General features: G+C 38.4%; 1 pseudogene; it reads right to left on the minus strand.

Annotated features, from left to right (window-relative positions):
• Positions 1-87,328: 87,328 nt before the first annotated feature.
• Positions 87,329-88,382, minus strand: LOC110541589 (heterogeneous nuclear ribonucleoprotein D-like; annotated as a pseudogene).
• Between the last annotated feature and the right edge of the window lie 55,797 nt (positions 88,383-144,179).

Below are 144,179 nucleotides of genomic sequence, written 5' to 3' on the forward strand. Positions count from 1 at the left end.
AAATCTTACATCTCTTTGGCATGAGGTAACCTTGTCTTTCATCATGTGAAGAAACATAGAACAGGCTAGTTCTGTGCATATTAAGACAAACTCACAGGCACCACTGGGTCAGTATTCTTTCTCACTGTCCATTCATTTCCATTTTCCAACATCTACCCCCATTATTAGTGGACAGGATTGTAATGACCCTACATGAGAGGTGCCCTTTGCTTACATTTGCCAGTAAACTGCATGCAAAAAGGCTACTCATCTCTAAAAAAATCAAAGTACAAATAACAGTATATCCACTCAAATCATTTGATGTTGGTCCTTCTGCCACAGTCTTATGTCTCTTCTAGCATGTAACTGAAACTCCTGCTTCAGCAATTATTTAAAATTTATTTTGGTGATTATAAAGACCAATTCTTTTATATGTACATGACTGTATGTAAAAAAAATGTCTTCACAGAGTGATTGTGCCATCAAGACAGAAAACTTTGACTTTCAGAGCTCTGCAGTCTAGACAGAGTCAGGATATTGATGCTCGCTCACATGGAGAGTGGAGGCTGCCAAGGTCTCCAACCCTGTAGACAGGAGCACAAATCGTAAGACACATAGGCTGCCGAAGACAATGAGCAGGCCGGACACATGAGGGAAGGCTACCTAGAACAAAGGTACCTTTACAAATAAAAAGGAGAATTTGATTACATCAAGAAGGCTAAAGAGACTGAAGGAGGTCAGAGAGTAGGGATAGGAACACGGTAGCTCTACTCTTCTTGAAGCCATCTTCTCTCCTGACTGAATTAAGGTAGCCAAACTGCACATTAAACTGTCTTTCTCCATACCTCAATTCCACCTGCAAAGAAGAGGCAGACTTCCCACCTTATAGTGGAGACAGATTCCAGGACAAAAATTTCACACCTAGATTCCTTTGTTCTACCACTAAGAACTCAGCATAAGAACCCCCAAACTAGGTATGTCAAGGTTTCCTGACTACATAGTCTTTCCAGTTTCTTTTGGTGTTTGATCTCTAATCTATCTGTGACTACTTATCCATTTTAAAACAGAGAACACAAAAGTCAAAACCAAAAATATTTGCCTTTTCCAATTCTGTTGCTTGGCTTGGTGCCAAGTGTGAATGCTCTTTCTCCTGCTGCGTGACTGCCTTTCATTTCCTTTGACTCCTTTACAATAAGCACTCGTTAAATTAGCGAGCGCAAGCAAGCCCATACGTGCACATGCGCAGGCTCGCACATGGACCCGCACATACGCACACACTGAAAATTCGGATTCTGCCCGTTCTAATTACAAATCACCACCTGTGGTAAAATTATTGAAAAACAGATGAGCTTTTCATTCCAGCAATAGCCTTAAAACAAGCAGCAGTTTCAACTGCCAGTGTGATGTATAGACACCACAGAGGGCAGATGAGGGATTAATTAGGTCTGTCCTTGCACATTGCCAGGGGAGCACTTCTGTAGAGGTGATTGAAAACTAGAGAGAGTGGCATTAGTCTTCATTGTTGGTTAAAGGCAACAAAAATAAAGATGCAATTGAGTTGACAAAGCTCCAAGGTATGTGGCTGAATCATTTGGAGGTGTCAAAACGATCAAACTATAATTAATTAGCTAAAGTGTTATATTTAATCCCTCAACTTTAATGAAGAATTTTACATCCATGAACAAATAGCACAAGAGACGCCATCGGTTTCTGATATTTGCTAGGTTTGGGGGGAGGGGCGGTCATTAGGAGAAACTCAGGTTTTTTTCGCAGGCTGTAATGATCCACACCCTCTGCTTTTAATCTTACTGTCACTCTCCCTTTCCTCGGAGAGCAGTGGTGCTCTCCTCTGCATTTCTATGAGGACACCAACTGCAGGCACGCAGCCCCTCACTGCCACTGTGTGAGGTCTTCTTATGGGAGCAGAACAGCTTGGCTAGGATGGCAGTCTATGAGTACTTGCAGATTCTTTGGGCTATGTTTTGTAGCATTTTACCAAGTACTGGCTCTACTTTAGACCAGCATTGTAGCTGTTGATCATGAAATAATAAAAGACACAATTAACACATGTTAATTATGGTGAGGAAATAGTCATTGAATGTCTGGTAGGAAAACATATGTGATTGTGTTTTTTCCTGCTGTCTGTAAAGTTATTTTTGGTTGTTTTCTTTTTCTTTCTTTCTTCGTTTTGTTTGTCATTGTTGCTTTTCTTTTTCTTTTAATATAGGGCTTTTCTGTGTAGCCTTGACTGACGTGGACTCACTTTGTAGGTCTGTAAGTTTTACCCACTTGTTATTTTTATAAACTTGTTCTGAGTCCCCCAGGAAACTGGGGTGTTACACGCTTTCTGTGGGCCTAACTTAGGCACTTATAATGCTTGATTTCATGGTTTGTGTGATTCAGCTGGTTCTAAATAAAGGAAGAACTGAAATCTATTAATACTTAGCCTTTTAGGTTATCAGCTATTTATTAGCAGATTTTCTTCCTATCTTTATGTACAGTGTGTATTTATTATTTCATATGCATCTGATTTTCTTAAAATTGTATAGACTGTTACTTTCCTTGTTATAAAATTGTTGTTACAAAGATTCAGGATGGGTGGAATTAAACACACTTTGTTATAAATCAAAAGAAACAAGATAACTAGTATTCCAAAACTAAATGTTTCATAGCTTTGCTACAAAGGTCTGCCAATTTATTAAAAGGCGTAAAAGAAATAATTTTAAGAGGATTCTTTCAAAGGTTAGCTAATAAAAAGTTTATGTCAAAATAGTATATGTTACGCCTTTAAATATTTATTTATCTTAAAATATTTGTTTTAGTGACCCGTTATATGTAAACAAGTATTCAGAAATCAATTAGAGGTTGAGGGGATAACTGCACATTAGGGTTTGAGCTGATGACAGCCCAGCTGAGGCCCAAAGTTCAGATCACTAGCATCAGTGTAGATGCCAGGAGAACATTTGGCCCACCTGTAATCCTAGCTTTGCAGAGGCAGAAAGACAAGGGATCCCCACGAAAATCTGAACAGCTAGACTATAAGCCAAGTTATAAGCTTTGAATTCAAGAGACTACCTCCATATATAAAGTGGAGAGTGATTCAGAAAAATGTCCAGGGTCAACTTCACATATTTGCATGCGTGTCTACAAAACATGTGCACCTCCACACAGAGCATACACATTCACACACATACACACATAGAATACACATTCATACACACACATCATACACATTCACACACACATACACACACACACATGAATTAAAATGCATCTATATTAATTCCTGAGACAAGGATTAGGTTTAATATATGAACTGGTCAAAAAGGAGCAAAGATACATAACTATGTAATTTCTATATGTGTAGTGTAGAAGATAGCTTGTTAATCCCAGTATTCATTCTCAAGCTGGAAACAACTCAAAAGTTCTCAACACATTAATGAATCCCATTGTACTGACATACAATGGAATAGGACTCAGCATTCATTGAAGAAGAAATAAAATAAGCATGAGACACATTCAAGAAAATATTGTACCAAGCTGGTAAGTCCAGGCAACAAATATATATATAACAATTAACTTTTATTCTCACTAATAGGAAACTAACATATGGTGATAGAATTCTATGAATATATAGGGATGTTAGAGTGAGGAGGTAGGGGTAAGGACAAAAGTTTTCAGTGGAAATGTTCTTCAAAGTTTGTTTTATTAATTCTCCTATTGTCCTCCCCACCCCAACCTCCAGATCCCTCTCAAATATTTAAAGACCCAGAAGTTTTCTTTCTACTTTCATCATGTCTCCTATTTCCCTTACCTCTTTCCTCAACTCTGCTTTTTCTTCTCTGTGGTCTCCTTTCTCTTTTCATAGCATATGAAACCATGACCACTTAGATAAATGATAGACAGAGTGAAAGAGATGGAGATTAAAAGTACAAATATGCATGTGAAATAGAACATATGATATATGCTATTCTGTGTTTGAATTGCCTCATGTGTTTTAATACCTTAAAGATCCATTCAGTTTCCTGCAAATTCTGTAATTTCATGGGTTCCTTACAGGTGAAAAAAAAAAAAAAACTTGGTTGTGTATATATGCAGCACATTTCCATTACCGATTCATCTGTTCATGGCCACCTAAGCTATTTCCACTTGCTTACTATTGTGAATAATAAACATGGATTGTACAAATATCTCTTCAGTAAAACTTATAGTGCATAAATAGGATCACACAGAAGTACTGGGTTAAAATATTTGGAGAAACCCCCATAATAATCTCCATTATTGATATGCTAGTTTCCACTCCCATCAGGAATGAATATAGGTTCTTTCTTCCCTCCATCCTGACTGGCACAAGACTAAACCAAATCAGGACAAAACAATTGTCAAAGTGATAACTAATAAGTGCTAATAAAATGAATAGGCAGTTCTCAAAAGAAAAAAAAAACATAAGTGATAAATACATTTTTCAAGTGTTTGATATCTTTAGCCATTAAGTAAATTAAAGCTAATTGGATATTCCATCTCACTACAGTCACAATAGTTATCTATTTCTCTCCTTTTTTCCTATTTAAAAATAATTTAATTTAATTTTTGGTTTTTCAAACTTTATTTTTTATTAATTACAGATTATACACTTTGTATCCCAACTGTAGCCCTCTCCCTCATATCCTCCCTATCCCATCCTCCCTCCCTCTTTTCCACCCATGCCTCTTCCCCAATCCACTGATAGGGGAGGTCCTCCTCCTCTTCCTTCTGGTCCTACTCTATCAGGTCTCATCAGAAGTGGCTGCATTGTCCACCTCTGTGGCCTGGTAAGGCTGCTCCCCCCTGAGGGGGAGGTGATCAAAGAGCAGGCCACTGAATTTATGTCAGAGACAGTTCCTGTTCCCATAACTAGGGTACCCACTTGGATACTGAGCTGCCATGGGCTACTTCTGTGCAGGGGTTCTAGGTTATCTCCATGAATGGTCCTTGGTTGGATTATCAGTCTCAGAAAAGATCCCTGTGCACATTTTTTTCTCTCCTGTGGAGCTCCTGTCCCCTCCTGGTCTTTCTATCTCCCCCTTCTTTCATAAGATTCCCCGCACTCTGCCCAAAGTTTGGCTATTAGACACAGCCTCTGCTTTGATACCCTGCTGGGTAGAGTCTTTCAGAGTTCCTCTGTGGTAGGCTCCTGTCCTGTTCCCTGTTTTCTCCCTCTTCTGAGGTCTATCCTGTTTGCCTTTCTGAATGAGGACTGATCATTTTACTCTCGGTCCTCCTTGTTGATTAACTTCTTTATGTGTACAGATTTTAGTACAATTATCCTATATTATATATTTAATGTCCACTTATAAGTGAGTATATACCATGTGTATCTTTCTGCTTCTGGGATACCTCACTCAGGATGATCTTTTCTAGTTCCCACCATTTGCATGCAAATTTCATTATTTCTTTTTATTTTTCTTACTTAGAATAATAAAAGAGTAGTGTAATCAGAAAGCATTAACGTCTTTCCTTACCTTAGTAAGATAAATACAGGAATTATATACTTTTGACCTGAAAGGTGGAAAGTTTCTTAGAAAACAGATTATCAGGGAAATGTCCTCACTGATGAAGGAGCAGAAAGTGTTTTCAAAGAAAAAACAACTTTCTCATTTCTTTACTTTCCTTCCCCATTTAACCCATAAATCTTGTTCTAGTTCCCAAGTGATTTAAAGTTTGTGCCCTGTCATAAAATTGAGTTAACTCAACTTACACATTAAAACTGTTCTTGTCCACACAAATATTATCTATAGTCAATATTAGGTTCCTTGAACTAAGATGGTAGTCACAAAAATTGTCAACTTGGGTTGTCTCAAACCAATATAAAGTTATAATGAAGATGTAAACACAAGTGATACTTTGTTATCAATTCATACACTTTGAAATCTCTTCATCAGTTTCTTTTGCTTACAGAACAAAACAAAGCTAGGGTTTGGGGTAACCTTAAGCATCTGACACAGAAAGTAGTGATGGAGGCTTTTTAAATGCAGAATGCAATTCATATATCACCATCTCCTTAGCTTCTTTTCCTAGTTGCTGTGGATAAAAAACCTGATCAGAGGAACTTTAAAAAAGCAGGGTTTATTTTGCAATACAATTCAAAGAATAGTCCATTCTGGTGAGGAAGTTAAGGCAGCAAAAGCTTGAAGCAGCTGGTCATACTGCATTTGAAATGAGGAAGTGCACAAGGGAAAATTGCATGCTGCTCTTAAGTTCCTTTTGTTCAGTTATACACCTCAAGCAGAGAATGACACCGTCCAGAGTTTGCCTATCTTCCCATCCTAATCAACTTAATCAAGGTAATCTTCAACAGGGATGCTCAGAAGCCCATCCCACAGTTGATTCTAGATCCTTTCAAGTTCAAGTTGACAACACTAACCATTCCAAGCCCCAGATCTTCACCCAACTTAATTTTTATCCCCCAACCTGCCAAACCATTTTACAGACACTGACGTGCTATTTAAACAAATAGTCACGCTGTTAATAACATTTGACATTTAAATGTCTCTTCATATTTTTCGAACTGCTTTCAATACTATCTCATTTGATCTGCGAAACAACAGGGTAAGGTGATTGATAGCCCTCCATTTTACTGATCACTTGGAATCAAAGACTACAAGGTCTCCCAGAATACCACAGGAACAGAAGACATAGCTTGGTGTTGTATAAAAAAAAAAAAAAAAAAAGTCAATCGGAAGAAAGTATGGGGCTAAATATCCTGCCTCATTTGAATGCAGACACAATTTCCAATTACAATGACTGTTAGAACTATTGGGGAAGTTGGACAGCACATTGTTAGGCTTTAAGATGCTTACAATATATCTACCGCTTCCTTTATTTTCAAAGCATATGACGGTGTCTACCACTTACTTGTGGCTGAAAATATAAACATAGCATTTTCTTTTGCGTAGAGAGCACTCACTGTCTTTCACGGACATGTGTGCCTACTCTGGATGACAGTCTTTGTTTTGAGAAGGATCTTGAGCTATTTTTTTTTTTTTACTCTCCAACAGCAAAAAGTACATACACCACTGCATGTGTTTGGAAAGGGAAGCCAGTAGAGAAAGTGGATTGTGCTAGATGTGTAAGAATCAAGGAGAGGGCACCATGGAGAAACAGCTCATCAAACAGCTCCCGATAGGAGCTTATACTCAGGCAACATTATGGGAACTGGTGAGCTGCTGTTTCATTATAATGCTGATTTAGTGAGCATACCGTATAGTCTTGCAAGAATTTAGTTACTGGCAAATGAGGAAGGGGGAAAGCTTGGGACGACCTTTCAGCAAAGGAGTAGAAAAAAAATTTGAATCCCACTCATCTTCCATTTCTGTTTTAACTTCTCCCAGATCCCGAGCACATGCAGAGTGCAGTGTAGGGCAATCTAAACATATCCATTTCCAAATATCTCATATCTAAAAAAAAAAAAAAAAAGTAAGCCAGTATTGACAACTGTAGGAGCTGTATTTCCAGCCACAGGATGCAAGGAAAATGAGAGTGTCACATTTCTGCAGTGGACATGTAACATCACACACTGATGAAGTGGGATCACACTGCCACAGTATACTCTGCAGACATCAGTTACGTTTATGTTAGAAATGGTTGCAGTCAGTGTCCACACTTGGAAACTGTTGGATGCCAGGCAATTCTCCAGGCCTATGTAGCCTGTTCCATACTTTTGCAAATCACATGGTGCTGAGTCCACTGCCATTTATTTTTCTGTCCCCAAGAAAGGTGTTTGTTGTTGTTCAATAGTTTACTTTTCACATTTGCATAACTTCTCCGTTATCTCAACACACTCATAGTAACATCTAAATGCAAAAATAATCTTTTAGATTATTTCAGTCTTCTTGTATCTGTTGAGGCTTACTTTTTGACCAACTATATGCTTTATTTTGGAGAAGGTTCCAGAGGTGTTGATGTACCAACAGAGGACTATGCTTGGAGAGGACCTAGGCCCCCTGCTCAGATGTGGCTGATTGGCAGCTCAGTCTCCATGTGGATCTCTGAGTGAGGGGAGCAGGGGCTGCCTCTATTATGAAATCAGTTGACTGCTCTCTGATCACTCTCCCCTGATGATGCAGCCTTGCCAGGCCATGGAGGAAGAGGATCAAAACAGTCCTGATGAGACTTAACAAGCTATGGGCACATGGCAATAGTGGAGAATTCCCCCTTTCAGTGGACTAGGGGAAGGGGATGGGGGTAAGATGGAAGGAGGGTGGGACTGGGGAAGTTGAGGTAGGGTGCTTCAATCGGGATATATAATGAATAAATTGTGAAGAAAAATAAATGCTGGAAAAAAACTTTTGAGAAAGCTGAATGTGTCATAGTTTTCTGAAAGCAAATGGGCACGGATTGTGGTATGGACAGGCTTCATTGTTTTGACTTTGTTAAAGCTTGAAGGCCCCAGCTCTGTTAATCTGCCCTACCGAGTTCCTAGTTCCTCCTGCAATACTGTTCTATTGTAGACACTACTGTGTTTTCCAGAGTTTTCTTGGCAATTGTAGTGTGGTTCTTTTAATCAACAACTGGGCTGTATGTTATTGCATGTTCCATCTGGAAGACATCAAAGATCAATAGCTACAGAATTTCAAAACCTGTCAAATAAAAACTAGCTTCAGTTCTCTAGTTCCTGTTTCCAAATATTGAGGTATCTTTAAAGCCAAACACATCTGCCCAATATGGGATTCTCAGGACCAGAGAGGCTTCAGGTAACTTGGAAGTGGGGTAAAGGACACACACTGAAGAGGCCCTTTGTTCTCTGGCAGAATGCTAGCTATTTATTTACATTTCCTTGGTGTCGTTTTTTTCCCCCCAGATGGCTGGCAGAAGCCAGCCGAGCCTCTAGATCTGTACTTCTCAATTGGAAGACTTTGCCACCCTAAGGATATGTGACAATAACCAGACATATGATAAGTCACAGCATGGGAGGTGTTGAAGACTGGAAATACTGACATTAGGTCGCATGGAACAGCCATCAAAACTAAGAATTATCCTCACCACACTTGGATCGTTAAGTGTGAACACAAGAATTTTAGTAACAAAAAGGGAAATCATAGACATTTTTTTTACTTATGAAATGCCAATAAAGGAGTCATAATTATCAATTTAGCCATATTTAGGTAGGTGAGAGGATGTGGGCTTATGAGGATATGAAGGGGAACATACAGAGTCCAGAATAACCTGAATGTGAGGTGTAAAGTATTCACTCAAAGCTCATCCCTCCCCTGCTAGGCTTACTTAGGGATATTAAATATGTCTGTCTGTTAATTTCCTCCTTTGTCCTAATTGAAGGTTTGGCCAAGCAGGGTTTTTTTTTTTTTTTTTTTAATCGAGCTTTCTGGTTGCTCCTCTAAAGGACGATGCTCCTCTCCACTTTACTCAAAAAGGCAAGGCTGTGATCATAACAGTGCGTACTAGGTAGTTCAGCTTTACTGATTATATAACGGACATCTGACTAAATGAAAGTCCGAATTTCAGAAATTTTTCGGAGTGAGGAAATCAACAATAATGAATCATTTGAAAAGTGGAGACGAAGGACACCGTTATTAATAAAAACTCCTTGTTGTATGTGTACTGTGTCCTGGGTGCTTACTTACCATGTCTTTTATTTGCTCTCTCTGACTCTACACACTGAGGTAGGGCAGTGTATTTCCCTTGTCATATTGAAGTTTCCGAAGATCTCAGAAGGATTAGTTTTCTGGATGCACACACACACACCTGGAAAAATTAGTCAAGAGTTCATATATTGTTTGGTGATGCAGCGGATTCATGTACAAAACATCTAACACAAGCATCTATAATATATATAATATAATATAATATAATATAATATAATATAATATAATATAATATAATATAATATGTGACATATATAATATTCTATATGTAATATATGTTATATATGTCACATTATATAATATATACATGTGTCATCCATACATATCCTCAGGGATGTGAAGGCTATTATAATACTATTGCTCATACAAGAATCTCTGAATCAGTAGGGGCCTTGAAAAGGTTTTCCTAAGCCCCTTATCTGACCCATAAGTAAATCATACCCAGACAGTAACTGTGGTATGTGTCATGCCCAACCTTGTATCCTTTTTTTAAAGGTTTGTGACACTGATTTTACCTGAAAATATATATATGAGATGACACCGGATACAGTTGCCCCAAGTCTATTACTGAAGCAGAAAAACATACCTCCCCTCACTGGTCTCCCTGGTTCAAACTTCGGGAAGTAGAGAATTTGCTCTGAAATTCCCTTGCTCCATGCCTAAACAAAGCTTCAGTTTATTTACTTCCAGGCCATGGTAGAGAAAAGGAAGTTTTGTATGAAAACATATGCTTTATAAACTTCCTGTCCTTCCTTCCTTTTCTTGGCTTAGCTAGGCAAAACTCACTAAATGTTAAATCATAATGTCAGTGGGCTGAGATTAATGGTGATGTTTATTTTGCTATATTTGCTTTAGGATCCATTTCATGTTTTCACAAATTTAACAAATAATTGTACCTAGAACAACCAGACACTCCATAGCTTCCATTAGCCACGGTTGGATTTGAACTGGTGACCTTAAGGGGCAAGGCTACACATCACATTATGGATGCCCCAGGCCAGGAGGTTCACTCACTGGCTGTTGCTTTAATGTAATGCCGACAGCAAGATCAGCCCTGGGAATTCTCCCCAGTATGTGGATCCTGAGGTCTTAGAAATTCTGCCTTCGAGAGTTCTTCCCTTTGAGCGGAGTTTGGATCTATTAACTAGCAACATTTTTAGAGAAACTGCAGAGGGATAAAGGATGGTGTGTAATCGGACAGTTCTGCTGGAGAAAAAGTAGAATATCAGGTTATAGCTGTCTGATTTCCCATCAGGCTGGTTGATAGCTCAAGTCACCAGTGCCCATGTTAGAGGAAATAGTCGAGAGCATTAATGATTTGCTGGTACCCAGGGACACGATGAACAGTTTAAAAATACTGCCCCTCAATGGGAGAGAATGTATTTCTATTAAGGGACCAGAATTGTGCTACGCTTGTTGGAATTTTTGCTTGTGCACAGGAATTTAGCTCGAGGTCTATGTCTGTCACTAAAATTGACAACTGCCTATGGCTCTGCACAATTGAAACGTAGATCTTAAATTTCACATCATTATCCAAATAAAATATATCTGCCAAGGGGGACTGGTATTACACAGTTAGAGGACTATGATACCAGTCGTCTGATTAACATATTGAGAGGAATATAAGAATTTCTCACCTCTTTTTTCCAGAGAGAACTGGCTGGGGAGCTCTTGCTAAATGGACTAATTGATCGGCCTCCCTGTACTAAGCAGAAAGATGCTCAGCAACTGCCTGGCCTGTGGAGGCAGGGCTTTCCTGTAATATATGTCAGTGCAAGAAGGGACAGGGTTCAAAGAAGAGGTTTCCCTAATCCCATCTTCTAAAAGGAACCATTAACCCCCGATTATCTAATCCAGAGCAATCGCTCCTGGGCTACAGACTGAAGGGGAAGGAGGAGGGAGGTCTCACAAGTGCATTTTTCTTCTCAGTCTTGACACCATGATTTAGATTAGTCATAAAATTGCCAAAGCCAAAATCAAGAAAAAAATATCTCCAATATGTATGTATGTATCTAAGAATTTTTATAATGGAATAGAAGTTTACTATAAAAACACATTGGCAGTTTTTAACATAAACTATGTGGTTTTTATTGTATATTAGTCACTTGTTTTATGGTGTAGGGAGCAATTCTACATTGTGCTATACAGGTTAAGAGAAAATGTATATAGACAGTTATCATATGTAACTCACAAGTTTAGACCACAATGATTTAAGTAATCATAGGCACATATGTTTATTCAAATTGCAAGAAAAGTTTGACATAAAAACCATTGCAAATTTTATTATTCCAAGTGAAAGTAGAGATGACTTTTTACTTAACACACCAGTGACATTTAGAGTGCCTTTAAGAACTGACAACCAGCTAACAATTGCAATCATTCTGTGGCATCATGGGAATTCAATTAGCCTTAATTTCCAGAAGTGTCATTCCATAGTAATTTCCATCAGACTACAATCACATTCTTCACTGATAGGTATATTGATAGCATTTTATTCAAAACAGACCAATGCCTTTGTCATATAGTGGGTTAACTCATGTCTCATCCTTCTGCCATTAAAAAAAAAAACTCTGAAATATGGTTTATACCTTCAAATTCTGCATACTGTTGTGTTCAGACATGGCTTTAAAATGAAGATTACTGATGGTTTCTTCACTCAAAGATTTCTAAAGTTAACATCATTTTCCTTTTTAAAAATTCCAGATGCATATTATAAAGTCAGTAAAAATGAACTGCCTGATACGAACTGCTGCTATCAGGATATTGTATGTTTCATGAGGTGAGAATGCTCAACTTACTCTAACGGAGCAACCGCATGGTCTCTTAGAAGCAAAACAAGGAGCTCTATGATGTCACTGTTCACTCTGAGAACAGAGTCAAATCACTGCAGTTCCTTCACCTTTGCCTACCGACAGGAAGTGGGAAGAGGAAGTTTTCCCTTCTCTTGCACATACATTCCTTCTATACTAATATTATGATCTTAAGGGAAAGGGGAAAAAACAGTAAAGAATATGCCAGATGCAGCTCTCCATTCTGTATCTTGATTTCCTACTCTAAAACCACGTCTCAAATTAATCTAGAGGATTCAGTGATTAATTAGTACATGAAATCAAAGGAATTTGTCCACTGACCAGGCCTACCTTTGTTGTCTGAGACCAGGTGCCTAAATTGTATTGGGACAAATGTGATGTTATTTTATATTATGCTAGAGTACCTTACTCACATGAAGGGGAAAAAATTTTGGAGATAATTTGATTTCTTTCCTGACTTACTAAACCACTCTATACTGTTTCAATTTGTGGCAATATATTATGCTGTTTTTCATAGGCATATCTTGCTCTGTAGTTCTTATGGTTGATCTGTTCTTAAATTCTCTGGTACCTGAACTGACATATGTGAATTTTTACCCTTACACCACTTTACTAATGGATGGAAAGACAGATGTGACATAATGGACAGTATTTAATCAGCAGGAACATTAGAATGAACTGTATGGCTCTCCTTTACATTATTTGGTTTGTGAGCCTATGCTGATATCCCTCTGTGTTTGTGGTAAACACCAACCAAGGAACTATCTATTTCCTGCCACATGGGCCATGGGGTTGAGAAACTGCGATCTACGAACTTAAGTTTTACTGGGACAAAGTGCCAGGCTATCCTGTACTATACTAGAGTTCCTTACTGCCATGCAGGAGAATAACATAAAAAAATGAAGACTCATTCATTCTGACTCTCTAGCATCACATGCAAGTAAGGTGAGATTATGTTGATCACTTTGTGCTTTGAAGGTGACTGTAAGATAAACTCTACACATTCCATAATGTACTGAAATTTATTGCAAGAAAAAAATGTTGGCTTTTAAATAACTGGTAGATGTGCAAAGTATGACAGAACTTGCTTGATTTGGAGACATCCACAAATCACTTTGTGTGTTTACATCTATGTCCTTTTTTCTTTTTTTTTCTAACCAAATCTCTTACAGTTATATGGTGCTGCCAAGTCTATATAATGGACAAGCTTAGGTAAAAGGGAGGGGTCGGATGGTCTTCACCCCCAGTATTCTGTAAGGCAGTCTTGGATTCCAGGAGCTGTTTGTACTATTCACAAGGCTATGTGGAAAGAGTGTTCTAAATTGGGACAATAAAACAGATTCTGTACACAAGCACAGCCTTTGTTTACTCTGAATGCACACTGAGTGTCATTCTTGCTTTTTTATCACCTTGGGGATTGTGTATCTCCCTAGAGAAATGTTGGAAAGGTAGGTGCTATTAAGAGTTAAGAGAGAACATAGAAATAAGAGAGAAATAAAGTCCCTGGGGCTCTCTGTTTACTTTGCTTTAAAATTTCTTTTACCTGGTCTTTACTGAGATTTATCAGTCCTTTCTGAAATCACAAAGTGTGTTACCTGTTCGGGACCCAAAGTATTTTATAGTACACATGACTGATTTCCCTGTGGTTCTTACATTTAGTCTGATCAGTATTCATCATCCCTGTGAAGAACAAACAAAAATATATTCCCACTGGGAAGACAGAGACTCTCAAGCATGGATGGGTCTCCTTTTGTACTTTTAGTTTATCCTTCCCTTGAATCCATAACCCACTATTGTCAAAGCAAAATAACTAGAGGGTTACATGAGACAGAAAAGCAAGAGCCATATGAAAGTTCTCTATGAAAAGAAAAGTTGTAAGGTTGGGGAGGATATAAAATTACTTTCCAGAAACCTTAGAAAAGGGTTTTCTAGTTTAAGTACTTCATTTTTTCCTATTAATGTATATTCATTGTACAAAGTGGGAGATTTGATTATACCACTTCCACAGGTACTTTTATAACACTCAATCCCCACAATGCTTTTCCTGCTTTGTTCTTTCCACATCCCAAATAATTTTCCTCTCACTTTCAAGTCATCTTTGCAACAGATTTCATATCCAGCAATGAACGTGTGAGGCTGGCTATGTGAGGCTTGCTTATTTCACTTAGCATGATTATCTCTAGGTTGATCCATTTCCCCGTAGTGAATAAATCTCACACTGTGTACAGAGCTAAGTTTCCTTACCCATTTAGCTATGTGGTGCCTGAATGGATTCCCCAACTTGTTTATTGAATATTGTACAATGATTCAGTATTCAGTTAGCTGTAATAAGGGATTTTGGTATATGAGCTATATTCCCAGAGTGCTTTAGCTGGATTATAGGCAGTCCTACATTTAAGGTATTATGGAATATTCGTAGCAGTCTATATTGGTCAGACTACATTTTTTTTCAAGCCATGTCACTAGGAGAGATCAGAACAAAAGGACAAGAAAGACTGTAAACAATGATCAAACAAACCAAGGATTTAAAATAAGTATAGATTTATCAGTAAATTGTTAATATAGATAATGATGTTGTATACTTTTCCTTGATGATCCATAAAAGATGAGAAAGAGAGGGAGAGAGCAATGATTGACCAAAATGGAACATAGCAACATGGCAGTTACCTCGCCAGGAAATCCAATTTTCTTCCTCCCTGTTTTAGTAATCCTTCATCTAGATTTCTAGATGGTAAACATCTAATAACATGTTCCAAGTGCCTTGCTCTCACTGCAAATCCATAGTTGGGTGAGAGACAAGTTTAGAAGTTTGTGTTCAAAGATGTTAGAGAATGCAGCTCTTCATCAGCCATGCCAAGGACACATTAGTCTACCATCTTTGCTTTAGAATAATTTTTCTTTTTTTCACTTTTTAAAATGTATTACAATTTATTCACTTTGTATCTCAACTGTAGCCCCCTGTCTCACCCTCTCCCAATTCCTTCTTCCCTCCCTTTTCTCATCATATGTCCCTCCCCAATTTCATTGATAGAGGAGGTCCTCCTCCCCTTCCATCTGACCCTAGCCTATCAGGTCTCATCAGGACTGGCTGCATTGTCTTCCTCCGTGGCCTGGTAAGGCTGATCCACCCTCAGGGGGAGGTGGACAAAGAGCCAGCCACTGAGTTCGTGTCAGAGACAGCCCTTGTTCTCCTTACTAGGGAACCCACTTGGACACTCAGCTGCCATGAGCTACATTTATTCAGAGGTTCTAGGTTGTTTTCATGCATGGTCCTTGGTTACAGTTTCACTCTCAGAAAAGACCCGTGGGCTCAGATTTTTTTGGTTCTATTGCTCTCCTTATAGAGCTCCTGTTCCCTCCAGGTCTTTCTGTCTTCCCCTTCTTTCATAAGATTCTCTGCACTCTGCTCAAGGTTTGGTTATGAGTCTCAGCATTGGCTTTGATACCCTGCAGGGTAGAGTCTTTCAGAGGCCCTCTGTGGTAGCCATCTGTCCTGTTCCCTGTTTTCTCCATCTTCTGATGTCTATGCCATTTGCCTTTCTCCTCATTTTCCTCCTTCTCCTCCTCCTCTTCCCTAGCCATTCTTTTCCTCTTTCTTGATAGGATTTTACCCACCATATAGTCCTAGCATGGGTAGAATTCACTATATAGATTAAGCTTTCCTGACATTCTCTCTTTGTCTCCGTGCTGGGATTAAAGACATGAGCTACCATACCTGACTTCTTCAAAGCCTATGAATTACTTTAGTTTTTAAGATATCTTGTGCAAAATTCTCTGCCTTTACTTTCTTAGATAAAGTAAATAATAAGCTGTTTGTTTACAAATTTAGCTTTGTTTCAGTTAATATTTTAATATTCCACTGACAGTGCTTTGTGACCTTTTTTTCTTCATAGATAACAAAAAACTGGAAAGGTCTATGAGACAAATTCAATTTAGTCTGGTATGAAGTGAGGTATTTTTTTTTTTTGAAGAAATCTTTATATTTCTAAGAGTGCAGGATAAATATTCAAAAGTACACCAGAAACACATGTACCTGTTAATTAATAATGGCATTTCTGTCATAACTTTTTCGCCACTATGGAGTCTGGTTGATTCCCTTTAATGTGATAATGTACCATGATGCAGATTAAATTGATGGAAGGTAATATCTGATAGCAACTTGGGACTGAATCCTGTAATTTTGATGTTGTAGGATGGTGGACCTCATTTGGCTTTTCTAAAATTCAACTTTCTATCTGGAAATAAGGAGAGAGGTCACTTTTCTCATTGTAACTATTGCATAAAATGAGTACATGCATACTATGATGAAAAGAAAATAAAGGCTCTTTGTAAACTGGAGGTGAGGCAGCATATGAAAACAAGGGTGAGTTCATTCCATCACATAAAGCAGCATGCAAACTGAAAGAGGGAATGGGAAGAGTGAGTCATGGCTGTTATGTGGGGCCATTACTTTCACACAGGAGTCAACAGGCATAGATTCTTCTCAGTGTTGACACTGATTTTTTTTTTTGAGACAAATGTGGATGGAAGACAGACTTTGAAAAGGTAAAATCAAGGCCTTTGCTGATATTGCCTATCCTAATGTACCAAAAAGTGAGGTGTTTGCACTCATTAGGAAAAACAAAAGATTGGTGTCAATTGTGTCTCAGAGGATCTTACCTTACTTAGATCATGCCTGGCATGCTCCAAATGTGTTCACAAGGGGTAGTACGCATTACTCTACTGTGACCACAGTGTGTTTAAGTGCAATATTTTCCACATAGAAGAACTTTATATGTAACCCATAAATATAAAACTTATATAAACTATAAAGGCCAGAGATAAAATTAAAAAGAAGACCTTTGAAGAACTAGGGATGAACTGAGACACAAAATAAATATTCACGGAGACTTGTTGACTAAGTAAAATAGCATCTGTGTTCAGAAAGACTGGGTTTCAGCATCTCCTATTTATCCCAAAATAAATACTATAGAAGAGAATTGTTCCCTCTGTGTTTCTCAGTCCTGGTCTTTGCTACAAATCCTGAAATGAACCACCATTCTTTTGAGCTTTGAATGGGTCCATCTTGATAGCAAAGCTATATTGAATGTTGAACTTTGAGGCAAACTTGAGGTGGCCTATAGGAGAGCAACAAGGTCTCCCCCCTTCCTATGTCATCTGAGTTAAAAAGAAAATCTTTGAATAGATAATAAAACCACACACACACACACACACACACACACACACAAATTGAGACAAGCTAGGCAAATTGTGCCACATAGGTTGTGGCTTTATTTGTTCTGGAAATTTTTGAAAAAAAATTAAAGATCAGCATAGAAATCAGACAACTAAAAAAAGAATCTTGAACTGCTACATTTTCTGAAAAGAGACCACCAGGACCATATTCACGTAACCCCAGACTTCCTCACATCTTGAGTCTTGCTACTAATCTGATTCCATTGTATTCTACCACCAATTTAAGACTCAATTTACAAAACCATGAATCTAGTGGAAAGACTGCCTAGTGTCCAAATGAAAGCCCAGAGCCTGTCTTTGCTGAGGTGAGGTGCTCATAAGCTTAGAAGTATGTGGACTCTTCCTGGAATCACCAGACAAGCCCCAGAATGTCCATAACACAATTAGAACAGTTTATCCTAACTGGGTTTCATTTCGAATTGATTTCAGATAACAAATAAGCAACATTAAGTCTAATTTTTTGAAGCACGAGGGAGTTTGCAGAAGACCTCAGCAGGCTCCATAGCATATTGAGGTGAGAATTAATCTTAGATTCACATCACTTAATTGAGTGAATGGAGTTCAACATTTATAATTAATCTCACACGTAAAATTGCCAATAAATTATGATCTCAGTGAAACAAAACACATAATTGCACGCACGGGAGCAAACCCAAAGAATCAGCATAGCTATTTTTTTTTTCTTTTTTGGAGTGAACATCTTAAGAAACCAGAACTATTATGGTAAGTTTTTAATTCATGCAGCATCAGCAAGCAAGAAGCACAGTGTAAGCTTATAGTCATAAGATGAATCCCTACCCACGATCCTGTAAGGGATAGTCCACATTCATCAAAATACATTACTCCGAGAAGCAGAACTCTTATTTATACCTTAAAAATGAAGAAAGAAAACATTGGTGAGATCAAACAATATGTTCAAGCGTTCCAGGTTTGTTTTCTTAATTAAGGATTAAAATAAGGATAAACATACTAAAATCTATAGTTCTAAAGAAGCTAAATAACAAGAAGAACCCCAGGGAAGAGGCTTAATCCTCATTCATCAGGGCAAACAGGATAGAAAGTAGGGTGTCCTGCAGAGGTTAATGAATCAATCAAGAACCATGCATGGAGAGGACCTAAACCCCTGACTCAGATGAAGTCCATAGGCTGCTCAGTTTCCAAGTGGGTTCCCTAGTAAGGGAAGCAGGGGCTGTCTCTGACATGGACTCAGTGGCTGGCTTTTTGATCACCTTGGCCACAGAGAAAGAGGATCCATACCGTACTGATGAGACCTGATAGGCTAGGGACAGATAGTAGGGGAGAAGGGCCTCCTCTCAGTGGACTATGGGAGGGACACAGGGGAGAAGAGGAAGGAGGATGAGAACAGGAGGAGATAAGGAAAGGGGCTACAGCTGAGATACAAATTGAATAAATTGTAAGAAGAAATAATAATTTTAAAAAATTAAAAAATAAAATAAGGAACAAAAGAATCAAATGAACAATGAATCAATGCAAACTAACTTAAAGATAAATTAAAAATTATGACACTGCTCACTTCATATTATTTTCTCTTTGTCAACTTCTATTGTCTTATTCCTCAGTAAACTTCCAATTTCACCCTCTACTGCACTATAAGAAAACAATTAACTGCTAAGAAATTAAGAGTGTATTGAGCAAACATGTAACTTACTGGTAACAGGTGGAACTGTTTATCTTTCTAAACAGGCCAAATTCTCCCATGTGCCAAGAAAATAAGGACCCATTGAAGGATGCCTCTTCTACCCTATGCAAGAAATAGCTTCAACATGACACCAGGTAGATATGATCAGAGACTTTCTAAGATTTATGAGATCAGTTCTTCTAACCCCAGCAGAAATATTCAGACTCATCACAGGTAAGAGAATTAAGCTATGTTTTCTTCATGTCTTTGAACCAGACTCCATGTGCCTTCGTGATAATCCTTGCCATGCATGGAGTCATCCCTTAAAAATTTGTCACTTTCTGTATTAGTGGAGATATCTGTATTAGTGGAGATAAAGAGAAAAACTGTTCAGAGCAGTGGTTCTCAACCTGTGGGTAGTGACCACTTTGGAGGCCAGAGGACCTTTCCACAGGGATCAACTAAAAACATCCACAGAGCAGATGTTTACATTACAATTCATAGCAGTAGCAAAATTACAGTTATGAAGTAGCAATGAAAATAATTTATGGTTGGAGGTAACCACAACATGAGGAACTGTATTAAAGGGTTTCAGCACAGGGAGGTTGAGGACCCCTAGAGTATGTGAATAGATATCAGCATCACCAACAAGCTTTGTAAAGAAACCTCCAAATTGCTTTTGTTCCTACCATATCTTTAACACTGGACACAACCTCTGACCAATGGCAGACACACAATATACATTACAAAGATAAAAAGTAATTTAATGAAATGCAAAGTTTCTTCTCAGTTTGACATAGCAAACAAACAAACAACAACAACAAAATAAAACAAAACAAAACAAAACAACAATATGACTATTATGACTATTGCATTCTGACTGGAAGGCAGAAATCCTTTTAGACAGGCAGGAAACCGATGTTTATAAATTGGAAAATAGAGGTAAGGCATTATTAAGAAAATAATTGTCTCTAAAACAAACTCCCCTGAAAATCTTCCAATTCTACCTACATTCCAAATATTTACCACAATTCAACACGAAATAAATCTCTTAAAACGTCATCTTTTTCTGGGGACTTGAACTCAGGTTTATTTTGAGTGTAATTACAAGTAAGATTTCACTTTGGTTTATGTCAAAATCATTACACTGGAAAATAGCTACAACATTGCCCTTCACAGACTAGTGGCGTGAGGGTTATTATTTATTTTGATTGGACTGGCTTTGTTATTAGAGACATTTTTCTCTCTAGTTCCATGTAACAACTCCCTTTCAGATGGCAGGGGAAGCTGCTATCAGGAGGACCCAGGAATTCTAATTTTCCTCTCCTCCATCAACTTCAGATGGAGCTGGCTTTCTTTATTCTACTGAGCCTTATCTTATCAACCACAACAATCAACAAAAGATACCCAAACACCCACAACCTTGCTTCTTACCCACTGAAACCCAATAGTTTACTTGTGCTACCTGCCAGTTTAAAAAACACACAGTAGTACTCTCGTCCCTGTAAAACCATAGCAACATTTTTACCAAGGGGTGAAATCCTGGAACATTTAAGTATCTTGAAAGCAAATGGTAATTAAACACTTTTCCGAACACTGGGACGCTGGAGTGGTGAAGGGGAGAAAGCTAGGGATTGGAATCTATTATGTGGTGGAGGCTTCTGTCTGGTCGATTTAAGCAGATTGAAGCTGAGGCAGTCGCACAGAACTGCCTCAGGTAAGGGAGCGCAGTGTTCCTTTGGGGTTATCAAACCGGCCAGGCCTTGAAGGCAGAGCAAAACCCTTCCAGTGGGAAGTTCTTCCTAAGTGCTTGCATGGCATTCGCGGGATTATCCCACCCCGCTCACCCATCATCTGGCTTTAAACTTCAGGCCCTCTGGCAAAGAGGAGACGAACATTCTATTCGTTCCCTCCTCCCTCCTATCCCTTGGTTCTGCTTTTCCCATCCTGTTTCCTAGCAGCCGCTGGCTGAGGCCTGCCCTTCTCTGCCAAGCACCAGGCTGGATTAGCTGCAAGCCAATAGCTGGGGGTCAGGATTAAGAGGCCAGCGTGCACTTTAATACAAGCTGCCTATAATTAATGGCATTATTAATAGCTTGACTGAAAAATTCATTAAAAAATCCATTAAAAATAAATACCCTTTTACAAAAGGCATTGCCTTGGGTGAGAACAACAGAAAAAAAGATAAAGGAAAATTGATTGGTGGCTTTCAGTTCACAGAAAGACAGACCATAGTTCAAACTGATTAAAATTGAACATTTTAGATTAAGCACCCTTGCCAAAATATTCTCTGTAGTTACCCAACATGAAAATACTATGATAAGTCACATATTTATATTCTTATGCATCAGGGGCTAGGACAGAGCACACACAAGGAACTGCCTTATATAACTTTCTGTGAGTGAACAGTCTTGACTATTTGCAGCTGCAGGATGCCCAGTGAAATGCTGGGTAAATGAACGTGCTTAATTCATAACATGAACTGCAACAGATCTGTCAGAATGTATGTGGGGCAGATCATCACTCCACAAACCCTTAACTTTTCCCCAACTCTGTAGCAACTTGAAAACTGCCTACACCTCCACGAATCTAGCCGCATTTCCTTTTCCTTTCTGTTTCTTCTCTCTCTCTCCTATTCCTACTTTAGCTCTGGTCCATCTATCTGGCCCTGTGACTTGGAATCGATCCTATTGAGTTTTGCCTCAGCCCAAGTAAACAATGTCGATGGTGATTGGGATGTCTGCTTTAAATGCTTGCTCAGAGAGAGAAGTGGTGATAGAAAGGGATAGCCATGGGCTGGATAGACAGCCTCCTTGGATTTCTAAAGGGTTTGTTTGTGTTGATACTAAGTCTGATCTTTTGGGTCAACTTTGCCCTGGGTTTAATCTGCTCACTGGTGTGAGATGAACATTGTCCTCCCGAGGTACAGGCGATCACATTTTCGCTCAATCAAAAGACCCTATTCATGAGAGCATTTGCTGGGAAAGCGCTTTTATTCACTTCACCTGTTAGGTTGTGTCTATAGAACACAAAGCCAAGTGGAGATTAGGCAATTATCTGGTTAATAGGATCAACACAGACAAGAAGTTCATTCAGTGGGCATTTCTGACTGCGTACCATGCACAGCTCAGCCTTCCGTGGCTGAGAGGCAGAGGGCAACAAGAGAACGCAATGCTGCTGAGTTCGTGATGGAATAGAGGAAATGAGACAATCACACACTGCCAGCAACTGCCAGGCAGTTCGCAAGTGAGGGCAGAACCATACAGGATCTAATGTGTTGCCGTGTGCACAGCAGCAGGGGTAACACAGTACATGTTACAAGATGTGGTTACAACAGTCTAAAATTCCTGGAAAGGCAGGTAATTCCGATATCTCAGATTTGCCCCCCACATCTGGTAATTTTGAACAGCATGTACTTTTCTTACCTTTCAAAATGCATTCAGTCTCCTCTGTTGCTGTTACACCTAAGTTCTCAGAATTTATTCTGAACATAGTCTTCGGTTTCTGGAAAATATTGAGAAACTTGTCTTTATCTGGAATCACAAAGACACCCACAGATACTGTGTTAAAACCCTGGCATTGATTCAGCTCTCTCCTTTCCACCCTTAATTACTACGTGGTACAGAGGTCTTCAAAGTTATCAGCACGTCATGATCGATACTGAGAAGTGAGCTTTGCAGTCAAAAGCTCCTGATAAAAATGCCCTTGCCCTGTTGATTTGCCCTTTTGTTGCAAATAAAACAAGGGCTACAATCAGCAACATTCTGGGCAACTTCTCCGACAAGACAAGAAGAGGTCTAGCGGCTTTCATTCTCCTCCATTTCCTCTTTTCCCCAATGTGAAACACTTGTCTTTTTGTAAGATTGGGAAACTTAAAAATAGATATTTGGGTATAAAACACTTTCTCCTACTCCCACTGAGCATGCTATCCTCAGGGATTTTATTTTTATGTCATTATGAAAGTGAATGCCATTGTTTGGAATTCTAAAACTTATTTCAGTTAGCCGTTTGTCCATGTGGGCCAAAACATTTAATTATTGTGTTTATGAAATATTTACTGATGAAATCAGCTGCTATCTGGGCATGTGCTAGAGACAGAGAGACAGGAGCCAGCTAGGCAGAAGGATCAGTGAGACACTGGGTATCCAAAAGGAGGAAGAATGAAAATGAGGGGTGCTCAAGGAGATAACATCACTGTCTGTATCAATCCACAAAGCACCTGGTGGGTCCTCCATTGGGTAAATGGATCAATATCAGTTTTGGGAAGAAAGACCTTGGCCATTAGAAAAATGACATTCTGCAAAGGCTCAATTCTGCTCTCTGTATTTGTTTTTCAAATCCTGTTATTATGTATCTTTGAGTCTACGGGGAAATTTACCACATTTCAAGCACTCAGGGATCCACTTTCGCAAAAAAGAATTGAGTGGTTACAGACATGGTTTAGGAGGAATTTGTGCAGAATGAGGAGGAAAGGTTTTAAGGATCAGGGATCAAAAGAAGATCAGGGATCAAAAAAAGACATGTAAGTGATACAGTCTCCACTGACTCCCATCACCACACACTCATCCAGATAGACCTCAGTGCAGATTCTGAGTCATTCATTTCATCATTCATGAAATTATATTTGAGCACTTAGTAGCTGTTGGTTACATCCCCCAGTAACTTTCATCCTGAAGGTAATAGCCAATGAAAGCATAAAGGATGAAAAAGGAATATATATATATATATATATTATATATATGTATGTATATATATGTAATATACTGCATATATAAATATATGTAATATGTATAATAGTATATAAATATATGTAACATTTTAGACATAATTATGGATGAGATTTAATAAATTAGTGGAATACCACAAGGAAATGCCAGAGAAAAACCTTCTGACCTTCTAACAGTTTGATATTTGTGGAAAGATTTAAAGGAGAAGAAGGATGTAGAAATTTACAGAAACATTCTAAGGAAAGCGAACTGCTGACTCAGTTTCTAGAGGATGTAGTATAAAAATGAAGGAATTATTTTCTCCATTTTAAATGTACTTTTGGTCACAGGATGCTAACAAATAAAGAGGTTTAAGCTGTTTCAGATGGTTAAATGGATGTCAATAATGAAAGCATGTTAAGATTTCAAACAGTTATTAAAGGCTATTGATTTGATTTTGGTGTTATTGGGGATTTCAATTGTTCTAAAAAACTGTCTTGGATTTATTATGATAAATCAAATAGATTTTGAGAATGCTTAGTTGGTCCAAAACCTAGTCAATTTCATTGAAATTATTGACAAATAACTTATGCAAAACCACACATATAAAACGAGGTTATCCTTCTCAACATAGTTTGAGTCATAATTGCTGTTATGGCTCCCTCCACCCCTCCCAGGAAGAATTTATTCTTCCTGAATATATAATGCTAAGAAATCACTATTATATCCTGTGTCAGCAATCTACTCTTTACAACGCTGAGAATACACAGATGAAAGCTGCCCTTAGAGGATCATTACACTTTAATTAGGACATGGAAAAAGTAGTTGATCATGGATGGTGCAGCAGAGTGAAATTTGCAACCCACGTGATCCAAGAGAATTCTAGAAAGAGATAGCCAGAATCTCTGCCCAGAATGAAGTCAGATAAGTTTATCCAGTGAACATTTGTAAATGACTTCTTAAAGAAGGGAGAGAAACTAGACAATGGCTGAAGGAGAGAAGAGAATTTATTTTAATAAGTGGGAAATGCAGAAATGAAGAGGTAGTCCAAGCAACAAAGAGTGACTTAAAATGACAAAATTATGAAAGATGAGAGTAGAAAGAGGCCAGGGTAGAAAAATTCTGGCTAATGTAACCTTGAAGAGAAAATACTAATAAATTCATCATCCAGTGATCTGATTAACCCTCCCTTCTGGAAGGATCACTCTGCCAGCGGTGTCAAGAGCGTGAATGGTGTTAGGGAGCCATTGGGACTGGCCAGTGGCTCATTGAACTAATTCACACAAATCATTAATAAATGAGTTTGAAGCATGGGATGACATGAAGCATATGAATGACACTATTAATAAAAGTAATTATTAAAAATAGTAGGGGGGTGACATAATTGTAAACAGCATTTAACAGAGAGAGGAGGAAGCAGAGAAGTCAAGAATAACCCCCAAAACCGGCTCAGCCAAAATAAAGGATTCACCAAAGTAAGAAAGAATCAGATTTTGGGTAAATGATAATACTGACTCCGAATAGCTAGATTCTGACATATCCATGTGACAGTCCTCATGGAAATAATCATTGCACAGCATATGCACATGTGGATCTTGATACGCAAACTGTGAATACGGGGACCACTAAGCCTATGGCATATTTTTATTGATAGCTGACACAGTTACTTAACATTTCCAATTGTATGCCCATCTCACCAAACAGAAAAATGCTTGATGGTAGCAAGCATATCATTTACAGTTAATGTTTGTCTTGAACAAACTGCAAATCATTTTCTACCATCACTAGTGATGGTTTATAACTCTTCCATTAAACATGTTTGCACAGAAGAACATAATGAAAATAACAAAACTTTTCTTCTCAGAAACAAATAGGGGGTATATTGCAATGCTTATCAGTTAAGGTATTCTCACATTGTTGCATTAAAAAGTGTGACAGAAACAGTTGGACATTCTCTTTAGGTTATTTTTTTTATGATAAAAGTTCTCTCTTTAAAACAGCCATCTTCGGAGTAGCCTCCGATGACATTAAGTATTAGCTCTTCTTTCTCAGATTTTCACAAAGTGTAGGCCACTGTGTTTAACTGGGAATTCCTTTCATTTTTAAAATTTAAATTGCATTTTCTTTTAGGTGTATGGGTGTTTTGACTGCATTTATGTCTCTGTACCATAAGTCTGCCTGGTTTCCGTAGAAGCCAGAAGAGAGAGTCAGATCTGCTGGAATGAGAGTTACTGATAGTTGTGAACAGCCATATATGTGGTTTGTAAACTGAAAGTAGGATTTCAGGAAAAGCAACCAGTGCTCTTAGCCACTGAGTCAGCTCTGCAGGTCCTCTTTGTTAGAAAACGAAAATCTCTGGGACTTGGAGCATAACTCAGTAGTAAGGACTGACCAAGCTAGATTTGATTCCTGGTGCCACAAAATGAATTAAGACATAATTGCAAAACATTTTCTGTGTGTGTGTGTGTGTGTGTGTTTGTGTGTGTGTATGTGTGTGTGTGTGGTCATTTTGTCATTATGACTACTATATGCATGGTGCTTGAAACACTGATTGGCATTACGTGGCTGTGAATAGATATTTACTGAATATATGAAATAACATTGTTATGTGGAAGAAATCTCCCTTTAAAACCACATGCCAATCTAATAAAAAGCTTTCAATGTCCTCATAAAATGAGTGAGTCATGACTGTAGATAAGATGTATGCTCCTGTATGGTTAATGAATCACACAGTCTGAATTCTGTTATGAAAATCAAGCTGTTTACATGAAGATGCCACCTGTGTGATTATCAGAGCATACAATGGCTCTTTGGATCACACCATTCTGTTAGGATGTTTTGACTTTCGTTGGGTTTAAGAATAGAGATGCAAGGCATCTTCACAAGAAAGCACCTCAAAGTTGTACCAACTTCACTGAGAGGCTGTAGGCTCTAAGTACTACCCGGCACAGGTTAAAGATTTTGACTAAATTCTGTTTGTCTTCCTAACTTGAATTCCCTACCTGAATTCTTAGACCATAATAGCAGTTTCCATTTGTTTCGCATTTTAGAATATATATGCAACTTACTATACACACATATAGAGATCAGTCGGTGCTTCTTATTATTAATAATAGTGAACAATAAAACATTTTTATGTGACTAGAGGAAATAAAACAATAATACATAGAAAGCATGGAGGCACACACAACCAGAGAGAACACCACTGAAATGAGAGGGAGAACTGGAAAGACAGAACTCTGAGTCCCCAAAGTTTCCCTCTAGTACAGTAGAAGTAAAAAGCAGTTGGGTACACCAAGGAATAAAATCCAAGTCTTTCAGCACCATGTACCACCCCAACTTTGGATTTCAGGGTTTTTCATTTTACCGCTTTTAAAAAAAAATGCTCCAATGACGTGTCTCATAGCTTTGTTGTTATTGTTATTTTTAGAAGTTGCTTTGTATTGATTAAATCATCCTTTAGACAAATTCATACATGTATATAATGTATTCTGGTCACTGCCGCCCCTACTCTCTCTTATCTCTCTCCCACCCTACCAGTTCACGTCTTCATGACTTTGGGTTTTGTTTTGTTACCCATTTAGTTTAACAAGGACTATCTGTATGAGCATTAGATTGGAAATGTCCACAGGCAACAAGTGGAGTCCAGGTGGGTGCCCGACTGAAGGCAGCCACTCCTTTTCTCTGTCAGTCAATCAGTAGCAAAGAGTTCATCATTGAGGATCAAAGCCCTCTATTGAAAGATGTTGGTCTCAGGTGCCACCGTAAAGAGAGATGCTCAGCAAGATGCTAAGTCTTATTTCCTGAAGGAGCAGAGTGGTTCAGCCTCTCTGTGAAAGACTGACATCTTTTCATAAGTGGCGCCCAGCGTGTGGCAGGATGGAGGTGAGTCTGGACACACCAGGACAGGAAGTTGTGTTTACAAAGAGGTAAGTGCATCTCCTAGGATTTTGGCAGAGGTCACGGGACCAAGGTCTGTGCAGCTGCAAGCTCTCATGTAACACCAAGTACAGATTCTCTAGAGACAACATTTCTTCAAGGTTAACTCTCAAAAACATTTCTCAGCCTCCAGTGATTAATCCAAAGACAGCAAAAGCCCTGCTGAAACATTTCACTTTGAGCTAGACATAAAAGTATTTACTATGCATTCCTCTGCCATCATCTGAGTCTCTCCTGCATCCATGCCTGACTGTCAACAGGCCCATTTTTGTGCAGACCAAGAGCTGCTGTGATTTCAGGATTCCGATAGCCCAGAGAATGGCATTTCACAGTCCTTGTTCTGATATTCCAATTTTTTTCCCCATCCTTGCTTGAGCCTTAGAGTGTGTGACTTTCTAGTGGCTTCTGGTGAAATTTCTAAATCTCCTTTGTGGAACACACCATGTGGGCCCTTCAATTTACTGAATCTCATGTAGTGAAAGAATCAGGTTGATCAGGAATGTGTGGAGTGGTATGGCCATAGAGAACAGTCTTGCATGTAATAGACATACCATATAAAAAGAAAAAGAAGGAAAAAAAAGAAAAACACACCAATGATGTGGCAACAGACACTGGTTCTCAAAAAACTAAAGCTAAGTGTATTGAGAGGTGGTGTAAGGGAGTGATGGGCAGCAAATTAAATCTAGGACAATTCTGTCTGTCTGTCTGTCTCTCTCTTGGGTTTTTGGAGACAAGGTTTCCCTGTGTAGCCTTGGCTGTCCAGCACTCACTTTGTAGACCACCAGGCAGGCCTCAAATGCACAGAGATCCACCTGCCTTTGCCTCCCTGGATGCTGGGATTAAAGGTGTGCACCACTACCCCCAGCATTAGAACTATTCTCCTAATAGCTTGGCTAAATAAAGAAAAATGAAACTTATGTAAGAATCATAATAATATATCCTATGTCACAGTTTATTTCAAGAAACTCTTAGGAGCTATTCATTTTTCTTTGTTAGTTGATAATTGAGTTGTGAAAATACTTTGCTTAAAGTCAGTTGATCAAAAGTAAGCGTGTATATGTCAAGTTCTGTTGAAACATGCAATGATGTGGAGGTGAAAAAATAGGACCATGCCAATATAGAGAGCTGGGAATAAGAAAAGGATTAAAACATTTTTATTTTGTACATTACTGGGTATTGAAGAGAGGGCCCCACATATGCTTAAACAAATCCTGATCTACACTAACCCTTGAGGATGTTTTTTAACTGGGAGGTTCAGGTTGTATATTCTGAAAGATGCTTCCAAAAGATCAAGGAAAAAAAAGCATGCCTAGTAGCTTGGCAAGGGCTTTTAAAGAAGCAAGAAAGAGTGATATCATCAACTCAAACTTGCTGAGACAGGAGCAAGAGACAGAGAACGCTGACTTTCAAGTGAAAACAAGGAAGAAGAAAGCTTCAGAAATATGAATGAAATAAACACTGACTTGTAGAAACCAAAGAAGGAAAAAGAAAACATTTTCTAATTATTTCAAAACTGAGAGCATAGAGGAGAAATTCTTTTAACATGTTAACTTCCCAGCTGGCATTTGAGGAAATGAACCTGGGATACAGACACTCAGATGGTCAAATTATGAACACTGTAGCTCAATTTCCCATAGGCAGCACATGCTGCTCAGCTGTTCTCCTCTTTATTAATAGAGACCACTCCACTCTGCACTTGCTAGACAAACACATCAGTTGCAGCAGCATGTGTCCTGTTCTGTATGCAAAAGATATCCATGAGTATTAACTAAGTTTGCAGGAGGAATCAGGTTCCAGAATAAATGCCCAAGCAACGAGGCTCTTGGCAATGAAAACGTGTCTTCAGGCAAAGTTCTCATAAACTAGACATCATCTTTGATTTACAATTTATGGTATTTTCTTCACTGTATTCAATACCCTCAGCTTGATATGGCATGATTGACTGTCCATGGTGGGAAGACTGTTTTATACACTGAAGCCAAGTCAATGGAATTAGAAATTGAGGGAAACACACAACAAGCTGAAGGTACCTGTTTTGTTTCTTTTTGTTGTTGTTGTTTGTTTGTTTGTTAATGGTAGCTAAAGTGTTTGTGTATGACTCAATTCACCCAGAAGGCTTGTTTGCTCTTTTCACTATCTGGTACTCCAATCTGCTTTGATAATATTGATAGAATAAAGTCACAGATGGGAAGGTGTGCTATTCTGCTTCGCACTAGAGAGTATCAAAGAACACCGGAGGCTTTCAAATATTGGAAAATATTGGGAATGAGGAGATGGCTCAGTGCTTAAAAACATTGGCTACTCTTGTAAAGAACCTAGGTTCAATTCCAAGTGCCTACATGGTCGCTCAGAGCTATCTCTAACTCCAATTCCACAGACCCTTCAACTTCTTACATTCCTAGGCATCAGACATGAACAGGACACACATGCAAACATGCAGACAAAACTTATACACATAAAATAAAAAATAACTTTTTCAAAAACATTGACAAAACTACATAAGTTTCCCATCAGATCTGAAGAGTAAACAAAGAAGAGAAGAAAATGAGACAGTATTCAACAAATTTGATTTTGTCAAGACACTGTTCAGAGAATGTTGAATGTTATATAAAGTGTAGTATGTAAAAGAAACTGATGTCATAAAGAATAAATCATGAAAAGAAGACTAAAATAGTTAATTTATACATGGAAATGAATAATAAACACTTTCTAGAAAATTCTGTCATATTTGAATCATGTTGATATTCAGCATATCATCGGAATGATTACTTAAAAGAAATATGACTGTCATACAAAAATGTATTAGTGTATATATAAATAGCTAGACCATGTATTTAGAGTTACTGATAAATGGGTACATAGATATGCTTAATTCCTTATTGATCATTCATTTTTTTAAAAAAAATCTAGTTGCTGAAAGATACCTCTTTAATACTAGGAATGTTAAAAATTGAATGTTTTGGTATGAGACAATTGAAAACAAAAATTAGTTATGAATGTCTTTCAAAATAGTGACTTTTTCCTACCTCAAAGGTTCTTTGTAATTGGTTAAAAGCCATGTGAATTTGTTGGTCTCCTTGTGGAGTTCCTTTCCCCTCCAGGTCTTTCTATCTCCCTCTTCTTTCTTTTTTTTTTTTACTTTTTTCATTTTTTAAAATTTTTATTAATTACACTTTATTCACTTTGTATCTCCCCCTGTAGCTCCCTGCCTCCTCCCCTCCCAATCCCACCCTCCCTCCCTCTTCACAGGAGCTCCACAAGGAGAGCAACAGAACCAAAAATCTGGGCACAGGGGTCTTTTCTGAGACTGATACTCCAACCAATGACCATTAGTGGAGATAACCTAGAATCCCTCTTCTTTCTTAAGATTCCCTTCACTCTGCCCAAAGTTTGGCTGTAAATCTCTGCATCTGCTTTAATCCCCTGCTGGGTAGAGTCTTTCTGAGGAAGGGGGCTACAAACAGGGTACAAAGTGAATAAATTGTAAAAATAATTATAACAAAGTAAATAATTAATTTTTAAAAAGCCAGGAGAAACCTCATGATTATTTCTACTAAGATATTTTCAATGTATGTAAGCAATATAGGAAAAAGAAAAGTTATACATGTGGTTTAAAAAATAGTATCTTGATAAGATAAAGATTCTTCCGAGATGCTAATGAATGGTGGAAGGAAATATCATAGGTCTTAGAAATTTGAGACCTAGGCTCCAATTGCATGAGTGAATGCAGACTAGCAGAACAAAATATTTCCATAAGCAAATGTGTTAAGCCACACCCACAAATACGCACCAAAGGCTGAGAAAGTTTTTATGGTGGCTCTGCATGATGTTTAGAAGAGACTTATGTGACTACAGTGTGTGTATTGGTTCCAGATTACAGATGCATCTCTGGGGTTGAATTTAGTCATCTACAAAAAAGAAAAAAAAAGTATCTGAATTCCTGGGAAAATCCCTGCTCTTGTGAAATATGGATTTTAAAAACAGCAAACACACTATTACTCTGACAGAACCTAATCTATGTTTCTTCAGAAGATTTTTCCTGGACATAAGCTATTTTTAACATTTTTCCCCTCTAACTTTACTTAAATCAAATAAGTATAAGATGTTTTCACAATTCCCAAAACTGGCAACTTCATATGCTTCTATTGTTGCTCAGCTGCATTATGTCTTTTGCCTCAAAGAATCACAGATATCCTCTATTTTGGCAAAAAATCTCAATAGAAACATAACAACCAATTTGTGAAACATCTGAGCAAATTAAATGTCATTCAGCATAAACCCAACCACCTAAAACACTTTGCTTAAATTAACCGAAGTAGGAATAAAATATGTGTTATACAAGGAACAAGACAAAATATCTTGACCTTTATATTTGTCTGTTTGGTTTCTGCATCCTGAATCACCACCGCCAATGTGTGCTCTCTTGGCACTGATTCATTTTGACATGAAACTGGAGATGGAACGTGTTGGAAATAAGGATTGCAGCCTGGGGACTGAGTCCGTCTCACAATGGATGGCTGGATTTGCTCTGTGTTAGAGTACAGGAGACCTTAGGAAAAAACCCACATATGCAATGAGTCCCTAAGTTAAGTTCTAAGCAACGAATTTCTTCTTCTTCTTTTTTTTTTTTTTTGTTGATGGTGTGGATGGAACAGGATACACAGCCATGCTGGGCATACTGAGCAAGGGCCACAAAGTGAAATGATACCTTTAGCTCTCAAATTGATTTCTAGTTCCATTGTTCTTCATTAAAGTTTAGAAAAATGATCAAGAAGCTTTGCTAGATCATGTGTATGTTTTACCCATTCATGTTTTCCTTATAATAGAAATATGGGGCTCCTTCCTTCCTACAGTGAACACATGGTTTAAAAAAGAAAATGACTGTCGAGGTCAGCTTCTTTCCACTTCCTCCTGTGCAATTCCTTATAGACTTAGCAGAATAAAGAAGGGTGAAAAATATTAGAAATACTAAGAAGAGTTTATGTAGAAAGTAGAAAGCCCTGCAATGTTTCTGCTTTTATGTAAGTGAATTGTGTTCTCCTAAAGTTTTGTCAATTTCTCCTGTCCACAAATGACCTCTAATGAATGCCACAATTTGGAAAGAAACAAAACCAAACTGTTTGCACAGATCATACAACATACTTAGATGATGATTTGCCAGGGGAAAAAAAATCCTTTAGTTAAAGCAAAGCGGTAAAGCAAGACATTAATCAATCTCAATCTTTGGGATTTTAGAATATTTTAAAAGTTACACAACTTTCACCTCTCAGAGTCCCAGTTGAGCCCTAAAATAAAGACAGTGTCAAGGGAGCAGTTCTGTTCTTTCCAAGCTGGCTTTGGGCCTACTGTGCAGCAGCTGATTCTGCAAACTCAGTATCAATAAAGGGGGTGCTGTCCCTGTGTGTATTGTGTGGGTGTGTTAATCTACCACCCATGTCAAATTGCCTAAGCACTAAGTGAAGTGGATGAGGATTTGGGGGAAGGGTGGAAAAGGCTTGGCTTTTCTTATCTCATTCAAATTGGTTTGTCCATTTCAGTTCTCATGTGTCTTATAAAAATCAAGATGGGTGAGCTCCTGGGGGACCCCAAGTATATTCCCCTCTGTCAGCTAAGGATTATATCCTATAATCTGTCCCCTGGTGCTTTATACACACCCACTTAAAATAACTCCAGTAACAGGATCTTTAATTGACTTGGGGATGATGGGGGCCTCCCCACTATGATTGCAGTTTTGGTTCAAAGGAGAAGAATGAAGTTGATTCTCTGCCTTGTGTCTAAGTAACAATATGTGAAAAGATTCATTTAGTTTTTAATCCTTATGGAGGAACTGAAAGGAGCTGGCCATTTAGCAGCATACAGTGTTCTTTTGAGCTGTTTTTCTTATTTATGTCTTGGTTGTTAAAGCTCTAACTCTTCCCCTCATTGTTTGCGGAGAGAAGAGGAAAGAGAGAAAGAAAGAGAGACAAATTGGTATTAGTAACTTATAAAGCAATGAACTGAACTTAAAAATGAAATCTACCCAAGTCTCCCTGTAGGAGGTTAAAATTTCATTTGGAATATTCTATTAGCCATTGTGTCAGGGAGATAAAACAATAAAAGTAGACAAAGAAAAACACCATTTAGGAAAAAGATCCATATAAAGAAAATCTTCGATTTTGACTAACTGAATCCCTCTCATTGTGCTGCTATAAGTGAGCTCAAGAGATCTTTGAAGGGAACAAAGAGGTATACAATTATGTTGATCTAGGGATTTTTGGCAACAATATTTCATAGTTTTAATTGCACAGGCATTTTTAGGGAACACATATAAATATTTATTCTCAACTCCAATTTTTTTTCTACCACATTTCCGGCAATATATAAAACTGAGAAGATTGGAGGAATGAGACAAAAGTATTGTATGAGATATTTACTTTAAGAATCAAAACTACCACCATCCCTCAATAGCTGCATATCTGTTTCTGTTTTCATTAGCTCTTATTGCTTTTTATATCACCAAGAAAACTGAGAGAACAACCAAGGTCAAAGCTTCTACATTGCCATTGATAGCTAAATGTGAAGGCTGGGTGAAAGTAATCAATAGATATTACAGTCCCTGATTTCCTCTAGAGTACTGAATGGCTTGCACACTTATATCAATGTGACCTCAGAGGTTTGAGAAGAAAGAACTCAGACTGAGAAACAGAGTTTGACTGAGGCGCATATTCTTCTTGCTTACAGGATCACGATCCCAGATATGTGCAAAATGGTACAGCTGGATGCAGATGAGAGGAGGAGGATAAACATAGGAATAAAATCACAGGAAACAGAGGGGAGCACAGGCTTCAGTGAGGCAACAGTCATGTACAAGATGCACTTCTGCTTTCCAACAAACACTTGACCCATTGAAGGAAAGAATATGTAAAGGTTGTTAGTAGCCAATAAAAATCCCAACTAGGAGATTGGGCTCTACTTTTTTGCTGTTTTAAACATTTTTGAAGGAATTAACATACATTTAGTATGTTATCATTATTAATAATAAAGGCTTATTTATTTTATCTTATTTTATGCAAAAGGGTTTTATGCCTGCCTGTATTAGCACCGCATGTATGCAATTCTAATAGTGGTCAAACTATTACTGGAACCGGATAAGAGTGTAAGCTACCACACGGGTGTAAGAAATCAAACCTGAGTCATTTAGAAGTGAAACCCATGCTGTTTTCCAGGAGTCCCTATTCCAGCCCCTAGTAAACAGTTTTGAAAAAAGATCATTCTGAGTGAGGTATCCCAGAAGGAGAAAGACACATATGGTATATACTCACTTATTTAGACCTATAAGATATGATAAACATAATGAAATCTATACACCTAAAGAAGATAAACAAAAAAGAAGACTCGGGATAAGATGATCAGTCCTCACTTAGAAAGACAAATGGGATGGACATTGGATGTAGGAGAAAACAAGTAACAGGACAGGAGCCTACCACAGAGGGCCTCTGAAAGACTTTACCTAGCAGTGTATCAAAGCAGATCCTAAGACTCATAACCAAACCTTCAGCAGAGTGCAGGGAATCATATGAAAGAAGGGGGAGTTAATATGAGGGAAAGGATAGGAGCTCCACAAGGACCAAATATATCTGGGCACAGGGGTCTTATATGAGACTGTTTCTCCAACCAAGGACCATGTATGGATACAACCTGGAACCTCTGCTCGGATGTAGCCCATGGTAGCTCAGTAACCAAGTGGCTTACCCTAGTAAGGGGAACAGAGACTATTTTTTACATGAACTCAATGGCCGGCTCTTTGACCTCCCCACACCCCAAGGGAGGAGCAGCCCTGCTAGGCCACAGAGGAGGACATTGCAGCCAGTCCTGAAGATACCTGATAAACCAGGGTCAGATGAAAGGGGAAGAGATCCTCCCCTATCCGTGGACTTGGAAAGGGGCAGGGAGGAGATGAGGGAATGAGGGTGGGATTGGGAGGGAATGAGGGAGTGGGATACAGCTGGGATACAGAGTTATTAGTTAAAATGTAACTAATAATAATAAAAAGAAAAAAAAACTGACCTGTTTAAAAAAAATCTCTTGAGGAAATTCTGAGTCATGATTGAACTAATTTCTGTAGAGGCAGTTTTGAAATGAGTCCACACTGAGATTTGTTTTGCTTGTTTTGGAATCGACAGTTGGCCTTGTGACTAAAGCTGTAGACAAGAATAGCATGTGAACAACTAAATGATTATTTCAGTTGTTTCCCATAGTGAGACTGATGCAATTCAATCATTACTAGAAAGTTAACAAAGCATTTGTGATAATAATAAGTACTACTATGGCAGAAGAAGAAGGAGGTGGAGGAAGAGGAAGAGGAGAAAAAAAGAAGTTCTGTAGAACCATTGTTCACTTTCCATAATGAATGCAAACAGTATTTACCTGTTTTCCTTCCATGTCTAACAAGAGTATGCTGGAAACACTGGTTTTATAGAGATCATCTTTAAAATTAGTAGGTATCAATTTTTTCATCTACCATCTTTGTAAAAAAGAAAGATGAGGAAATCTTAAAAGGCAGAGTTCAAGCTTTCCTCTACTTCACTACTGTTGCCTTTCATTTCCTATTAGGTATTTTCATTGACCAAAAGGATTTAGGTGGGATCTCTCAAAAGGTCTAGCTAACATTTGATTTGCTTAAATGATTTTCATATGTGTAACCTAGTATTGTTGAGCATTAAGGATTTACTAGAGGCAGCACCTCAGATGCATATATCACTTTGACAAACACTTCCTTAGCTTTCTTTTTAGACACACACAGCATAAATGAGCAAATGTGTATCCAGGGCCGGAGCAAAAGCTCGGTAAGTACTTTCCTTGAAAGCATAAAGATGTGAGTTCCATTCTCAGAATCCACGCAAAAGAATAAACAAGACAAACAAACAAAAGACAGCCGGGAATAACAGTATTCACTGTAAAGTAGCAGAAAGACTAAGGTAAGCAGAATCTGGGGATGCAGGCCAAACAGCCTAAGCTACTTGGCCAGTTACAGGCCAATGGGATGCCTTGTCTCAACAGAAAAGTGAATAGTACCCAGAAAGGACATTTGAGGTTGTTTTGGCACACACACACACACACACACACACACACACGTACTCATATCTACAAAATAGTCTTTAAAGCAACAACCTTGAACCCAGGCTTACATTTCTGTCTATTCACACATGTTCTAGACTCACCAAACATTTCTTAAAATTTTCAAAAGCTCAGAATTTGATAGCCACTTAAAATTAACTTAAAAATAATCGAATGGTCCTCCCCAAATAGAATACCATTGGCTTTGGTTCAGGGGGTTCTTCCTCTCAGAGCTGAAGTCCTTAACCCCATACCTTTCTGAATCTCATCACCGTGGTGGGATTTCTCAGCAAGTTTTTCACATTAGCAAATGATTAAACAATGTTTTTGAATTCTCTGAAGGTCAATCCTTGTCCTATATCTCTTTGTGACTTTGAATGTCGATTTTTCCCATTTATGACACATGGTGAGTGTTGGTGTATTTTCTGATCTGTGGATTGCATGTAACTAAGTGTTATAAAAATAAGAATACACTCTGAAGGAGGAAATTTTTCTTTCTGGTTCTGACTAAAACTTTCCCATTTTCTTTGAGTTAGTTACTGTCATTTGTGAAACAGCTGAAGGGGTAAGACAAGACTTAGAAAGAAGGATCCTTGAGTGCCGTAACCCATGGCTCTCTTTCAGCAAAAATACCTGATCTCCACCATCTCTTTACTTGTTAATAAAGTTTCCTCATAATTTCACACTTACACATACACACACACACACCACAGTTACAAAAGTGAATGGCAGTTTCTTTTATTACCTTTTGAATTTCCAAAGGCTGTCTCGACATAATGTTCTGAATAACAGTCATCAACTCGCAGGCAAAGCAGCTTCAAAGAAGTGAAAGGAATGAGTCACTGAAGTTTCAAAACACAGGTAGCTACAGGCAATGGCTTTCAGAGAGGTTAGGTTGGCCTGTCTTCCAACTGAGCGTATGTCCTAGAATAGACTTTGAGCCATTACTGCTCTGTCTTCTTTTGCAAGGCTGTTTTTGACTTGGTTGCCACAGCAAGGCACTGCGCTACTGCCAACATGAGTCACCTGAGCAGGTAGGTGCGACAATTACAGCCAGTTGGGCTATTTAGATAAAGGCATAAAGGCAACTGGCTTCGTGCTTTGACTAAGTTACAAGGACAAATGAATTAGCTAACTGACTGAAAGAGAACACTTCGCGTTGGAGCAGCATCACGAAGGATCTGAGCGTGTGTTGGAAAAGTTCGGTATTGATCTGCCCATCGTGTTACCTGCTAGATGGTGCTGCTTGTTACCATAGGCGAGTTGAACACATGGCAGAAGACCTTGAGGTTCCCAGAGTAGTGTTCTGAAGAGTCAAGAGCTGGTGAGACATGGACGGCTTCTATCTCAGATCTAGAGTTAGTACCAGTCACTGAAGTCGACTCAGGCCTTGAGTGAGAAGACTTTTAGTGTACTGATTTTTTTCTCACCTCTGATTCATTTTAATCTCAGCAAAGCTTAATATATGAAATTTCATTTGGGATTACTTCAACCAGTAAACATTTTTTTTTTAATCCTTTGAAAAGCTGTGATGAATCATATGCTTGAGGTGTGCACTGTTCCTCAGAACAATAATTAAGGGCTTGTTTATTTTCCTTTTTACATAGAAAAATAAACTTACATACGTCTTCCAAAGAAATTATAAATTATCAGGACCTAAAGCACATTTTAGCAGCATTAGTCTTAAATAGCTAAAACAAATTAACAAAATAAATAACAAAAAAGTCAGAAAAATATCACTGCTTACATTAAACTGTTAAAGAGAGATAAATCATGAGAAATGTATTTGAATTACCTTAACCCTTGCTATAATTACACAGGAAGACTATTAAACTTATTTTCAGTTATTAAATGCTAAAGAATTAGCTATATTAACTGCAGTATTTGGAGCATAAGGGTGGTCCCAAACACAGTAGGGCTGCAGGTGTCAGTAAGATGCCTATGTTCCTCTCTATTAGTCCAGACTTCTTCCATAGGGTCCCCAGGTGCTCTATATCCTAAATCCAAAAACCCATGGATATGTGGATACATGACTCCATGAATTACGGTTATATATGAAATCAATGCTGCCAATCAGGTGACTACATTTAATATCTCTTTCTGGATTGTCTACTTAAGCTCTGCATATGATAAGTGTCTTAAAGGTAGAAGATGGATCTGTAACCACAGCAGAATTCTTGGAGAGATACAGCCTGGCTTGACTCAGAAGATAAGAGGGCACTGAGCCCGGGAGTGTGGACAGTACGTAGAGGGTAAAATACACAGGAAAATGCTTTCCCATGGTATTTGGAGGTTTGCATCTCATGAACATCTGGATTTTCAGCTCAGTGAAGTCCTATTTTTTTTTCTGCTTCTGACTTTCCAAACTGTATACTAATAAATGAATGTTGCTTAAGGTTATAAGCTGTGGGTAAAGCATTGGAATACCCAAGAGCACTCATCCACAGCCATGCACAGCCCCTCTTTATCCATCTCTCTGGACCTTGTGGTCAGGTCCTTCTCATTTACAATTTGGTCTCATGCTAGGATCATCCTCAGGACCTGAATTTGCTGAACACTGAGGACCGTCCCCCTTTCTTTATTCCAGTGACAGCAACGGAGACTCTCACCTGGCAGTCTTGGGGCCTGTGTTCCTTCCTGGGCTCTAATGTTGTACACCTGGATCCTAAGGAGTCATATCCATGTACAGTTCCATTGCTCTAGAGAATCGAAATGTAAGACGAGTAAAATAAAGATTGAATGAGCGGCTCTCAAACCTTTATGGCCTTAAGGCTAGAAAGGCTTTCTTGTGCCACCTACTCTGGCATTCCCATTTACGGTTTTCATCTTTCAGATGGAGAAACTGTGGCTATGAGAGGCTAAATGACTTGGCAAAGGTTGCCTTCCTGCTTAGATACACACCAAGTCATGACAGGTTTTTGTCTGCCCATGAATGCATGCGCTTTTCTCATCTGCATTCAGCCCAAGTTTGATCCTGCAGGTGAAGTCTCAGAAAACTGTTGTAATAAAATGCCCATTCCCCTCAGAATTCTAAGGAAAACCTAGTTTCCTTAAGGCTGAAGGTTCAGCCCCAGTATCCCTTCTTCTCACCTGTCACCATTGACCAGCTTTTCTTTATTCCTGCTCCCTCCCTTTCCATCACATGGAAAGTCTGATTTGCATTTCACCAGGAAGCAGCCAAAATATATTCCTCAAGTGTTCAACACGGTATGCTGCAGGCAATATCAATAACGAAGAGCTAAACAATCATATATTATATTTATTATTATGGGAGTATGCATATTTACTTTACCACAGAGTCCTAATATGTTCCCAATGGTTAGCAAAATTCACCGGAATTCTTTGATGAAAATATTTTCAATTTTATAACACTCCCCTTATCTCTGAGGCTCATAAAATACAACTGTCTCTTGAATTTTAACTGTGTTCTCTGAGAGAAGCTATAGCATGTGACTACACTGTAATAATAATAATAATAATAATAATAATAATAATAATAATAAACCAAAGGTGTCCCTTCTTAAATAGTCATTAGTTTTAACTAAGTTTTGATTTCTATATATACACACAGACACACAAACAGACACCACACACACACACACACACACACACACACACACCATCTCAACACCACAAGCTCACAAGTGAATGCATTCATTAGAAACAAAAGTGTTAAGTATAATTTTTTTTTTATTTGCAAGGTCAATTTTATTATACTTTAAAGGGAAGCTCTATCAGTCTCAGTGAACACCCATGTGCCCAGATTTTTGGATCTGTTGCTATCCTTGTGGAGCTCCTGTCCCCTCCAGCTCTTAATAACTCCCACTTCTTTTATAAGATTCCCTGCAATCACCTCAAAGGTTGGCCATAAGTCTCAGCATCTGCTTTGATAGTCTGCAGGGCAGAACCTTTCAGAGGCCCTCTGTGGCAGGCTCCTAAATTGTTCCCCATTTTCTCCTTCTTCTGATGTCCACCCTCTTTGCCTTTCTGGATGGGGATTGAGCATTTTAGTCAGGGTCCTCCCTCTTGATTACTGATAATCCAACCAAGTAGCATACATGGAGATAACCCAGAACCCCTGCACAGATATAGCCCATGACAGTTCAGTCTCCTTGTGGGCTCCATAGTAATGGGAACAGGGACTGTCTCTGACATGAACTGATTGGCCTGATCTTTGATCACCTCCTCCTGAGGGAGGAGCAGCCTTACCAGGTCGCAGAGGAAGGCAGTGCAGCCACTCCTAATGAAACCTAAAAGACTAGGATCAGAAGGAAGGAATAGAAGACCTCCCCTATCAGTGGACTTGGGGAGGGGTATGTGTGGAGAAGGAGGAGGAAGGGAGGGGTTGGGAGGGGAGGATGAAGGGAACTACAAAGCAAATAAAGTGTAATTAATAAATAAATTTTAAAAAATGGACACATTAAAAAAAAGGTGTGAGCTGGTTTCCGCCTTCCACCTTCCCGATGGTGAGTGCTCTCTGTCACAAACAACTCCACATTTGGCTAAGGCCGAGGATCTGGCTTGCTTCCATGTAGGTGGACCTATCTGCATTGCCCCCGTGGCACGCCTGGGTTGGCTACCCAGAGGCTATTTAAGCTGTGGGCTGGCTTTCCCCGGGGTCTGAGGATTGTTCAATGTTCCTGAATAAACTGCATTGAAAAAAAAAAAAAAGAATAACTTAAAAAAAAAAAGGTGTGGACAAGTTACAACTCTAAAATATGTTAGTTATCTGTAATTATTTAGAGGTGGTGCCTGAAAACACTGAATAAATCAACCAACCATTCCAGTTTCAAAAAAAAAAAAAAAAAAAAGGGAAGCTGTTGGTAGGCAAGCTGAAAATCTCAGCATCTGCGTAGAGGAGAAAGATAGAAAGATAGAGAGGAGGGGGAAAAACGGCACGTCATTTGAGGTAAGCCATCATGAAGGTCTCATGGAAGGAAACCAGCCACTGCATGATGGGGAGAAGAGCCTTAGAAAAAAAGATAGCTCAAAGAAACATAATCAGATTATTTCCAACATACCTAAAGAAAAAGGAGACAAAAATAAAAAGAATAGAAAAAACTGCAAAACTTCTTGGTGGCTCACAGGAACTATGCTAGTTGGGGGATGTGGTGTGATTATAGAACTGGTAGTCTTAGCCTAAAAACTAAGACGCACAGCCAAACATTGTATGAAGCATAGGGAGTCTACTGAAAGAGAGGGGAGAAGGGTAAATGGACCTAGAGGTGACAAAAGCTCCACAAAGCAGATCCTCAGAGCCAATCAACCACAGTCCAGATGGTCCTGTGGAGTCTGAGACACCAACCAAGGACAATGCATGATATGGACTTAGGTCCTCTACTTATAAGAAGCCGATGGGCATCTTTTTTATTTTAATTTTTATTAATTACAGCTTATTCACTTTGTATCCCCCCTGTAGCTCCTTCCCTCCTTCCCTCCCAATCCTACCCTCCCTTCCCCTTCTCCACGCATGCCCCTCCCCAAGTCCACTGATAGGGGAGGGCCTCCTCTCATTCCTTTTGGTCCTAGTCTATGAGGTCTCATCAGGACTGGATGTATTGTTTTCCTCTGTAGACTGGTAAGGCTGCTCCACCCTCAGGGTGAGGTGATCAAAGAGCAGTCCAATCAGTTCATGTCAGAGACAGTCCCTCTTCCAATTACTAGGGGACCCATTTGGACACTGAACTGCCATGGGCTACATCTGTACAGGGGTTCTAGGTTATCTCCATCAATGGTCGTTGGTTGGAATATCAGTCTCAGAAAAGACCCCTGTCCCCAGATTTTTTGTTCTGTTGCTGTCCTTGTGGAGCTCCTGTCCTCTCCAGGTCTTATTATTTCCCACTTCTTTCATAAGATTCCCTGCACTCTGCCCAAAGGTTGGCCAAAAGTCTCAGCATCTGCTTTGATACCCTGCAGAGTAGAGCCTTTCAGAGGCTCTCTGTGAGCCTGCCCTGTTCCCTGTTTTCTCGTTCTTCTGATGTCCATCCTCTTTGCCTTTCTGAATTGGGATTGAACATTTTAGCCAGAGTCCTCCTTCTTGATTAGTTTCTTTAGGTGTACAGATTTTATAGGTTTATCCTATATTATATGTCTAATATCCACTTATGAGTGAGTAGATAGCCTGTGTGTCTTTCTGTTTCTGGGATATCTCACTCAGGATGATCTTTTCAAATTCCCACCATCTACCTGTAAATTTCATGATTTCCTTGTTTTTTTGTTTTTGTTTTTTGTTTGTTTGTTTTTTTTATTGCTGAGTAATATTCTGTTGTGTAGATGTACCACAATTTCTGTATCCATTCCTCAGTTTAGGGGCATCTGGGTTGTTTCCAGATTCTGGCTATTACAAATAAAGCTGCTATGAACATGGTTGTACAAATGTCCTTATTGTGTACTTGAGCATCTTTCGGGTATATACCTTGGAGTGGTATAGCTGGGTCTTGAGGAAGTGCTATTCCTAGTTGTCTGAGAAAGCTCCAGATTGATTTCCAGAGTGGTTGTACAAGTTTACATTCCCACCAGCAGTGGAATAGGATTTCCCTTTCTCCACAACCTCTTCAGCATGTGTTGAAAATGCATGGTACTGGCATAGAAACTGACTGGTGAATCAATGAAACAGTACAGAAGACCCTGAAATAAATCTACACACTTGTGGACACCTGATTTTTTACAAAGATGCTAAAATCATTCAATAGAAAAAAAGATAGCATCTTCAACAAATTGTGCTGGTTTAACTGGATGTCTACATGTAGAAAAAAATGCAAATAGATCCATACTTACTACATCGCACAAAACTAAAATCCAAGTGGATCAAAGACCTCTGGATATAAAACCAGACACACTAAACTTGTTAAAAGAAAAAGTGGGAAGAACCTTGACCTCATTGGCACAGGAGACAACTTCCTGAACAGAACACCAACAGCACAGGCTCTAAGAGCAACAATCAATAAATGGGACCTCATGAAACTGAAAAGCTTCTATAAAGCAAAGGACACTGTTGTTAGAACAAAACGACTGCATACAGATTGGGAAACGATCTTCACCAACCCTATAACTGACAGAGGGCTAATATCCAGTATATATTAAGAACTCAAGTAGTTAAACAGCAACAAATTGAGTAATACATTTTAAAAATGGGGTACAGAGCTAAACAGAGAATTCTCATTAGAGGAATATCAAATGGCAGAAAAAACACTTAAAGAAATACTCAGTGTCCTTAGTCATCAGGGAAATGTAAATCAAAACGACCCTGAGATTTCACCTTACACCCATCAGAACGGCTAAGGCAAATGGACATCTTAAGCCTCCTGTGAGCCCACTAGTTAAAAGAGTGGAGGATATCTCTGACATGGATTGTGTTGTCTGCTTTTTGATGACTTCTCCCTGATGGGACTTCCCTACCAGGCCACAGGGGAAGAAGATGAACTCAGTCCTCACATGAATCAATGAGCTGGGGTGCATGAGTAGGAGACTCCCCTGTTCTGAGGAATATGGGAAAGGGGATGCAGGATGGAGGGTAGAACTGGGAGGAGAGGACGGAGGGATCTATGACTGAGATGTATCTTGAATTAATTAATTAGAAAAATAAAGAGAGAGAGAGAGAGAAAGCATTTCTGAAACCATGGCACTGGGTGCCCCAGTAGTGAGTGGCTTCCCAGTTTCTACTTTCTGTCCTCATTATTCTATCCTCTGAAGAGGTATTCCTGACTACCACTAAGGAATTGGACAATGGCAGATCTGGCTTCTTTGAGCTAATGCGGTTACTGAGTGTGGCAATAAGGGTTCTCTTCCAGTGGGCCTATCTTAAAGACCCCCAAAGTGCATTATTTTTTCCATTTATATGAGATCCGAGGGACGTCTTTGAATGGTGCTTGGAGAGAGACATGAGAGATAAGTAAGGACAAGAGTTAGTATCACTAAGATCCTTAGGCAGTGATATAGGAGAAGTCACATCAGCAAGTCCTCTGGTTCATTCTCCAAAGATGAAACATCTCATAAAGAGAAGGGGTATTGGTTTCTCCCAATCTTTGTAGCCTGAAAGACAAGATATTTTACTGGCCTTATTAATTTATTTTTTAAAAAAATTTTTCATATAATGTATTTTGAATATATTCTTTCCCTGCCCATAGAATTTTTTTTCAGGTGTTATTTTTGTTCACCTGCATGGTCTTAAATACCAAAAAGAAAAGAATTACCAAAGATTAAAATAATTGTTATGTTTATCATACCAGTGTGTTACAGTCTACAGACCCTAGTATTATATACAATACTTTATTTATACATCTATTTCTCACTAATAATTTTCTTAGGGATAAGAAAGAAAAGATACCAAGATGTAAGAAATGGATTTTGAATCCATTTCAACATGGCAGCACATACCTGCAACCAAGAGAAAATGGTCTAGTTCTCTTTTAACTTGAACATTAGTTGGTTAAGTTTCTCTTCTGTAGAGATTCCCTAGAAATCATCTGGAAGAGACCTAACAATGAGGTTCTAACTACTCCAGCAGCTACCAAAGTGCTTTCAAGGCCAGCCTCAGAGGCCTGAGGAAAACATAAGGAGCCCACAGGATGAAGGCTCTTATGAGTTCATCAAGACATTTTAATTTATTTTTCAGTAAAATTAAGTAGAATCACACAAATGACACACTAACTATAATCATACATAAAGACAAATGCTCCTCAATCTGGGTTTATATCTTGATAAACCATAAGTCAAAAAATACCTTGACAAATGTGCTGAACACACTGCAGTAAAACACATAGCAATAAAGAAGTCAGTGGCTTATAGTCATAATCTTGAATCTGACCAGAAGACGTGGCTATCTGCAATGGCACAGCATTATAAGAGTATCCTATGACATCAAAGATGGCTGGTTAGTGAAAAAAACCAAAACACAATTGAATAAATGGTTTCCTCTTCTGGTGAGCACATGTAAGAGCATATTTTGTGGAGGGATTCTGTTTGAGTAGGAAGCCATGGCTTACCTATTAATGTAGAGCCTACCAGTGATTAATATAAAATACTCAATAAACATTGACAGAATTAATGAGCACAGTCTGTGATGAAACACCTCCCGAGGGAGTTCCTATGATTGCCATACGTCCAGGTGAATCTGCACCATAAACATTTATTATCTGCCTAGATAGAGGCAATCGAAGAGTGGGAGAAATTAAATGGATGTTTCACTTTTATAAACTTAAAGCAACTGAGTTATTTTTCCCATCGATGTATCTTTATTGTGTACTATAAAGTTGTCAGTAAATTTGAGCCTTCAGAGGTAAGTAAAGCTTTGCAGGTTAAATATTCCACATGTTTATCTTGAGTCTGTCCTTGATGAGCATGTTAGAGACACCATTTAAACGCTGTAAGCCCCATTTGTTAAATGACTCTCACAGCAACTGGAGAAAGAGCCCAGTGATGAATAATGGTCGCTCTTCCAGAGGGCTGGAATCTCACATCGTACCTTGCAACCTTTGGTGATGCCAGATCTAAGGGATCCAATGTTCTTTTCTAAGCTCCATGGCACCAGTCACAAAAGTTGTGCCCAGACAAACATGCGGGAAAAACACTTATATGCATAAAATGAAAATTAAAATCTTTCAAAGCATTGTCTGCTATGTAACAAACAGTCAATAAATGTTCATTTCCATTGCACCCTGGCACTCAATCCTTTGATATTATATGTTTAGCAGAAAATCTTGAATTATCTCAAAGTAGATGTGCAGATAATTTGATTTGCATTCATATTTCCCCACAGTGATCACATAGTACTATATCTAGTCAGAAACTATATTCAGACACCAGGAGAAGAGAATCAAGAAGGAGACCAGTGGTGAGTAAATGTTCTTCCTGCTCCTTAAGACAGTCCTGATCTCAACTGTACAACAGAAAGAAATAAATGCAGGAGAAAGACACTCACTCCCCCTGCCTTATTCTATCTCTATTTGTAATGGATTATTTCTATAGCACTCCTGGATTTTAACAGTTACATCTGTCCCAGAACCAACAGAGTAATTGCATTTGAAAATCAATTAAAGGAGAAGCTGGTGATGTAGTCATAAGAATCCTAGCTCATTGTCAAACCAATCTCCCTTTCTTCCTGGGAGAACATATGTCAGGTGCCGCTTACATATGAGGACTGAGTTCTGGTCAATGGGATGTGGGTGCCTGTGGCATATACTGCTTCTTGAGCGGGGCCCTAAACTGCTCTCCTAAACATGACTGGGCATCTTTCAGCTGACTGGGGAGGATATGAGCCCTCTGGTGATCTTGAGAAACTGTGTGAACACAGAAGAGACTGAGTCTGAGTTTCTGAGGTTCTCATGGGAAGCTACCTCACAGGGATATTTCTTTGGATTACAGAGGGAAAAATAATTTTTAGTATGCAAAAAAGTTACTGACATTTGTAAAAAGCTGCTTTTTTTTTTTACAGCAGCCATCATTACTCCTTTGCAAAATATGACTAATGAGACAAAAGTCACAGATGTGTTCTAGAATTCTTTTTACAAGTAGTTGGCCCCATTTTAAGTAATTGATTTCTTTTGTCAAAACTTTTGATAGATTGTTTGAGCGGAGAGATCACTTCTTAGTTTTCAACTCATAACATACCACCCAGAAAATAACAGCTGAGTAATAAAAAAAAATGCTCAATAGAATCATCCCACTCAACAAGCAATTATGGGGTGTTTGGGGGTGGGTGGGTATGTGTTGTGTGTGTGCTGTGAAAACGTGTGCCTATATGGAGACCAGAGGAGGGTCTTCCTTTGTTTCTTCTTCCTTGTTCCCTTGAGATACAGTCTCTCTTTACCATGTTGGCTGTATTGACTGACTAGAAAGCTCCGTGAGGTCACCTCTCTCTGGAGTTACAGGCGTCTACAATCATACCTGGCTCCACATGGACCTGAGGAGTCAAACTTAGGTTGTGATGCTTGAATGCAGAGCTCTATGACCCACAGCTCCACAGCAACAAGCAATTGTTTTGAGACTGGCCAGAGCCCATAAAAATCAGTATATATAAACTTTTCATAAGGCATCCTGTATATAAATGATGACTAGAATACTTATTAACTAATTCATACCTAGGTTATTTAGTCTCCCTGCATCTTGGTTCTATCATATGAAAACAGGGATTAAAAATAGAAACTTGCCTCTCTGTGCTTGGTTGGGTTAGGAAGGTAACAAATTTCAACCACTTTGTACAGGATTTAAGATGTGAGATGTTCATGATAAATCCCATATTATGTCCATGTACCAGCTGGTGTTCTTGGGTCATTATTCATCATATAAAATATGAGCTTCTTAAAGTCTGAACCCATGCTATTTCACTAACTTATGTAATGTAACGACTTTTGCTCCAGTGGCAACCTTGACCTGAAAACATGAAGGGCAGCAAGCAAGAACAGAAAAGTTCCTGTCATGTAAATTTTAGCTTGCTTCAATTCCATCAGAGAAGAGTGGCATCCACAGAATATATATGTAAGGAATAAGTGTAAGAGAGAGAAAAAAAAAACTGTTTATACTCAGAGGGAATTCCTGAAAGTGGTTTTAGGTAGTAGAATGTGAAGGTCTTTTCAAAACCCTCTGAAGCTTGCAAAAAATAAAGAAAGCCAAAAACTGCAAAGAGAGAAATTGAAGAATTGCCACTGTGGGGATTTGGTAGACAGAAGTCATTTCCGCTGAGTCCTGGGAAGTAGTTTTCAATCATCTGTCCAGCTCTCTTGCACGCATTGCCACAATGCAGATCTGGCACATAAAGGAAGCTCAAGTTCTAGACTGATGACAGGATCAACAATGTGAATAAGCACAACCTTGGCTAATAGACTGACAGATCAGAAGTTATGAAGAAAACTCTGGACTAGGAAGTAATGGCTCTTGTGAGATGGTCCTCTGCCTGGCTCAGTTGTGTTCTGTCAGCCTTGATATGATGCAAAAAAAAGTCCATCCTGGAAGTCAGGAGATATGCCTTTGACATCCTAGAAAGCCTGGCACATATTTAAGGGAAGTCATGGAGAAAAAAGAGGCTTAGGTTACACTCCTGTTTTCAGAGTGAAAAATCTACGGTCCTCTAAAATACTCATGGTAAATAAACTCTGCAGTAAACGTATGTCTGTATGGGTTTCTCCATTCATACTCACATCCTGGCAAAGACCTGTGTTGATGCTGGCATCCTTAATACAAGAGAAGTAAAAGTTGTTTATGGTATCTTCCTCTAGTGGCTGAACTGTATACTGCATCTACAAAGGTGTCCCTCTTGGTTAGCAGGCAATATTTAGCTGACTTGGACTCAGTGAATCCTGAAGGCTGATACTATTACAAGTCAAGGTACCTTGGCTGTGAACATAACCCTGTAGAAATATTGGTAATGGTTCCAAATTAAATACCTTGACACACCAATGAAGCTATTAACTACCTAGAGGGTTGGGTTTGTAATAAAATCCCAGGGTGAGTTAATACCAGACTCAAAGAAAGTCCCTGCTACAAAATGGTGAAATTTAATTTGGAACCATCTACTTTCCTGAGTGACCATAACAAAAGAACTTTCCCTGCCATTACTTATTCAATACACTCATAGAAATGGATAAGAGGATTGTAGACTCTTGCAATGACAAAGGAAATTAGATTTATTTAATCTTAAAAATTTTAATATAATTGAAAATAAATATTGTGCTGTAGATACTCTCAAAATTACAGTAGTTAGAAAGCTCTCCCAAGATCTAGTTAGTCAGCCATACAACATGTCAATTTTGAACTATTTTCTGTTGGGGGTGTATACATGTGAGTGTGTGTGCACATACGTGTTTTAATGATGCCTCCCTTTGTATCATTCTTATGCTATTTTATGAATTGTACCCAAAGCTTTATTTTAAAAAAGAAATATTGGTAATGATCATATCTTTTTATACCCTGTAAATGAATGGTAAGATTTGGTGGGGGGGACAATAAAGTAATTAAAATATTCAGTTATGCTTTTATAATTAATCATAATGCCATCTGAACCACTACTTCTTATTATCACATTTTTTTTCTTTGAGTTGAGATGTATCTTGGGAGTCTCTACCTCACTCTAGAATTTGAATCTGATCCTCCCATATCCTGAAGCTGGCCAAGCCAATGCATTTAAGTATTTACCAGCTAGGAAAGCTGGTGAGATCATCAGCTATTCTTATTGGTAGTTTATCAAGTAGAAAAAAGCTGATTAAAAGCAAAGAAAGGAGGCTTGATCTCAGAGACACGTGCGTACATAAATGCCTCTGCCACCCCGCCCCATTCTGCAGGCCCAACTGTGCAAGCCCCTGAGCACATTAGCATTGAGCAGGACAAATGGCTTATTTTCAATCAGCTGGAGTCAGCTGCCTCCCACTTGTCACAGCCTCTCTGCCTCATCATTGTTCTTCAGGCCCCAGCAGCAGGAGGTAGGGGACACGTGGAGCCACTCTCACCCTCTGGCCCCAAATCCAGTCCTTTTCATCAAATCTCAGACAGACACTTTCCAAGAACTTGAATGGGAACCCACAGCCTCCTCAGTGATTGCTCATTAATCTGCTTGTTCAGACATTCCTCTGCCTTTTGGCTGGTCTGGCCAACCCGAGGACAATAGTGACCAGAGAGCAATCATTTCTTACAAGCAGTAAGTACAATTCAGCAAGGCAGAACTATCTAATAAGTTCTGAGGATTGGATAGAGCCAAGCCCCCTAAATATCAGTTTTATCTAAAAATGGAAGACATGGATTGATATAGTGACATGAAATATTAACCCTGGGATGAGGATATATGTGTCCATTAGGATGTCATAATGCGCAGGGCTATGCTGTATGCTCTGTGACATCACACATGGGAGGGATTTTACACCTTATCTTTAACTGAGGAGCAGGCATTGAACACATCTCTGCATCATCTCGTGCCTTTAAAATGCTGCCCTTCTGCTTGGGTAGTACCACATGAACTAGAAATAAAATGAATTTTGATGGAATGGAACAGCAGCAGAGAGAAGGTAGATTTCCAATTTGGAAGGCCTATGAAAATTTTGGATAATGGAAGTGGACATGATTACAACCTTAAAGGACTGGAAGCGTCTGAGTAAATACACTTCAGAAATGAAGAGTTGTCTGAACAATAAGGCAGAAAAGTAAGAAAGAACAGAAGGTGGATGGTGGGAACTGGAAAATATCTTCCTGAGTGAGGGATCTCAGAAGCAGAAAGACACACAGGGTATATACTCACTCATAAGTGGATACTAGATCTATAATATAGAATAAACCTACTAAAATCTGTACCTAAGGAAACTAATCAAGAAGGAGGACTCTGGCTAAGATGCTCAGTCTCCATTCAAAAAGGCAAAGAGGATGGACATCAGAAGAAGGAGAAAACAGGGAACAGGACAGGGGCCTAGCACAGAGGGGCTCTGAGAGGCTCTACCCTGCAGGGTATCAGAACAGATGCTGAGACTTATAGCCAAACTTTGGGCAGAGTGCAGTGGGGAGAGGACAGGAGCTCCACAAGGAAAGCAACAGAACCAAAAAAATCTGAGCACAGGGGTCTTTTCTGAGACTGATACTCCAACCAAGGACCATTCGTGGAGATAACCTAGAACCCCTGCACAGATGTAGCCCATGGCAGTTCAGTGTCCAAATGGGTCCCATCGTAATGGGAACAGGTACTGTCTCTGACATGAACTGATTGGCCTGCTCTTTGATCATTTCTCCCTTAGGGGGTTGCAGCCTTACCAGGCCATAAAGGAAGACAATGCATCCAGTCCTGATGAGACCTGATAGACTAGGATCAGAAGGAAGGGGAGGAGGCCCTCCCCTATCAGTGGACTTGGGGAGGGGCATACATGGAGAAGGGGGAGGGAGGGTAGAATTGGGAGGGGAGGAGAGAGGGAGCTACAGGGAGGATGCAAAGTGAATAAACTGTAATTAATAAAAAATAAAGAATAGAAAAAAGAATAGAAGGTGGATAGACTTGGAAAAGAAAAAAAAAATCCTCATATGACTGAGGCAAAGGTTTGAAACAGGGGGGTTAACTAGAGTCCATCTGGGAAGCTGAGCAGAAGGAAAATTAAAACAAAACAAAACAAAAAAACCCTTGCTTTCTTCCTTTACCAATGTTGGACAAAACCATTTTCCAGCTATCTTCTATGTTTAAGACATGATATTTTCATCAACCCTCCCCCACTTAGGACTCAAGCAGCTACATGGAAGAGTAGGCAGAAAGATTGGAAGAGCTGGAGGGAATGAAGTGTATCAAGGAACATCCATGCACAGGCCTGCACTAGTCAAGCAAGATGGGTATCAGCGCTGAGAGGTGGAAGTGAATGCAGGCACCCACTCCTAACCAAGAACCTGTCAGCAGTAGGCGCTCACTTACAAAGAAAAAGAGATTTTTCTTCAGTGAAGTTGCATTGGGACATTAGTCATACTTTAGGGCAGAGATGCTGCATGCCCAGCTGTAGATGGCCAACACAAAATGAACTCAAAGATAATTTTGTATATTTTTTTATATTCCTTTGTTTGGGCTTTTATTTATTTTTTAATTAATTAATTAATTAATTTATCTTACTGACCTTTGACCAGTATATAGTTTCAAATCTTGTGGCTTTGTAGGGTTTTATGTGTGTATTTCTTATGTCCTTTTCTTCCTTTTTATTGTTTTTTTTGCTTGTTTACTGTTTGTTTTGCTTTCTAAAGAGAAGAAAGAAAGAGAAGGAAGGAAGGAAGGAAGGAAGGAAGGAAGGAAGGAAGGAAGGAAGGAAGGAAGGAAGGGAAAGAGAAAGAAAGAAAGAAAGAAAGAAAGAAAGAAAGAAAGAAAGAAAGAAAGAAAGAAAGAAAGAAAGAAAGAAAAGAAAGAAAGAAAGAGGGAGGGTATGGATTTGGGTGGGTAGTGAGTTTGGAAGGATTTGGGAGAAGATGGGGAAGGGGAAACCTTGACCAGGATATAGCATATGAAATAATGGTTTTCAATAAAAAATAAAATAAAAAGGTATGATTGAAATAAATCTACACCCTAATGGCTATTTTCAGTGGGTGATTGAGAAGCTATCTGAAAGTCCTTGGTAACAGGTGGCCCCATCAACACAGGAAAGATTCTGCTTTCTGATTTCAAACTCTGCTTAATGGGGCAACTTCAGACCTTAGCAGCTCCCTGGGAAGGCACCAGACAGTTTAGGAACCAGCATGAAATCAGTGCTGGCCCTGAGGCTACCATTTAGCACACTGAAGCAGTAACTCTTGGAATGGTCTCCCACTGTCCTGACAGGGTCTCCTTCTGTAGTTCTTTCTAAGGTGTTCATTGAAGAACCAGGGAAGACCAGCTCCAACAGTTACCATCAAGGATGCACATCATGCGAGTTGCTGAACAGAGCGTGAAAGTTAAACGATACTTATTCATTTCGTGGTAGTAAGAATATGCACAGGGACACATTTCTGGATACCGGGAGGTCTCAGGGCTCCTGTTCTCTGACAGAAGGAAACCTCATGATGTGTAGACAATGCAGCACACAGTCACCATGACAATTTCAATGAACTTCAGTTTGGACTCCTGTGTCACATCATACTAAAGCAGCTTCAGCAGTGAAGGAAAGGAGGTGAGATGGCTGCATTTGCTGAGCATTGGATGTGTGATTGAGTGATTGAGTCTTACCGAGTATCAAAACCTCAAAAAAAAAAAAAAAAAGCAGTCACATTCATTTGTCTTTATCTGTTAAAAAAGTAACACATCATAAAATGTGATTTATGAGGTCATTTCCTCAACATTAACATCTTATCCTGTGCCAAGAACCATCAACAGTTTTAACAGGCTTAATGGAAACACAAGTGGAATTTTTGTAGACCTGTATTTTTTTTCATTTTCATTTAATGGACATATGTGTACAGGTTAAACAAGTTTCCTGTGTTTTATGCTTGTGCATGTATATAGAGTAACAACTTCCTTTTTGATAATCTAGGTCTGAGAAGTCCAAGGTTAGTTCTCCAGGAAGACAACTAAAAGGATAAGTGCAGTTGCTGTAATGAACCACAGAAGAACATTCCAAAGAAGGGTATTAGGAAACTGCAAGATGATGATTTAGACACACACACACACACACATACACACTCCCATTATCTGCTTCCCTTAATCCTGAAAAACAGCAAAGGTCAGGTCCTTTCCACATTCAGGAGGCCGATGGCAAGAACTTGCAGCCTGGTACACTTATTTTACCAACTCTTGATTCCTCGTCCTGGGAAGAAGAGAATTATATGATGGAAACTTCAAAATGATGAAACTCTCTTAGCCAATTTGCATTTTATATTTGAAATAACAACAAACATGGAAAGGTCCCAGAAACTCATGGATTGTATGGTCAGTCATCTAGGGACTGCATTTAAGTCAGTTTCTACTTTCAATCCTTTCCCCAACAATTCATAACAGAGATAAAAATAGCAGTAGACAAAAAATGTTTTGCTGCTTTGTCAGGTGTTATGAAGGCCTCCTTGCCTGTGTGTGTTTGTGTGTGTGCACACACGTACATATGCACGAGGGCAAAAGTCAACATCAATTAACTTAGACTAGAAAACCAACATTCTCCAGACATCCTTCTATTTCTATGTCCCAAATGCTGAAATTAGAGGTGCTCATTGCCATGTTCTGCTTCTATTTTTTTTTTTTTTTTTTTTTTGTGCCCTAAAGGTCAAATGTAGGTCCTTGTGTATGCAGCAAGTAATTCACCAAATGAGCCATTCCCCAGCTACTGGCCTCCACTTTTATATGTTAAATGCTTAAAAGTGCAGAGGATCACTTTTAAGTGGGTGGACTATGCCCTTGCTGAGATCTCACTGTCTACTGTCTCATCTCTGTCTCCTTCAATAAGGATTTGCTAAATGTCTTGCTCCTGGGGAAAAAAAGAAAAACCCACTGTTCCCTGAGGCTGCAATGTATAAGTTTTTGAAAATGTGCCTACAGCCTCTTCCCTGGGTGACTTTATCTGCACTGTGAAGGACACTATTAGTTTCCAGAATTCTCAGATAGGATTAATTTGCTGTGAGGTAATTAAAAGTCTTTTGACCCTTACTGGATTGTGCCATAAAATCAGCACTGATGAATCATCAAAGGGTGCTGATTAGGTATCATTGAAAGGAGAAAGACAGACTAAAAGTGCAGCAAAAAATAAATAAATAAATAAAAATAAAAATCATATTGTATTATTTATAAACAGGTAGGCGCTGCTTTGTGAAATTAGCTTTATATATATGTATATATATATATATATATAAACACATATATACAAACACATCCATAAACAGATGTGAGGCTGTATGCCTGTGTGTACACTACTGAATCATTCTGTTAAAAAAAAAAGTATTCATCGTTGATACTCTCTAAAATATTTAAAGAACGCTCTGGAATAGATAAAATGTGTTGACAGGATAAGGATAGTGACATAATTCTGTTAGGCTTCAGGGTTCAACTTTGTCTCCAGAGTTTGTTCAGCAAATGATATCCAAATGCACTGGAAGCTCAATGGTTGAAATATTCAATTGCATGTATTTTATTCACACTAACCAATGTCAAGGTCAAATACTTCTACTCAGTTTATGAACACAAATAAAACAATACACATTTGATAGCATTCCTCTTAAAAAATCTTTATATCCCTTATGTAGCATGATGTGGTATAACAATTTCCTCTGAAATGAAACATTACGTTTTGGTAATGTTTTAAGACTCAATGGGGAAAAATACTCAATAAAGCTCAAGAAAGAAGTAACTCACAAGTATCAAGAAATCCCTGAGGTAAGTAGATGCTTGCACACGTTTTTCTAGGAAAAGCCACACGCCGAGGATCTAACTATCAAAACATTGATTTTCAGGCGCAGCTAAGAGTTTAAGAACAGTTGACCAAGGAACAGTGCTTTCACCATTTGAAAAGAAAATTATTATCTTTCAACTTTGCTTTTGTTGTTAAAAACAACAAAGACACATTTAAATATTATGAAGCTAGAGTTCGGTCGGAAGAAAACAGGAAAAATACAAACAACTAAAAGTAATTTATGTAATCAAGACTGCACAAAATAGTGTTTGCACACCATTTAGCAAGGCATGCTACAGATGACCACAGGAAAAGGTAACCTCAGTTTTCAGAGCTGTGTTCCAGTGTCTTTGACACTGTGAGAGGACCTGTGCTTCAGAGCAAGGTCATCTCTGCTACACGACATTCTGTGAAGAAAACACTATTAGGTGGATGCTGGGGCTGTCCTTAATAGAAATGACAGTCTACCTAGACTGAACATACAAATATTAACGCAAACACTCTCTGAGTATATCACTTCTTATGTTAAGCCTGAGAGTTCGAAACATTTTGCATTTCTACAAGAAATGGTCAAAGAAATAACCAAAACAATAATGTTTTGCCCTGTGTAAAGGCACTTGCATTAGCTTGGACATAAGTAAGGAAATAGCATAAACTCAGTGGCTTCTAAACAACAGGACTTTTTTTTTTTTCACAGTTCTGGGGACTGGACAAATTTTAATCTGCTGAGGGCTCATGTCCTTTTTCCTGTGCATACTTTCTTGCTGTGTTCTCACGGAAAGAAAGGAAAGCAAAAGGAAAAAGGTCTCTTTTGTGCCTCTTTGGTAAGAATATGAGTTCCATTTATAAAATTTTCTTTTTGTTTTCGAATTATATCTATAATTTCCTCGCTAAGTTTGAATCTTAACTGTCTTACACAGCCCTGGGCTTTGAATGATTATTCCCTAGGTATATTTTGGGAGGATGTACCTTAAGATGTATGGCGTAAATAGCAGAAGTAATTCACTTGGGGTGTGTCTTTGAAAGTGATGACCAATCCATGATTTCTATTGCACTTTCTCTGTGCTCTTTGGTCAACCATGATACAGTTTCTCACCATTCTCTCTTGCTGCATAACTTTCCACTCAGGAACTTGGTCCTAGAAATTATGAACTTGTAAAACCATGAGCAAAATTAGCCCTTCCTCTTTTGTCTCTGTCTGGTACTATCAAGGTAATGCACGTCTCCACTTCCTAATATTGTTACCTCAAAGGTTAGAATCGCAGCATATGAATTTTGAGGGCACACCAACATTAGACCTTAGCAGAATTAAATTTAAAAAGCACCATAAATCATATCTTTCCTTCAAGTGTCCTTTGGAGGATACAACCTTATCATATTTCAGCTGTGTGTGTTTTCTAAGTTGCTAATAAGAAGTACACCGCATGTAGAAGGAGATGCTCTACATAATTGGAAGTTGGGTATAGACAGGCAGATCAGAGAATCTAGGTCACAAAGGAGAAAATGCTTCAGACTTTCTGGACAAGCAGGAGGGTAAGTACATTGCTTCGGGCAAGCTCTGATAAGAATTTACTAAGGAAAGAAGTATAAATTGATCATTTCCAGATTCATTAGTTTGCAGCTGACTCCAAAGGTACAGAGCTGTGTCAGAACATTTGAAATTTAAAATGATCAAATATTAGCTTTTTGAAACCGTGGCTGCAAGGAATTTCAGCAACGTTAAGTTATCAAAATGTGTTATCTTGTTTGTTTTCTATAGTATTTTCTGTCTATCTACAAATGAGATGGTGTCCTGATATGAAATAATGTAATTTTTTTGGGTCACATTTTTCATAGTTTTACTTTTGTGCCATTTCTCAATAGTAAGTGAAAACTACTCTAGTCTCATTTTAGTGACCCGAACTGTTATCGCTAAGTTTTTTCATATTTTTATTTTATTTTATGACTTAGTATTTTGAAATTTTTTACTATTAGGGCAAAGGAAGAAATTATATATTTTCCTTGTAACTCTTGCAGTGGGAGAAAGCAATCTACTTTCCTAGTAACTCTATTTATTCTCTGGTACCACACTGATTTTGGGTAACTCCTTCTTTCATAGATCATCAGATACCAAGTAGGGAAATATCTCAAAATAGTTAAAGCTCTCAGTTACTTTTTATAGCTGGAGAATAGAATGTAGCAATACCAGGGAGAGAATTACTCTTGAAGTTTACATCTATAATCCATGCACACAAAATGATCATGTAACCAAGTGTTTTAAACACCAAATCCATTCCTGTCCAATGTCTTTATGAGTGCCTCACATAAACAAGAAGCCGTGCTAATTATAGTACATTTCTATTCCTGGTGGATGCCAGAGCAGGGGAGACCAGGCGAAGAGTACCAAAAGTTTCAGAAACTTCAAGTGAACAAAGATTAGTAGAAACGGTGTTGAGTTGTATTCTGTCCCCTTTTTGTCAATGAAGAAACTGAATCGTAAATAATTATTAAAACTTGCTTATATTTATTACACCAAAGCATTAAATCCAGAAGCTAAACGTGATCACTTGACTCTAAAACATGCACCCTTAAATATCAATAATAGTACTGAGGCTAACTAGGAAGAAATGGCCAAGATCACATTAGGGTTTTGTTTTTGTTTTTGTATGTGTGTGTATGTACTAGTGAATGAAACATTTACCCAGCATATGAAATAAATTCAGAGAATGAAAAATCCAAAAGTCGGATTGATTGAAATGGCTGACATTTTGTTGCAAAATGAAGGAGTATGACAAATATGATAGGTGTGAGATGACAAAACTGAATGAATCCATCTCTTGTGATTGGTGCTTTCCTTTAGGAGTTTAGTCAGAGAGCCATAGTTTAAGATGGACAAAAGAGAGAAGGAGAATGAATGAGGAGATAAAAAGAAGAGAGATACAGGGAGAGATACAGGGAGCCCAGCTGCAACGCTACTTGAAGAACAATTGGCCATTGTTAAATATCAACCCCCCTAGATTTTTTGTTAGCCATGTACTGGAACAAGAGTGATGAAATGGCTGAGTCTGAGGGTCTCAGATAAAGAAAATACTGCTGAGAAAATGGCTCCAGACAAACCATTTAGGGTTCATGTAAACCACCACTCTTATAGCAACTATTATGTAAATATCCTATTTTTTGCTTGAAGCACATGGAATGTATGGAATTCTCTCTTCTGCTTTTAGACCATGCATCTACAACAGAATTTAGGAAATAGAGAAGAACAGCAGCACCTGTATTTATACTGTTCTTTGTCATCAAATTAAGAATAAATTTTCCATTCTATTAGAGCACCCATGGCCATTTTATATTTGCATGTAATATGTGGAATAAATCAGATACAATCATATTGAGGAATAGAAAGGCTGCATCCCTTTGTAGCAACCTCATGACTGCTTTAAAACTGATCTCATACCTCTTTTCTCATGGATCATGGATCATTATAGCAAAATTATTTGAAACATATATTAACTTGGAGAAACATATTGAACATTTACCCTAAACCATCTATCAGTTAACTACTTACTATAGTATACACAACAATGGCTTTCAGTGTACTCCATGTCCTGTTACAAATGCCCAGGTTTAATACCTAATCACTAAAGACAAGGTTTGACCTAGAGACCTACTTTCAACAGATACAACATCTTATAAGGGATGGAACAATTTTTATAATGTTAGGTTACAAAAAACCTTGGTATCTATGATAACCCCCTTTTCCTTTTATTTGCTCAGATACACTGACTTAGAATGTGGTATTGAATATTATGGAGAGGCTTGGATTGCAAAGAATTGAGGAGGCTTTTTTTTGTTTTGTTTTGTTTTGTTTTGACCAATAGCTATTAAGTAATTTAAGCCATCTTTCTGTAACTGAACAGCAACCCCATACATACATGTCAAAGTACACCTCCATTGAAGCTTCAATTTCCCACTGTTCACCAGACCCTCAGTCACAGCAGCCCATCACAGCCTAGCTAGTCCTTAGATATTTGGACTGAGAAAGCAACACAGTGAGTAAGGTTGTAAGTCACTGTTTTGAGGGCTGCAATTCATTACAAAGCAAGAGGTAACAACCAATATTCGTGGAGAATTTGACTATTTTCACAGGGACAAAATATGGTTATTATGTCTACTAACTCTGAGGCTTCCATATACTAAATGATTATCCACCATCATACGACAAGTAGTAGAACTGCAATATAAAACAGAACCAACCAACTACCTAAGATTTTCTTCTGTAAATTATGTCTTACAGTATTTCATAAATTAAGACCAGGTATTATGGCTGTAAAGTGTACATGAGTAACAGATTCTTTACCTGTTTTTGTTGTTGTTCCTTATGTATGGCCAGTCATGACCCCAGTGGCTCAACATGACTGAAGTAATTCATCTTAAGACAATTTTTTTATGGCACCCCAAAGTTTCTGGTCTCCATTAAACCCATTTTGTACAACTAAACTGCAATTTCTTCAAAGAAGACCTTAGGGCATGACAAAATTTCACTTCAAAAGGTGGAGAGAAATATGTCACTTGATCACCCAATGATTTCTCATGAATAATTCTAATTGACGAAAAATATAGCACATAGCAAAATATTTCCTAGAGTCTTCATCCTATATTTAATCTTTTAAAGCTCTAAAACGAAGCACAAACTATTACTTTCTCTTCTATTATTTCCAGTGCTTTTGCTTTAACTATAGCCAAAAAGAGAAGAAATTTGAGTCACTATGGTTCAATGTGTTGTAAGACACTCCTTTCTTCTCTCAACTGAAGTTCATGAAGAACCAGCATGGAAAATGGTGCCTGTGATGTCTCTGCAGAGTGTGCTTCTTTTAAATTATTATCAGAGAAGAAAACAAATGTTGATATATTATGAAAAGCAGCTTTACAAGGTTTGATATCATAACATTAAAGTTTCCTCAGTTGACAATACATGTTGATGCTAAACATGGAAGAATGTCAAGGTTTATGTGTGTGTCCAGGGCTGTTTGCACCTAGAAGTCCTCTCAGACATATGACTATATCTTTGTAATAGCTGGTTTTCACTTATCCAACCCCTCTCTTATGCTATCTGATCACTCTTTTTAAAAATATTTTTTACAACTTTTAACATCTCCAACTGAAGAATAAGAGAGTTACACAATACAAGTCTAGGGGAAGAGCCAGTACTGAAGAAAAAGGCCTTAAAGTGAGAACATGAATCCTATATTCAAACTGTTTTATTCACAAACCGTAATGAATGTGTTTTAATTGTATCCCCTCCCTTCCTGTAAATCTAGAGAACATTTTGAATGTTAGCACTAGCCTCCATTTATGCCTTGACTTTTCTTTGGTGACTTTGGTGAGCCTTTCTTTGGTGAGTTCACAATAATGAGTTATAGTTCAATATTTTATGAGAGCAAAGGTATTATTCTTAATACTTGACTTTAACCTATTTAGTATAAACATGTACATCTGTTTACACCAAGGATGTGTACATGCTTAGCCTGTGATGCATAAACTACAATCTACTGTCTAGAAGAGCAAACACAGTATGTGGTTTAACTTTGTTTTAGGATTTCTATATATTTTTTAAGAAGCCTGAAAACAATAACCATATTTTGGAGGAGAAAAAAATATGATTTCTGTAAGATGACATATACTTTATTTCTATTAGCATATAGCATTTATGAATGCTTAATTGTTCATTTATGTTCTCCAAACTGACCATTATCACATCTCCCAGAATCTTCATATCTGCATTAAGATATGGAAGACAAATATCTGTGAAAGACAAATATCTGTTATTCACTTTCATAATGATTTATATATTGACATTTGACAGAACAAATGCCATGACACAGAATCAAACTTGAGCTAATTAGATTTTTCCTGTCAGCTGTCTGAAAAAGGTGAGAAAATGGGGTGTAAGATGTTAAGGCAGACAGAAAAACATGCAATAACCACAACCTCACTTTTACTTGAGAGGCTATGGAAGAACTGGTAAAGTGGTATATGCCTATAATCCTGTATTTATTCAGGCATTATAATCTCAAGTTCAAGGCTACCATAGACTGTATAGTTCATTTGAGGCCAGGCTGAAGTACATAATGAGAAACAGTCTCAAAATAAGCAAACAAAAACAAACAAGCAAAAGGGAGTTTCTACAGAGACCCCATAGGACCCTACTGCTGACAATAAAGTTCATGTCAATTCTGTAGGGGGTAAAGTGTTGAGAGTTCAGAACTCACAGGGTGTGAACTAAAGTTCACAAATGAAGAATGGAAGTTACTCTCTAAGTTAGGAGTCACTTTGAAATGTAATGAGCCAGATAATAATGCATGCCTTAGGATCTCTGTCTCAATCATCATCTGCCAGTGTAGTACAAAACAACCACAAACATTGCGTTGATTGTCTGGTGTGCCTGTGTTCTAGGACATCGTTGGCTTAATTAGCTGAACTTTCCTTCAGATACTTAACATTTCAACATACATCAGTAAGTTCTCAAATTATGTAAAATATTTCACGGTGCATCAGAAAACATGAATAACTTCACCATGCTTGGTAATTATAAGTTGTCATTGTTGTGTGTGTGTATGTGTGTGTGTTTGTGTGAGTGTGTGTAGGGTGAGTTGTGTGAATTAAGCAAAAAGAGATTATAGGGGCTATAGAGATGGGACAGCGTTAGTGAGCATGACTCAGCATCTACATGGAGGTTCACAAACCTTTGTAACTCTAGCTCCAGGGATAGATAGATAGATAGATAGATACACAGATACATAGATACATAGATGGTAGATAGATAATAGCCATCAGCTTGCCATAACAGAAGAAAAACACAACAACCATGAGCTCCCAAAACAAAACTACTTTTTCTGTGGCTCAAGCCCAGATCAGTCAATACAGCCCTAAAGAAATGCAGAGTTGGAAAACAACCTCCTTTCACTCTCTGTCATACCACTCTCTCATCTCCCCCGTTGGAAACCTTTCTTGGGACAAGGTGGCTGGATATTCTGTGATCTTTATTTCATTCTAAGAGTAAATGATTATCAAGACTCATTTCAGGGGCAGCAGGAACTAGTAAAGTAATTAAAAACACCCCCATCAGTGGACTGGGGAAGGAGCATGTGAGGAGAAGAGGGAGGGAGAAGGGGATTGGTAGTGGATGAGGGAGGGGCCACAAGCTGGGGATACAAATTGGATAAATTGTAATAATAATAATAACTTTAAAAAGACACACCCCCATTATAGAAGAATCATTGCATTCTGACAAGTCGAAAATATGTAAAAGTGAAAAAAATTTATGAAACCTATTCTTATATTTGCTCAAGCAAATATAAAAGTAATGCTAAATAAGCAGGTAACTGAAGTATTAGGGTGATTTTTCTTGTAACTCTCAGCATATATCATTTCTTGTCATAGGGGGCAAAAGTACATAAAACACAATGGTGATCCATTTCCTGTCTTTAAGGGAAAAAAATAAAAGACCTAGGTAGGAAGAAGAAGGCTTACTTGTTTTGTTCCTTGTTTCAGTTTCTGAAACTCCTGTAATTATGTGCAACTACCTATTATGTAGGAAACTGTTTTTTCAAAGATTCAGAGCCTATTCTGTATTGTTTAATTTTTTTTTTTTTTACAAAATATGCAATTTAAGGAAGGAACAGTTTGAGTGTGGAGAAAAAATTAGGGTACAGCTGTAGGATTTTGTTTTGCTTTTAGTACCAACTTACAAAACCCATTTAATTATTTATCCCACAGGCAGGCATTGTATTGCCAAGTTTGAATACAACTGCAGATTCTAGAAAAGGAAATGTGAGCATTTTAACTGTCTCTGATTTAAGCAACCTCTAATTTCATTAGCTTTTTTTTTTTCTTCAAAAACTTAAGAGTTTATTTTTTTACTAGGACACTCATGTACAAACATCTCTTTTTTTTTTTAAAGGAGTAGACTCAAAGCTGAAGACACAGGGGAACAAATAGCCACGCAATGCAGGGGTGCTATACAAGGAATGATAACTCATTCTCCTGGATATACAATCTGCAACGGGCCCCTGAAGGAGGCACGATGCACCTCTCTGCTTCCCAGACATACATATAGACTGACTTACTGTGCTTCACTTCCACTTTTTTCTCGAGACAGCACATTGCAAGTGAGATTGTCTTTTAGGGGTCCCTCTTTAAAATGCAGACTATTGTTCCTACAGGAAGAACGCTTGCAAACTAACCAGAGGTTGCATAGTATGGGAGAGGGAGACACTCTCTGAAGCTTTGTTTTTGGATTCATTGAAAAATATTTTTGCCATTCTCTGTAATTAAAACTTTTGTTTTAAGATTTATCAGTACAATGGTGAATGCAGTTTCTACTTCTTCTTTTTTTTTTTTTTTTTTTTTTTACTTTTTTCTTCCTTTTTTTTAACAGCTACTGGAAATTTCTAACACTGTCTTAGGCTGGTTGCTGTACTTTTGGGGGTCTCTTCTCCCTATGACAAATAAGCTGAGCTTCAAAGATAAGTTACAACAATGCTTGCTTGAAAGGGAAGCCCGTATTCCAGCTAATATGTGCTACTCCCCATCACTACCTTTCAAACACCATTACATGGGCAAGAAGACAAGAAGTATGTTTAAACCCTGCTTCGTCAACAGAGCCAGTTATAGACTCTACTTAGAACACACACAAACTATATCAAGTTGTAGCTATCTTATTTCTGTGGAGGGGAATACCCTCGTATTGTTTATTGGTGTTGTCTGACAGGTATTTAAATAGCATCCCCAGTAAGGATAATAATGATAAAAGCATTTTATTTCATTAGCATTGTGAAATGTTAACCAAACTACAAGGCAATTTAAAGTGAGTTATTTTAACTCAAAAATACATTTTTTTTCATAATACCTTTTGATTATGTTTCCTCAGTCCCAGCCCTTTCCAGACTAGATGCTCAAGGTGAGATTTCTAAAAGTTTGATTTTAATGCTACACCATCTCCAAAGGGCTATGTGCATTTTAAATGTAGTATTGACATTTCATATTTAATGGCATATTTTCCTTCCAGAATCCCTCTCATCTACAGGAATTTCACGATATAGCCCTTTTGCTGAGAATATGCATTTTACAGTTATTTTAAAATGAGACTTTGGAAGAAAGTGGTCCATCAGCCCATAGTGCTACTTAGCCAAGAGTACATTTGTTTTCTTGTCCAATGAATTTTCATTTCACATCCTGGATTGTTAGCAGAGCAATATATATGGAAGAGGGTGTGCAGATTGGAGCTGTTCCTTTATTCTTTGAAAGGGTTAAAATGAAAAGGGGGCTTGTTGAGTCGGGGGGGGGGATGGTCAGTAGGGTGGGAGGAATGAAGGAAGGAGAAAGGAAAAATAAAAGGTTAGTGTTTTCTGTCCATTAAAGGGAGTATTCTGTCCTGAAACCAAATTGGTCATGCATTCCAGAAGCGTTTCCTGGTGGAGCAGAGTCTGACCGGAGCACCTGCCTTGCTATTGTACTGGATCTGGGCTGCTCTCCTTCAGCCTTTTCCATTACAGGGAGCAGAATCTGTCCCTTATTACAGATCACCCAGAGCGCCTGAGCCCCACAAAGAGGAGAGGGGAAATCTCTGGGACAACTTGATTCAATACTGAAATCATCAAGCATACAGAGCTTTGTTTTGATCCTCTAAGCACTTCGAAATGATAGTACTAAAGCAAAGTGGCATCATGTTAAAGACCACCAGATAAAACGAAGCCGTCTGCTTCCTGAGTACAGATAGGTTAGTGCCCAACGCTGAAGAAAAATAAACAGTGGGTGCCGGGCACTGAGAATTTCAGGAGCTTGGAAGAAAACGGTGTGTCATGGCCGGCACACAGCAGGTGGAATCTATTAGTTCTACACATCCTAGGTAAATAACTAAACTTGGTCTGTGAATCTTGGGAGGAAGCCCCAGTGCCACAGCTGTGTTTTCCTATACCACTCGGGGTACCTCCATAGATCTGTGCCCCAGACAACCTCAGCACCTAGAAAGGACACCTTCTCCAGAAATGATGTCATCACCTTTTCCTGCATGTTTCAACCGGTTATATTCTTTTTAAGACATGTTGCTTAAGAGGCACACACACTGTGAACAGTTTCCTAATGCATGCTTTAAAGGATTAGCTGGCTCCCTTTCATCTCATCATTTTGTTTTTCTCTTGGAGAAGTGCATAATGAGCAGAAGATTTTAAAAGTGCCCCCCCCCCCCCAATTCTTCTCAATGGGTGTACATCGAAAAGGACTTGCTGTGATAAAATCCAGTTGTGAACAATTCACAGTGCCCTGTGGCTGTCTGTTCCGATTAATGAAAGGTGGCCTTTGTAACTGAATCTTCCAACCCCAGGGTCACTCTCTCTGGCCCTCTAGAACTATCCTGCTGATCATTAGAAAGACAGCCCTTCAAATGTTGGCCTTTAGTATCATTCCTGAAGTCTCAGAACAGGTATTAATTATCAGAAAAATGATAGCAGAAAAGGAGATGCTACATCTATTAAATTAAATATCTATTAAAATTTAAAGTAATTTCTTTTGAAATCTTAATGTTGTTGTTATTATTATTACTATTATTATTTTGTCAAAAGCCTTGCTTGGGAAAAGCACATGCAACAATTTTACACAGAACATCCCTACCCCCTTGTGGTACAATGTAGCTTATGAGTAGACAGTTCATCCTTGGAGTCTCTGAGAGTTCTGAACTCAAAGGCACCTGAATTCAATCTTGAACCCATATCAGTCCTGGTGGAAATCAGATCATGGTAAAAGAGTCCATGATTTTTCAACTCTATGAGGCTTTTTTTTTTTGGACTTAGTTTTCATTTTAATTTAAACTGTATATGACTGACTTAATCTTTAGGCACTACAGTGAAAGACAAAGATTTTTTAAAATTTTATCTTTAATTTTTTTTATTTATTACAGTTTACTCACTTTGTATCCCAGCTGTAGCCCCCTCCTTTAGCCCCTCCCAATCTCACCCTCCCTCTTCTCTCATGCCTATTTCCCAGTCCACTGATAGGGGAGGTCCTCCCCCCCCCCCCCGCCCCAGGCCCTCTGAACCTAGCCTATCAGTTTTCATCAGGACTGTCTGCATTGTCTTTCTCTGTGGCCTTGTAAGGCTGCAACCCCCCACCTCATGGGGAGGTGATCAAAGAGCCAGCACATGAGTTCATGTCAGAGACAGCCCCTGTTCCCATTACGAGGGTACCCACTTGACACTGAACTGCCATGGGCTGCATCTGTGCAGGGGTTCTAGGTTATCTCCATGAATGGTCCTTGAAAAAAGACCCCTGGGCCCAGAGTTTTTGGTTGTGTTGCTCTCCTTGTGGAGCTCCAGACCCCTCCAGGTCTTTCTATCTCCCCCTTCTTGCATAAGATTCCTTGCACTAGGCCCAGAATCTGGCAATGAGTCTCAGCATCTGCTTTGATACACTGCTGAGTAGAGACTTTCAGAAGGCATCTGTGGTAGGCTCCTGTCCTGTTTTCTGTTTTCTCCCTCTTCCAATGACTATCCCATTTGTCTTTCTGAATGAGGATTGATCATTTTATCCATAGTCCTTCTTCTTGCTTATCTTCTTTAGGTGTACAGATTTTAGTATGATTATCCTATATTATATGTCTAATATCCATGTATAAGTGAGTATATACCATGTGTGCTTTTCTGCTCCTGGGATACCTCACTCTCTAGTTCCCACCATTTGCCTGCAAATTTCATGATTTCCTTATTTTTAATTGCTGAATAGTATTCCATTGTGCAAATATACTACAATTTCTGTATTCATTACTCAATTGAGAGAAATCTGGGTTGTTCCCAGATTCTGACTATTATAAATTAAGCTGCTAAAAACATGGCTGAGCAAATGTCTTTGCGTACTTGAGCATATTTTGGATATATACCTAGGAGTGGTAGAGCTGGATCCTGAGGAATCTATTAGGAAACTATTCCTAATTTCCTGAGAAAGTACCAGATTGATTTCCAAAGTGGTTATACAAGTTTACATTCCCACCAGCAATGGAGGAGGGTTCTCCTTTCTCCACATCCTCTCCAGCATGTTTTGTCACTTGAAATTTTGATCTTAGTCATTCTGATGGGTATAAGGTGAAATCTCAGGGTCACATTGATTTGTATTTCTCTGTTGACTAAGGACATTGAGCATTTCTTTAACTGTTTCTCTGCCACTTGATATTCCTCTATTGAGAATTCTCTGTTTAGCTCTGTACCCCATTTTTTAAATGGGATTGCTAGATTTGTTGCTGTTTAATTTCTTGAGTTCTTTGTATATTCTGGATGTTAACCCTCTGTCAGATATAGGGTTGGTGAAGAGCCTTTCACAATCTGTAGCCTGTTGTTTTGTTCTGATGACAGTGTCCTTTTTTTTTAAGTTCTTTTTTTTTTAATTTTTCATCAATTACACTTTATTCATTCTGCATCCCCCCATAAGTCCCTCCCTCCTCCCCTCCCAATCCCACCCTCCCTCCTCCCTCTGCTTGCATGCCACTCCCCAAGTCCACTGATAGGGGAGGTTCTCCTCTCCTTTCTGATCTTAGCTGCCCTTCAGACTATCAAAGCAGATGCTGAGCCTGATGGGCAACTGTTGGGCAGAGTGAATGGAATTTTAGGTAAGACCTGGGAAACAGTAAGAGCTGGAGAGGACAGGGTCTCCACAAGAAGAGCAACAGAACAAGAAAATTTGAACACAGGGAACTTCCCAGAGACTCATACTCCAACCAAGGACTATTCATGGAGATAACCCAGAACCCCTGCACAGATGTAGCCCAGGGCAGTTCAGAGTGCAATTGGGTTACATAGTAATGTGAAGAGGGACTGCCTCTGACATAATCTGATTGGCCTGCTCTTTGATCACCTCCCCCTGGGGGGGGGAGCAGCCTTACCAGGCCATAGTAGAGGACAATGCAGCCACTTTTGATGTGAACTGATAGACAGTGTCCTTTTTACAGAAGCTTTTCAGTCTCATGGGGTCCCATTTATTGATTGTTGCTCTTAGATCCTGTGCTGTTATTGTTCTGTTCATGAAGTTGTCTCCTGTGCCAGTGAGGTCAAGGATCTTCCCTGCTTTTTCTTCAAAGAGGGTTAGGGTGTCTAGTTTATGTTGAGGTCTTTGAACTTCTGTGTTGGGGCTCCATGTGGTTGGTTAGGTCACCTTCATCTGGCAACTGGCAAAGGAATTCATGGTCATACTGCAAGAGTGTTTATTTCACACCTCCTGGCTTTGCACATTATTATGCTGTCTAACCCAGTATGCCTCTGATTCTTGTCCATGCAGACACCCATTAGTGCAACCAGTACTGAGCTATTGCACTGGGACAGACGTAATCTAAGTGTGAGATAGTAGAAACCATGAAGGTAAAATATATATATCTTTGACTTCAACAAGCTCAAAGAAAGATGGGAAGGCTTATAAATATCCACAGGTACTAAGATGAACTTACAGTCTTTTGTGACAAGAGTGAGGTCAAAGGATAAGTTTCTTGGAGAACTTCATATCTGGATATTTTGACTCATAGATAGTTATCAACTAGATAGAAAATAAGGGTGAAAGAAGAGGAGATGTAAGAACAGAATATGATCAGGAGACAACTGAAAGGCAGAGAGGTTTTTGGACACCACAGCATATTTAGTGTATTGCAAGTTCATTTTGGTATTTGTGGCACTAAGTAGGAAGATGGTGAATGACAGAGCTGATGAAGGTGGCAAAAGCTCACCATAAAGCAATCTGTAAGTCATCCCAAAATGCTATAGTGGAACTCTGACCAGCAATGGTAATCTCTACTGGCATTTAAGATATTTACAGAGATGAGTATTGTAATCTGCTTTTCTGTTTCTTTTTAAGAAAGTCTTGTTTTTAATAAAACTGTGGAGAATCCCACAAAAGGTCAAACTTGAAAGAGGAAATGCTAACGGGAAAGAACAACATTGCAGGTAAACATGTATAACTGTTAGGCCACACAGCGTTGGTGTCAGTCCAGGCTGTAGTTGCTAAGTAAGGCAAAGGGAGTTCTGGGGCATAGTTACAAGTACTGATTCTATACGGGTAACCAAGAAAAGGAGCTGGGACAATTGCTAGTAGAGGAAATAACTTTAAAGGGCAAAGCAAGGAGGCAGTAAATAAAAGTTTCACTCAAAATAACGTGCAAACCGACCCTCCGAAGCAAGTATTGAGTGAGAAATTGGGGACTTAGTGGTTAAAAGCTCTTAGTGCTCTTGCAGGATATCTGTGTTCAGTTCCCAACAGTCACATGTTAGGCAGTTTATGACCTCCTGTAACTCCAGCTCCTGGAGATATGATAGCCCCTGGCTTCTGTGGGCACCTGCGTGCATGTGATGTACTATACTCGTGTGAACATATGCCTGTTTGAACGGGTTTTAGCGCATCACATGCGTACATATAAAAAAGAGAAACTGATGATCTAAAATGTGTTGCTTGAGCATCTTAAAGAGATGTGAGAATGTAATATCCAGTTTAAAGGAATAGTAGCTAATAAGGCAGAAATAGAAACTAAATTAAAGTACTTGAGAAATGACAAAAATATACATTTGTGTATGTGGGGCATGTGTGAATGTGTACTCATGAAAATAAAATCCAGTGTATAAAATAATATGTGTATTAGATTTGTTTAAGTAAGCATAAGCATTTAATTTTTAACCCAGAGTCCACCCAAGTTTTGAGATTAAAAGCAACAAACTGAAACTGAGGAAAGAAAGAACCGAATGTCTTTCAAGTGTACAATAAAACATCCCTCAATCAAAAATGATGTTAATGGAAGAGAATTAATTGATAGGATTAGAGTAAAATTAAGTATCATCTCCAAATAAGACAAGTAACAATAAACTGATAATGAGAAACATTATAATGAAAGTTTTGCTTATCAAATATAAGGGGAAATGCTCAAAAATAATCAGGAGAAAAAATATAGATTATTTTAAAAGGAATACAAATGATATTGTAAATTTCCTACAAGCGACAATAAATGCTGAACCCTATGGAATAACGCCTATTAAGTCTTGAAGGGAAATACTGACCAAACAGTAATACACAATCACAAACATTATCATTTACGCTTGAGGGAAAATTGAAACATCTAAAACAACACACACAACTAGGAGAATTTGCCCAAAGCTCCCTGAAGCCACCATTTGATGAAGTGTGTGAGGAGGAGGAAATGTGTACCCCATTGGAAAGGAGGCATAGTATGAGTAATAGCTAAGTATTTACTCTCTACTGGGCGTTTTGAGATCAATCCTTGTAGGGAACAGTAAGATAGATACTGTTGTTATTGCTTCAGTTTATAATCAAGAGAATACATTTATGACAAAGATACTCAATTAACTCACAGATGAGGTTTAAGGGACCCAAAGTTTAAATCTAAGCACACTGGCTCTTGTAGACACATGCTTAACACTACACATTCCTACCTACCAGAAAAAGAAAAAACAAACAAACAAACAAACAAAAAACCCAAAAAACAACAGTTCATCAGAGGAAGTAATGGAATATGTCAATCAGTGTCATTATGAGATAGATATTAACTGAACCGGTTTTAGGCAGATAAGTTAAGTTGTGTAATAGAAGGTAAATGGGACAATGGTCAGGCAAGACAGAGAAGAGAAAAAATAATGTCAAAATTTGTATGCTGAGAGATGTGGGAAGACTTTCTATTGTATTTCTCCACTTCTTCACTTCTTCCCATTTTTGATTCCCACAACCTTTAGAATCTTAATCACACCCATTAGCAGGTAATTATAGGGTGAAGCTCTTCTGTTTGTATTTCCATACATATTATCCTTTGTCACCCTCAAGTAAATTGAGATCCTTGAGGTGAGAAATTACATTTTATAGTTCCTTTGTCCCCTTCAAATGCCTATCACAATTCAGAAAAAAAAAGAGAAGTAAATCATTATGACTAAATAATTGACAGCTTGAGAACTATGTGATTATAATCTGTTCAGCAAGAGTTACCTGTCTGTATATGTACAATACCTGAAGTAGAAAGTAATATTTTTCAAAATATTTATATTTTCATAGATGATATATTTTGAGAAACTATGTATAGTTAAAACAATGTAAATGTTGAATACATTAATACAGGGCCCATATTTCTTTGGAGTTAAAATTTTTATTTCTCCAAATGTCCCTCTGAGCTATGAGTGTATACAGTAGGGCTTCCTTAAAAAGAACAACCATCTGGTTCTTGGATTTCTCCATCCCTGAATAGTTTCCACTAACTTGACATAAGTCAGCACTTAGAGATGCCACAAGCGAGCATGTGGAGGGGAAACTCTTACAGAGGCAGTGGGCCTGCTCTCAGCTGAAGTGTTTTAAGAATCTCTTCTAAGCTAACAGTCTCTTATCCACCACTCTGCATTCCAGCAGCTAAATAAGCTGTCTTCAAACACATAGTTAGTCCTCAAATATTACTGTTGAATTTGAAGCCAACAAAATCTAACCAGGAAGATTTAATCCAAATGTTTCCGTTCCTCTTGCTCCTTCGCTAACTTTAGCAAAATTGCCTCCAGTGGATTTCATCCAATAAAATGCTCTCTATGGCCTCTTTGGAAATGTTGGGGAAAGTGATCCCAAAGGGTGAGGTTTTCCCTTCCTCCTTTCTTTCTATTATTTTTCAATCCCCATAGCCCCTATCTGAAGCTTCCACAACTTGCTGAACTGTAGGGTGTTAATTGGTGCCTTGGCCAGTCTCAGAGTTGTTCAGCTCACAGGAACTCCCCTAACCGTATCTTCCCCACTGCCAGAAGGCCTAAAGCAGTCACTAGGACACTGCTTTCTTAACTTTCTCCAGGCCCCTCTGTGGGGTCTCCATCTGACCCAGCAGTTGAGGTCGGAGAAGGGGCAGTTCTTAATGAAGTACAGCAGATTTTCCTAACACATTCTTATGCATAACCAATAAGAAACTTCTGGGAAGACCAAACAGCTTCCTGAGATCTCTTCCCAGGGCTGGTATTGTGCTCCAGAAGACATACTGACACTTTTGGAAACCCATTCATAAAAGGACCCAAGATACTGTCACAGCCTCTGCAAAATAACACAGTACAGTCCTCTCACTTGTTCTGAGGGATGCTTCAGCCTCCTCTCGAAAGTGTCCTCTTGGACTTTCAGTCTTTTTATTCTAGAATGCCACTGTGCTTAAAGACTACTCTCCTCACTTTGTCAGTCTTTTGAGAGCTCAGTTGGATTGGAGATAGCTGGGCTGCCTGGTGTTGGGAGTATCTGATGAAAGCCAAAATGAAAGTAATGGGAAAGCCCTTAATGCTGTACTGCTGCTGTATATGCTAGAGTCCAAGCCCAAAAGAAAAATACCTTGTGTTCTATTGTCCCCTTATGGAATTGCCCCTGTGAAATGTCCGGTGAATCAACACAGCTGGAAGCTATTTTCTTCATAATGGGAACTCCAAGATAAAGGGCAGTGAAGATTTATGGACCAGGGCCAAGGTAAGGATGGAAATCAGGGAGGAATCATGAGAAGAGGCTCAGGGTGGAAAATATTGAACACTAGGCCCAAGAGGCTTCTCTGTATCTTACCCCACCTTAACGAAGGTATCTTAATAAAGACACTTGAGGTACCTTGTCAAAATCCCCATGAAGAGTCCCCTGAGAGCATCTCAGTTGGTATGAAGCTATGCCTAAGAGCATGGCTGATTTTGTCTTGACCACTGCATCTCAAAGTTGGGATGAAGAAAGTGACTGCACTCACCATGACCTGACCCATAAAGACATTACAACTAACCAGTCGAACCTGAAACACACAGAGGTTTAAGCCTGGAGTTAGAAGCTCCATTCTGTGACGTTTCTTAACCACAGTGAACTTATCAGTCACCATTCATTTTCTCTTTTCTCCAACCTCATTTCAGCAATTGGCCAATGCTGGATCAATTATAGAACTTCATGACCTACTCCTGTGCATTCTGTACTGAAAGGCAGGTATTAATCCGAGCAGATGTGACTCCTTTTCGTTGCTGTTTGGTGAGGATAATTAAGTCTTTTCTCATGGGTCAGGAGGCCCTGGTGGTTTGAGAGCCATCTTTATTGAATGTACAGAGAAACTACATGGCATCATAGCCATCAGAGGACAATTCAGTGGCTACAGATACAATACAGTGGGTACATCTCTGATTAGGGCATCCACTGGACTCCCTATAAAATCCTTTTGATTTCTGTTAAGAGAGTGAGATGAATTTTTAACTTTACTATCCCAATAATACTCCTTTGTTTCAGTAGTCTCTTTGCTTATCAATTCTTTCTTCATACTCTGCTCCAACCTCCCTCTCAAATATCACTACACATATCACCCTTCCAATTCATTCCAAACACTGTCTCTTTCTCCAAATATCCCGAGACGTGCTCTAAACTTGCTGCCAACCAATGCAAGGGAAAGCATCTGCTCATTCTGCACAATGTCAGTTGCAAAACCTAGAGGGACACAGGCTCAATTAAGTTTTTGGACTGTGGTGATTGTTTTGAATAGAGAGAGGTATGTGGAAGTTCTCCCTCGTGTTCTTAAAATAACTACAGGTAATGGACTAGTTTTCTAGGTGAAGACCTGTCATGGTAGGAAACCAGCTACTGATTATTTTATTTAATTCTTACAGCAGCTTAACAAGATGTTTTGAGATGTGGAAAAGATATAAAAATTTTTTAGGCATGGTAGCTCACAAAGATCTACAGACATTCAGGGACAAGGTTGCGTTAAATTTAATATTTAATCAAATTTAAATTTAATTAATGTTTAGGCATAACGCATAGCTACATAATTTGAAACACGAAAATGTGAGGACTGTAAAAACCATGATATTTCAATCATTGGTTCCTTTTAAAATGAATACTTACTTGCAGCTTCTTTTCTATCTAATTGGTTTTTTTAAGATTTTTTTCAAGCACAATTCAACAATTTGTAAGAACAAATGGGATACTCCTTTCATACATATCAAGCAAAATTTTGACTAACTTTTCCATTTCTAGAAAAAGTCTAGTTCTATTAGACCCATTGGATGTATCAAGCCTGAGAGAAAATATAAAATTGAAAAAGGTGATATTCATTACCTGTGAGATAATGGACTGTAGGTTTTTCTGACACAAGAAATGACTTATGATGAATCAACAGGGGAAACCCTAAGATATTCACAGAAGTCAGTGATATTAGGACTCAATACAAGCTCACTGGGCTTACATTTCTCAGCAACAGATGAATATTCCAAGTAGGCTGATGGCTTTGCATTTTTCTTCTGGTTTCTGTTACACTGTTCTGTGGAGGTGGTTTCTATTTGTCACAAGGAAATTGAGGGTCCCTGTTTATGAGGGTGATGTCCTAAAGTTATGTCCTGGTAGAGGACATAACTTCCTTTTGAATCTTATGGTTGTAAATATGATAACTACCTGTCCTGAGAACCTGGTTGGGAATATTTTGACAAATGTCACAATAAAGCAAGAACTGTCATGTGCACAAAAGGTGCAGTTTCAGAGATAGTAACATTTATTGCACATATACTTTACCTTATTCATTTTGTGGACTTTTTGTCCAATTTATTTTTGTGTCAATATTGGCTACTATTCTATAAAAGAAGTGCAGGGTGGAAAAGACCCTTCGGGGACTGTGGTAACAGGTGGCCTCTGAGCTTTCCAAATCAAATGCTTCTGCTTGACTAATGCTTGAATATTCCTGAAAATTTAGCAGTTTCATGACACTGATTTTTACAACTGAAGAAACTGAGGTAGAGGGAATACCATTATTAAAGATCGCCCATCTAGTTAGTACATACCAATGCTTGCTGGAGAATGGGAAGTCAGACTCTAGGGATGATGATAATTCCTCATTAATAGAACACAGAGCCTCTACTTAGCATATCTGGAATAGTGCTTATGTACTCTCTCTCTCTCTATATATATATGTGTGTGTGTGTGTGTGTGTGTGTTTGTGCACTGTTATTACCTAGGCATACATGCTTGAATATAAATCACCCTACATTCTTAGAAATTGCACAAGGCGGAGTCTGCAAAGCTCAACAGCAAGGCTTTTGATCACTTACAGTGACATTTAAGATAGCATTTATTTCCCCAGTGTCCCAGTGCCCTGTTCTGTGAGAAAGGTACAGGATTCAGGGTGACTGACTTCATAAGCATCATCCTGGGAACAAGCCAGGTGCTTGTAGAAGCTGTACAGTTCTATCAGTGGATTAAAGCAATTTGGAGCATAAATGTTCCTGTGCCCCAAATGCTCAGCTAGTCAGCTCAAAAGCCGATGCCTGCCTACCCTTGGTAATGCTAAGACTCCCTGCCTTTAACCCCCTGGTGTATATGTGGTGCACTAGCGATAGCTTACCAAGGCTGACCACGCTTACATTCATTACTCTTTTGGGGAAGGGGTGGGGAAGTAAATTCATGGAGATTACCACAGTCTGATAGGACTTAACCATTCATGTTATGTTCTAATTGTGTTCTGTTCTACCTTGCAGGGCTTAATATTGAAATACATTTTATATTCATGCACTCATTTATTTATAAAGTATGTAGAATGCATCATATACAGATGTCATATATATATATATATATATATATATATATATATATAGAGAGAGAGAGAGAGAGAGAGAGAGAGCTATGAAACTAAGAAAATTTATTTCTGGAAATTGTCAGAGATCAAAGAACAACAATCTCTTCTTTAAAAGGAGATTTAGCCATTCAGTACAACTTACTCAATGCAGGAAAGATGAAATTCTATTATTTGAAAATGGCATAGCAGGTGAGACGTTGTGAGAGGTACTTCACTCATACCTGATTATCAGTTCAATATTATGACATTGATTTTATTTTCCATTATTTCTTATTATTTACATATATATTTACATATATGGAAATGAAAAACTTGGAAAATTAATGTAACAGCAGATTCCAGTTCACAAAGCTAAGGAAGTATGAGCAGCTCAGTTCCACAAGCCCACTTTCCTCCACTAGCCTGGAATCTCATCATTATTTTGCTGTATCTGAGGCTAGACTGCTTATGGTAATCGTTGGAAAGTGCTTTAGAAGAAGTAATGACTATGATCTGCAATTCACACTTTTATCAGAGAATACTTCGAAAGGAATTAGATACACATCCTTGTTGTAATATTTTGTTTTGCAGTGCTGGGAAATGAACCAAAAACCTCACACTCAATAGTCAAACACTCTACTACTGAGCTACAAACCTCTAGTTTTGGTAATAGTCAGGTTTAATTCATTGAATGAAGTTAGCCAATTAAGTTAATTCACTGAAAAAAAAGAGAGACTTGTGAGTTGGACATGGTAGTGTGTATGTGTGTCATCCCAAGACTTGGGAAATAAAGTAAGGACAAACTGAGGTTCAGGGTCAGCCTCTCATATAGAGCACTTCCAAATCAGCCTGACTGGCTACATGAGACTTTGTCTCAAAAGAAAAAAAGAAGAAAGGATGAAAGAAAGAAAGAAAGAAAGAAAGAAAGAAAGAAAGAAAGAAAGAAAGAAAGAAAGACACCATCAAAAGAGTCCATTATGTGTGAATATTTTTCCTTGCCCAAATTAAAAGTATAGAACTTTCCTGAAAGATGTCTGAAAGATGTGAGTGATCATGTTAGTAATGGTCATTGAAGTTAGGAAAATAATTGGCTATTAAGATTTAGGAGGAATCAAGAAACTCATATCTGAGACTAGCTGATTATAATGGAGAAGTTTTGGAAGATTTCATGACATGAGTAGAAATGAGTCCCAACCTAACAAATCTATGTTCCCTAATTCTTGAAATCACAGTTTCCAAGAGTTGAGAGACTTCTTATGCCAGGCCACAGAGGAAGAGGATCCAGGCAGTTCTGATGAGACTTGATAAGCTAGGGTCAGAAGGCAGGGGAGGAGAACTCCCCCTTTCAGTGTACTAGGGGAAGGGGATAGTGGGGAAGAGAGAGAGAGAGGGTGGTATCGGGAGGATGTAAGGGAGGGGGCTACAATCAGGATATAAAATGAAAAAAAAAACTGTGAAAAAAGAAGAAAGAAAGGGAGAACAAAATTCACAATAAGTTTACATTTGAGAGATGGAAAGCTATGGACTTTACACCAGACTCCTTACTTCCAAAAGTCATGCAGTATTTGTCAATTAACAGTCAATATTACCTCCTGAAGCAGAGGTCCAATGTCATACCATTTTTTGATAATTCAGTACCCAGACCCTGTTAATAACTTGCACGCAATGAATATTGCTCAGAACTGAAGTGTCAGAACATTCCTTACAACACTTTCTCTGAAGCCTTGTATTTCTTGCTAGTCATCAATAATATATGTCTCACCTCCAGTAATATGTCTCTTGTTGATTTTCATAGTGATGAGTGCTTCAATCATCTGACAAGTGACTTGCCAAGACTTTTTATCAGTGCCTACCTCTACTGCTAAGAACTCAGGGTGTCTTCTTAGCTTCTATTACACCATTAGAAACTAATAGCAATACAGAAAGAGGAGTATGCGTCATCGTACGCACATGCTTTCGTCTGCATCTCCATCTTCTCATATTCAAAACACAAACAGCCAAGGTGAAAATAAAATGAGCTTAAAAACAAGGTATAGACAATACATTAGTAATAGCAGGCTTGTAGAAAAAGACCGTCTAAGGAGGAAACCAAAACCAGAGGCTCTGAAGATAGATTCTGACTTGGTATACATTTGTGGTTACAATACCTTCCAGAGAATGAATGACATTTTGTCCTTTCCTTCTTTTTCAGATAATAATTCATCAAAATAAATAAATAAATAAATAAATAAATAAATAAATAAACAAACTGCATATGGGGCTTGCTTTTTCACATCTTTCCTGATTCATAGATAAGGCAGGGTGTCTTTCAAGGGTGACCAGTTGTTCCCAGCACAACATTAGGAGGTGTTTGCTATTTCTTGAAATCCAGGTTCTTTCACAGCATAGTCAATAAGGAAGCTTCAGTATTACAATAGGTAATTTTTTTAGTATATACTTTTAAAATTTTTATTAATTACAGCTTATTCACTTTGTAACTCACCTGTAGTCTCCTCTCCCTTCTCCACCCATGCCCCTCCCCAAGTCCACTGATAGGGAAGGTCCTCTTCCCCTTCCATCTGATCCTAGTCTATCAGGTCTCATCAGGAGTGGCTGCATCATCTTCCTCTGTGGCCTGGTAAGGCTGTACACCCCTGGAGGGGCTGTGATCAATGAGCAGGCCACTGAGTTCATGTCAGTGACAGCCCCTGTTCTCATTACTAAGGTACCCACTTGGAGACTGAACTGCCATGTGCTACATCTGTGCAGGGATTCTAGGTTATCTCCATGAATGATCCTTGGTTGGAGTACCTGTCTCAGAAAAAAATCCTGGACCCAGAATTTTGATTCTGTTCCTCTCCTTGTGGAGGCCCAGTCCTCTGCATGTCTTACTATCTTCCACTTCTTTCATAAGACTCCCTGCACTCTGCCCAATTTTTGGCTATTAGTCTCAGCATCTGCTTTGATACCCTGCAGGGTAGAGTCTTTCAGAGGCCCTCTGTGGTAGGCTCCTGTCCCGTTCCCTGTTTTCTCCTTCTGATGTCCATCCTCTTTGCCTTTCTGAATGAGGATTGTGTATCTTACCTAGAGTCCTCCTTGATTAGCTTCTTTAGGTGGAAACTTGTACAACCACTTTGAAAATCAATCTGGCACTTTCTCAGACAATTAGGAATAGTGCACTAGGTATATATCCAAAGATGCTCAAGTTCACAACAAGGACATTTGCTCATCCATGTTTGTAGCAGCTTTATTTGTAATAGCCAGAACCTGGAAACAACCCAGATGTCCCTCAATGAAGGAATGGATACAGAAATTGTGGTACATTTACACAATGGAATACTGCTCAGCAATTAAAAACAAGGAAATCATGAAATTTGCAGGCAAATCATGGGAAGTAGAAAATATCATCCTGAGTGAGGTATCCAGAAGTAGAAGACTCACAGTATATATCACTCATAAGTGGATATAGACATATAATATATGATAAACATATTAAAACTTGTACACCTAAATTTTTGATGGTGCTTTTTAGTTTAATGGTGCTTTCTAGTTTGGTTTAACTCATGATATTTAGAAGTGTGTGCACATTGATTTCTGTGAGTGTTTTTGCAAGAAAACACTGATTGTTTTTGTAGAAGTATTTGGGATCAAGTCACAGCCACAGCTCAGATATGAAGTAAATAAATTGCAATAAATTAAAAAAGAGAAGAAAAGAAATGTAGAGTGGTTTGTATCGGTGTGTCTCATGAGTCCACTTGGAAGACAAGAGTAGAATGGCCATTGTGTAATGATTATTATAATTTTATGTTTGTGAAGATGAATCTAATTAATAAGTCCAGGACAACTGCTGCTGTACTAGACACAGAGGTCAGCAGCATTCTGGGTTCTGTGAGCTGTTATTGCCTGACTGATGAACAAGTTTCTAGTTACTACAACATCCTTGTCTTTTGTAAGGGTTTATCACATTGTGCGGACAATCCGAGGCACATCCCAAAGAAAGACTAAAACTAAGCACTATGAAAATGAAAGCATGCTGTGGGTTAGGGTTTTCTAATGCTCTGTCTTGACCTCTTCTCTTTTCTGGGAATCCTAGTACTTGAGGATGGAGCTCTAAGAAAATACACTTGAACATGGTGAAAATATGATAATAATATGAGCACAAAGGAACCTCTTTGTGTGCCAGGAGAGAAAAATCCAGTTCATACCAAGGAAGAACATTTGACCTTCATAAGCTTTGATTGAGTGATATTGTGTTAGCCTACAACTGAAAATGTGACAGTAAAGACACATTAAAATTTTCTGAAAATCTTTGTTTGGTGGGGTAAAGGATGGATGAGTAATTGTGATTTTTGTGTCATAAGTATCATATGGAAATGCCATGACGTATCACCAAAGACACAGGCAGGGGCTGAGCAGACTCATGAGGGGAAATCAATGAAGCTTTCCTAAGTTGAGCTTATTTTTTAACCAAGAAATAAGAATATTCTTGGTGAAGATGTGTAGACCCAGTAGGAATAAAAGGAGGCAGGATAAGGGGAAGACCACATATGAACAAATGGTTTAGCATATGTGTAGTGTACACCAGAATCCTTTGTGTGGAAGCCGAAGTGAGTGTCTGGTGTCTTCCTCTACTGCTCTCCACTGTATTGTTTACACAGGCTCTCCTGTTAAACCTGGTTATCTAGAGCAGCTGGCCAGCAAGCCCCACTCACTGGAGTTCTGCATGTGTACTCATTTACATATAGCATTAAGCATTTTAAAGAGTTGAATTCTACTGCAGAATTCAACTTGACTTTCTCATAAACCTCTGGGAAAGTGTGGTGGACACAGCATTTGGTCAACCACAGCCACTTCCCTCTTTAAGCAGTGGGTTAGCTGAAAAGTTAGAGATGATTCCATGGCTTGCAGGTGTCTTGTGAAGAATGAATCTGCTGTGAGATCCTTTCCAGGCTTTTATGAAACTGTAAAATTCAAAATGTTAAAAAAATAAAAATAAAAATACATATCTGGCACTTACTCTGATAATGTATACTGTTCTTTAAGGAAATGATGTCCAAAAGGAAGCAAAAGTGGAGTCCACTTATTTATGTCTCGGCCTCACCACCCTAAATACATCCCCCTCCTTAGATCCCCCAGATGAGCAGAGGAGAGAGACCTTGAAACGCTGTGCAGTCGTCATTCAGTGAAGAACCAAATTAACACTAATTATATTCTGGCTTGCTGTGGTGCAGCCAGTGTGACTTCACAAGGGGAGATGGCGTCCATGGCACTAGGTGGCATCATTCTGACACATTTACAGACCATTAACCAGCACTAGCATCATTTCAAAGGGCTTCTGTCAAAACATGAAGGGCACCCTGGAGCACACGGCTCAGCCCTGTGAGATCCCAGAATTAAAACCTAGCTGTGGATAGACACAGTGTGAGGAAAGGCTCTGGAGGGCTGGGTGTCCGCTTGTTCCCAAATTTTGGTCAAGAGTAGGCTCTGTCCTAACTCATCTAAAAAGCGCCTAGAAAGTTTTATTTGGTGTGAAGGGCACGTAGTCATAAAACGTCCTTGCCTTGTTAATACATGGAAAGAAAGATAAGTTCTTCCTCAGGAGGCGAAGCTAGTGGTCACGTGATTCCTGAGCTTTCTTGAGCAAAAGTCCGAATCGATTTTCTGTAGCAGAGTTTCCAGATGCCTCAGACATCAGGCTTCTATCAGAGAAGGGTAGGCTGGATGAGTCTATAAGCTGAATGAGAGTTTAGATGTGTGGGTGGTTCAGATGTCCGTGGAACTCGGAGAACAGGCCAGGAGACTCTCTGTACAACCTGTCTGGGCTTTTGCCACTCAGGATTGGGTCTAAAGGGCATCAGCTTGGCGTTCTGGGGGAGGATTTTAGAGAAGCAGAACCTCAGCTCCCAGCTCTGCTTCCAAAGCTGCTGGAACAGAATCTACATGAGATACAAGAAGACTGCTGGGCAGATAACTGAAAGGGTGGGGCCGTTCCACTGAACACTGAGCTGCTCTCTCTCCACTTCCGCTGTCTTCGGATTCCCCTCTCCAGACATTGCCCCAGTTATTGCTCACAACTTCCCACATCTCCATATTTTTGGTCACATCCTACTTGCTGGTATTATCTTCCACGGAGTCTCCTGTGAAGAAGTGTTTGGTGTCTACCTGAGCTGAGATTGTGTGTGTGTGCACGGGAGTGCACTTGTGTGTATTTTCTTTTACATTTTTGAGAGTATCGTGTGTGTATAACGTGCTGTGATGATATTCATTTTCCATAACCCTCTCTTATTGTTCTAGCACTTCCACGGACAGTTTCTTCGAAACTAGTCACTCTCCTACCTTCATGTTGCTCGCCATGGTCCACCCCTTGTTTCAGGTCCCATGAAGGCAGTCATAGCTTCTATGTGATCATGGTTGCAACGACTGTGCTGTACTCTCTCCTCCCCATCTCACACATCTTCTTTTCTGTGGGTGATACAGATGTCTTGTTTGGGGCAATTCATTCACCAGTCATTTATTCTCTCTAATACATCATCCTGTTGCACCATGCACCATAAATACCCTAAGTTTGATGGGGTAGCATTAATAGGAACTAACAACCATGCTATCAAGACTACACCACCCCACCCACAAATCCCTCGATCAAAAATTTGTCCCTCCTACAAGATGCGCAGGGATAAATGTTGGAACAGAGATTGAGGCAGTAGCCAACCAATGGCTGGCCCACCTGGAGACCTACCCTGCGGGACAAACCCATCCCCTGGCACTATTAATGATAAGTTGCTGTCCTTGCAGACAGGAACCTAGCAGAACTGTCATCTGAGAGGCTTCATCCAGATGATGGTGGAAACATATGCAGAGACCCTCAGCCAAACATTAGGCAGAACTCAGGGAGTCTTGTGGAAGAGTTCGGGGAAGGACTGAGAGAGTTGGAGTGGTCAACAATACCATAAGAAGACCTACATAGCCAAGTAATCTGGACCCATTGGGGGCTCCTAGAGACTGAACCACCAATAAAAACCATGAATGGACTGGTCCTCGATCATACAAGCTGACGGGCTGCTTGGTCCTCAAGAAGGTCCCCTAACCATCGTAGCAAGGTCTGTGTCTGACTTAGACTTTGTTGCCTTCCTGCTGATCCTGTTTCCCTAGAAGGGTTGGCTGACTCGTCTTGCCTCAGTGAAAGAAGAGGCACGTAGTCCTGATGTGACTTGATATGCCAGGGTGGGTTGGTACCGGGGTGGGGGTTATGGGAGAAGTGGTTGGGAGGGTGTAACTGGGAGGAAGGGAGAAAATGGATTGGGATGTAAAATAAACAAATAAATAAATTAATGTAAAAAAAAAAAGAGGCTAGAAAGAATTTTCAACCAAGTGATATTTAAATGTGGTTCTTACTCCTTGTAATATGAATGCCTCCATTCACATTCTAGTTGCTTTGCCCTTGCCTTGATAGCCTCATTGTTTACCACACAAGCACAAAACCACAGCACAATTCTGTACTTACCAACCACCAGCACTCGTACCTGGGCATCTCTCTTTCTCTCTCTCTCTCTCTCACACACACACACACGTGCAAACACACTTGCATACACACTCAGGCAGACATACACATGCACACATGCATGCATGCGCACACATACACAGGCATACAGATAGGCACACACACACACACACACACACACACACACATGTACTACATCTAGACCTTTTGGTTAAGATCATGTGCAATTGTAATAGTTCTCAGAGGAATGTTGGTAATTATTAGGGTACAAATTAGCATGGCTATATGAATGAGGATCTAATACCTTAAAGAGTTCAGGGTTTGAATTGATGGAACAAAATTCTATAGCGGTAGTTGGGAGAATGGGTAAATGTCTGCCTGTCACTCTTTCTCCTTTACGCATTTTGTGCTAGTAAGCTCCATCTTGCAATACTTATTTTCAGGTATGAATTATAATAGAAAGATCATTTCCAGCATTTCTTTAAAAGATGAATGTGCAATGGTATGGATTTCTGATTGAAGCAGTTAAATCTTTCTTGAGCTAAAGAGTTGCAGTTCATTTGAGAATTCGGTTATTAATCTTGCCCGATGCTGGTCAGATCCTAAATTGCTAATAGGTAATTTAGTAATGTTTACAGATGCTTGTCATAGAATAATTCCAGGAGACAGTTTTGAATCTACTGGATCATTGTGTATCGTACTAAAAGGGTGTTGTCCAGAGGGAGAGTACAATTGTTAGCTAATAATAATGAATGGGATAAATTATTATTTCTTTTCTTTCCTTTCACGATCATCCTTTCTCTGAGTAACTATCATGTGCTTGGGTGGGCAGGAAGAAAGAATATTTGATGAAATCTGAAATAATACTTGGTTGAAAATGAAATAACTCTTCTACTCTTTTCTAAAATAACCTCCCATGTTCATTGATTACAAGTATACTTGTGCAGGTTGCAAGGAATCACTTTATTTTATTTCATTCAGTTGCTTGCCAGTTTCTGCCTCTCTGCTACTCACCTCTCAGCCTCTGCTTCTCTTGAATTATTTAATGTTTTCCCCAGTTAATCTAAATTAGAGGGGGTTTGTTGTTGTTGTTTCAAAGGGGAGGGGTGGCAAGAAACTAAAAATAGTCACTGAAGCCAAGATATATTACAGCAACTGCTTTTGCCTCTGGTGCTTACTGGAGTTTCCTTTGTTGTCTTGTTTGATTGTTTCATTTATATGGCAGGTTAGACAGCAACACACTTCTGTTATTGCCTTTTCTCAGTGGTGGATTTTTTTAGGCCCAGATTCCCCTGAGGCAGCCACTCCCATCCCCAGCTGGTGACAAGAGGTGCTGTTGCTCTCAATCCTTACACCTACTGGAGAAAGATCTACAGAGATGGTATTAAGTGCCATGGAGTGTCTCCATTTTTAACCAGAGAGTGGGAGGGAGGGAAGGAGGGAGGGAGGGAGGGAGGTGTGATGACTGTGAGAGAGGTCACCCAACAGGTCACAGCTCGCCCTTTTGCAAATGTTCGACTGCATTCTTTTGCTTTGTTCATCTTTTCCCACCTCTAGCTACTACCCTTTCCTTTAAGAATATCCTTTGGTTTTCTTTTTATCCTGTTGTTTGCAATAATGACATAATTTTTAATCAAATTGTAAAAACATGTAGGAATGAGGCTGGGTTTTCCTAAGAACTGAGAAGAGAAAGGTTGGTAAATCATTCGCTGAAGCTATTGAGAAAACATTGGGTCATTAGTTATTCTCTAACTTTCCGTTACTCTCTTAGCTGATGCTGCCACTGGCCACTGAGCATAATCTTTGGCATAAAATCAGGAAGGAGAAGACTTATGGGTGGGAGGGAAGTTAAACTTTGAGAATTAAGGAGATTCCGTGTAGCTCTAGCAATGCTTAAGTTTCTGCAAGTTGAGAAGAGACCCAAAGAACCCTAGCCATGAAGAGAGAGCCTGTGGAGGCCAGTCTTAGCTCTTGGCATCCTGGCTGCCCTTTTGTGTCCTGTTGATTCAGGAGCAGAGAAGGAGAGACACTGGAAAGAGCCTCTATGCAGCTACTGTTCTTCTGTGATGTTTTTGATGTTTGTTCAAGGTACAAAAAAAAAAAAAAAAAGCAAGGTTAGTGAAGAAAGGTTAAGGAAGGCTATCTAGTAAATAAGAAGACCACCTGAAGTACTGAAGTACCAGACCCGAGACCCTAACATCCAAATTTTAGCTAAGGCAGTTGGTCCAGGGCCCTGGTCATTGGCTTTAAAACCACAGCTAAGAGAATCCCCAAAGGAAATCTGCCCCAGAACTGCAGAGCAACATGAAGAACCAGGTGAATCAGGCACATCAGATCCTCACAAGATCAAGAAGGCTAGTGTAGTCAGAGATGGTCTGGGTGTGGAGGTGTAATTGGGAATAGGAAAATGAGCAGGATTTGAGCAAGGACTGTACATCAAAGAGGGTATTTAAAAATGTCTCCCTCCCTCCATAACCACACACATATGAGGTAAAGGTACAGAAATGCCAAAAGTCTTAGCTGTTTTTCGCTGGAATAAACCTGATGACCTGCAGTAAATAGTCTGAACTCATCCTGTGGGCAGAAACTGAAAACACAATGATGTCATGACATGCAATGCCAGCAGAAGAGACATTTTCAAGGTTGTTTTACTTCAGACTCTTGATTTCTTCGTTACTATGTAATTACATTGTATGGTAGGTTAAACTGTGAAACACATAATCTGGACAACCCTATAACTGTGACTAATTTTTAACTTGCAACATACATTTAGAATTGTAGGGGATGAGACACACTTTCAAATATAGTCTTATAACAGTACCCCCTTAAATAACATTTAATAAGGTATACTGCAATAAATGAAAAATTTGTTCTTTCTCATTTAACAAGTATATGCAGCTTCATTTGCTATTTAGAAGGAATGTGAAATAGGCACAATAATGTTGAAAAATAGGTTGACATTGGAGACAGAGGAGATGGCTCAATGCTTAGGAACACTTGTTGCTTTCATAAAGGACTCACAGTTCTGTCTAGCACTCAGATTGGCTGGCCTAACCATCTGTGGTGCCAATTTCAAGAAATTTGGTGCCCCCTTCTGGCCTTCATAGGCACGTGTACAAATGTGGTGCACAGATAAACAAGTAGGCATAAACACATAAAATTTAAGATTAAAAAAAATCATCAAGAATATGTCGAATTTGGATTTGGATTTATATTAAAATATAAATAATTATGTGTTATACTATCAAATTGTGTTTTTTTCACATAAGGAAGCATTTATTTGTGATTTCACATAAAATCATACAAATAAAATTTGTATAAACACAAATCCACATTGAGTCATAACACAGATCGCAAAGGACAAAGTAAAAACAAAGGAACTAATTGGCAGCTATATACAGCGGGACACAATTGTGTCACATACACTACAGTCTTATACAAAATATTAATCACCTTAGGTCAACAGAGGACCAGGCAATCTTCACTGTCGCCCTGTAAGATTGTTTCTTTACACCTCCTGCTTTCTTCCATCGCCTTCCTTTATTCTGGTGATTGCCACGCCCTCGGGATGCCTTGCCGGAAGCGCTCTGTTGACCACTGTAGTCTGCATATCCCTGTCCATATCCATAGTTCCTATAGTTATACCCAGGATAATCATATCTGCCACAGCCACTAAAATTTTGATGACCACCATAGGCACTATTATGATTTCCATATCCTTGATCAGAATAGTTATTAAATCATTGGTTCCAGTTTTGGCCCTGACCTCTTCCACATCCTCGCTACAGCACCTCTTCCACCTTTTGGTTGTTGCTGTTGCTGCCTATATACCTCCTTTGGGGAGTGCGACTTTGATTTCACCCTTCCTAGAACCTGTTTGATGGTATCTGCTTTCTAACAATTTCTTTACCGGCTCCTCATCTGTGTATGTGATAAGACAGAACCCTCTTCTTTCATTAGTTTTTTTTTTTTTTTTTTTTTTTTTTTTTTTTTTTTTTTATCCATGAGAGGCTCAATATTTTCTATCTCTCCAAAGGCTCCAAAGTAGTCTTTTACTTGTTCTTCTGCAGTATCTGGAGTTAGTCCACCCACAGAAGCCTTTTGAGGGGGCTCTCTTGCTTTTAAAGCTTTGAGCTGTTTTGGGGTCTATCAATTTGCCGTCCAGTTTGTGTTCTTTCAGTTCCAAAACCTTTTCCACACTAGCAGCGTTTTTGAAAAGCACAAATCCACATCCCCTTGATCGTCCAGTGACTGCATCTGTTTTAATTGTGCAGTCTACAGCTTCCCCAAATCGAGACAAATATTCAGTCAGATTTTTCTTGCTTGTATCCCAGCTCAAACCACCAATAAACATTTTACGGTCATCCTGGTGGTTTTTGCTCGAGTTGATCTTGGATCCCTCCGCGAACTCCTCTATGTTGCTGCACTCATTGATGTCTTCCATAGTGGCGGAGCAACCCCGTTGGCAATGGGTTGCTGGTGCGCAGTTCGGTTCCCCGCAGCAGCGGCCCAAAATTGTGTTTTATGGTATCAAAATGAAGGGCAAAAGACGACCTAAAGCATTGTTCTTCAGGCTCCATTAGGCCCAACTTTTTTTTTTTCAATGTTCAAGCTAAGGTTTCCCAGTGACTTTGAACTCAGCAAGGAGTCTAGGGGCAGTGAGATTCAGGGATGTACCTGGCTTTAACTCTCCAGTGATAGTGTTATCAGGACATATCAGAATACTTGTTTTTGTTGTTGTTGTTGTTTGTTTTGTTTTGTTTTACACGTGATTTGGAGATCCAACTCAGGTCTCTATAGACTTTTCCTGAGCCATTCAGGAAAAAACATTTCCCCAGCATTCAGCATACATTTTTAAAAACATTTAGTTATTCATCGTGTGTGTGTGTGTGTGTGTGTGTGTGTGTGTGTGTGTGTGTATGTGTGTGTGTGTGTGTGTGTTTACATACACAAGCTAAAGGACATATTTTGAGGTCAAAGGATACATTGTGTGAGTTTTTCTTCTTTCACTGTGTGGGCTGAACTATCCCAATGGAGACTGAACTCAAATCATCGGGCTTGGAAGTCTAACCAACTGAACTATCTCCTCAGCTCCCAGCACCAATGTATAAAAATATTATGTCTTATTTTTTAATTCTCGGACTTCACAATAAAAGTGTCATTTAAAAGATCTTTTTCTACTGTGTTCCTAAAGGGGCAAGGAAAGAGACTAAGTCTCTTTGTCCACTTTGAGTCTCTGAAGCTCCTGGATATGGAAGTGTTTATTCCCAACAAACAAATAGAAAAGCTGAGAATATCATGACTGTTTTCCTGCGGGTGGGGGCCAGAATAGAGTTCATCTAAGAACTGACAAAAATCTCCCCTGTGGAGGAAGCAGCACTTTCAGAAAGCAAGGACAACATGATATCAGGAGTCTTTCAGGGGCACGGGACAACACTTCCTAGTTTAAATCTACTATCCCTGTTTCCCCCACTTTCCTCAGCATGCAGCTTTCTGCCTCTGTGACCCCGAGAAACCTACTTAACCTACATTCTTTGAACTTATTTCTTCACTTGTAAACTATGAGTGGTAATAGCATCCATTACATGAGAACATCAGGAAGAGTAAGTGAATTCGTATTTTTAAAGCAATTAAAATATTAATTCAATAATGTACATTATATTGCATATATTACATACTATATAAATTTTAAATAATATTTATATATTTTCCTCATTATCATACAGATATCAGTCTCTTATGCTAATGCTTATTTAAGTTATATTCTTCTCTCTAAGAGAAAAATGGTTTTAAAATATGTGATAGTTCAAATTACTGTGATCTTTTTTTCCTTGTTGGTTTCCCCAACCTCTGTGGGAAAATCATGGACAGAGTCTATTAGCCAGCATGAACTATTATGCCTTATTAGCAAATATTTAAGCTCTTCCTTATTAAAATGAAGTTGTTTATTGATTGTTTTTAGTGGAAATTGAAACCGACTTCATGGCTTCCTATTAATCCATCATTTCCTAGAACATGTTTATAGTAGCATAGGGTCTGAAGATTGCTCATAGACTACTGGATTTCATGTTGGCTTTGCATAGGGGGAAATTCCAATCTCTTCATGATACAAAGTCTGTTGGAGACTAAATAATGAAAAACTCATTGTGTAACATATTTTCTTGGTTAAAACATAACATGAGGAAACTACTTTCCTTTTTTGTCTTTGTTTTTATTTTTTTGTGGGTTTTTTTTTTTGTTGTTTGTTTGTTTGTTTTCATCCATATGGGAAACTTTGAAATCAAACTTTTATTTCCCTGGGAAGTACTTGGAAAGCTAATGCCAGCAATGCAACTAAGGTGTTTTGAACTTAATTAAAATAACTTTAACGGGAGCTATTGCTTAATAGAGTTCTTTTACTTCCCTTGCACTTAACTACTACAGCACAGCATTCAGGATCTGTGTAGGCTCTCACCATGTTTCCTTGGCTCGTCTCTCTTCTTCTATATCTATGTCTCATATTTCTGTCTCTCTGGAGCAAATGATGGAGAAGAAGAAAACAGAAAGAGAAAATACGGAGTCTTGAGATAAGCAGCAATTCTGAGTACTTACAAACACAAGCCTTTGCTTTTGAAAATAAGCCTAGAATGTCACCAAACAATTTGTGAGGAAATTGCCATAACTTTTGTTTTCACATTTCCATCAAGGGAGAAAGATAATGGGATTCAGAACACCTCCACTCACACAGAGTTCTGTGTTGTGGATTCAGTTTCAAACCTGGAGATAATGTGTGTGTGTGTGTGTCCTCATCTCTTCCATTTATTACCAATACCCATTGTTTTATACGTGATGAAATGAAATACTCTTTTGAGATAAAAGACTGACCTTCCTTAGGGATTGTCCAATTAAACAAAACAAAACAAAAAAGCACCTCAGATTACTGTGTATTCATTTCTGAAAACATCCAACACAGCTCTGTCCTATTGCTCACTTGAATTCAAAGTTCATAATTTGCAACTAAAAAGTCTGCAAGGACAGGCTTCTCCATTATCACTGCGGACAGCATTTTCCTCGGCGGCCATCCATGGTAGACAGCACAGTCCACGGCCTTTCAAAATGGGCTGCCCAATTATATTTTTTAAAAGATGTTTTGCTGACATCTAGAGGCATTTGGGTAATAACACTTATTAATAATGATTCTTCTCACTTATAGGGTGGCTTGCATTGCATGCTCCCTCAGCTCTTTACACACATTAATTAATTACACATCACAGACCCCTGTGAGGTGGAATGGGTGGGCATTATTATGTGCAAAGTATTTATTGATTTCCAGAGACAATATATAGCTGAGGCACAGAGGGAAAACTCAAAGGTGCAGGGATTAAGGAAGGAAAATAAAGACACAGTGTGAATGCAAAAGAAATAAATACAAATAAGTATAACCCCAGTATGCTCCATAGAAAGAGATGATTACTTAGAAATCTATGCTTCTTATGGACTTCTGCAAAGGTACCTAAGAAATTAAAGGGAGGGTTTATTTGATAAAATTCCAGTGTTCTGGTTTGAAACCCATTCACAAGGCTTCAACCCACAGGTGTCTCTGAATCCTGGATTTTTCTTGGAAGTCACTGAGGGGCTGAGGCAGTAGTGTGGCCTTTGGGCTTGCAGTGAAGGTATTTCCTGACTTTAAGACAAGGTTTGGGATTGCGTGAGGGATATAGAGAAGAAGGGAAAGAGAAGTTACCGGCAGGTTTCCATGCAAAAGTATGCTTGGAGGCTGTGGAATTTAAACTATGCCATAGAGTTCTATAAATCAACTGTCCTTTGAAATTCTTCTAGGCTTGTTTTATGGCAATGGCTCAGAAAACCGTTTTTTGAAGCAGTAACTATTCTAACTTTTCAAGGCAGTCATAGTTCTTATTTATCTTCATGGAACTAAAACTTTCAGGGCTTACTATTCATTTCTAAACTGAAAGGTAATATTCTCCTTAGAAAGAAAAATGTTGTAAAATCACTAGCTTGAAGTCACCAAGACATGATAAAAGGCTGGTGAAAAGCTTTATGCTCTTTCTATAAGTTATTGTAATGTTTTATTTTACGACGATAACAATAACTTGCCTTTAAAACAACTTATTTTAGTCAAAGCTGATGAAAGGTAGCAAGAAAACAAATGGAATGTAAATGATCCTAAGTGTGTTTTAGACTTCTAGCATTGATTTTGAAAAATAAAACTTAGATTGATACTACCTTCTACTTACTGCTATTATTCTCCCCCAAATCCCCAAACCATTTGAAACCTATTACTAGAACATTGCCATTTCTCTTGAATCTTTCTTGAAAGTTTAATACACAAGATGGGCTCTAAATTAGAGAAAAATGCGCTCAGCTGGGAAGATTCCTTGCTGCAGAAGCAGGACTACTAGAGCTTTGATCTCAGAACTCCCGTAACAAGCGGGACTAGACCCTCCTGTGACCCCAACATTGAGTGGGGTGGAGACAGTAGGATCGCTGGAGATCACTAGCTGCCATCCCAGCTGAAAAAAAAAAGTGTTACTACTCATGGTTCACACTGAGATTGAAGGAAGGAATAGGAAGATAGGAAGAGAGTAACAGGAGAACACGCAACACCTTCCTCTGGCGTGTGTACATATGTGCATATACACGCTGAGATAGATGAGAGAGAGAGAGCTGAGAAAGAGATAGGATTTATTAGAACTGAATTCCTGTGAAAACTCTTTCTGATGGAGTCTTTTCCTCCTCCTCTCTGCTATGGTTTATATTTCTTTGCTTTACTTCACATCATCACACGGACTAAACTTTTAAAGGTTGTTTTGTTTTTGCAAGAATGCAGTACCTTTTCTAGAGCTGATATTTTCAGTTGTTTAAGTCGCTCACTCATCAGGATGAAATAACATGATTACTTTCTCTCCCAAATTACATCAGAACTAGATGCTCTGAAGCCACAGGGAGGTTTGCTTAGAGTAGAGGTTGCAGGGAATCACGTTGAAAATGAGTCATTTAACTGTGAGGAAGGCTGGAGCATGGCATGATACTGATCCTTAGATCTCAGGGGACTTGGAACCAGGACTGCTGGTTAAATGGATAGATATTCTGATAAAAGAGGTGGGAATGGTATAAGATGCAACCATTTATTTCAAGATGATGACCAGATCGTTCTCAATGTTGATGAGAAAACAGCTGCTTCCTCATCTCCATCCTTTCCCTTCTCCCTTCTCTTCTTTTGACCTGCTGCTCTGAGATACCACATGTTGGCTGCCATTCAGTTATAGTCTAGGCTGGGCCTTCTGAGAGTTCCCCAGGTATTCGAACTCTACCAGTCTCCTTGTTTCTCAAGAAAAAACATCTTTAAAAATTCCAATTCATGGACTAAAAGGAGACTTTACAAAACCAGCTATTTCCTAAATTGGAGTCCACTTCATCTTCCAATGAGCAGTGGTGAGAGAACCCAGGAAGTACATATCAATCATGACCCTGGGATTTGTTTTGCTTTTGAACTTGGCTTAGTACGCTGGGACTGCAACCTATAGTTATATATTCTGTGATACCAGAGAAGGAAGTTTATTTTCAAGATCTATGGGAACTCTCTTTCTGCAACAGCTATGTAGCTACTTGTTGGAGACAGCAACAGTTTACAGCAGGTGAACATTAACAATTCTATATCTCATTCTGTTTTGCGGTCATGTGCCTCCTGGGTGAAAATCAAGCTGGATATTTAAAATTCTCTCATACACAAGTAATATGCTCCTATTTGCCAAGGAGCTGGTGATAACAGAGAACATATGTGGAGCCAGAAACTCAAGAGATTTGCAAAAGCACTTCCATATTTAGGACAGGTTGAGGGGCACAGAGGGGTATGATTTTCAGTTCTGTGTTCTTTTATTAAAATGTTTATTTTGATTACAAATGGATTTTGTAGAATTTGAGTGGGGATTTAAAAGAGCTTCCTGTCGCTTGGCTTTGTTTATAAGTGTGTAATATGTAGGGGATAGTGAGAGGAGTTGTCAATGAAACATGTGTATCAGTGTTGGAGAGAAAGAGAGAGATTTCTCCCTTGTAACCGTTGCAACTTGTCACACTCAAAACATTCAGTTTGTATGTGGGACTGGCCTCAGTGGTAACCCCATACATGACATATGCACACACATACACAAAAAATAATAATAAAAATAATTTGCGTCTGGGGAAATAGCTTTGTAGTTAAAAACACTGCCTGCTTTTCTGAGGACCTAAATTGTAGAATCCATCCTGAAAAGCTCACTACCTCCTATAACTCCAGTTTCCAGATATCTGATGCTCTTCTTCATCCTTCTCTACAGATGTGGCATACACCAGCAAGCACACACACACATGTGCGCACACTCACACACACACACACACACACACACACACACACACACACACAGAAAGATTAATGTTGCATGTATGTATATAATTTCAACAATGGCTACTTGGCATTGGATAAACAAGAAGAGACCCTCATTGGAGAAGACTATTTCTCCCTCCCTTCATAGTCATTAGTTGTCTGTAGTTATTTGTCTAGGGATGAGGCCCATGAGAATTTCTTCTGCCATAGTAGCATAATCAATTGGTATTTTCATTGGGTGGGCATTGTTTAGGCAGCCATGTTGTTTCATTATCATAAGTATGGCTTCTTTGTTATTTCTAAAAGATATAGATAGCCCCATGGCAGATATCCTGGTTCCCCAGGCTCTTACAGTCTTTCTACCCCTTCATCTGCGATATTACTTGAGCCAATATTTATCTAATAATAAAAGAAAAAGAGTCCATGAATATGAGAAGGAGTGATAAGGGGGAATAATCAAGAGGTTGAAGGAAGAACAAAAAGGAGGGGAATTATGTAATTAATTTTAATTTTTAAAAATTACAAAAAAATAAAATAAATTTAAAATACAAAATTAGATCATTTTAAAAAAGACTAAAGATAGTCAGTTCATTCAGCTAAACTCTAGTTCAAATGACCAAGAGGCAGTCCAACCAAATATATCTCTTTTTTTCTTTTAAAATTACATTTTAGTTTTTTTTTAATTTATTACAAGTTATTCACTTTGTATCCCAGCTGTAGCCCCATCCCTGATCCCTCCCAATCCTGCCCTCCCTCCCTCTTCTCCTCCCATGCCCCTTCCTCAATCCAGTGATCCTCCTCCTCCTCCTCCTCCTCCATCTGACCTAGCTTATCAGGTCTTATCAGGGTTATCTTTCATAGTCTTCCTTTGTGGCCTGGTAAGGCTACTTCCCACTAAGGGGGAGGTAATCAAAGAGCCAGCCACTGAGTTCATGTCAGAGACAGCCCCTGTTTCCCTTACTAGGGAGCCCATTTGGAGACTGAGCTGCCATGGGCTACATCTGTTCAAGGTTATCTCTTGGTTGGAGTAATAGTCTCAACAGAACCAAAGATATATCTTTTATCTAAACTTTTTAACTATTTACATCTCACATAGATTTAAAACCAAGTTTTCTACCATGGATGGCGTTGTCTTAGAAGATATGTACCTCTTATCCCATTAATCTTATTTATTCTACTCTTCTAGCCATCCCTTCCAGTCAGGCTTTGTTACCGCAATCTTTGGAAAACTCTCCTGCCTTTGGCCTTGGCGCTCTGTGTTTCTTCTCTCATCTGTGCCTTTGGATAACTAATAACTCCAACTTTGCTTCCTTCAGGTCTTGACATAAGAATCACTATAGTGAGCTCTTCCCTGATTTCATATAATATTCCACCACCTTTTCCATCCTCAAAGTTTCCAGACTCCTTCAATCTAAACTTTGCTCCAATATTCTCGTTTTACTTTGTTTTCTTTGTCATTGGTATCCCTCACATAGAATAAAAACTTATAAATTGAAGAATCATTTGGTTTTTTTATTTCCTGTTGCAAGATCAGGATCTAGAATAGTCCCTGGCCATAGGTGCTCCATAAATGTGTTTAATGAAGCTGTAAAAATGTACTGGGTACCAAAGGCAGAAAATGTCCACAGAGATTCAGTGTGTTATTGTGGGATCACCATGCAGTGAATTTAAGCATGGGAAGATATTAACTTTCTTTACCATGACCAGTTTAAACAAATTGAAATCACAGACCAAATTATATCATCAAGAATTTAATGAAACTGCTACAAGTGTATTCAGGTATACCTGGGTGGTTCAAAAGCACAGGGTGTCTATTTCAGAGTGATAGATACATAATCAACTGATAATGTTTTGCTTAGAAATTTTGGGTAACTTCACTGAAGCTAATTTATAAACCTTAATTACTGTAGCTAATTTTCTTCCTTAAGCTTAAACACTATGTTGAATGAAAGCTTACACCTTATTTCATCTACTACTTACAAAAATATGTATTTGTAATGTCAAACCATCAATGTTTTAATGCATTGTTATCCTTTTAGAATCATGTATTTTAGTTAACTGGATTGATTTTTCTTTTACATGCTTTAGAATCTGTCTTATAGGACCATACACCTATCAGACAAGTTTCACATGTTCAGAGCCAGCATGGAGAAAGTTTGAAAGCATTTTGGATTTGAAGACTGGCAGGAATTCAGAAAACTGTCTCTCATTTACCTCTCCTTTCTGCAAGGAAAAAAAAAAGCATGGTTTGGGGAAATGTGCTAAAACTATTGTCAATGTTTGTGGCACCAGGGTAATCATATGAGACAATTAAAAATGCTGTCACAAATAAAAAATGAAGGTAAAAGACTTTGACAAATGAATTCAAGCTGGAATAACTTAGCTGTCTGGTAGTATTTTGCAGAAGACATAAGATAGATAGATAGATAGATAGATAGATAGATAGATAGATAGATAGATAGATAGATAGATGGATAGATAGATAGACAGATAGATAGATATAGAGATCCATCTAAATGTACAGATATAGATATAATGTAAATATAAATGATAGAAATAGAATTAGAGACAGATTAGATAGTTATAAATATAGATGTGGATGTTGATATGGGTAAGATGGTATAGATATATATGGATACAAATATATAGAGAGATATAGATATTTATATATGGATATAGATGTACCTGGTTCCATTTTACTGTCATTGCTTTCCTATAATCATATCCATGCCATAATATGTTTTAGGTGCTTCATCTGCCTTTAACCTGGTCTCTTTCCCTCTGTAAACTCATTGTATTCAAGGTAACATTTTGTCTACGATCCCTTACATTCTCTCTTTCACCCCCGATACGCCTCCCTTTTCCATTTATCCACTTACATACACATGACATAATGTTACAAGTGCATAAATAATTTCATGAACTATACATAGTATTTGTAGATTCATGTGTGCTTACTTGTAGTACTTGCACCTGTCTCTGTGTAGAAGCCCATAACCACTTACACTTCTGCAACATTAGTATGTTCTCGGGAAATACATTGCTTTCCAAGCCACTTCTACTATTATTAAACTACTTCCTTTTTGAGGATAGGTCTGTATCTCCTCACTATTTTCCTTAGTCTTGAGACTGCACACATACATGGAGGTTGTTTTTATTAGTAAGGACTTGCACTGTGCCACCCACAAACATTAATTCTACTTAAAGGACAATGCTGTTTTTCATTTTTAAAATGCAAGAAGAGCAAAGAAGTCAAATGTCCCTTCCTATATCTTTTAAGAAGATTGATGCCAAAATTTATTTTATATATTTTGTCTTTTATTAACTAGACTATAAGTCATTAGCTATATAGAAGGAACCCATCAAGGCACCTTTATGTGTTGGCTAAGATTGACAATAAGACCGCTGTACTATCTTGGAAAAATATCTTCAGTGTATAAGGCTGTCTGGATAAACTGCTAGCCTGATGCTCTACAACAATTCTGGTGCGCTAGAGCTTCAAATCATGATTCTGGAAGGAGGATGGGAGCAATCATGAGTGCTGCTGGGTAACCCATGGTCTCGCCCTGTTCTGGACTGTGGCATGACAATTAGATTAACCATCATAATGACATCGATTAGAAACTCTACAGTTCTTTCATAGGTAGCCCAATGTTTCAGAGTTCAGCACAAAGCAGAGAGTAACATATGTACTCATGCTAGGGGTAAGAATGCAAGGATGAGAATAAATGACTTGGGGCAATACATGGAGCAATAGTAAGGGTAGGGCTAGGAAGCATGCAAATTCCTGCACGGATACTTATACAATGACTTGTTTCCAAAACATCACAGAATGATTGGGGTGCCACCTGGTAGAATAAAAAGTAGGCTACTTATAACTGTTGTTATATTTCTATGGTGGTTTATTTGGTATTGTTCCTATGGTGTTAAGGAGATAGAGAAGTTAGGTGAATCGGATGAAAATGAAGATGGCGTTTTGTCTGGCTTCACAGCCATGATGCTTCAAAATACTGGCTTCCTTAGGTCTTTCTTTTTAATGTTCACGTTGTATTCATCTTCTGTGTTTGAACCAATCCTAATAGGACTTTGTAAAATTAGGATGTGGGTGAGAAACTTAGCTGGTTATCAAGTTGGGTCTCCAAGGGAATTAAAAAAAAAAAAAAAAGAAAAACACACACATATACAAACAGAATAAGCAACTCCTCCTGCTTAACAACTTCTTTTAAGAAGTATTGATTTTTTTATTTTTTCATGTATTGGTATTCTGTTTGCATGTGTATTTGTGCATCATGTGTTTACCAGGTGCCTTTGGAGGCCAGAGGAGGAGATCGGATTCTATGGGGATGGATATACATGTGGTTGTGGACAGCAGTGTGAGTGCTGGAGATTGGACCCAGGTTCTTTACATGAACAACCAATGCTCTTAACTGTGGAACCATGTCTTCTGCCCTCAATACCATATTCTTAATGGAGAATGATGAAAAGAAATTTGTCTGAAAGACATACCAAATGCCCATAAAATTCAAATGTACAGAGTGAAAAGTTCAACATTTCTTAAAAACACATCAGTAGGACTAGGACTAGGGAGGCCCAGAAGGACTGAGTAATATGATATGTACTTGTATTTTATGAGTGCCTGTACATATATGCAAATATCTGTGCATATACAAGAGCTGCCAAAAATAACAGCCCCTTCAAAGCTATCAGCTGAAAAACAGTCAATGAAACATTCTCATGAGCCAAGAGTTTTAATTTTTTTACAGCAAAAGAGGAAGACTACACATGACAAAACATCTTGCAGTCTTTTCTTTTATTCTAAAGTGTGCCATGTCTCTTTTTCCTGCTATTTCTTACCTCCAATACGTTCTTACCCTCCTTCTCTTTTTTGCTTTTATTACAAAGCTTCTAAGCTAGAAGCATGCCTCCGGGTGGTACCCCATGTTCTAATAAAGAAGCCCTTTTGTCAATGGCTGGAATGATTACCTCTTTTGCAGCTGCCCCTGGTGTTGCATTTTGTAACACAATTTGGCCTCTTTGGGCTCTGGTTAGTCCTATTTAACTTACTGCAGGGGTTCCCTGTTTGATCTCTAATTGATATAATTGACTGGGAATAATCGCGAAGGCTTTATAGATGCTTATTGATAGCTAATTTTCCTTCATCCATTGTTTAATTCGATAAGAGCATAACCTAATTTATTGTCACTCCAATAGGGATCCATTATCCTTTTGATAAATGCTTCTGGGGTCAACTTGTCAGTAACTGATTTCAAAGCACTGTTAAGCCCACAGAGCCCGTCATTAGTTAATGGCAGTTTAGAAAGCTAATGATGTTATAAATTACAATCAATAAGAACATGGAAATTACAGTGTTGAGCAAGATAACACCATATTATTAAGCCGACACTAAACTGCACCTTTATTTATGTGTGAAAAATTTCTAAATCCACTTAAGGACATTCATGACTGACACAGACAGTCCTGAATCAGAAGGGACATTCGAGGAATAAAGCAAGTAGCACATAGAAAAACATTTCAAAAACATCAATGGGACTATGCTTGCATTCCGTGACAATGAGAGGAGTCTGGAGAAAAAACAATCAGAGACATGTACAAAGCTATCATCTTAGATCTTTCATTGAATCCCATCGATGGAAATAAAAATATGCCATACCCAAACATGCAGCTGCTTGCAGATATGTCAAATATTACATGTCTTGAGGTTTTATGAAGTCTGGAAAATACATGTGTAAGTTTTCTGGTGCAACTAGCTTCTCCTTGTTGGTTCACATAACTAACTGAGGTCATAGTGAATTGGTAAAGGAAATGAGAGAACCAGCTCCTCCTTTTCTCGTAGCAACCGGCTCTGATATGTAAGTCATTATTACTCTTTTCAACATATGTTAATTCAGGAATATGACTTCAATTAAGTTATTTTGTTCTTAATTGATATGCCATTGATTTCTATGTCAGTAAACACCAAACAATCATCATAAATGCTACTGCTCTTTCATATTTTATGGGGAGGGCATGGGGTGGAAGTAGTTAGTGAACTCTGCATACAATGCAACACACAAGTAGCTTATAAAAATTTTATGAATATTTCACCATGATAAAAAAAATCAATACTTCCTAAAATAATCTTGGGTTTTAACACTAATACAATGGCTTTGATAAAGTATATTTTAGTAATGAGAAATTGTATATAGAAAGCTTATTTTGTTTGTTTGGGTTTTTGTTGTTGTTGTTTACCTTTATTATGCTGTTTTAAGATAAGATCTCATTCCATGGCCTAGTCTAGCCTTCAAGTTGTAACCCTCCTGTCTCAATGTCCTGAGTGTTGCAGATTAGCACCTGTAACACTATATGCATCCATTCTCATATTCTTTCTATCTTTGGTACTTCAGAGAACTCAGGAAATACAGTAGCAGGACTTTCTCATTTCTTATACTGAAGTGAGAAGAGAATCTACAAAATGACTAAGAAAATCTTTATTTAGGATATGAATAAGGGAAGTTTACATGGTGGTTACCATTAGAAATCTTCAGACAGTTGCTGCAAAGTGCAAGGATTCACTCATTCATTCATTCATGGTGTTGTTCATTTAAAGAAGCACAACATAGATATAACATTACAACAGGTTCTATAAATAATGCAAGAATACTTTCTCTGAAGAGATCAGATTTTTATTATACATGGAACACAAAGTATGAAAGATGTGTCTCTGTGTTTGTGTTTGTGTGTTGTTGTGGAGGGTGACTGAGTTAATGAACAAAATGAATGGCAACATTTGTTTACCCAAGGCTATAATGATTTGACTGGCAGATTATTTATCTATAGCAAGAGGAAGTTATTTGCTATTCAACTCATAGACACATTGGTGAAGGGGGTGGTACTGATGTGTGAGTAAATTTGGAGGGGGAACAGAACTGAGGAAAAGAGAGATTAGGAGGTGGAAAGAATGCAACATACACAGTAGACGGTGAGGGCATCATGCACTCCAGTGGGACACCCATCACAAACCAAATGAGATACAGGGCCAGAATACGGCAGCATCTACAACTTAGGTAATATGTAAACATCATCAGCACAATAAAAACACAGGAATTTTCAAAGCCATTGAGTGTGGAAAATACCAACACCAGGTATATAGGTTTACATAAAAAAATACAATGACTCTCACTCATAATCTGATACATATTTCTTAATTTATCATCTACTTTCGTTAGAAATGTAAACTCCTGAAGGCAAGTGTTTTTGGCTATCTGTCCACTTCTGAATCTAAATCACTTACAAGACTGCAAAAGACGTAAGTGATGCTCAATAACTAGTTCTCAATCATAGATATTGAACATCTGATCTTCAAATGCTACTTAACAAAATGACATCTGTTTTTATAAAACAATGCAATTTATTTATTTTTCATTCTCATATCAGCATCTGCCACACACTGAGTCCAGCATGGTGAGAGGCTGTCATCAAATACTACCACCAACTATGTTTAAGTACATGAGCCTATGGGAAACATTTTTTCATTTAAGTCAGAAAGAAAGAAGGAAAGAAAGAAAGAAAGAAATGAAGGAAATGAAGGAAAGAAAAAATAAACAAAATAAGCATGGAAGGAAGGAAGGAGAAGAGAAAGAGAAAAGGAGAGAGGAATAGAGGAAGGAAAGGAGGGAAGGGGAAGGGAGGAAGAAAGAGAGGAAGAGAGGGAGAGAGGGAGGGAGGGAGGGAGGTGGAAACCAGAGTCCAATATTCTGGCTCAGGTCACATCCATCCCTAATTACCATACTCCACCTCTTACATTCTCTGTCTGGAGATACATACACTGTCTGGAGATAACTATGAAAGAAAATACAGTGCTCTATGGGAGGACAGTGAAATGTGAGTCAGTATGATGGATGAATCAAGACTTGGAAAATTCTGAATTGTAGGCCCTGATAGGCAAGGCTTGCTTGCTTTTGCCTTCTGATACATTTATCACAGGGTTCTCCATGATGCAGTTGATCAATAAATATTAGTTAAATGGAGTTGTTTTCAAATCGGTATCCCATATATTTATTATTTAACAAACTTTTGATATATCAGGATATTGGATTACCAAATGGCTTCAGGAAGTGGGTACTTATTTTATTTACTTTTACTTCCCGTTTGTGAATGAAGGCATAAGTTTCATGTACTTTACCCTCTTAACTCTATTTTGATGCTGTAAAGCTAAATTAAAATCCAGGAATATCGAAGTTAGCTATTCTTCATGCTGATTTCATTTCTTGAGATTTTCATCCCCAGGAATGGGCTCATGATACCTGATGGCCAACAGTGAAGTAGTGGAGTATGTAAAGTGTGATGTTCACCCCGTCTATGAGTGACTTCCACCACACCACTACACCAAAGAACCTTTTTAAAACATATATTTTGCTGGGCAAAGAATGAACATACTCTTGTGCATAATTTTCCCTGCGGGTGTAACATTGAACCTCTTATGACACAGCCATCACAATGAGCATGTAAAGTAAGCTTGAGTGGGGAGAGATCCTCCTCTTAGAGGCTTGTCTCTCCTCTCCTCCCCACTTCTCATCCTCATCACCACCCTTTCAGTGGTGGCATCAAAGTCATGGCTGTAGGAACCATTTGTTGGCTTGTGAAAACAAATTGTGGGTCCAGGGGCACGGATAAACAGCCTTGCAGATGAAATCTTTAGAAAAATAAATAAATAAATAAATGACTCTATGTGAAGGCATGGACCATTAACAGTAAGCAAGAGAGAAGTGCTGGGAACGTCCCAGGGAGAGAGCTAAGCAGAGAAAGGGCGCATCAGTCTTCTCTGAGCCCTCGGCTGCTCGCTCTTCTACTGTGTAGTCCCTGCTACTGTGAAGACACAGCGGAGGGGCTAGCAAGTGAGGGAAGCCGCTTGCAGATTGATTTCCTTGCTTCAATAGCTACTTGACATAGCCAAGTTTGGCTTCATTCCATTTTCAAATTGAAAATTTATACAGAAATGAGAAAAACCACCACACCCAGCAATGAATTAATAATAGCTGCCAACGAGCTCCAAGAACGGTTATACTCATAATGCCTCCTGATGCCGTTCCCATTGCCTGCGAAAGAGAATTTGTCCTTAAGCTGCTTATTTTCAAACTACATGTGAAGACAACAAATTGTATGGCATGTTTATCCAATAAGGCATAGCAAGGAAACTAAAGAATCAGATGGGAGGGAGCGAAAAGAAATAGAAATTTAAGAGCTAGCCAGCCTGAAATAAAGCAGGCAAGATTAGGAGACACATGTACAATTCTCCACGGTCCCTAAAGTCTCCAGCGAGAAGGTAGAAATGAACTAATTTATTAGTAAAATCGCATCAGGGGCAGTAATTTCATGTTAGTGAATTTACATGTAATAACATTAGGCTCCCAACCTCCACTTCACCAGTGTGGCCCTCTCCGATGATGAATGAGGTGCCTAAAGAAAGATGATGGTTTGATTGTTTTCACAGCAAACAGATCAGCATTTTAATTTCTTGCTTCTGTGTTTATTGCTTATTTGGCCCCTTGCTTGGCTTGTAAAAACTTGGCTAAATGGAAATGAATAAATGTAATTACTGCGGGTGACAGTGGTAATCTGTGTGGGTTTTTCATATTGGCTTTGCCAGCCTTAATCTAATCACCCGAGAATGTGTGTCACTGCACAAATATACTGACAGAAAGCAGAGTTCTCAGTCAGTGCCAAGCACACACACAGGACGGGAGGCCCAGGCCCAAGACCAGGCCCAGGCCCAAGACCAGGCTCAGGCTGATGCTTCTTCCCCTCTTGTGTGGGTGCACAAGCTCCAGGAATATCCTAGAAGGAGGACCTGAATGCATAAAACGGTTTGTAGCTTCGAGAATCAATAAAGAAGGCTCCAGGGACCCTGAAGGTAACCAGTTTTCCTGAGTGCCGGGTATGGATTCTTAGGCCGTTGCACAAACGACCACTGAAGCTTGCCATTTCTTGCCAGTATTAAAAGGCTGGCAAGGCTAGCTAATATGTTCCTCTACCTTTCAGGGTTTTGTTTTTCCATCCATAAGGCAGAGATGGGACAAGTCAGATGTTTGATGTCTGTAGCAGCAGGGGGTGGGCCAGGCAATCAGTGTGGGATAGGAAGGATGAAATGAGATAATGTATGTTAAAGTGTCTTGCAAACTACAAAGCAAAGCTAAATGGAGCAGAAGAAGAAGCCTGGGAACAGACTTTATTATATGTAAGATTTATTTTATCAAAGCAGCGGGGAAGCAGAGGATTAGTCACTAAATGGCAGCTGAATGGCTGGTTAGCATTTTGTAAGGAAAAATAAATCAAGACCTGTACTACCGAGTACTGGTCAAGAAGAACTCCAGATGGATCAAATAATTAAATATAACAGTAAAACATTAGGAAAAAACAGATTAAGAATTTAATATTCACTGGATTTGGGGGAATTTGGAAGAGGATTCTGTACACTGAAAAATACTAAAAAAAAAGGATTCCTAAAGGAAAAATAAGCAAACTGAATGCTAATGCTTCAAACATCTTCAATCAAAATGATGACAGACCGAAAAGAAAAGAATTTCAGTACATAAGCCAGTCACAGTGCATGAAAAGCTCATAGGTGTTTATTTAAACAGTAGTAAAGCCCCATAGATAACTGTGAGAAATTAAATACATGAGATGTATCGCTAAAACACTAACTAATAGGATGTTAGAAACAAATGTGCAAACTAACCAAGAATCTAAGCCAAATGATGACAAATCTGCAAAAGTAGGTAATATTACCCAGTGTGCTCTCAATGATGTGCACAGGCTGAGTCATCCTAATCAACTAACACTGATGTCACTGCCAACTTTTTGCAAACTAATAGATGTAAAAGGTGTGCAGTTTTGATAATAATTGTAGTTCTATGAATAAAATTGAAAGAATGTTTCAAAATCAATGGACAACACCTCTGAAAACGTGTAATAGTAGTTAAATATCAGACATAATTAAATTGTACAGGAATTTCTCGTTGTTACAAAAAATATGAACCTTTAATGCATAAATATAATTCTGGAAATGTAAATTATAAAGGCTTTACCAACACACGAAGCATTGGGTAGGTGGCAAAGTAAGGAGAAAGTCTTCATGTTGGTACTTACACATTTGAAACCTTGGAGGCCAATCATTCCTCACATACTGTTTCTAACTGATGCTAAGAGAAATTGGCTCAAAGCTATAATTGGATCAAAGCTATCATTTAGAGGGAAAATGTATTGGCCAATATTAAAGGGAGTCAAGACACCAGCTCCCAATGATGTTTCTGTGAATAGATTAATTATTGGACCCATGGAAACAGGAGAAGAGGAACACAGCATGAGGGGAAAGAGAAATGACATGGTTTTAGAAAACTGAAGTACTTCGACAAAAAAGGAAACTAGTATCATTTGACACACCCCAAACAATCTTTGGACCAATACTTTAAAAAAAGGAGGGAGGAAGGGGAATAGAAGTGTGAATGGGGGAGATATGACATAAAGCAAAGAAGAAATGAAAACTAAGAGATTAAAAATCAATTCTACAACCTCAGCCCCCAATTTTGGAAAAAGTTATACCACTCTTAGAATAACTCCACCTGTGCAAACCAAAGACATCGTCACACTTTTATGCCACAAATGCTATAAAGAAATCTAGGCCCTTTCATTCTTCTAGGAAGGTTGCTGAAATACTCAGAAACATTTTTATTTTTGTGAGGCACAAAGAAAAAAACAAAACAAGACAACTTCGTTTTTTTTAATACTCTTTTATTAATTATTTCTTACAATTTATTCACTTTGTATTCCGGCTGTGGCCCCTTCCCTCCTGTTCTTCCAATCCCTCCCTCTCTCCCTTTTCACCTCCTGTGCCCCTCCCCTAGTCCACTGCTAGGGGAGGTCCCCCTCCCCTTTTCTCTGACCCTAGCCTACCAGGTCTCATCAGGACTGGCTGTATTGTCTTCCTCTGTGGCTTGGCAAGGCTGCACTCCTCAGGGGGAGGTGATCAGAGAGCCTGTCACTGAGTTCATGCCATAGAAAGTTCCTGTTCCCCTTACTAGGACTCCACTTGGACAATGAATCTATGAGCTACATCTGATCAGGGATTTTAGGTCCTCTCCATTCATGGTCCTTGGTTGGGGTATCAGTCTCTGTTGGGGCCCCGGAGCCCAGTTTTTTTATTTGTTTGTTTGTTTTTGTTGTTTTTGTTGTTTTGTTTTGTTTTGTTTTGTTGGCTCTGTTGCTCTCCTTGTGGAGCTCCTGTCCCCTCCAAGTCTTTCCACTTTAGAAACCACTCTGGTACTTTCTCAGAAAATTAAGAATAGTGCTACCTCAAGATCTAGCTATACCACTCCTAAGCATATATCCAAAATATGCTCAATTATACAACAAGGACAACTATGTTTGTAGCAGCTGTATTTGTAATAGCCAGAAACTGGAAACAACCTAGATGTCCCTCAAAGGGGGAATGGATACAGAAATTGTAGTACATTTACACAATAGGATACTACTCAGCTATTAAAAACAGGGAAATCATGAAATTTACAGGCACATACTAGGAACCAGAAAAGATCATCTTGAGTGAGGTAACCCAAAAACAGAAAGCTATACATGACATTTACTCCCTCATAATTGGTTATTAGCCATATAATATAGGATAAAAAATAGTAAAATCTATACTCCAAACAAAGCTAAGCAATAAGGAAGACCCTAGGGAAGATGCTCAGTTCTCAGTCAAAAGGACAAGTAGACATCAGAAGCAGGAGAACACCGGGAACAGGACAGGAGCCTACCACAGATGGCCTCTGAAAGCCTCTACTGATCGAGGTATCGAAGCAGAGGCTGAGATTCATGGTCAAACTTTTGGCAGAGGGCATGGAAGACAACTCTTTGAAGAAGGTGGTAGGTGTCAGCTCCATCTGGGCCAAAGTGTAGCAGGTAGCCCTTCAGTCTTATGATGCGATGAGTGAGCTAGGCCAGGAAAAAGCAGGGGAGATTAAGTGTAGTGTTTAAGTTTGCTTTCTATTGCTGTGATAAAACACTGGCCAAAGGCAACTTGGAGAAAAGAAAGTGTTTATTCTGTTTTAGTACATCATCCAGGAAAAGTCACAGACAAGAATCAAGGCAGGCATTGAAATGAAAGCCATCAAAGCATGCTACTTACTGGCTTGCTCCCCGTGGTTTGCTCAGCTTGCTTTCTTATACCTCCCAGGACCACCTGTCTGTGGGTGGCACCATCCTCAGTGAGCAGGAGCCCTCCCACATCAGCCATTGATCAAGAAAATGCTTCTGTGGACCAATCAAACCTCCACTGACATTTCCTTCGCCCAAATGACCACAGCTGTGTCAAGGAGTCAACAACAACAGAAAACACATGACACCACTCAGCATAGGGGGGGCGGGGACATGTGGGGATAGTGAAGGGAGTAGTTGGGGAGAAGAAAGAAGTCGGTAGGAGAGGGAAAGGTTAAGAGAGGACAATCAGGGTGGTGGTAGCTACGATCACAGTACATGCTACACATGTCTGAAACAGGGAGAGAGAAGTGTGTAACTAGCTTCCCCCAAAGCATCTCTGCTTAAGAGTAGAATTTGAGGCAGGGTGGCAGTGCATGCCTTTAAGCCCAGAGCTTGGGTAGCACAGGCAGATGCAGGCAGATCTCTGAGTTCTAGACCAGCTTTGTTTACAGAGTGAGTACCAGAGCAGCCAGAACTACACAGAAAAACCCTGTCTCAAACAAACAAATAAAAATAATAATAAAAAAAGGTAGAATTTGACCACTTAAGGAATTCAAATCAGTTAACCGCTGCTATCAGCAAAGCATAGTCCTTTGCTATTTGCTATTTATAAGGTGTGTCTAGCTGGAAGTTTATTTATGAGAAAATATAACGCAGTTTTCAGTCCTTCCCTCTTTCCCACATCTGCATTAACTAAGCTTAGATAGGAAAGCAATACATGTGAGATGATTGTTAGAGGAAAGAGTGTTAGGAAGAGCTACACATCATCTTCATTGGCTTTAGAGTATCTGAGAAGCCATTTCCTGGAAGACAGTTCAAAGATGATTGTTTTATTTTCATAGAGTATCTGCAAAAGAATATTTTTTTCAGATCAAGAAAATATATGCATCGAAACTTCCGGAAATTAGATTTTCTGGTTCTTTAAATCAGTGGTTTGGATATCCCAAGGATAGTTTGTGTCCATTGATACCCAGGAAGCTGGAACCAGTGATCCTAGGGGCAGAAATATCAGTTTTTGGTCCACCCCACCAGCCACCCAAATTCACTGTATGCAAGAGAAAACAAAGTGGTCTCACTGCTGCTTGTTTTGAATGCAGAATTAGAGTACAAGCACAATCCTATTATTTGACAAAAAATAATAAAGATGGAGAAAAGTTTCTTTTATGTTTAAGGAAATTGTACATTTTGGTGAAGTGCTTAGAGGTATAATATGAGCTAGATAATTTTCACAGTATTTGATGTAGCGAATGTTGTGGTGCTTTTCCATGGCACACAATCACTATTAAGTGAAAGTTTATAAAATAAAAAGATGAAACCAAGTTTCTCACCAGGAAAATGGGTTTCCATTCAACAACATGTCCTTCAGCAGTCTTATAATTTTTAGATTTTGCACCTCAGCATTCTTTTTTTTTTACTGCGTTAGATAGCAGTCAAAAACAAAAGAAAGGGATTCCCTAAAAATAACTTCTGTTGGGAGAGACACCGAAATTAACCAATGTTTAATGGTTAGTGTTGATTAGATGCCTCTACTTGCCCTCTTTTAAATTGTGTGTGTGTGTGTTTTATACTTCTTTTCTGAGGCAACTTTACAGGTCACCCCATTTCTAACAAAATACGTAGTATAAAAAATTGTTTTCATATGCATTAGGAAAGTCACATGAATTAATGCCACTAGTTCAGATTAAGTGTAAGGCATTATGTGAAGTAAACAGTGTATAATTTATTTCTTGTCCTTTAGTAACATATAATTGAACAAGGAAACTGAAGTGTCCACACTTATCAAAGCAACAAGGTTATGTATGAATAGTAAGCAATAAATTCAGGATTGTGAAATCTACAGGAATGAAATTCATAAGCACTGCAAAACTTCTGAATTATTGAATTGTAGGAATGTACCAGGGAGTATTAAGGACTAACATTAAAGAAATGTCCTCCTTTATAAAAGATTGGAAGTTCTTTCTTAGTTATCTGTATGTGTACACGTTTGTATACAGGTGAGTATAGGTACCTTTGGAGGCCAAAGGCATCAAACACTCTGGAACTGGGGTTACAGGTGATTTCAAGGCACATATCAACATGGAGGCTGAGAACCAAACTTAGGTCCTCTGAATGATTGAGCAGAATGCTCCCATAATCGCTCAGTCATCTCTGCAGATCCTAAAGAAAAATTCAAAGTTAGTAACAGAAGGGCAAGGGTAGAAACTCTGAAGAGGGTCAGGAAGGAGACTGTTAGATTTTTAACCTGGTTTTGTATGACAAACAGTATTGTTGCAAATGCTAAGATGATAAGGATATGACATTAAACATACACTGATGGGAAAAGAAAACCCAGCTAGCCAACAGTTTAGTGATGACATCACAAACGCTTTTTCTTTTTTCCAGAAAAAGCTAGAAAGGCATCTCCTGAAGGAGACAGTATCCCCAGACTCCCTACAATTGAAAATGCATTTAGCTACACATAATGGAACTGTACTGGTAAAGCATTGTTAATTTTAAGAAAATAAATTTTAATGGAAGTGATCTTAACAGGGTATTCACTGTCTTTTGTCTTTAAATTGCACACAGGCAAGTGTGTGCTGTGACATCCCACTCCTGATTAAAATCTCACAAAATCGTCTTTCATAATACTGCACCAATAGAACAGACACTGCAAATAAATTCTTTTTCTTCTGAAATTGCTACCAGGGCAAGAGATTCTTTCCTTTCTCTTTAAAATTCAAAGAGGATGCTATATCCTAAGTTCTTACTCTCTTTGTCATAGCTGTTTTGTAAGAGGGAGTGATAAAGTCTATTCCAATCCAATCCTGAATCTCCAACTGCCATTTCACCAATTGGTATAGCAGGGTTCGGAAGGGGCCTTGTATTTAAGCTTATACTTACACTTTATACTTATGCTTTAATTAAAGAATGTGAAGCCCATCCAGTTCCGTTCTTTCCAGTGCCCGCTGGGGGCAGCAGGAGAGTTACTGCAGAAGCTCTACAGTTTCCTGCTGGGCAGAGGGAGGGGCACCGTCAGAGCCAGGTGACAGATCTGTTCCCTGAGTGGGTATGCCTCGCAGGTCCTGTGAAGCTTTTCTCCTCAATCGGGGAAGCAAGATCTCAGCAAATAAAAGAGGAACAGAGAAGGAACAGAATGTCCAACAGGGAGAGGGCAGAGCACAGCATTTAAGCCGGTGATAAGCACTGGTGAGCAGGGCTCACCCATGTTTCCAAACAGTTCTGTTCATTTCTTCCCACATTAGTCTGATGCACGTGAACACAGAGTGGCCCAGAATGATTTGGAACAAAACTGAGGGCAGAAAACAAGATAACAGCAACAACAAAAGACACACAAAACAAAATCTTTCAAAAATGAATTTAGTTTTTCAATTAGTATATAAGGTATTAAGTTTCACTGAGGTATTTTTCAAGCAGAATTTTTTTTTAGGTGACTTTCTTCCTTCCTCCATCCCTTACTCCCCTTATTCTCACCCTGCCTGCCTCTTTTTTTGGTCTTTTCTCCCTCCTCTGACTTTTGTGACCTTTTCTTCCCTTAAGGAAGTGACACTTTCACAGACAGACATTGGACTGCACCTCTGCAAGCTGACACAGCACCACCTGTCTGTGAAACCACAGCACACCGCCCTGAGCCTCCTTGCCAAGAAAGTGGAAGGCAATTACAAAGTTTAGTATTGTCTCTTTCCAGGAATATCTGCTTGAAAAAATGTTCAGCATCAAACCCTTTCCTGAACAACTTACCTACAAATACGGGACATGGTAAGAAGAGTTCTATCTTTAGTTTTTTTTAGCCTATACATTTTTCTGCTCTTTACTCTTCCTTCTTACATCTCAGAGAAACCTCTGGCCTCTAATCTAGTGTATTTAAAGAGTAGCCACTTAAATGTATCTTAAGCTTGCTTGGAATCTTTGTGTATTGTGTTTTACCATGATAAAGCCTAGAGTAAGAGAAATTAATTTTTCATCCTAAATACTGAGTCCTCGTTGTTTTGTAATACATTATTAAGCAAGTCAAACGATTGTAAAATAACAGTTCTTTGTTTAGAAGTCTTAACGTGAGATAGTTACTGTTATAGGTAGTTCTCACTTATTAACAGATTTGATAGTCAAAACAAAGCTAGGGGCTAGATACAGTAATTATCTTCATTTTAGAAGTCTGGAAATTGAATCATCAACAAACAACATGACTTTCCCCAAATTATATAATGAGAGATGGAGTGATAATTCTGTCCCTTATGTTTTCGTCTTGTACTTAATTCCTTCTAATTATTAAAACAACTACTATAAGTGGATGTAGGTATACAATGTATACACCTCAAATATATCAATGCTTTACCAAAACTAACACATTTGTGTAGAATAGGACTGGTTTTTTACAGCAAAATGAAGCAATTGTAAGGTACTGAATAACGATAATCTAAAAGGACTAGATGCTATAGCGCTGACAATAGGGGTGACTATTTCCACTAAGAGGGTTGACAATCTTACTGTTTTCAGTGCATTTGTTTCAGGTGCATGCATGGATTTGTTTAGGTGCCTTTCAGATAAACACAAGGAGAAAGAATCCTCTTCACGGAGGATGTATACTGAGGAAGGAAGCTCTCTTGATTTCTGGATGTGAGTTGAAAGGGCCTCCCTTCCCTAAGACACCTAGGAAAGGTCCATTGAGAAAAGAAGGCTATGGGCTCCCCAGAGCCCTAGCTGGAATTGCGTCTGTTCTTCAGGTCTCATCACTTCCTCCTGGGCCTCACTGTCCAGCCATTGCTTTCTTTGTTCTCGTGATGGAGAGGAGAGACAAGAAATGGTCCTGCGAATAAATTCTGGTTTCAGTATTCTATGTCCACTGGCAATTGTCTCAAGTCTTCCTCCCTAAGGTTTCAATTACAGAATATGGTGTTGAGTTTTCATAAGCTTCAGTTTAACATCTGCTCCTGCCAGGTTTATTTCATTTGGCCTGGGAGAAACAACATGAGTAACACTTTTCCTCTCTCTTGTTCTGCCTGTTGAAATAGGATATAAAACTCCGCTGGATCAAAGAAGGAACATACTGGAGTCCTTTGACTTTGCTAGATTATGTCTTCTGAGATCAAAGAGTGTTAACAGAGCTCTATTAGGTGGCAGAGAAAAGAACATGTGATTTACAGGTTACAGAGTATGGGTTCATATGCTATTATGTAGCTACCATCAACTGCTTGTTTGTAATTATGTTATAGAGGCTGCATGAATGAATATGGACCAAAAATATAAAAGGTATTAACTAAAGATATAAGTATAATGGTGTGAAAAGGAAGAAACTATACATTCTTTCATTCTTCTGAATTGCCATTTTTAGTAAACTTAATAGCAAGGGTTGGTTGTTGTTTTTTGTTTGTTTGTTTTAACACATGTCTTTCAGAAACTCCTGGTGATGATTCCATAGATGAGAGACAAGGATGCACAGAAGCTACTATAGCTGATGATACTGTCTGGACTAGGGCTTACCTTGATTAGGCTTCTAAAGAATAAAAAAGGAAGAATGGGCCAATAAAACAGAATTAGCTAAAGACAGGCTTCTAGGCTTAAACTTAAGTTAAATGCCTAAAGGATTAGGGAGTAATAGATTATTAATTGGACGTTGTTGTTGTTATTGTTGCTATCTTCTCAAAAGTCATAGAAAGCTGATGAATACTCCCTAATGATGACAAAAATCATCAGGGTTTTCTTCAGTATTGTTTCTCAAACTTTGCTTCTTCAAAAAACATAAGCTGTCCTGTTGTTTTCTTTGCTAGTGTACAATGGGAGGGCAGAGAGGGAAAAAGGAAGTGGAAAATTAAGGCACAGCAACTGTCATTATTCCAAACAATGTATTACTTTGATATTTTAAAAACTTCTTGTCAGAGTCAGTAGGGTTTTAGGTTAAGATGGTTTCATATTTTAAAGAAATCATAGTGTTTTTCGAGGTCTGGATTGATTCCTTACAATAAATAATTATCAAACCAGAGAAGCTGTGACACTCAGGGGCTGCTGTAGAATTATTAGGCGAGACGGAGTATAAATAATTGTCACACAGGTTACAATAAAAGTACAACCATGGGCCGCAATGAGCCAACACACCATAGCTGTTTAAATTTATCACCGCTATTTTCTATATGCCAGCACATAAGATAGCCATAAAAAATTTTCGGTCAAATCAGGAATGCTGTCCTCCCTAAATGAAAATATTCTATGATGAATTATATTGTGGACTATATTGTAGATAAAAATCAGTTATGGCTCATCAAGAGAAGGAATAAGAAATCTAAGGAGAGCTGCCTCTGTAATGAAACACAGTCTAACACTCAATGTTATCTTCTTTTTAATTTTCATTTATTTATTTATTTATTTATTACAATGTATTGACTTTGTGTGCCCTCTGCAGCCCCCTCCCTCATCTCCTCCCAGTCCCACTCTCCATCCCTCTTCTCCTCCTATGCTAGTTCCCTAGTCCCACAGTAGGGGAGGACTGACTCCTCTTCTATCTGACCCTAGCATATCAGGTCTTATCAGGGCTGTTAATTCTATTCATTCTCCTCAAAAATAAAAGTGCTCATGAAGTTTATAAATCCTTGTCTTTCCCTATCATCTAAAGATTGAAGATCTGGTTTTAATGTGAGATATTACAATGGCTTAAAAATAATTGTATTTAAATATATATTCATATGTATTATTTATTGGGAAAACTTAATTGTGAAAACTACAGTTCTATAAATGAAGAGATAATTCAAATCAATGTGTATTTTACTTTTCATAACATCAGCATCTTAAAGGTTGCATAAAATATGTTATTTTGTTCACAAAATAACTGCTTTTGAATTAAAAGGAGGTCTTGAGCCCTCCGGAGTTGGTGAGATGCTTGCAAACACAACATGAGAAGCACAGAAGCAAATAGAAGCCATGTAAGGAATTTTTGTCCAAAATCTTGGGAAAGACAAAGTCAAGACAAAACAAAATCGGTGAGGCCCTGGAAGATTTTAGGGTGCCAGGTACCTCTCTGGAGGCAGCAGCTGTCTTCAGAAACTAAGGGTGTTGGTACATGCCTAAAGTTCTAGCTACTTAGGAAGCGAAGGGAAAATCTTCTGAGCCCAGGAACTGGAGACCAGACTGGGCAACATGGTGAGAGCCCATCTCATGGGGAGTTTGGCAAGACATTGGATGTTCTGATTATATTTTCAACGTTGTGAAGGACAGGTATATTAATTAGCTTGGCTTACACTTTCTAAAATGTATAGAATACATCTGGCAAAAGATCACCTTATACTATACAAACTCATACATACGGATATACATAGTGTTATCAAATTATAACATTTAAAAGGTAAATTCAAGTAAAAAACAAATAATTTACTCATATTTTACACTCGTGCACATAAAAGGCTTTGGCCAGAAATATGGGTGTACCAAAGAAATAGGTGTGATATCAGGTTGTTGTCACAGGTAGAATAGTAGCCAGCATGGTCTTGTCTTTTGGACATTTCTTTCTTCGGGGATCTTATTGGTCCTTTATTCTGGGAAGGAGTGGGCTTGCCCAGTTTTGTTCTATTCGTAAATCCTCTTCTCTTTTATCCCTCTCTATGCTTATCTACCCAAACATTCTTTTTCCTTTGTTTCCTACAAACAGAAATAACTTTGGTTAGACATCTCTCCTCTTGTCAGCAAACTCAGAATTTGAGCGAAGACATCAGATCTAGCACAGAGGGTGTTCTGAGCACAGCTGTGGGTGCAGAAAGAGGCATGTGACCTAGTCACACAATCAAGGTGAATGGAAAGTTGCTTGGAGGGGAAATACTCTTCCTATTGTGTGTAGGCAGAATCCAGACAGCCCTGGTGCACACTGGTAGCTGCCTTGCCACTTTGAAGATGCTTAGCTGGCAGTGACTAAGCAAAAGACACAAGACCTGTGTCTATCATGGCATGAAACTGCCTTAATTACTCCCATCAGCAATACCAACTCTGTACTCCCTGGAATAGAAGATGTCACTACCTAGTCTCTTTTCATCAATAAGTGAAGTAATCTAATTAATTATAGTTCTATTTTCTATTTGTCTTTTTTTAGAAATCAAGCAGTTCTCTCTATCCCTTCTCCCTTTCTTCTTCTTAACTCATAGAAGATCCATCAACTACCAACACTTTTCTGCTGTGAACCTGATGTCTGACACTCGACCCAAAGGTTGTTTTCATAAACGAAGATGCTTCCATTCTAAGAAAATTTTAGAGATTATTATGTATGTATGTATCCTCTCTATGTATCCATTGATTATCCTTTTCTTTCTCTCTCTCTCTCTTTCTCTTTCTCTTTCTTTCTTTCTTTCTTTCCTTCTCTCTCTCTCTCTCTCTCTCTCTCTCTCTTTCCTTCTGGTCAGCTCTGTAATAGTACTGTTAGAATTTGTAGCTTCCATATCAGATCAAACATCTTCACTTCACAGCAGGGCTTTCACTTCTTTTACTTGTTCTTGCTTATTAAAAAATCTCCAGTCGGTGCCTCACTTTCTGCTTTGGCTGCCTTGACACCTGCAGCTCCAGAGGGTGTGTCTCACACACATGTAGACAGAGTGGGTATCTGCTATAGGGAATGCTACATGGTACAACCTAGAGGAGCAACCTCTTTCCCACAAGAGACACGCTGCCCACATGTAGTGCTATCCTTGCTGTCTCTAGGAACTGGACATCATTAAATAGAGCTGCCTCCTGGTCCCAATGACAAACTGACTTAGCAGAACAAAGGACCACACTTTTGTCTCAGTTTAGTTAACTCCACAGCACCTTAGAGTTTCAGAGGTCTGTGTAAATTGCTTGAAAACAATGTTAAAAAATACGCCTGTGCCAAAGCAGGAATTTTCCTGCCCCTTTACTGCTTTTCATCGATATTCATCTCATATATAAACCTTCATTTGCATCATCTGATTTTTCTTCTAGAAGAAGCTTGACTGGAAAAGAGTCAGACCAGAAGTCTGAGAAACAGACATGCATACCACATTGTGAAGATACCCTGCCATCACCACAAGCCAGCAGAAACCAAGGTACCAATCATTTGTGGAAGGACTAGCAGGTACAGTTGTGGAGGCTTAACTAAGACTGGCCCTATGGGCTCCTATATTTGATGGCCTAGTTATCACAGAGTGGCACTTCTAAAAGGATTAGAAGGTGTGACATTGTTGGAGAAAATGGTTCACTAGGCATGGTCTTTGAGGTTTCAGAAGCCCAAGCCAGACCCAGCTGGTCCTGCTCTTCCTGCTGTCTTTAGATCGGTATGTAGAACTCTCAGCAGCCATGTCTACCTTCATGCCACCATGCTTTTCACCATGAGGTTACTGCATTAAACCTCTAAAACTGTAGGTGAGACTCAATTAAGTGCTTTCTTCTATAAGGGTTGCCGTGATCATGGTGTCTCTCCACAGCAATAGAACACTGACAAAGACAACAACCAGCATGAAGCAGCAGTGCACCTGCTAAAGCTTTCATCTTAGGGAATCAGGTTGGCATGCTCGTGAAGAGACCCAGTGGTATAATGTATCCGGTGCTTAACAAACGCTGAGAAAATAATAAAGATGCAATGGGAATGAGAATGTATTGCTAGGGGGCATTTAGCCCTTCAAAAGATAAAAAATAGAAAGCTGAGACTGATTAATCCAAAATTAGAACATGCATATGGACGCTAGAACACCTGCCTAACAGCATAAAGGCAGAAATGCTTACTCTTTACAGTTGAGAGACAGAACAAGCTAAATCAAATTTAGGCATTATTCATAATAATAGCAGAAATAAAAGAAAATCCAAATGAATATGCTATTCTAAGTTTAAGCAATTGATTAGAAAGCAGTGGGAACCTATGATAAATTATAAGATCTATCATGACCACAGACCCCAGTTAACAAAATTCACCTAAGTCAGTGTTCCCTTGCATACATTGTAAGATGTTTAGCAGTATCAAACATTATATGTCTGTAGTCCATAGCCATATAACTTCTAGGGACAATGCTAGATTTGAAACCTCTGTTCTGAAAGCCTCCATACTACCACCACTGGCCTACCTCTATGCTAAGAATTACTTACCTGGGTAAATTGTGAAAAACTGACTAACTCATGGGATGAGTTTTGAGCCTACAGGGGTATCTGAACAATATTTACTTGATCATGAATTTTGGTTGTTGACTAGGCCCAAAGAAAGCCTCAGTAAGGCAATATCTAGATTATGTTAATATTTAGCTAAATCTGTGGGAGATTGCCTGCATTTTTTTCAATGTAGTATATTTTTTCTTTATTAATTGCACTTTATTCACATTGTATCCCCCTGTGGTTCTCTCCCTCCTTCCATCCCAATCCCTCCCTTCCTCCACCCTCTACATGCATGCCCCTCCCCAAGTCCACTGAGTGTGGGGTACCATTTTCTGGGTTTGGAATGGAAACCATCTATACATGTAATATGTTATGATATATTACATCATGAAATGATATGATATATAATACTAATATATATATTAGTATATGTATTATAGACTATATAATATATAATACATATATATTAGTATATTAGTAAATTTACTAATATATATTAGTATATATATATATATATATATATATATATTCTGGAGCACAAGAAACCTCCAAGTCAACACTGTTTCAGGGAAGAGTGATGCTGCATCCTCACCAACTACTCATTATCAGTATCCCCTTACTAAGAGGTGGAACCTGGAAATTATCCCAACTTTACTGGGATTTTTTTCTCTAAAATTAAAATACAATTAAATCATTTCTCTCTTCCCTTTCTTTCCTCTGGCCCTTTCCATGTACCACTCAACATCTGTAGGCTCTTCTCTTTTATAATATTTATTTTTGTAGGCATTTTGGCTGGCTTGATCATGTTCAGATTACTACAGATGCTGTAATTTCCTGAGTATGAGAGCCATGTCCATGAGTCATTTCATTGAACTCCTTCCCCTCCTCCATCTTGAACCTTCTTTATGTCTCCTCTTCTCCAATGTTCCCTGGGACTTGGTGCTGGTGGTGGAAGGATCGTGATATGTATTCCTGTTTAGTAGTGCTGAATATTTGGTTTCTTACTATTAGCACTTTGGCAAGTTATACATCCTTACCTTCACCCTTGCCCCTGCAACACAAGGCTTCTCACACCAGGGTGGAGAGTCTGGGTCTATGAATATGAACACAAATTCTTAGAAGGCACTTTGGCAGCATGATCAAATAGTAAAACAATAGCAGCTTCTTCCCTAGGATATATGAGCTCCTCATTCTTGGTCTTTTGACCAGAATTACAGTACCAGACATGAAATTCTTTTTTGTGGATGTGGCCTCAAATCCAACCATAAAGCAGTTAGCTTCTCCATGACAATTTTGACACTATTGTACCAGTGAGCATATCTTGACATGGCCCTTGGTAACCCACCATAGAAATATCGTAAGCCACTATTACTGAAGATACATTCGAGCGAAAACATCTTAAAAGAACAGAGAATTTTCCTTTATGCTAGCTAGTTAACATCATGCTAAAAGGTGCTAAGCTGGATACTAGGGAGAAAAGGCACCATTGTCTCATCAGAAAATGGATTCTCTATGCTGTACTACTGATCTCATTCTGCTCTTGACTTTGCAAGTGACTAGCTTCTCCAAGTTCTTCCCACTGGGACCTTCTTGTTATGGAAGGAATGGACTTTAACCTGGAGTCTGTGATCTGAAAGAAGCCTTTTCTCCTGTTGTTGCTTTGGCCAGGGTATTTTATCGCAGCACCGAGAAATAGAGTTAGGACCCTGTGTTTTCTAAACTAGTGGGAGATGCATAGATGAGAGGAGCAACAACATTTTTGAGTTTATAGTGGGGATTGGACAATGACACTCTAGAGCTGGGCATAGTGATATTAATGGGATGATTTGCTCCAGAAACAACCGATACCATGTAGCTCTTCAGTGACCCTCCTTAGACTTGGATTACTTGGTATATTACAGAACTCTCCAGCCACAAGTGCTAGAAGTATACAGACTTGAAAGTGATGATTTAGGGAAATTTGGAGAATCATAGTTTGTGAAGATCATGTGTCTCTCCAAGTGATCTCAGGGTCCTACACAAACCTAACCAGGTTCCTGAAGTTAGCATAGACTGCACCTTCAAATCCTTTGGGGTTTTGCACTTTTTTTGTTTTGTTTTTGTTTTTAATTTTTATTTTTTATATTAACTACAGTTTATTCACTTTGTATTACAGCTGTAGTCCCCTTTCTCATCCCCTCCCAATCCCTCCCTCACTCCTTCATCTCCTCCTATGCCCCTCTCCAAGTCCATGGATACAAGAGGTCCTCTTCCCCTTCCATCTGACCTTAGCCAATCAAGTCTCATCAGAATTGGCTGCCTTGTCCTCCTCTGTGGCCTGGCAAGGCTGCTCCCCCATCAGGGAGAGGTGGTCATAGAACTAGCCACTGATTTCATGTCAGAGACAGTCCCTGTTGATTTTGCTATTCTCATGTCTGGTCTAGAGCATGCCAATGACCCATTTATTAATGACATCCTGCTAACTGCCCTGGTGGCACAGGATATGGCAAAAGCATTAAGATGCTTATTCCTGGAGTGGGACAGAAAGCCTCAGGATGCCTAAAACTATGACACCAACAGAATATTCAATGATTCCATGGATCATGAAACATATCTCATTTAAAGAAATAATAATAATAGGCTATGTTTTATGTATTTAACTTTGGAAAGTGAATATGATTGGCCTGTAACCTTTTTATTGACAGCCTGCTCTATGTGGAACAGCTATCATAGTCTCCATATTGGTGCCACTATTTAAATGTGGCACCGGTGGCACACGTTGAGGGGAGCACTAAACAAGGATGACTTGTTTTGACCATGCAATCTTGGAGATCCATATGACAGAAAAAAATTCATGCACGATTTCCAGTAACCTATTAAAATCACAATACAGTGCCCCAGAACTCCTGAAACAAGGCAATATCATATGCGCTGGTAATTTATACATCATGAAAAAGCAGCTCCTTCTATGTTACCAGACCCTGGTGAGTGAATGGTTTGCAAGCCATAGGATACTATCTAACCATGCATTCAGAATTACCTATCATGCTCGGGAGTCTGCGCACACGATCTATTTACATAGCATTTATGCCCAGCAAGAATGTAGAACAATGGGAATGAACGGGGCATCTCAAACGCTCTTGTAATCTCCCCAGGCCCCATTGTGCCTCTCCCTCAGTTTACTTTGTGGCCATTTGCATTCCACTTTGGCCAGATGATGAGAGAGAACGTACACTTACCCCCTGGTAGATTGTCTTGATGCGCAGACAACATCTAAAAACTGCCTGCTCTCTTCTTTTGCCCCCACAGAAGCAGCCTCTATTGTCAGGGGTGAGGGAAAGACCTCTTGTTGATGCTGTGTGTGGCCAATGGCTGAGAAACTAACACTTCAGTGCTGTCTCTTGAGCCTCTGAAAGGTAACCGCAGACAAAAAGGTTTCCATATTTATTTGTTAAACATAGATCAATTTAACAAATATTTATTGTGAAACTACTCTTAACAGGTACACAGTAATGGTTTGATGAAGTATTATGACTCTCATTTATGCAGTATTTGCAACACCAGTTTGTAAAGATAACTACCAGAAAAATGAAGAAATGGTAGGGGGGAAAACCCACAGAAAGCAATACTGGAGTCTGAGTTTTATGAGAAGAAATAGTTCATGAATGAATATCCAAAATCTGGGAGGAAGCATAATCATGGCATCTAGAGATAAAAAAATATAGACCGTGGGTGTGAGCTACACGGAACTATCTTCTACTGGTATATCCAAAATTCTGAAGGATAAAATGCATATTTAAATTTTTGACTGAATGTGTGTAAATGCCCTACACTTTTATAAATGGGAAAGTATTTTTTGCAGTGTATCCTTTTATATGATCCAAAATTTATTTTTGACAAAATAGTAGGGAGACTGATGAGAAACTGAAGCCAAGAATAAGAAAACTATTAGATATGCATGGGCATGCAAGAGTGTTCTCTTGAGGTACTCAATACCTATCCTACGGAGATTTTATTGATTAGTTTACTGCTTGTCTATAGTACATTCTGTAGTCTAGGACCTGAAACACTGTTCAGCCAACTTTCTGTGTAGTCTCCCTCCTGTCATTCTATTTACAGACACTATGCAAAATTCCATGTTTTAGTTGCAGGTATATTTGCATATAGGCATAGAGACACTGTTGAGGATAGTTAGATAGAAGCGGGTGTCATAGGGTGGTGACCTCAGAGAGCCAATAAGGGGATAAAGCCAATGGCCTTGGATTTCTTCCTTCTCAAGATACAGATAACCATGCCTGGGGCTAAAACATCCATCTTGTGAGCAGGGGGCAGAGAACAGCATTCTAAAGACAGTGGAGCAGGGACTATAAAGAGATATGGTGCTTTGTCAGCCAGATACTGTTGATGTCTAAACTTCCCTCGTGTGAAAATATTAAAAATAAGTCTATCCTCATTGACTTTTTTGAGTTTTTCTGTTTTGTTTTGTTTTGTTTTTGCAGCCAATACAATTCCTACCTGATACATTCACTCTAATAGCAAATAGACCCTGGATATTCTATTCTCTGGAGGAAAAGAACAGCCTTATATTCAATGTATGTTAGTAATTTAGATTGAATTAGAATTAGAATTTTTCAGACTCAAGAGCACTATTGTAGAATCCGGTTAGCCTAGCTGGTGAAATCAACAATGCACAGGTTCAGGATAACTTGTGTACATATGCTGTGTACATATTCATCCACTGAAGGATTTCAAAGGAGAGTTCTTCCCAAGAACAATAAATGGTAATGTAAAACCTAAAAGCAAAAAGACCATAAAGTCCAATAATGTGAACAACCACACACACACACACACACACACACACACATACACATATATATATATACATATTTTAGACTAAATGTATTCTGCCACATAATATGACTCTCTGCTCAGATCTATTCTATATATGCCCAGATCTGGCTTTGTCTGTTGGTCCAGTTCTCTTCAGAGACATGCTTTTGAGCAGTAAAAACATTTGGGGGCTTACAATGTCATTTGGGAAGCCCTCTGTGTTCTGTATTCCTGTTTCTGTCTCTCTGTGTATCTGTGTCTGTATACCAATTTGCATGACACTTAGAACTGAATTCAGGACTCTTTTTAAGTAATAGAAAAGTGCAGGCTGACCAGATGGGCATGGCTCATATTCCAGAATTTAAACATAAAAGTGGCATACTATATAATACGTGAAGTTTAATAAAACTAATCTGGGGAGGCAAGCTGTATTAGAAATTATAATTATTTTGCTTCTGTTATGTTATTGAGATGAAAATCATTATGACCTCAGAGGAGGCGATAGTCACTTGTTATTAAAATCTCCTTGGTATATGACAAAATCAGTTTTTCTTCAAGATTTAGAATAATTAGACAAAAGAAATCTAACTTTCAGCTGGACACAATGGTGCATGCCTGTAATCCCAGTACTCGGGAGGCAGAGGCAGGCAGATCTCTGTGACTTTGAGACCAGCCTGGCCTAAAAAAAAAACAAAAACAAGTCCACAACAGTCAAGGCTACACATAAAAACCCTGTCTCAAAAAACAAACAAATCTAACTTTCATTTCTGTCCATTCATTTGTTGACTGAAGGTCTGATACATCTAAATATTATAGATGGAAAATTGAATAATTCACCAAATCTTTGTTACATTAACTAAAATAGCATGTTTTATGTAAGTACTTAGTACCAGTATCATATGTATGTATGGATGTATATATGTTTCTGACACTGAAATTTTAACTGTCTATAAAATGTCAAATTAAAGATTGTCACATGTCAGTTACATGTAACATTTGGATCCTTTAGGATCATTTTGTGTCCTATATTGTTACAAATTTTTGTATTAACATTTTCATTCCTTACCTAATTTTATTCATTTTTGAAGACATCTATTTCCTGAGGCTCAAGAGGAGTATATGTCCACTATCTTCATTTTTTGTGTCTCATATCTTCTTTTCTTTTTCAATTTGAGGAATAAAAACCGAAGCCTCATACATGTTAGGCATGCAACCTACTATGGACCCATATTGACGGTTTTGCAATATTTTTTGTAGTCAAATCTGGTTTAAAAATATCATAATAATTATCACTTAAAATATATGATCTGTCTTAGTCACTGTCCCGGAGCTATGAGTAGACACCATGACCAAGGCAACTTAAATGAGAAAATATTTAACTGGTATCTTGCTTCCAGTTTCAGAGGGGTCAGTCCATGATTTTCACGCTGGAAAGCATGGCAGCTGACAGGCTTGGCTCTGGAGCAATAGCTGGGGACTTACATCTGTATCCATAAGCAGGACACAGAACAAGAATGGGCCTGGCACTGGCTTTTGAAACATCAATGCCACCCCCAATTACACATTTCCTCAAATAAAGTCACTTCCTAATCTTTCCTAAGCAGCCTGGCAACTGGGAACCAACTGGGAACATATGAGTAAATGAAATATATGAGCCTATGGGAATCATTCTCATTCAAATCACCGCATGATCTGTCATGTTTTCTTTTTTCTTTTTTAGCTCTATGTTATTTTTTTTTCAATGCAGTTTATTCAGGAACATTGAACAATCCTCGGACCCCGGGGAAAGCCAGCCCACAGCTTAAATAGCCTCTGGGTAGCCAACCCAGGCGTGCCACGGAGGCAATGCAGATAGGTCCACATACATGGAAGCAAGCCAGATCCTCAGCCTTAGCCAAATGTGGAGTTGTTCGTGACAGAGAGCACTCACCATCGGGAAGGTGGAAGGCGGAAACCAGCTCCGTCTTTAAGGCATAGCATTCCGCAGCTCTCTACAGTTCCCCCTTTTTGTTTTAGACGCATCAGGCAAGAGTAGAGGTCTGATCTCTGATATTAGAAACAAATTGGGACTTTGTACAGATGTTCATTTAGGTGTCATCCACCCAAAGAGCATCAGACCCGTCCGATACCTTTTTCTCAGAGGCGGGACCTGGGGCATCAACCCGCATGCAATCAGACATGCTCTTCTCTGAGTCCAAAGCGGCTGACCCTGAATGCAGTGCTTAGCCTCGCATCCTGAGCGTATCATTTTAGCTTTTTATGGTATCCAACCCTGTCTAAACAATTGTCAAGCTATATTTTAGGTAATTGGACTGGAGAATTCGATACTACGATGGAGCAGCTGAGAGTGGCCATTGTCACAGTAAATTCTACCGGAGTGGACGCAGGACTAGCCACAGGATTATCAACATGGATTGCTGCAGCCATGAATCATCTGAAGGAATGGGCAGGCATGGGAGTGTTAGCAGGCCTTCCGGTGTTGGTCTCCTTGGTTTGCCTGTGGTATATATGCAAGATTAGAGTCTCACAACAGTGTGATGCAGCCATGATCATTCAGGCCTTTACAGCCATTGAAGCTCTATGTTATTAAATCATTCTTCGCTTGTGCATTCAGCAAATATCTACTGAGTGCCTACTAAATATGTGGTGCATTGCTAAGTAAAAAAGCATGATAGCAAATACTACTTAAACAAGGGTCTCTTGATGGGCATTAGCCAACACAACTCTAAATATGAAAGTCCATGAAATATAAAATGTATTCAGAACATTCTAGGAGTGCTGAAGCCGGTCTTATGGGAGAAGAATGTCACTAAACATTTGCACCCCTTCCCATCATCTAAATTTGAAGCGCTATGTTGTCAACTTCTGAACATTTTTTTTTTCCTGACCATGATAAAACCAGAAAATGCTGAGTTCCTTGAGAATTTCCATTTTCTGGAAGGCTAACTTGGGCCTTTGCCAACCTCACACAAATATATATATATATATATATATATATATATATATATATATATATGCATATATATTTGCAATGGGATCCATCTATATGCAGCTGTATCGAAAATTGTATTCCATATGTGATAACATATTATTAAAACAGCAAAATCTTAGCTTCCATCTGCCTGTTGGGATGCATGGCGTCACTCTCTTCCCTGTAATGTTAGACTTTATTGCATTTGTCGGCAGCATATTCCATTTTAATATTTGATAAATAGATATGGGAAGAATTGTTTCGAGCTGCAGCCCTGTGCTGCTTCAGCTGTTCACCTCCTTTCCGAAGCAAAACTCTCCATCCTCAAACTAATATCCCCCTAAAAAGAAAAATCAATTTAAAACGACTGTGAAAATGTGTTTATTTTTCTACCCTCAGGATTAAAAAGCTGAGAAATGATTAATAATAATTTGTCTGCAAAGATAACACAGGCGTTTTAGGGGGCTGTGTGATTTTGCATCTTTAATTTTCATCAGGGCTAACATTTTATCATTAAAACTGCATGAATAGAGAGAGAGAGAAAGATAAAGAAAAGGAAAGAGGTGGTAATACCTTTGATCTCTTAGGCGGTATTTCCTATATTTCAGATTTCTACATGTCTGACCCCATTGCAGTCAATTTTCCATAGCCTGCCTGTCTCATATCCGCTGAGGGAACACACCAGCGCTGTGTTTATGCTAATTTTATGCTCTCTGAGTTGTGTCTGTTATTCAAAGCAGTTGAAGCAGTTATTGCCAGTAATCTTATTTCTGTGGGAGCCCCAGGGCAGACGAGGCCTCAAAATCAGGCCTGCAGACCGAGGCAAAGCCATCACAGCCTGCTGGTAAATGGCAGTTCTTTCCCTCCGAATCTGATATCAGTTACTTCGCAAACACAGTAATAAAATGAAACAAATCAGATTTTCAAGTAAATAAACCAGACTTCAGTGGGAAGCAACAATGGTCAGGCCAACAGGAGTTTAATAAGTGATACATAGGGGGAAATACGAAGCGCTATGGACTGCTCCCACACTCTGTTATTTTACGGCAGCCCTTAAGCCTCCCCAGAACTGAGGAGGTGTTTGAACTCTAGCGCGAGGGATAGAGACATTTGACCTCAAGCAAAACAAGCAGTGAGTTAAGTGCACACTTTCTGCTGCTGGAAATCAGGCAAAGGTACTGAAGAAATGTACTAAGCGTTCATGGAAAGTGACAGCGATGTGGTATAGACAAAAGCGTGACAAAGACAAATGGAATTGTCTTTTCTCACCTATCAGTAAGAACTGCAATGCACAAAGGGTTACTGGTTTCTTCTCCTGACGTTTGTCCAACAGTAACATGGAAAGGACATCGGTACAGATGCAGTGAAGCAGCAAGAGAACTATCTAGTCTCTGCTGGATTAGAGAATGGCGAACTCATGATAGCATCCATTTCTGTTAGCTTTACTTTTTATGTTCTTAATTCCATTGATTTGCCCACTCCATCCTCTTTCACTATATTTCCATTTACTTTAAGCCACTGAAATAAGAGAGTAACAATGAGCAATGTGACTCACATAGCTCTAACTGTTATCTCTGTCAGTTTTTCTCTGATTCAGGGGTGAATACTGTTCACAAATTTGAGCTCAGTGTTATGTTAATAAACTTAGAAGTTTGTTTTTACTTTAATCTGGAACAACTTGCTCTACTTGTGCTCAATAGTTGACACAGTCTTCCATCCACCCATCTACTCATCCATCTACACATTTAGCTATCTACCTACACAGCCATCGATCCACCCGTCCATCTGTCCTTCCTTCCCTTCTTTTTTTACATCTATACATCTCTCTACTCATTCATCTATTTATCTAGCCATCTACTCACCCAAGCACTCATTCATTACTCCCTTCTTCTTTCCCCCCTAGAACTCCTGCCCTACATCCATTTATCCACCTTTTAGTCCACTTATTTGATAAACATTTTGTTGTCTGTCTACTTTATGTCAGACATTGTTGTCAAAAGCAACAATGGGAAAGAAATCACACAGAATTACGGATACATTACACTCACTGATTTAACTACAAGAAACTGTTGTAGAAAACCCTGGGAGACCCAGATATCCTGGTGTATGGAGGCAGATTTTTTTTTTTTTTTTTTGAGAAAGTGATTTCTGAGTTCAATTTTCTGTAAAAATAGAAAAATTTAATCAGGGAACAGTGAGAAAAGCATCTCTGGTAGAAGATTGAGTGGGTTAATTTGGAAAAAGAATCACAGACACCAGTGACAACGGGACAGAAATCAAGGAAGTAGTATGGAGAGTACAGGAAATTTCAGTGCTAGCTGGGTAGTGATTAGTGTGTTTTCTATGAGTTAGTATCCTTTTCTTTGCTAATTCACAGATACTGGAGATTCCAGTAACTCTCAAAGATAAAGTGGGATACGCATTCGAAAATGGCAACATGTCATTAATTAATTAATTAACTTTAATTAATTAATTTTGCTTTCTTGTTTTGAAATTTTATAAACTTGATTCGTGGTACAAATTAGAAAAAAAATGATATCTATGTGAGAGAATTGATTTTTACAAGTAACTATGTTAATGATGATGATCCATTAAATGTTTATTATATGACAAACACTGATTAATGCTTCTCTAGAAAATCAGATCTATGAAATAGCACTCCCAGAGTTACAAAGTTATAGCAGAGGACTGTTTCCAAGATCACAATGCCAATATGCAGACATGTTGAGGCTTAATGATATGAGTGTGCTCCTAATCCTATACTAATTATCCTCATGATCCTTAATATCTGCCATTTATTTCTTCAAATAAAATGAAAAGGGACCCAATTTCTCAATGTCTTCATACCCCACATATTGATGCTACATCAAAAAAAATAACTTATACTTTTCATGCCACGTGTCCTTCATTTGGAAATCTTGAATACTAAAGTCATGTCTGAATTGGACCCTGCTCTACCAATAGTCAGTACAATTAATATTTCCCCTTGTGAGACAATGCCCCTTTAAGCAAACTACACTGACATGTTTGATATTTGACCTAGGTCTTTCTTTTGCTCAGCTTAAGTTAAGACTGAAAGAGATACTCTTCATGAGCTGCTATGCTGGCTCAGCCAATAAGGGCCCCTGGCATCAACTTGAAGATCTGAGTTCTATCCCTGCATCCCACATATAGGTATAGGGAAAAAATGGGCTCTTGCAAACTGTCCTATGATCTCAACATGCCCTCTGTAGCACACATATACTACAAAACATACAAAGAAAGAAAGAAATGTATTTTTTATTTTTTTTTTACAATTTATTCACTTTCTATCCCAGCTGTAGCCCCATCCTTCATCCTCTCCCAATCCCACCCTCCCTTCCTCTTCTCTTCCTATGCCTCTTCCCTAGTCCACTGATAGGGGAGGTCCTCCCCCGCTTCAGGCCCTCTGACCCTAGCCCATCAGTTTTCATCAGGACTGTCTGCATTCTTTCTCTGTGTCCTTGCAAGACTTTACACACACACAGCCTCAGGGAGGAAGTGATCAAAAAGCCAGCCCATGTGTTCATATCAGAGACAGGCCCTGTTCCCATTACTAGGGTACCCGCTTGGAGGCTGAGCTGCCACGGGCTGCATCTGTGCAGGGGTTCTAGGTTATCTCCATGAATGGTCCTTGGCTGGAATATCAATCTCAGAAAAGACCTGTGTGCCCAGATTTTTGGTTCTGTTTCTCTCCTTGTGGAGCTCCTGTCCTGTCCCCTCCCGGTCTTTCTTTCTCCCCCTTCTTTAATAAAAATATGTTCACTACATAATGAGAACTGAGCCAGCTCAATGGGCTTTTTACACTTTTTCCTCCAAGATCATTTTTATAGCCATGAATGGCAAATTTTAAAACAACAGAAATAGGACAATAGCAAAATCAAAATAGAATCAATAAAAAAACAGAATATGTATACAGAAAATCTTAAGAGAGATACCATTTTCCTAGTTGAGAAAAGAGTCCCCTGAACTGAGGACATTGCTGGGAGGTACAGCTTCTATTACTAAATCATGGAATGTTCCAGACATACCGAAAGTGATAGGTCACCACGTACTGGTCACAGTATTAACTACAGCATTTAAGGTTGTAGCACACTGACCTCAGGCATGTCTATTTCTCCATGGTTCTGCAAGGTTGAGTCTGAAGTCTGACTCTCAACATGAAAATATTCTAACAGATTTGGAGAAATGGAAAGTGTAAAAGGTTTCTTTCTTTCTTTCTTTCTTTCTTTCTTTCTTTCTTTCTTTCTTTCCTTCCTTCCTTCCTTCCTTCCTTCCTTCCTTCCTTCTTGCTACTTATAAAAACTGAGATATCGTTGAGAATTCATTATGTATGTGAAGGGAAAATCCTGAGCTAGGCTAGTCTACCCTTCAAGGACAAAATGGCCCAGGTGTTGAGTCATACAAATCCCAAAAGAGTCTTTGTAAACAAGAAGTCTCTGGCATTGCCCTGATTCATTGTCAATGGAAGACTATGAAGAATGGGAAATTAGCTGACAGAGGCCACCCAGATCATCTTAATAACTGAGGACTTGGCTGTCATGGATCAGTCAATGCAAGAGAAAATCTGCAGTGATGAGGTCAACATGGACTCTCCAAAAGTTAACATTCTGCATTCAAGATATTAATCGGGCTCCTGAGAAAATTCTGGTAGGAGCTTTGATACAGATTATTATCTTGCTATTGCTACAATTCACCAAAATTATTGTTTTAATCACTATAAAGCTGATTTCAAGTGTAGAAGATTTTGAATATCATACTATGAATTTTTTTCAGGAGAATCATATCAGAATATAATTACATTTTTATCATTATAATGATTTATATATTTGATTTAAAATATTCTGTGATACAACTAGTATTTTTTTTAAAAAATCAGTAGACTGTTTTAACTACAGCTCATTTTATTATCTATAATAGAAAATTGTTTTCATAAAATGGGATCATCATAATCTCAAATTACATTTATCTCTATATTCAGATTTACTTAAATGAGATGGGTTTCATAATAGATAATTTTTGTCTGATGGTTTCACAAAACAAATCCATGTATTTAAGTACCTTAAGTTATCAGTATCAGTCTTCTACACACTTAATTTTAAAAACCTGAAAAGATATATATTAGTAACTTACAGTTTTATTATTTTTCTAAGTTAATGATATTGTAAATCAAATTCTAATCCACCATACTTTTATTTTCTTTCCTGGCATGTATAAACTAATAGCTTTACATAGTTTAACTAGGGATATTTGTTTCCTTTTTTTTTTACTATAGAGTTAGAGAATTCTGTGCTGTAAATTGATTATGAGTCCATTGTTAGGTTTGTGACTTACAAATACATTTTTTTTTTCAATCTATAGGTGGTGTTTTAATTTTCTCAATAGAATGTTATATGCAGGCCTGTAAAAACATTTGATCTTTAACTTATCAACATATTTTAGTTTGAATTGTGGTATTGGTATGTATTATGTCTGAGTGTTTTTCTCTTACTTTTATTTCCATAATATTTCAGTTTTCTGCATTATATTAAGTTTCTTTTTTTTTATTTTTGTTTGTTCATTTTAAAGATAAGACTTCTGTCATAGTTTGCTTTCAATTGCTGTGATAAACACCACAGTCAAAAGCAACTTAGGGAGAAATGGCTTATTTCTCCTAATAAGCTTACAGTCTATCATCAAAAAAAAAAAAAAAAAAAAAAGTCAAGACAGGAAATGAAGGCTGGGATCTGGAGGCAATATCTAAACCCCAAGGCATGAAATAAAGGTGCTTACTTGCTCTTCTCTGTTTATTTATTTGTACCTTGGTTTGTTTGTTTATTCACTAAACAGCCCAATTGTAGGCCTCTCCCTCCTCTTCTCCTGGTCCTATCCTCCTTCCTTCTTCCCCTTATCTCCACTCCCTCACCCCTCAGAAAAGCCCCCCCCTTCCCCCATCTACCTATCCCAGCACATCAAGTGTTATCAGGACTAAGAATATCATCTATCAAGGTGAACTAGTTAGGCAGCCTTGCCAAGGTGAAGTGATCAAAAAGCATACAAGAGAGTCAGGGACAGCCCCCACTCCCCTTGCTTGGAAAGGAAGAAGTCAAATTATAGCTATTTGCAGATAATATGATAGTATATGTAAGTGACCCCAAAAATTCTACTAGGGAACTCCTACAGCTGATAAACACCTTCAGCAAAGGGGTTGGATACAAAATTAACTCAAAACAATCAGTAGAACTCCTGTATACTAGTGATAAAGGGGCTGAGAAAGAAATTAGGGAAACATCCTTCACAATAGCCATGAATAATACAAAGTATCTTGGTGTAACACTAACCAAGCAAGTGAAAGACCTGTGTGACAAAAACTTCAAGTCTCTGAAGAAAGAAATTGAAGAAAATATCAGAAGACGGAAAGATCTTCAATGCTCATGATGATCAGTAGGATTAACATAGTAAAAATGGCCATCTACAGATCCAGTGCAATTCCCATCAAAATACCGACACAATTCTTTATAGACATTGATCAGTCTGCTTTAGCTGGCTCACCCTGATTTCTTATACAACTCAGGACCACCTGCCCTGGGGTGGCACCACCCACAGTGGGCTGAGCTCTTAAATCAATTATCAATCAAGAAAATATTCCAGTGCTTTGCCTTTAGGCCACACTTGACAGAGGCACTTTTTTTTCCAATTGAGGTTCCGTTTCCCCAGATGATTCTATCTCATGTCAACTTGACAAAAAACAAAGCAGTGCAGCCTCTAACTGAGACCCAGGGCTCACGACCAAGAAGGATGAACACTGATATATACTATTTCTCTCCACATCCCCTGTACTGGGATTTGGAAACTTGAGACACCACAAAAGGCTTTTCCAGGGAGGGAACTTGGCATTGAACTGAGACCTTCAGGCTTGTGCAGCGAGCACTTTCCCTAAAACTGTGCAAACTCTTATATGGGCTTCGGGGTCACAGTTTACTTCCCAATGTGACAATGATGTAGTCTTTCATTTTAAAACCGATGTTTTGATGTATGTACAATTGCATAGCATATATATCCCATGTATGATATACAACCTGAATGATACACAAACATGGATATGATTACACTAGACAAACTAAGCTGTCTACCTTTTCATAAACATACTGTGTGTGTGTGCGTGCGCGTGTGTGCATTTAAATCACCTATAAACTCATTTTGTTGGTAATTTTTCAATACATGAAAAGTCACTATATGCTAGTAACTATATTCATCAGGCTGCATGTTAGATCTTTGGACTTAGACTATGTAAAGGTGACTTTCCACCTTCAGCCAACATCCCCTCATCTTTCCTTTATTGTCTGTCAACTACTATCATCTACCTCTTTTGTGTTTTTGACAGTTGCATATTCTGAGTGTAAGTGAGGTGATATGTGAAGCAGAGGAAGCCCTGAATAAGTGAAGTTTGTGTGAGTGTGTATTTTGCTATTTGTGGCCTGTCAAAGTCTCTGAGATCGATTGGCCCATGGTAAATTGGCAAAGCTGTTACCCATATGGGCCAGGCACAAGATGGTTGACAAAACATTCCTCAAGAGTCTGTGTTTGAGTGTTTGTAAATGATTAATCAGTGTGACAAAGACTAGCAACTGAAGCTTCCTCCTCTTAGATGTTTACATTCTGAGACTGCTCACCTACAGAGACCTCTTATGAACATTAGGAATTACTGAACCTTGCTGCCTTGGACTTGACCTCATAAACACACCGAGGTTCCAGGTTGCAGTGGTATCAGGTAGAGAACTCAGTGTGGTCCCAGCTTCATTGTATGTGTCTGCCCTTCATTCCCTTGCTATCCCTCGCCAGGGTTCCAGGAGCCACGCCATAAAAGATGTGGCAAGGCGATACAACATTTGGATTTATTTCTGACTTCTTTTAGAATGCTGTCATTTTGTCACACATGGCATGATTTCCTTAATTTCAAGGCATGGTTGTATGTCATAAGTACATGTGTGTATACAGGTATGCATGGTAGCCTGAGAAGGGCATCATATACCCTGCTCTATCACTCTGCCTAGTTCTCTAGGAGGCATTGCTGGAACAAACTGTGGTTGTGACTGTAAGGTTTCAAGAGGCAGCTATGTTCCGTATTACTACAACACTTTACACTTCCAACCTTACAACCTTGTGAAATGATGTCTTCCATCCAACCCCACCATTTTTTCCTTTGCATTCACTGGGTGTTAAGGCTCTGAACTTCCTGGACAAGCACTCTTCTACCGTGATATGTTACAAATTTCAGTCACACTCTTATCAATATTTGTTTCCTGCTACATCTTCAAAACAGATTCTATACATAAGATGTTATTCAAATAGTGTTTTGATTTGTATTTTCCTGTAATTAGTGATGTCAAATTCTTTTTCTGTTTATTTTTCGGTGCACATTCATAAATTCTATAGGTATTTTCTCTGTGTGGGAAATATATCTATTAAGGTAATTTCACTATTTTCAACCAGTTTATTTCTTACATTCATTTATTTTTATTTGTATAGAGCTATTTGCATTCCTCACATAAGCTGGATGATTATTCCTTCTCAGAGCCTTAGATAACATTTTTGCCCAAGATTTATACATATTCTTTTATTATTTTGATTGTTGCCTTTACTGAACAGAAGCCTTTCAGTTATGTTCAATTCATATTTGTTTCCTTTTTATCTTTTTTCTTCCACTTCTTCCTACTTTCCTCTCTTTCTTCCTTCTTTTCTTTGTCTTCCTACCCCCTTGTTGATACCATGTTTAACTAGGTGGCCCTGTCTGTGCTGGAGCTTGTTGTGCAGACCAGCCTGGCCTCAAAAATCACAGAAATATGCTTGTCTCTGCCTCTGAAGTGCTGGGACTGACAGTGTATACCATCATTCCCAATATGCTTTTGTTTCTTGAGCTTTAATAAAAAATTAAAAAAAAAAAACCTACCAAGACCAATATCAAGGTGTTTTCTCATAATGTTCTCTTCTAGGAGGGATTTTTTTTCTCAGGGTTTATGTTTAAGTCTTTATTTCATTTTGATTTTGTGGGTTTTATAAGACAGAATTCAGTATTATTACTTTGACACCTGTGCATCTAGACATTGAGTTTTCCGACACCATTTTTTTCTTTTCTATTATTATTATTTATTACACTTTATTCACTTTGTATCCCAGTTGTGGCCATCTCCTCCCAATCTCACCCTCCTCTCTCTCCTCCAATGCCTCTCCCCTCGTCCACTAATTGGAGCGGTCCTCCCCCCTTCTTTCTGACCCTAACCCATCAAATCTCATCAATATTGGCTGCATTGTCTTCCTATTTTTTAAGTTATATTTTATGTGCATGAGTGTTTCACCTGAATATATATATTCACCTGAATATATATATATATATATGCATATATATGTATGTATGTGTGTATGTATGTATGAACCACATGCATTCCTTATTCCTTATGCAAGATGAGGACAGGAGAAGCCATTGAACTGCTTGCAACTGAAGTTATAGCAAATTGTGAGACACAATGTGGGTTTTGGGAACTGGAGCTGGTTCGTTTACAAGAATAGGAAATGTCCTTAACTGCTGAGCCTTCTTATAGCTTCCCTGACACAATTTACTAAAGAGATGTCCTATTCTCATTGTTCTGTTCCTAGTGTTTTTATTTACAAATAAATCAACCACATATGCTTATGTTTACTTTTTGATTTTGTAATACACTTCATTAGGGAATAAATATGGTTTTAGGCCAGTAGTATGTGACTTTGATTATTATGGATCTGTAATACAACACAATACCAGAAAGTTTGATGTCTCAAACTTTACTCATCTTTCTTGAAATTACTATTTGTGGTCATACATGATTCCACATCAATTTTAGTATTGTGTTATGTATGAAAAAGAGTGTTACGGACATTTGTTATGGGTATTTGAATTTGTATGTCACTTAGGGTAGAAAAATTTTTATAGTATTTATTATTATGTTACACTGACACATAGGGTATATTTCTGTATACATGTGTCTTCAGTTTTCTTTAATGCCTTATTTTACATCATGCAACAATTTTACCTCCATGGCCAAATTTATTACCAGGTATTTTATTCTTTGGAATGATACTGTAACTGGAACTTTTCCTCTACATATAGGTCTTATTGGTATAAAAATATAATGAATTTGGATGTTGTTTGTGTTCTGCAATTTAAAATGGCTCATTCTTTTGCTCAAATTGAATGTTTTGTTTGCTTGTTTATCTCATCTGATCCCTTTTAGTACATCTAATTCTATGGAGAGTAGAGATAATGATAGTGGCCATTTTTTACTTATACTGGATCATGGAAGGAAAGCTTGATTTTATGTGTTTTACATACACATACATACAAGCAAGCATAGATATATGCATGTATACATATATGTATGTATGCATGTATTAATGTATGTGTGTGTGTGTGTATGTGTGTGTGTGTGTGTGTGTGTAGCTCTAACTGGGTCCTGGACTCTCCTTATAGATCAGGATGGCTTTGAACTCAGAGAACTTTTTGTTGTAATTCTTTTGATATGTTGTTGAATTTATTTTCCTAGTATTTTATTGAGAATTTTGGATCTGTTTTTTTTATTTTTATTTTTTTAATATTAGTTACAGTTTGTTAACTTTGTATCTCTGCTGTATCCCACTCCCTCTTTCCCTCCCAATCCCACCTTCCACCCTCATCTCCTCCCTGCCCCTTTCCAAGTCCACTGATAAGGGAGAATCCCCTCCCCTTACATCTGATACTGGTTTATCAGGTCTCTTCAGGACTGGCTGCAAAGTCCTCCTCTGTGGCCTAGCAAGGCTGCTCCTCCTGGGGTGGGGGGGAAGGGGGGTCAAAGAGCCCGCCATCGAGTTCATGTCAGAAACAATCCCTGTTCCCCTTATTAGTGTACCAACTTGGATACTGAGCTACCAAGGGCTACATCTGAGCTGAGGCTCTAGGTTGCATCCATACATGGTCCTTGTTTGGAGAAACAGTCTCATAAAAGACCCCTGTGCCCAGATATATTTGGTCCTTGTGGAACTCCTGTCCTTTCCAGGTTGCATTAACTCCCCCCCACCTTTTTTTTTTTTTTATTCCCTGTATTCTGCCGGAGGTTTGGTTATGAGTCTTAATATCTGCTTTGATACAGTGCTAGGTAGAGTCTTTCAGAGGCCCTCTGTGGTAGCCTCCTTTCCTGTTACTTGCTTGCTCCTACATTCAATATCCATCACAATTGTCTTTCTAAGTGAGGATTGATCATCGTACCTGGGTCCTCTTTCTTGTTTATCTTCTTTAGGTGGATAGATTTCAGTATATTTATCCTATATTATAGGTCTATATAAGTGAGTATATACCATGTGTGTCTTTTTGCTTTTGGGATACCTCACTCAGGATGATCATTTCTAGGTCCTACCATTTGCCTGCAAATTTCATGATTTCCTTGTTTTTAATTGCTGAGTAGTATTCCATTGTGTAAAATTACCACAATTTCTGTATTCCTTCCTCAACTGAGGGACATCTGGATTGTTTCCAGGTTCTGGCTATTACGAATAACGCTGCTACAAACATGGTTGAGCAAATGACGTTGTTGTGTACTTGAGTCTCTTTTGGATATATGCCTAGGAGTGGTATAGCTGGATCTTGAGGAAGCACTATTCCTAATTGTCTGAGAAAGCGCCAGATTGATTTACAAAGTGGTTGCACAAGTTTGCATTCCCACCAGCAATGGAGGAGGGTTCTCCTTTCTCTACAACCTCTCCAGCATGTGCTGTCACTTGAGTTTCTGATCTTAGCCATTCTGGTGGGTGAGGAGGTGAAATCTCAGGGTCGTTTTGATTTGCATCTCTCTGATGGCTAAGGACGTTGAGCATTTCTTTAAGTGTTTCTCTGCCATTCTGTATTCCTCTACTGAGAATTCTCTGTTTAGCTCTGTATCCCATTTTTTTAAATTGGATTGCTTGATTTGCTGCTTTTTAACTTCTTTAGTTCTTTATATCTTCCGGATATCAGCTCTCTGTCAGATATAGGGTTGATGAAGATCCTTTCCCAGTCTGTAGGCTGTCATTTTGTTTTGATGACTATGTCCTTTGCTTAACAGAAGCTTTTCAGCTCCATGAGGTCCCATTTATTGATTGTTGCTCTTAGAGCCTGTGCTGTTGGTGTTCTGTTCAGGAAGTTGTCTCCTGTGTCAATGAGTTCCAATATCTTACCACTTTTTCTTCTAACCGATTTAGTGTATCTGGTTTTATGTTGATATCTTTGATCCACTTGGACTTTATTTTTGTGCAGGGTGATAAATATGGATCTATTTTCATTTTTCTGCATGTAGACATCCAGTTGGACCAGCACCATTTGTTGAAGAGGCTGCCTTTTTTTCACTGAATGGTTTTGGCTTTTTTGTCAAAAATCAAATATCCATAGGTATGTGGATTTAATTTTGGGTCTTCTATTCGGTTCCATTGATCCACTATTCTATTTCTATGCCAATATCATGCCATTTTTATTACTATTGCTCTGTAGTACAGCTTGAGATCAGGGATGGAGATGACTCCAGATGATCTGTTGTTGTACAGGATCATTTTGAAAATTCTCGGTTTTTTTCTCTCAAGATCTATGAAGAATTGTTTCGGTGTTTTGATGGGAATTGCATTGAATCTGTAGATTGCTTTTGGCAGAAAAACCATTTTCACTATGTTAATCATACTGATCCATGAGCATGAAGGCACAACATACCCAAATTTATGAGACACATTGAAACCAGTGCTCAGAGAAAAATTCATAGTACTACTTGCCTTCAAGAAGAAATTTGTAACATCACATACAAGCAACTTAATGTCCCAACTGAAAACCCTAGGAAAAAAAAAAAAAAAAGAAACAGATACACCCAAGAGGAGCAGACGGCTGGAAATAATCAAACTCCGGGCTGAAATCAATCAATTAGAAACAAATAAAACAATTTAAAGAATCAATGAAACCAAGAGCTGGTTCTTTGAGAAAAATCAACAAGATAGACAAACCCTTAGCCAAACTAACTAAAAAGCAGAGAGAATCTATCCAAATCATCAAAATCAGAAATGAAATGGGTGACATAACTACAGACACTGAGGAAATCCAATCATTAGGTCATACTACAAAAGCCTATATGCCACAAAATTTGAAAATCTAAATGAAATGGACAACTTTCTTGATAGATTCTATATACCAACATTAAGTCAAGATTAGGTAGAAAGCCTGTTTTTTTTTTTTGTTGTTGTTGTTGTTTGGTTGTTTGGTTGTTTGGTTTGGTTTGATTTGTAGTTTATTTTCCTAGCAATGTCTTTGTCTTACTTGATTACTATGATAAAATTTCCCTCAAACAACGAGTTTGAATGCTTAATTCTGTTTTCAAACATTCTAGGAATATTTGTACTAGTCCTTCCGTGGCATGCTTCAGCTGTGAAGCCATCACAACCTCCAGTTATTCTATTTTGGCAGATTTGGAAGATTTTAATTATTACTTCAATCTCACTTAATTGTTCAATTAATGTTTTGTATTTCTTCTTGATAGGCTGTATGTTAGAAAATATGTGTACTTAGGTTAACTAGTTTTTGTACATTAACATAGTCTCATGTAGTTTATAATTTTCTGAGCATTTATTTAACCTCTGTTTCATTTCTGATTTTGTTTATTCTAGTATTTTGTTTTTGTCTTGGTCCAGTTTCTAAATTATGTTTACATTTTTTTAAATATCCCAAATTTTGGACAAAATTTTTATAGCATTGCCAGCATTTTGTTTGTTTTGTATTTATCTTTGTCATTTTATTCCTTCTGATAGTATCATTAGTTTATCCTTTTGAAGGTCATTGAGATGTAAAGATAGCTTGCTGATCTGGTTATTTCTTTGAAATATGAAAATGCACATATCACCTACCTTCCCTTTTATTAATGCATTTAGAATGTTCCATGTTTTCACCTACATTTTCTTTTTTGGACCCTAACAATTTTCATTTTATTGCAAACAGATTTTTCTTATATAATATATCCTCATTATAGTTTCCCCTCCCTCTGCTTCTCCCAGTTCATCTCCAACTCTCCTCCCCTCCAGATCCACTCCTTTTCTGTCTCTCATTAGAGGGATTTCATGGAGATCTCTAATTTAGTCTCTATTCATATAGTCTGGCTGTGGGTCTGTACATCTACTCAAGATATTTTAAATTCTCTCCTTATTTCCTCTTGAATGTAGTGATTATTATTTTCCATGTCTTTGTGATGTTTTCCTATTTTATTGCTATTACTGCTTTCAGCTTTAACTCTGTTGTAGCCAGACAAAATATGTGGTATAATCCTGACCTTTTTAAAAAATTGTTGTGCTTCGTTTTATGGCAAAACATGTTCTTTCCTGGATAATATTTTGTGTGCATGTGAAGACAAGATATACTCCTACTGCAGAAAGGTTAGTATATACACATATGTAATAGTTTCATTTGGTCTGGTATGGTTCAAGCTCTGCTATCTTTATGATTTTCTCTCTAAATATTAAGCTCATCATTGTAAATCGGGTAATATGTGGTACTATCATTAGTCATTGAAATTGGCTCATAAGGACCAAGAATCTGTTTTCTATTAGGTCTGCAAATATTTCTTTGTATAGTTAGATATACTAATATTGAGTTTATACATTTTATAATTTTTATATCTTCCTGAAGAATTGACCCTTTTATTGCATAGTAACATTCTTTATCTTTATGAACCAGAGATAAGGCTAGCCACTGCTGCTTTCTCCTGTAGATTTTTTTACATGCCTCAAGCTCCAGTCTGTGTATGTCTTTGAATTCAAAAAAAATTTTTGTGGATAGGAATGGATAGTATTAGAATGCTTGCTACCAAGTGTGGGTCTCTGTGGTAAATACCACAAACTGAACAACTAAAAATAACTAAGCAAATGCAAAATAAACAAAGTGAATTTCTTTTAGACAGTGCACTGGATTTTGGTCTTTATCACTCAGTACCTCTATATCATTTTTGTTAGGAAGTTTAGGTCATGTTTATTTAAAAGAGTGTTTTAAAAGAGATTTGCTGTTGCTACTTTCTGTTTTCTTTTTTTCTTGTAATTTTCTTCTCTTTATTCTCCATTGCTTTCCACTTTTCAATTTCTTTTATTTATTTTTTGATAAAATTTGAGTTATTTTTGTCTTCATTTTCTGCAAAGTTTCTCTGAGATGGCCTCACTATGTAACTCTAGCGGGCTTGAAACTACTTAAGTAGCCAAGGCGGGCCTGAGACTTAGCGACATCCACCTGCCACTGCCTCCTGAATGCTAGGGTTAAAAGCATGCCCCACCGTACATGGCTTTTACATAGTGTTGGTTAGGCTTCTTCTTTGTAGTTACTTAAGTGCCTGCATAAGATATATTTACAAAGACTATTAAAGCTAGCAATAATTTAACTTCATTTACATACAATTATTATACAGTTTTACTTTTTTTATTCCCACTGTGTTTTTAGATATATTAGTTTACATTAAGTGACAAATTTAGATGCAGTTGGTTTTTAAAACTTTAAAATTTTACTTTTTATAATTAAGTCTTTTCTTTATCACTTTCACAGTAATAATTTTAATCAATAATTTTATGCTTTCTTATGCTGTACGTGGCTGTTTTACGTTTAAATTTCACTGTGAAGAAGTCTCTTTTGCGTTGCCTTTAAGTGGAGCAAGTCAAATTTAACTGTTGATAAACTCGCTTTATTTTTATTTGTTTCTATTTATGTATGTCTTTTGGTCTAAGCATATCTTCATCTTTCTGTCATTTGTTATGGACATGACTATCAGGTGCAGTATTGGTAGTTAAATAAGAGAAATTTATCATATCACTTTTCTATGTTTTCTGTTTGCTGAAAAAAATCCACTTATAATCTCATAAAAGTTTTCTTATATGGTATAAGTGCATTTTCTCTCAGTGCTTTCACATTTCTTTGCTTTTCAGTTTGATAATTTGATTTAAATGTCTCTTTCCTTTGCTGAGTAGAAGGTTTTTAGTTTCTCAAGGTCCCACTTGTCCAATGTTGCCCTTAATTACTGAACAAATGGAATCCTATCCAGCAAGTCCCTCCCTACACCTTTATTCTGTAGGGAATTGCCTACAGTCTCTTCTAGAAGTTTCAGTGTTTTGGGTATTGTAGTGTTTGATCTATCTGAAGTTAATTTTTGTACAGATTGATTGATATATGTGTAATTCCATTCTTCTTTATTTGGACATCCAGTTTCTCCAAACCAGAACCATTTATTGAAAATACTTTCGGCTTTTGTTGCTGTTGTTGTTTTTTCTTTTTCTTTTTTTTTTTTTCTTCAGTACTCCCTTTTGGATCTTTCTTTTTTTTTTTTTAATTTATATTCCTATAGTTGCAGGCATTCATGCTTAGATCTAGTTGTTCATCTTTCTACATGTCTGTTTTTGTGCCAGCACTGTTTGCACCAATATAGCTCAGTACTGTAGCCGGAAATCTGGTATGAAAGTCCTTCCACCAATGATCTTTTTGTTTAGGATTGCCTTGGCTAGCTGAGATCCTTTGTGATTCAGATCAATTTTGGAATTATATTTTTTCTATCTGTAAATAGTGTAAAATAAATAAATATAGTTGTGATTTTTTTTTTAATTCAACATATTTGGTGTCCTTTGAGCATCCTGAAGCTGGTTGTCTTATTTCCAAAGTTTTGAGAATTTTATCTTAATTTTCAGATTTATCTTTATACGTGTAAATGTGTATTTGCACAGGTGGATGTGTATGCAGGTGAGTGCCTCTATACTTGTAAGCAGAGGCCAGATGAAGGTGTTTTGTGTCCTCTTTTATCACACTACCCTTATGCCTTTGGGGTCGGGTCTCTCCTAGAACCTGAGGTTCCTGTTTTCTTGCCTAAGTTCAAAGATAGCAAGCTCCAGCAATCCAACTATCCTCATCTGCTCTGAGCTCAGGTTAAAATCATATAAGGGACACCCATCTTTTGGTGTGTCCATTAGGATCCAAATTCTTGTCATAGTGGTAGTAGGTTTTCCCTAGGGCATATGCTCTTCTCAGCTATGACAGTAAACCTTAGATTCTCTAAGAACATTATAACTTTGATTTTCTTGGGTCTTCCGTGTTTTCTGCTACCACATAGTCTCCAATTCTGTGGACACTCTTTTTGGTTTTGGTCTTCTGATCACACTGTTTACTTCTCTGACTACTCTACCAATCTTCAGGAAAACCTTGAGAAAACACAAAAGAGGACTGTCATTTATGTTGTAATAACTTTGTAAATCTGTACTTTTCTTTGAAGGAAAATACTCCTCCTGTCTTCCAAAGCCATTCAGTCTTACAGGGAGAATCTGAAAGAAAGATAAGTCAGCCAGTGCATCTGCTCAAAAACTATTCAGGGACAAAAATGACTCATCAAGAATTCTCTCCAAATACCACATCAAACAACATTTAAATATCAGGCCAGGGAGGGTCTCCAAGGAAAGTAAACTTAATTTTCCTATAGAATTGGTAAACCATTCTTTCTTAAAATGCCAGGGCAGCCCTGCGGTTCACCATAAGGGGTGGGGAATGAACCAGTAAAAAAAAGTACAAACCACACAGTATGTCAAAAAAGCATATATATGATCACCTCAAAAATAAATATGTCCAAGAGTGGAGCTTAACCTCATACCTTCTCCCTAAGGGGAAAAAAATCACCCATTAGTGCAAGCTAACTAGAGGTAGAAAAGAAGCTGGAATTTAAATGAATCTCGGGTATTGACTAGTATCACTATCGTGTGAACTAAGGCTGTGGTTTTCATATCAGAAAGTTAGCACAAAACTATCGAGTTCCCATAAACACATGAAGAATTTTACCATCAACCTAATTTTCACGTAGTGCAGCTGAAGAGTTTCTTCAGTTCACAAAGGGAGTGGAAGACAAGTGCAGGTAGCATTTTGATAATAGGCCTCATTTGTTCATCTTCCAGTTACAATGATGATGAACACTAGCTATTGAATATTACTGTGCTCCAGGAACCTTATTAACATTTTATGTAAATTAAACAATAGTATGTCACAATAATCCAACTTAGCAATTGTAACCTTTATAGACCTACAAGAGAAGAGCATAATAAGGCACAGAGAAGACAGCCAGCAATCCCACACCACGCACATCCACAGGAGATGAAATCACTATGCAAAAGGGGTATTTGCATTTGTTTCTTGCTTCGCCATTGCATTACCAAAAAAACATATGCGGAATATGTATGTGTCTGTCAATTTAGGAATAGTTGAGGAGAATGTGAACTATCAGTATATAGCTTTGGGGTAACCATACTATATTCATACACAATGGCCTACTGTTAAAAAGATTGAAAATCATGTTATTGGCTATAACATGGATCAGTGGTTCTCAACCTGTGCATTGCAATCCCTTTAGCAGCTGTTTATTTCTAAATATATATATTTACTCATAGTGTAAATAAGTGTAAATATATATATATTTACTTTTCTTTGAAGGAAAATACTCCTCCTGTCTAGATGTCAAGAAATGATGAAATCATATATAAATATATATATATATATATATATATATTTACACTATGAGTCCTAACAGAAGCAAAATTACAATCATGATGGTGTATCAAAAATAATTTTATGGTGGTGTGTCACTACAACATGAATAAATGTGACAAGCAGTGACAGCGTTAGGAAGGTTGAGATGGACCTAAAAACCAATATGCTATTTGAACTAATCCAGATATACAAATGCCTTATAAAACACTTACAAATGAAGCCTTGTATTGATTTATGAAATTTTCTAAAATGGCTCTGTGAGTAGAAAAATGGAAGGTC

This window comes from Meriones unguiculatus, chromosome 16 (assembly GCF_030254825.1).
Source record: "Meriones unguiculatus strain TT.TT164.6M chromosome 16, Bangor_MerUng_6.1, whole genome shotgun sequence".
Taxonomy (NCBI): Eukaryota; Metazoa; Chordata; class Mammalia; order Rodentia; family Muridae; genus Meriones; species Meriones unguiculatus.